This window comes from Trichomycterus rosablanca, chromosome 5 (assembly GCF_030014385.1).
Source record: "Trichomycterus rosablanca isolate fTriRos1 chromosome 5, fTriRos1.hap1, whole genome shotgun sequence".
Taxonomy (NCBI): domain Eukaryota; kingdom Metazoa; phylum Chordata; class Actinopteri; order Siluriformes; family Trichomycteridae; genus Trichomycterus; species Trichomycterus rosablanca.
In genome coordinates, this window is record NC_085992.1 from 45,975,371 (window position 1) to 46,093,661 (window position 118,291).

The following is a 118,291-nucleotide window of genomic DNA, read 5'->3' on the forward strand; positions in this document are numbered from 1 at the left end:
CATTCATGACATGAACGGTAGTTACTCATCATTACACAAGGTTCATCAGTTCACAAGGTTATATCAAACACAGTCTAGGTCAATTTTGTATCTCCAATTCACCTCACTTGCACGTCTTTGTACTGTAGGAGGAAACTGGAGCACCCGGAGGAAACCCACACAGACACGGGGAGAACATGCAAACTCCACACAGAATGTGCCCCACCTGGGGATCGAACCCAGGACCTTCTTGCTGTGAGGCGACAGTGATACCCACCGAACCACCATGCCGCCCATTATATATATCTTTAAAATACTAAATAGGACATTATTTTACCGAGTACATTTTTTAAATCAAGAGAATTGTGCACTTCCAATTTAGCTACCGTATAATTTTCTATGAAAAAGTCATGAACATATAAATTAATAATGGATTAATAATTAACATCATCATTTATTATCATAAATTTTATAATAACAATGACTTAAGAGATGACTGGAGATTGGATTAAGCAAATTTAGTTGGATAAAACTGCTGGATAAGCAGCTATCAGTTTATTGCTGCTTAATAGTGTGAAGTGAAACACTTTTAATTCGATCTGGGGTATAGTGGATTCAGTTTCTGGTATATGTCTTGTACATTTTGATACTGTATTGAAAAGAAATCTAGGATTTTCTTATTATTTTCTATTACAGAAGTAAATATTTGGCTTTAATAAGGGCATGCTTCAACTCAGCAAGAGCGTTTTTGTCCATGCTATCTGATACACTTTCAAATTCGCGTGCTGCCAGTGACGCTCCAATTTTCAGGGCTGTTTGTCTTACAGCATGTGTGTGGTCATTATACCATGGAGCAAACATTTTCTATTAATTATAACTGCTGGATTCTGTGTGCAAATATAACAGATTTACTTTGACTGCATCCATTAAAAAGTACATCTCCAGCCAAAATCAGAAAGTAACCCATAATGAGAATTTTTAAGTGTGCCAAAAAGGAAGAGAAGTAAAATTTAGGAAAATGAACAAAATGTGTTTTTAGTAGGGCTGTCACATGATTACAATTTTTAATCGAGATTAATCATGATTAACGAAACAAATTAATCACGATTAATCAACTGCAAAAAATAACTAAGCAAAATTTGAAGAGTTATGCACATTTTTATTGCAAGAAAAATGTAATTAAATTATGATAAAATGATTACATCTAAATTATTTTTAGAAAGCCAGCCAATGACTATATACAGTGTATCACAAAAGTGAGTACACCCCTCACATTTCTGCAAATATTTCATTATATCTTTTCATGGGACAACACTATAGACATGAAACTTGGATATAACTTAGAGTAGTCAGGGTACAGCTTGTATAGCAGTGTAGATTTACTGTCTTCTGAAAATAACTCAACACACAGCCATTAATGTCTAAATAGCTGGCAACATAAGTGAGTACACCCCACAGTGAACATGTCCAAATTGTGCCCAAATGTGTCGTTGTCCCTCCCTGGTGTCATGTGTCAAGGTCCCAGGTGTAAATGGGGAGCAGGGCTGTTAAATTTGGTGTTTTGGGTACAATTCTCTCATACTGGCCACTGGATATTCAACATGGCACCTCATGGCAAATAACTCTCTAAGGATGTGAGAAATAGAATTGTTGCTCTCCACAAAGATGGCCTGGGCTATAAGAAGATTGCTAACACCCTGAAACTGAGCTACAGCATGGTGGCCAAGGTCATACAGCGGTTTTCCAGGACAGGTTCCACTCGGAACAGGCTTCGCCAGGGTCGACCAAAGAAGTTGAGTCCACGAGTTCGGCGTCATATCCAGAGGTTGGCTTTAAAAAATAGACACATGAGTGCTGCCAGCATTGCTGCAGAGGTTGAAGACGTGGGAGGTCAGCCTGTCAGTGCTCAGACCATACGCCGCACACTGCATCAACTCGGTCTGCATGGTCGTCATCCCAGAAGGAAGCTGACGCACAAGAAAGCCCGCAAACAGTTTGCTGAAGACAAGCAGTCCAAGAACATGGATTACTGGAATGCCCTGTGGTCTGACGAGACCAAGATAAACTTGTTTGGCTCAGATGGTGTCCAGCATGTGTGGCGGCGCCCTGGTGAGAAGTACCAAGACAACTGTATCTTGCCTACAGTCAAGCATGGTGGTGGTAGCATCATGGTCTTGGGCTGCATGAGTGTTGCTGGCACTGGGGAGCTGCAGTTCATTGAGGGAAACATGAATTCCAACATGTACTGTGACATTCTGAAACAGAGCATGATCCCCTCCCTTCGAAAACTGGGCCTCATGGCAGTTTTCCAACAGGATAACGACCCCAAACACAACCTCCAAGATGACAACTGCCTTGCTGAGGAAGCTGAAGGTAAAGGTGATGGACTAAACCCAATTGAGCACCTGTGGCGCATCCTCAAGTGGAAGGTGGAGGAGTTCAAGGTGTCTAACATCCACCAGCTCCGTGATGTCATCATGGAAGAGGATTCCAGTAGCAACCTGTGCAGCTCTGGTGAATTCCATGCCCAGGAGGGTTAAGGCAGTGCTGGATAATAATGGTGGTCACACAAAATATTGACACTTTGGGCACAATTTGGACATGTTCACTGTGGGGTGTACTCACTTATGTTGCCAGCCATTTAGACATTAATGGCTGTGTTTTGAGTTATTTTCAGAAGACAGTAAATCTACACTGCTATACAAGCTGTACACTGACTACTCTAAGTTATATCCAAGTTTTATTTCTATAGTGTTGTCCCATGAAAAGATATAATAAAATATTTGCAGAAATGTGAGGGGTGTACTCACTTTTGTGATACACTGTAGAGTTGTTAACAGCTACCCATCTTTCAGCCAGTTATTTAAAATGACAAGTCTGTTCACATTATCTGGCAAAAGTGAGGATCTTTTACTGTTCATAACCCTGCCACTGGAAACAGGCGTTCAGGGTACTACAATCAACCATTTCTAGATGCAACACGTATAACATCACGTAGACCCACATCGTTAACTATGTTAAAGTGTCTTCAGTCCATTGCGATCCCATGACGTGTACAGTTCATGGGCTTTCCATCCAAATTCCTCTGAAATAAAGTTAGACTGAGTCTGAGCTCACTTTGCCTGTAACGCGTATTCGTGCGCGCAGACGCCCTGATGAGACAAATGCGTGTTTTGACAAAAGTTGATATTGAAGCATCAATTAATAACTGTTATTTTGTCTAGTGATGATTTCTCATGCTTTTTGAAAATATATTATTCTAAACACCCTGTATTTTGTAATATGTAGCAGCAGCCGCTCGAGTAGTTTGTAACTCACCACCGCAAACTGGAAAAAGAGCCGTGTTATCTCTATACAGTATAAACACAATGTTGCTGTGTTAAAGCAGCACAAATGACCACAGTGACGTATGTTTAAAATGGCACAAACATAAAACATAGCCCAATAAAAATGGATTAAAAATGTTATTCTCGATTAATTTTTTAAATTGCGATTAAAATCCTAATGCAGCCCTAGTTTTTAGTCTTATATAGTAAAACATAATGAACCAATAGCTATTTTTATTAATAGATTAATTTAAAGGTACATATTGACTGCACCTTTGCATTGTAATGTTATTGTAATGTTTACACGCAAAGCCACTTTACATTTACACACGATCAGTTTGGATTCTATCTAACCTGCATGTAAATAAGGATCTTTATTAGACTGCTTGCTTTTCATATTAAAAGTTTAATTGGAATCTGTGATCCAAATGAATTTAACTGAATTAACAAAAACTATGGTACCTAAGGTATCTAAAGGTTGCTGGTTTAAACCCCAGCACCAAGACATTTTCATTGTTGGTCCCATAAGCAAGACCCTCAACTCTCAATTGCTTGGATTGTAGTCACATTGAAGTCACATTGAATAAAATTCTTTGCTAAATGCGTAAATGTAAATGTGGATGAAGTTGTGTGTGATGGACTGGTGTTCTGCTTAGCATGTAATCCTGGATTGCGACCAATGTCTGCAAAAGTCCTGTCACTTCATTCATGATCAGAATAAAGCACTCAGTGATAAATTTTTTGTCATGTTTTGTCACTTCTTATTTTTTCCTGTTATGTATTTTTTCTCATTTCAACCAGTATTTTTATAACATTTAAGAAAATCTCTTTAAGTAGCATGACCCGATCTTTGGGCTGTATCACCCAGCCTTAGCTCGTACCTGTAAACCCTTTTCATCCCACACGTTCTAATCCCATGAGCAAAAAACACAAAAGACTCGGGGTTTCTTTCTCATGTGAACTCTTTTGGCGAGCCGTGTCGAGGGCCACCTGTGGTGTTTTACCTTTAGGAATTGACACTTCGCACTTGACACTGATACCATCTCTAAATAATGGCCCCTCTCCTGCTTCAATCAAAGCTACAGGGTCGGTGTGCATGAGAGAGGGGCGGTGTGCAGGCACCTAACACCGGGCCGGGGGTGAAGAAGGCCAGAGGTCATTGTAAAAGGTTTGGCCCCTTGGGTCAATAGGCACTGTGGCCTCCTCTAATGGTGAGGATAGTGTTACTTCTTTTCTCCTTCATATTGATGTTCTCTTCTCACCGTAGTTTTCCTCTGGCTGTTTCTCAGTTTGATATGCCTGGCAACACCATACTGGTGAGCTGGAGTGTGTGTGTGTGTGACTGCTTTTATCATTTTAATTTTTTTACATGAAATATTTTCACAGGAAAGTAATTCTTTACATCACTCTTGTATAAAATAATTCTGCATACAACAATTAACCTGACTGCATGTCTTGAGTGTGGAAGGATACCAGAGCCCCAGAGTGAAACCCACACAGACACGGGGAAAACATACAAACTCCCATGCTCCATACAGACTGCTCCACCTGAGAATAAAACCCAGGACCTTCTTGCTGTGTGGTGACAGTGCTACCCACCAAGCCACTGTCTCACCCTCAATAGAAATTATTTAACTTATATGTTATGTTTTTTGCAGCCTCCAGATCTCATCCTCAATGTTAGGCAAAACTCACCACATCCATCATCAAATACCATCAGATATCACCAAATATTTGTCAAATAACAAAACTACAGGATAATTCCTATTTTGATACAGACAAATGAAAACAGAATACAATTGCTTATTTGGGTGTAGTGTCACCAGAGCACATTCAAGGCAGGGCAGTGGTGAATGAGTGGTTAAATAATTTGCCAGTTAAGTCAAAAGTCCACGTTTCAAGACCCACCAAGCCAAGCTGTCAACACTGGACCCTTGAGCAGTGTTTGTTAATCCTTTATTTGTGAGTTGATTTAATAAAAGTGTCTGCTAAATGTACAATTCAGCATAGTAATACTGTACTTTAAACATTTTTTTATTTCTAGAGCTTAAAACTGTTTCACTTCATGTTTTGGTTTGCTGAACCACACACACTCACGCACACTATATTTGTAGTATATTTGAGTTGTAGAGAGATTGGTTAATATGCACTCTAGATTTTACCCTATTTTACCCTAAATTACAGACAAACATTAATCCGAGGATTCCAAGGATAAGCTGGGCATTGGCTTTTCCCAGCTAGATTCTTCTAGGTGTTTTGATCAGCTCACACTTGATCTTAGTTCAGGTCCATCGCAGGGCAGACACACATGCACACACACATACACACACCCATTCACCTATAGGGCAATTCAGTGTCTCCAGTTAACCTGACTGCATGTTTTTGGACTGTGGGAGGAAACCGGAACTTCCGGAGGAAACCATGTGAAAGACTCATCATATATAATCGCAAATGTTTGATTGCAGTTGTTACTGGCAAAGGTGGCACAACCAGTTATTCTAGGACATAACACTCTGTCCAGTATATACCCGAGCTCTTTGAAATCCAACACATAAAACAATGAACTCTTTACATCAGAACTGTAAAATGTATCAAACCTGAAAATATTTGTGACCTGCTGCATTCATAAAATCCAGATTGCCTCACATCCTGTCTGAACTGGTGGCTACCAAAAATAAAATAAATATATATATATATAGCCAAAGGTTTTCACTTTCACTAAAGGAAAGCTACTGTGACTGAGGCTTTACTCCTTTCCTCTTGTACATGTATGTGGACCAATGTTAATGAGCTAGTTTGACAGCTATAACAGCTTCAACTCTTTTACAGAGGCTTTCCACAAGATTTTAAAGTGTCTCTGTGGGAATTAGTGCTCATTCAGTATTTGTGAGGTCAGGCACTAAAAGTAAAATGAAAAGGCTCGTAATCGGCATTCCTGTGTCCAATGGGGTTGGGGTCAGGGCTCTGCAGTTCACTCAAGTTCCTTCACACAAAATTCATCAAACCATGTTTTAATGGATCTTGCTGTTTGCAGGAGGGCACAGTCATGGTGGAGCAGGAAATGACCTTTCTCAGAGTATTACCACAAAATAGGAAGCATCATTATTTTATATTCCTGATTTTATACACCTTTTAGTGATAGGAGTGAATTAAACACAAAAGCTGTATAAAAAGGAAGGGTGTCTACATACTTTTGGCCAAATACTGTGGTGTGTCTGGTCTCTATTTTGTTCTTGTTTTGCTGTTTTGCTTGATAGAATTTTAAGTCACACATCATCACTGCACTGCTGTTTTGGTCTCTAGCCTTGACTGAGTAAGTGAGTATTGCAGAAGGCGTGTGTGTGTGTGTACATGGATGTTTGTGTGCGTGTGAGTGCGCTGGTGCAGGGCTTAAGGCCTGTACTGCTCCATTGCTGCTGCTTCTGCTTCTTCTTGTGTGGTCTGGTGGTAGACTTTATGATTTATTCAGCTAAAGGCAGAGGAGCAAGACCCCCAGTGACCACAGAGAGAGCTCTGCACGTGGGTTTAATGATTTCACCGCAAAAATGTCTGCTATGACTGGGGCCGCCCGAGGGAGGGAGGCAGGGGGATAGAGCGAGCGAAAGTAAAGGGAGGCGAGAGGAGGATTGGGAGAATAGGGAAGTGCTCACATTAATTAATGTTCATTATCTTTCTAAAGTGAAATCTTTAAAAAAAGAAAATGAGGAATATGAAACATACACCTTATGTTTTAGTACAATTTACCTGAACATTAGTGAATCATTTAAACAGTAAGTGGAAAAATAGAGGTTTGAATGTGAATATTTATCTAATTAAATTAATTAACCATATACAACCTTAAATCAAAAAAAGTTGGGACGGCATGGAAAATGCAAAAATGACTTTTATTTGATTGCAGACAGGATGAACCTGAGATATTTCATGTTTTATGTGCACATCTTCATATCATTTATTAATAAACATCCATTCCTGCATTTCAGTTGTGACATGCAGATGTGACAACGACGACCCCGTACTGTTGTACATCTTAAGACGTGTTTGCAGGAAGAATGAGACAAAATAAAAGCTGAAACACTAAATCACTTGGTCTCCTCGGTGCCAAAACGTCTTTTAAGTGTGGTGAAAAGGAATGGCAACATTACAAAGTGGTAAATGCTTTACTCTCCCAACTTTTTCTGATTTGGGGTTGTATAAAAGGCAGCAGGTGAATTGGTCTGAAAAGATTGCCCATAGGTGTAAATGAGTGAGTGCCAAATCATTTATGGCCAGATGACTGGGTTTAAGTATTCCCAAAACAGCAATCGGTGCTAACAGGCAGCAGTAGTGAGTACCCATGTACAGATAGGTTATTGGTAAGGCCCTACCTAATTCACGGCCATGAAAATTGTGTCACAGGCTGTGAAATGAGACGTTTTTCGTGCCATTTGCAATTTGCTGTGAAATTTAAAATTTTAATGTTTGTGTTTAGCGATTTAACTTTTTTCATTTGTTTACCATTTGAAATATAAGGTGCAATATGTGACGGCCCTAGCGATTATACAGGTATTAATTTAGTGTAACAGACTTTTCTGTGCTGTAGTGTGCTGACAATGTTTGATTGTCCACAAATTAAGTGGAAAAGTGTGATTCCCTACATACATGATCATCTCTTTGTAGTCTGTGCTGCGCCCAAAAGAACAAGTCAGTAAAGTATTCTGCTCTATACTTTATAGTATAGAGCAGTTTGTCTATGTACAGTTTATTTCTTTCTTTATAAACTCAGCAAACTCTAAAGATGCTCGCTTACACTAACAATAGGTTAGTAAAAATGTCCAAGATGTTGAAGTCTGAAGCAGCTAAAAACACGACTCAGGTAACTAATTTTGGAAAACTCCCAACCAATCATCTGGACGCAGATGGGGGTGTGTCAAAACACAAAGGAGTATTATCGTATTTGAGACAACATGAAGGTTTACATTAAATTATTAAGGTAGCTGTGCTGTGCATTTATTCTATCATTCAATTTATGAGTGTAATTTAATTACCATTGTGAAATGTGGCACTTTTCTTTGAAAATACGTGAATACTGTGATTTTTGAAAAAGGAGGTGTTTGAACGTGAGCTAAGTAGGACCCTAGTTATTGGGAAGCCAAGACTGATTGCAGAGGACATGAAGCATCTTGTACAGACCAAAAGAAGAGCTATTGAAGCACAAATCTCAGATCATCTTAATACAGGTAACACAACTGAATGTAACACAACACACAATGCATTGTGCATATTGTGTATGGTGCTGTTTAGTGGCAGGCCAGTCAAAGTGCAAATGCTTACTTGGACTGGACATTGGAGCAGCAGCAGAGGGTCAAATGGTCTGACAAATTGATGGGTCCTGTTTCATTTAAGATTGTCTGGACAGCTGGTCACATTTACCTGAGGAAGAGACACAAGGATGCAATGTAGGACAGTCCACCTTACCAGATGGTGCCAGATACAATAGGAATCACAGGATATGTCACAGTGTCTTGAGACACTGAGAGTTACTGTCCACTAAAATGTATATATACTCTATATATATACAGTGTATCACAAAAGTGAGTACACCCCTCACATTTCTGCAAATATTTCATTATATCTTTTCATGGGACAACACTATAGACATGAAACTTGGATATAACTTAGAGTAGTCAGTGTACAGCTTGTATAGAAGTGTAGATTTACTGTCTTCTGAAAATAACTCAACACACAGCCATTAATGTCTAAATAGCTGGCAACATAAGTGAGTACACCCCACAGTGAACATGTCCAAATTGTGCCCAAATGTGTCGTTGTCCCTCCCTGGTGTCATGTGTCAAGGTCCCAGGTGTAAATGGGGAGCAGGGCTGTTAAATTTGGTGTTTTGGGTACAATTCTCTCATACTGGCCACTGGATATTCAACATGGCACCTCATGGCAAAGAACTCTCTGAGGATGTGAGAAATAGAATTGTTGCTCTCCACAAAGATGGCCTGAGCTATAAGAAGATTGCTAACACCCTGAAACTGAGCTACAGCATGGTGGCCAAGGTCATACAGCGGTTTTCCAGGACAGGTTCCACTCGGAACAGGCTTCGCCAGGGTCGACCAAAGAAGTTGAGTCCACGTGTTCGGCGTCATATCCAGAGGTTGGCTTTAAAAAATAGACACATGAGTGCTGCCAGCATTGCTGCAGAGGTTGAAGACGTGGGAGGTCAGCCTGTCAGTGCTCAGACCATACGCCGCACACTGCATCAACTCGGTCTGCATGGTCGTCATCCCAGAAGGAAGCTGACGCACAAGAAAGCCCGCAAACAGTTTGCTGAAAACAAGCAGTCCAAGAACATGGATTACTGGAATGCCCTGTGGTCTGACGAGACCAAGATAAACTTGTTTGGCTTAGATGGTGTCCAGCATGTGTGGCGGCGCCCTGGTGAGAAGTACCAAGACAACTGTATCTTGCCTACAGTCAAGCATGGTGGTGGTAGCATCATGGTCTTGGGCTGCATGAGTGTTGCTGGCACTGGGGAGCTGCAGTTCATTGAGGGAAACATGAATTCCAACATGTACTGTGACATTCTGAAACAGAGCATGATCCCCTCCCTTCGAAAACTGGGCCTCATGGCAGTTTTCCAACAGGATAACGACCCCAAACACAACCTCCAAGATGACAACTGCCTTGCTGAGAAAGCTGAAGGTAAAGGTGATGGACTAAACCCAATTGAGCACCTGTGGCGCATCCTCAAGTGGAAGGTGGAGGAGTTCAAGGTGTCTAACATCCACCAGCTCCGTGATGTCATCATGGAGGAGTGGAAGAGGATTCCAGTAGCAACCTGTGCAGCTCTGGTGAATTCCATGCCCAGGAGGGTTAAGGCAGTGCTGGATAATAATGGTGGTCACACAAAATATTGACACTTTGGGCACAATTTGGACATGTTCACTGTGGGGTGTACTCACTTATGTTGCCAGCCATTTAGACATTAATGGCTGTGTGTTGAGTTATTTTCAGAAGACAGTAAATCTACACTGCTATACAAGTTGTACACTGACTACTCTAAGTTATATCCAAGTTTCATGTCTATAGTGTTGTCCCATGAAAAGATATAATGAAATATTTGCAGAAATGTGAGGGGTGTACTCACTTTTGTGATACACTGTATATACTCTAAAATCGTGCTTTTGAAGGGGAGGTCCAGACAGATGGCATGGGCCATCCTAAAGCTTGTAGTTCGGTGCCCTAAAGTGTAAATAATACACTACAACGTTATGTAATATTATCTAGTTTTACCAGCAGTGACACAGAGCTTACATTTACATTTTCAGCATTTAGCAGAGGCTTTTCTCCAAAGCGACTTACAGTTGTGACAGTATACAGTCTGAAATGAATACTGGGCCTTGCTCAAGGGCCCAACAGTTGCAACCTGGCAGAGGTGAGGCTTGAACCAGCAACCTTCTGATTACTAGTCCAGTACCTTAACCACTAGGCTACAGCTGCCCTAAATCCCTATGCTTATAGCGAAGATCAGGACAGAGTTAAGAGAGAATGTGCTTTCAAGTTTGAATTACTGGTGTCTGAGGAGCTCAGCTTGAGAAAGATCAGATATCAAGTGTCAAGCGTTAAAGGTCATGAAACATGAAGACTTTTTATTAACTCAAAACACAGTCAACACAATGTTACTCTGAAATGTGTCAACATGTATTATTTTTGATTGGGAAGTAATATTTATGTTTCTGTGGCTCAAACTGTATATTGAAAATGATTATTTTTATCAAAAGATTTACACTGCTTATTGAAAAGCCTTTTCACTGTCCAGAAACAAACGTGCAAATTAATGCAAATATAAACTGATCAGCCATAACATTAAAGCCACCTCCTTGTTTCTACACTCACTGTCCATTTTATCATCTCCACTTACCATATAAAAGCTCTTTGTAGTTCTACAATTACTGACTGTAGTCCATCTATTTCTTTCTATTTCTACATACTTTTTTAGCCTGTTTCACCCTGTTCTTCAATGGTCAGGACCCCCACAGAGTAGGTATTATTTAGGTGGTGGATCATTCTCAGCACTGCAGTGACACTGACATGGTGGTGGTGTGTTAGTGTGTGTTGTGCTGGTATGAGTGGATCAGACACAGCAGCGCTGCTGGAGTTTTTAAACACTGTGTCCACTTACTGTCCACTCTATCAGACACTCCAACCTAGTTGGTCCACCTTGTAGATGTAAAGTCAGAGACGATCGCTCATCTATTGCTGCTGTTTAAGTTGGTCATCTTCGAGACCTTCTTCAGTGGTCACAGGACGCTGCCCACTGTGTGCTGTTGGCTGGATATTTTTGGTTGGTGGACTATTCTTAGTCCAGCAGTGACAGTGAGGTGTTTAAAAACTCCATCAGCGCTGCTGTGTCTGATCCACTCATACCAGCACAACACACACTAACACACCACCACCATGTCAGTGTCATTGCAGTGCTGAGAATGATCCACCACCCAAATAATACCTGCTCTGTGGTGGTCCTGTGGGGGTCCTGACCATTGAAGAACAGCATGAAAGGAGGCTAACAAAGTATGTAGAGAAACAGATGGACTACAGTCAGTAATTGTAGAACTACAAACTACTTCTATATGGTAAGTGGAGCTGATAAAATGGACAGTGAGTGTAGAAACAAGGAGGTGGTTTTAATGTTATGGCTGATCGGTGTTTTTTATAGTGTGATCAATTACTTTCACTGCTGCTGGAAAATGTAAACATGTATGGGTTAAAGGTTGTGGTTTTTAAACACACCCAGGTATTTACCAGGTAATCCAGATCATACTGAAGCATTAATCAGAACCAAACCTGCATACAGGATGCATTATACAGAATGAGGTATAACATGAATTGATTTTTATAATATAATATTACTATGTGCTGACTTTGTATCTTCTCACCTTGTATACTGTATTGCATTTACAAGTTATGTGCTATTAATAAACCCATATTTTAACCTATATTTTTCATGTCCTTTACTTCTGCAACTTACTGTTACATACATTTCAACACACCACATGGTCAATCATCATAATTAACTACATGACCCATAACCTCCTCGAGACCCTGAAACGCTGTTTTTACAGTGGCTGTAAATATCAGGTCACCCACACCATGCATGGCCGATGATGCCATTTGTTTGCCTTGCTGAGTCGGCGATGATATGCACACGGGGCGGTACATGGGTGTTTTGTTTGCGGAAGAACGGGGGAGCCAAATTAATCAGCATTTAGACAGCTTGCTTTAACGTGGGAGAAGTTTATCGCTGTATAATCCTCAAACCCACAGGGATCACCTATGAACTGCAGTAGGTCTCTATCAGTGAGCACACACCACGTTCCTGTTACCCAAAAACAGAGTTTTCTTTAAAATACAGTGTTATGATTTTACATTTACATTTTCAGCATTTAGCAGACGCTCTTATCCAGAGCGACTTACAGAAGAGCTTCCATAGTGAACTTTACCTTACTGTAGTTTAGGTGGACAACAGTCAAAGAATACAAATCTGCTGAAAACGCTGTTTGAAGTATTAAAAGTTACAGACAATTAAATATCAATATTTTAATTATATTAATGTACACAATTTTTTAAAATATTCAATTTTATCATGTAGTAATAAAAATTCTGAGACTTCCATAATGTCTTTATAAAAATAGTGTAGATGTCACTGATAGTCAGCAATGTCACAAGCAGTGGTTGAAAAACACCACTGACTAATGATGTAATACTTTTTATTTATACCACAAAAGGAGAAGAAGGATTACAGAAAAATAGAATCTTAAACAGGGCGGCACGGTGGCGCAGTGGGTAGTGTTGTCGTCTTACAGGAAGAGCCTGGGTTTGATTCCCCGGGCCAGGCAGCCAGCGTCAAACTTGATTTATTAAATATATACTTTACAGTCTCTGACATAAAAATTTTATTTTTAATTGAATTTAATTTTAATGTTATTTCACCGCTTCATCCTGGTCAGTGTTACAGCAGGTCCATTCCCCCCGAATCATTAGGTTTAATGCAGCAACACACCAGGACAGGACGCCAATCCATTGCAGGAATAATTAATAATAAAAACTAGTCCGATATTGGCCCAAATTACTGGATTGAATATCGAAAGGAAAAAAACGTGTAATCCGATCTGATACTAAATAACACTTAATGTAAATAACACAATGTAAATAACACTTAATGTAAATAAAACCATTCAGAAATTAAAACACACTGATCTACTTAAACTTTAAGCATTTTGAAACATCATCTACTACTGCCACATCTAAAAACACTGTTTTACGGCGTGTCGTGTAAAGTGTCTACAATTGGAAGATGTGGATGTCAATCAAATGCGATGGACCAATTAGAATCGATGAGATTTTCTGTTAAAGTTATGTCATGTTTTTTAGATAATTAAAAACCAAAGCGTGCTTATTATTAAACCCTCTTGGATGTTGCAGTGGACGTCTGTGGCTAAACGGGAAACGGAGTAGTTTGTTTTATTTCATAACACTAATGGATTAATCGTTGAGGATGTAAGAGACCTCCAAGCCAGGACAAGATAGATACATTTGTTTATTTTTTAGTATTTAATTGTTTTATTTTTATTGTTTATAAATAATATTTATTATTATTTTTTATTATTTATTTTATTATTTATTTTTTCCCTTCTTATTCAAGGTGTAGACTTGAATGACTAGAATTTTATATTAAAATTATAATTTATTTGTTAAATACAGATAAGGTTGCACTTTAAATGTTATTTTAAATGTTTGTATGGTGCTGATAAACAAGACAAAAATGCCTTGCCTTGCCTTGCCTTGCTAAATGTTCTGTGTGTAAAAGTGAAAATAAAAACAGCAGTTGTGTATAAGTGTGATGTTGTAGGTTCTGTATTTATTCCTTTAGAATATTTGTTTCACAGTCTGAGCGTTGTTATTTAGATAGCTAGTTTAACCATGGTGCATTGAGACATGGATTATTACTGCTTAGTAGTTTGAGAGGAGAAATTATGGTATCGGATTGCTTTCGGTATCGGCAGATACTCAATTTGCAGTATCGGTGTCGGACATAAAAAAGTGGTATTGAGCCAGCCCTAATAAAAACACAAATATGATTAAAAAAATATGAAATGTAAGCATTTAATAAACCTCAATATGCTACAAATATCCCAAAAGATGAAATTAACTAAGCAATAATTTTTAATCTAAAATAATTATAGTTTCAATCAAAAATATTCAGCCCCCAATACTGACGAACTTTCAGCTGTTTGCAATAAACCAATCAAACAAGAACAATTTAAATAGCTCAACACAGCTAATATAACAAGTGCTTTCTCCAAAATCAACATTTAAATTTCAGACAGAAATTACGCTGACCGTCCGGCCGGGGAATCAAACCCAGGCCCTTCCTGTAAGACGACAACACTACCCACTGCGCCACCGTGCCGCCCTGTTTAAGATTCTATTTTCCTTTAATCCTTGTTCTCCTTTTGTGTCACACCCTGAAATTATCTTTCCTGTTTCCTTATTCTGATTCTCTTTCCTTTTTTGTACTTAAAATTCTAAATGTGCCCCACCACTAAATGTCACACTTCAGAGGAAGGCTCTGTTTGGACACTCCTGACCACTGGAACCATGTGGTTTCAGCCACCATGGTGGCAGGAGTTTCATGCTAATTGCTCTGGACGAGTCACACACACACACACACACACACACACACACACACACACACACACACACACACACACACACACACAGTGAGCATAGCATTGACTTTACTCTCTGCCTTCTAGCAAGAGATGAGGGCCGCCTGTGATCTTATGGAAAATTATCGGACCTCCTCAGGAGATGAAGGGGATGAAGTTTTGAGAAGTGCACAGCCTCCGTTGTTTGCCTCTCTGCTAATGAATTTGCACAGTGCTTTAAGGCGTAAGTTTAGCTTGTTGTCCTTTTCTTCTTTCTTTCTTTTTTTAGCAGGCTCGGCCGGGCGTCCTGTGAGTTATGACAAATGTTATCATACTCTCCAATGGATTATTTTAGCACACACTGCCGAGTAAATCACAGTGTTTTTCTAAACCGCGGGTCATTTGCTGACCCTTGTGTTTGAACAGCTGTAATGAACAGTGTGCATTAATAACTTCTGGGTCAGGAAAGGGGCAGGGAAAGGGAGACGGAGACAGGGAGGTGATGAGGATATGCCACTATATGCGTTTTAAAGAATGGATCTTTTCTTTAGATGAAGTCAAAGATGCTGTCAAGTCTCTCAGTGAAGAGACACTATCTCCTGATAAGAACGTGCATCTGAGGACAGGTCATGGATTACAAGGTCATCGACTTTCTAATTTACACCCCTTTTAACATCCTCATAGAACAATCTACCCCTGAATTCAGTTCTCTTAAACATGTGCCTTATTCAACAACAAATTCTTGATTGCTGCACCACGTGACCAAAATGTGGACACCCTACCTAATTTTTAGCTATATTTATTGATGATACACTCTACCCACGATGCGATGCGATTCACAATACAACTTTTTTCCAGTTTTTTAAACAAAATGAAATCTTTTATTTATAAATAATGAATGTGGTAGGTAAAACTATGCAAAACAATGCTGCACATTTCCCTTTTTGTGAAAAAAACAAAAACAAATCCCTCATTAAATAAATAAATGAATAATACAAATAAAGAAAGTATCCTCACATAAATAAATTTGGCTGGAAATCCTGAACCTGGCAACCCTGTAGTGACGTCAACCAGGCGAGGTGAATAGCGCCAGTGCCCTCTGCTGTTTAAAGTGAATATCGATTCATTATACATTTGAACCGATTTGAATCGTTACATGTGAATCGATTTTTAACTGTCTTGGGAGCATCGTTACATCCCTAGTAATCAATGTACAAAATCAAATAAATAAAATTTAATATATGCTTCAAACTTCGTGGCAACAAAGTTGTTTTTTAAAGCATCTATGGAATAAGTGAAATATAACCAGCCATACTGACCAGTTACAATAAAATAAACTTGCACTCCACAAACTGCCCTGCGCTTTGTGTCTTATTGTTCTTTGCTTCTGCTTGATGTTTATTATCATTTACACAAACACTACACACTTAGTTAGTCATTATTTCTCAATATTATGCATTACATTCTCAAATCTTAACAATTTGGGCCTAGGTGTATAACCCATAAACCTGTGGCTACATTTTTAATCAATACTGTATTGCCTAATGCAGTAATCACAGCAAGAAGGTCCTTGGTTAGATTTTCAGAGGGAGCTGTCTGGGTCTTTTCTGTGTGGAGTTTGATGGTTCTCCCCGTGTCTGGGTGGGTTTCCTTCACGAGCTCCGGTTTCCTCCCACAGTCCAAAGACGTGCAGTCAGGTTAATTGGAAATAATAAAATTGTTCTTAGGTGTGTGTGTGTGTGTGTAGTAGTAGTAGTAGTAGTAGTAGTAGAAAAAAAGCCAGATTCTCAGTTTTTGTTTTCAGCACCATGGTCACTGAAAGCAGGACCAGCTACACCCAGCTCTTAATTACATCTGTGTGTGGAGGCCTTTATTAAGTTTCTCTTTTTATAACTCCCGACGTGGCTGCTATCATTATTCCTGCAGTATAATGATTAGGGATTTCTGCTCTATGGCCACAGTGTGGCTAATGGCCAGTGTGAGCTGTGCGTGAATGTGTTTGTGTGTCTGCCACCCTGTCCAGAGTGAATGAGTGAATGAGTGAGTGAGTGAAGATTGAGTGAGTGAATGAGTGAGTAAATGAGTGAGTGAATGAGTGAGTGAGTAGGTGAATGAGTGAGTAAATGAGAGTTTGAGTGAGTGAATGAGTGAGTGAGTGAATGAGTGAGTGAGTGTATTGCATAACCTGGACAGAATATCCTAGAAGTCCTCAAAATGTGTTCATCCACAAACAGGAGAAGCTTATTTGTCTCATTGTGTCAATGAAAGGTTTAAGTTCCTGGAGGCAGCTAAAGACAGTGTGATTATAATTATAATCTGTTTCATTTAATGAGTAAGTATTGTGGCCCATGTGCTTTATAATTCTCTCCACACTATGGGCATACGTGCCACAGGCGCTGTGTGCCGACGGGCACACTTTGATCATAGAGAAATCCCTAATCATTATATTGCAGGAATAATGATAGCAGCCACGTCGTGAGTTATAAAAAGAGAAACTTAATAAAAACCTCCACACACAGATGTAATTAAGAGTCTTGCTTTCAGTGACCATGGTGCTGAAAACAATAGCTGAGAATCTGGCTTTTTTCTACTGCAAGGCTTGAAACACTTTGAATTACATTTCATTTCTCCCAGTGCTGACAGAACTGCCTTCTAATGCTGTAGTAAGCTATATTACCTTGTCAAATGATGTAATTTCATTATATTACAGTACATGATACACATACACATACACCGACTAGGCATAACATTATGACCACTGAAAGGTGAAGTGAATAACACTGATTATCTCTTCATCATGGCACCTGTTAGTGGGTGGGATATATTATGCAGCAAGTGAACATTTTATCCTCAAAGTTGATGAAAGAAGCAGGAAAAATGGGCGAGTGTAAGAATTTGATCAAAGTTTGACAAGGACCAAATTGTGATGGCTAGACGACTGGGTCAGAGCATCTCCAAAACTACAGCTCTTGTGGGATGTTCCCTGTCTGCAGTGGTCAGTATCTATCAAAAGTGGTCCAAGGAAGGAACGGTGGTAAACCGGCGACAGGGTCATGAGCGGCCAAGGCTCATTGATGCACGTTGGGAGTGAAGGCTGGCCTGTTTGGTCCGATCCAACAGACGAGCTACTGTAGCTCAAATTGCTGAAGAAGTTAATGCTGGTTCTGATAGAAAGGGGTCAGAATACACAGTGCATCACAGTTTGTTGTGTATGAGGCTGCATAGACGCAGACCAGTCAGGGTGCCCATGCTGACCCCTGTCCACCGCCGAAAGCGCCAACAATGGGCACGTGAGCATCAGATCTGGACCACAGAGCAATGGAAGAAGGTGGCCTGGTCTGATGAATCACATTTTCTTTTACATTACATGGATGGCCGGGTGCGTGTGCATCGCTGTGCGCAGCAAAAGGGGAACCAACATAATATAAGGAAGGTGGTCATAATGTTATGCCTCATGTTTCAACAGTTCAAGTTCAATGTCAATCCTTGTCATAGGCGATTTTGTGTCTTAAATTCTTCACGTCTTTGAACTGTTGGAGGAAACCGGAGCTTCCAAAGGAAACCCACTCAAAGTACCCGTTTCTGCCCAATCTAGTCATATCCAATTACCCAATCACATATTGTTTTTTTTAATCATTCCTGCAGTGGATTGTCGCTCCATTGTTTTTCCCACACATGACCAACTGTATCTTAAAGCACACAGCCAGGCTGGTGGCACCGTGAAGACTTAGAACTTGAGTTGTGGGCCAGCATGTACGTAAAAGTAAATGTAAAAGTTTAAGTTTAAAACATCTGCTTGTCTTTAAAGTGAGATTGTTACCTGAAGGCTGTATCTTAGTCTGTTCTGCTTTTTTAGGAGATAAACTGTCCACATTGTGAGGCACAGCATTAGTGTGATTTATGTTATGCCACACATACAGTCCTGATTAAAAACATGTCTTATGAGTTAAGGCCGCAGGTTCCAGCTTATCAGCAGACACCGATGACGCCTGCTGTAGGACTGAATAAATAAAAACAGACCTTTGCTGGCTTTGTGGTCTATCGTTCACAATTTTACTAGAAAAAAAATTAGCTATGGCTCATAAAGCTTTGGGGTTTATTTACTGTGGCAGTGTATAGTTTATAAATAGGTGAGAATCACTGTAGTATGCAAACTATTCATTCATTGTCTGTTTTACTACCGCTTTATCCTCGTCAGTGTCGTGGTGGGTACAGTTCACTGGGCAAAAAGTAGGAAACACCCTGGACAGGTCGCAAACACACCCACCCACACCCACAGATTCATATCTAGGGCAATTTAGTATCTCCAATAACTTGACAGCATGTCTTTGGACTGTGGGAGGAAACCGGAGGTCCCAGAGGAAACCAGAAACAGAAAAGACCCCGGACCACACCTTCTGGGAATCGAACCAGGGAGCTTCTAGCTGCGAGTTGACAGTGCTTCCCACTGAGCCACGATGCTGCTCAGTATGCATAATACTTATGTCCAAAGTTGTGACATAAGTATTGGTCAGTCATTGGTCATTTTTCTCTCTTGATGACTCCCAGATCAGACCATCTGATAATGTAAGAAGCCTTGGTGTTGTCTTGGATAACCAGCTGAATTTTTCTTCTTATGTAGCCAACATGACAAGATGGTGCCGGTTCCTCCTCTACAACATCAGGAAGATTCGTCCATTTCTCTCCATGGAAGCCACTCAAATTCTGGTCCAGTCACTTGTAATCTCACGGCTGGACTACTGCAACTCCCTCCTGGCAGGTGCCCCCATGTCTACTATTAAACCCTTGCAGCTCATTCAAAATGCAGCTGCCCACCTGGTTTTTAACCAACCTAAACACTGTCACATCACCCCACTGCTGCGTTCTCTTCACTGGCTTCTTGTAGCTGCACGCATTCAGTTTAAAACACTGATGCTCGCCTACAAAGCCAAAAATGGACCAGCCCCAAGTTACCTTCGAGGTCTAATCAAACCCCGCTCTGTACCACACAACCACCGAGCCACTAGTCTTGCTTGACTTGATCTCCACCCAGGACTCGAGGAAGACGGGCATCAAGGCTCTTCTCTGTACTTGCACCCAAGTGGTGGAACGAACTTCTTTTGTCTGTCCGAACATCTGAGTCTCTTGCTGTCTTTAAAAAATGATTAAAAACCTTCATCACCTCTTTACTTAACACTTAAGTTCTAACAGGGTTTTAGCAGATTTGTGTTTTTGGACTGTTGTCTTCTCAAACTAAAGTAAGGTAATGTTTACTGTGGAAGCACTTCTGTACATCGCTCTGGATAAGAGCGTCTGCTAATGTAAAAATTTAAAAGTTGACCACACCAAACAGCAGCATGAGCAATTGCAGTATGTAATTTCTACTAGATCCTTTACCTAGAACCTGCCTCATCTGATGAAGCTGGGTTCCTTTGCGTCATGCTTCCTCTCTACCAATGCCGATCCCCCCTCTGATTGAGGAGAACGAAGCTAACCCACGCCCCCTCCGACACGTAGGCAGCAGCCGTATGCATCTTCTCACCTACACTTTGACGAGTGCAATGCGGATCAGCACTGTGTACGGAGAGACACACCCTGATCCGCACTCTTTTCCCGTCTCACTCTTCGGCGCCATCAATCAGCCAGCAGAGGTTGTAATTGCATTAGTTATGAGAGAGTCCCTATCCGGCTTAATAATATCCCACCCCTATCTGAACAACAGGCCAATCGTTGTTCATGTGGCTGCTCAGCCCAGCCGGCAGGCAGAGCTGAGACTCGATACAATGTATTCAAGATCCCAGCTCTGGTGTTCCAGCGTGTGTTTTAACTGCTGCGCCACCTGGGCGGCCATGTATTTTGTAATTGATGTACAAATATAATACAGTAAATATAATTAGGCCTTATGTCTTTTCAATTATTTTACAATCTGAATTTGCTGTTTAAATTACCACATTTTGAAGAACTTTTGTGTATTTAAAGTCTTGAAATACACTTTAGATCAAAAGTATGTGGACGTTGCTCCTAATTATTGACCTTAGTTTTTCCATCATCCCCATTGCTAACATGTATCACATCAGTTATATCAAATAAATGATGCTTTCGGCTTTGTGGCAGCATTTACCGGGAAACATCATCCATACAAAGTGTATTAAATAAAAGTAATGATTATCATACTAAAGAAAAAAAACCAATTAGTTGGAGCGTCACTAGTATAACATATTTAGAAAACAAACTCTAATTATTGATATGTTTTTTCTTCAGGATTTGAGAGGATTGAGGTTTTTTTCCACCATCTCAGTCCAGTCAAAGGTGGTTGGTTTGTTGTGTGCTGAGGGGTTCTCATCAGCAGAGAGGTTTCTAAAAAAAAGGGGGGCGCTTTGGAAACATCATTCACCACATAAAAACTGCACTTTTCCATCCACAAGACCACTCTGGCCATGATTAGGTGGACAATCAAATCAAAAAGTGTGTTTGTGTGTAGCAGTGCGTGGGTGGCTGTGTCTTTATATGGGTGGGTGGCTGCGTATGGGTGGGTATTTGTGAGAAAAAGAGACGATGTACTCCCTCTCCCCCCTGCGTGTGGTTAATCCTTGACTTTCTCTGGCTCACAACCCGAAATGCTTTGTGATGGAAGGAAGTGGATGAGAACAAAGGCCGTCTCCTGCAAAATGAAGACGAATGAACGAAGGCAATACCTTTAACCTCCGGGGGCCCTCACTTTAAGCAGCTGTGGGCCCAGGAACCTCAGATCTGCTACATTTTGTAATATTCGCCATGGTTCTTTACCCCTGTTTCTGACCCCCATGATGTAGTGTGTGTCAGCTGCCGGCCTGCATGCATCAGACCTGGATCGTACTTGCTCAGAAGCCCTGATGAAATATGACAGCCCTCATTTTTTACTTACTCTCTGTAATGCAGAAAATGTGAAGTTACTCTGGGAATGCTGTGTCATATTATACCTGTTATAGCATTTATCATGATTGCTTGTGACAGTGAGGCTTCTGTAACTTGTATGGAGCTTAAATGAATTCTGGAATATAGAGATGTTTGAGCAGCTTTTTCTTGCATTATTAAGAATTATACTCCTTTTGGGAACAGACCACAAAAGTCATTTCATTTTATTTTCATTAATCATTTTTTGTCAGGGTAACAGTTTGGGACAGTGGTAGCCTAGTGGGAAGGGCTTTGGGCTTTCAACTGAAAGGCTGAGAGTTTAAATCCTAGCTCTGCCATGCAGCCACTGTTGGACCCTTAAGCAACCCATTGCAGGACTTCGTCCAGCACCCCCTCAAACATAGCCAGTTATGTCTGTGTAGACAGTCGGCTTCTGCTTTGGCTTCTCTGCTCAAGCCAGCAATGTTCTTAAAACTAAATTGCTTATCGGACATGTTTAAACGTATTTACAGTCACATAAAAATAGTAGCTGAACTAGATGTCTGACTTTGTCCTGAACCACTTAGTACCACAGTCGACCTGCTAATCCAAATGTTTTTGTATCTCAAAAGTTCGTGGTGACTATTCTCTATTTAAAATTAACATCTGGGATAGTCTTTAACAGAAAACTATAAAGAACCACACTGGGTGGTGGACAAATCAGTTTTTTTTCACAGTGCATCATTTGCATCATTATAGTACAGTGGTACCTTGAAACTCAATGTCAGTTGGTTCTGGGAGTGGCATTGAGTTTAAAAGGGGTTGAGTTTTAAGGTATTTTTTCTCATAAGGATGTATGGGAACCCTGTTAATGCGTGGAGCTGCATATATTTTAGCCAAATGTAAAATAATGGGGTTGTTTCTGACAATTATACACTGAAAATAACACAAATATAATATAAAAACACTGAAAACAATTGAAAATACAATAAAACCTGCACTTTACTTCTTCATTGTTTCTTATGCTTCTTAATTGTGGAGATGCTTGATCTTGGAATACCGTATTCCATTCAGTAAAGGCGCATTCACATGAGAAGCAGCACATTAGCTTTTGCGCTGCTTTTTAACAATAAGCATTTTAGACTCTAGAAAAAAAAGCTTATTCTTACAATTTCTCAGAACCTCGAGCTGTAACACAAGTTTGAAAGTGAAACAGGAAAAAATCCAGGTAAACACAGATACATGTGGAGCTTTCAGAGTGGATTTGATGGTTATTCCACACAAATGCAGATTTGTCTCATATTCACACTTTGATGACGTTTTACCACACTACAGTTTAGGGGAACAAATTCCTTGACGAATGCCATTGAGTTTAAAGTTTAGGGAACATTGAGTTACAAGGTACTGCTGTACTAGGTTATTATTATTTTTTTTATTCAAATACAGATTAGTGCCACCTGCTGATGGAAATATATTTTTTTAAAACATAGGCTATCTTCTTTAGTTTGACTTCAACCTTTCACAGAAGATGTGAGCTGACAGACAGTGGAAGACTATCCTCAGTCAGTCTCGTTAGGTGCTTGAGCATCACTGTCAGCTTTGTGTGTCAGAAGCAGGTTAGGGGTGTTGGGTTTCCTCCAGACTGTCATTTTGATGGGGTTAGAAGCACAGGTAGGCCAGGGCAGACCACCTGGGCTGTACATTCCCCCAAGCTGTTCGAACACATTCTCACACTCGTTCTATCAGTCAGTGGTATATGGGCAGTGATAACTTTACTGACCAGAAGGTGGTAAGTTCAAAGGCCCTTAAGCAAGAGTCTCTCAGCACATGTTGTCCTCTAATGCTCAACTCTTATTCTGCTTTATTTGTAGATTTTGATTTAAAATAATACATAAATCATAAAAAATAAGCACCGTTGGACTCTTAAGCAAGGTCCTTAACCCTCTCTGCTCCAGGGGTGCTGTACAATAGTTGATCCTGAACTCTGACCCCAGCTTACAAACAAGCTCGGATAAGCAAAGAAAGAATTTTGTTGTACTGTATGTCTGTATATGTATAAATATAAAATAAAGGCATTCTATATTCTATTCTATATTGTATATATATTTTATTCTAATTGTCTGGCTCCAATGTGAAACACTAGGCGCAGGGCAGGAATACCCTGAACAGGGCGGCAATCCATTGCAGGGCTTCGTCCAGCACCCCCTCAAACACACACTTATAAACACTACACAAGTATATCGACTTCTCTCTTAATTATTACATTTGCTAACAATGCATCAAACCACCATTTATTTAGTGCCTCAAGATGAACTTAATGATACAGTATGTAGAACTGGATGAATACTATCTGGGGCAGTTTTGGTGTTTTCAGATGCCTAAGGAGTAAGCCTTTGTTGAACCATTTTCATGATACATGCAGTCAAGACTGCTTGACTTGACCATGCCAGGGTATTTAAGTAACTATTTAAATAATTAAGTGCTTTAGAGCAATTAAGTGAATTGAATTCCCTATGATTAATTATGATCTCCTGTGTTTTTTTAGGTCTTTATATGTAGGATTGTGTGAGCTGTTTTACCCTATCTGTATATGGTATTGGCATTGTTGGATATAAGGCCTATAATATGATGTTGGGTGATAAGGTCTGGCTCATTTCAAGGTCTGGCATTCCATTTAATTGCAAATGAGACCAATTGCTGATATCGCCAGTATGAGATCAATTGCATTTCACACCAACTATAGGGACAGTAAATAGGGACAGTGGTAGCCTAGTGGGTAGAGCTTTGGGCTATCAACTAAAAGGTTGAGAATTCAAATCCTGGCTCTACCATGCAGCCACTGTTAGGCCCTTGAGCAAGGCCCTTATCCCTCTCTGCTCCAGGGGTGTCGTACAATGGCTGACTCTGCACTCTGACCCCAGCTTCAAAAAAATTTATTATGATCTCCTATGTTTTAGGTCTTTACCTCTAGGATTGTGTGAGCTGTTTTACCTTATCTGTTTATGGTCTTGTCATTGTTGGATATAAGGCCTATAATATGATGTTGGGTGATAAGGTCTGGCTCACTTCAAGGTCTGCAGCAATATACCCACCTTGACTGCAATCGGGGATCCCCCAGCAGCGGAAGACAAATTGACTACACTAAATTGGGAGAGAATGGGAGAAAATGCATAAATAAAATAGAAAAAAAGAAAGGACCAGGACTGCTCCACCTGGTGCAACTGATCTCATACTGGTAATATCGGCCACTGATCTTATTTTCAATTAATTGGAATGCCAAAAGTAAGCCAAACTTCACTCAACATTATATCCAACAATGGCAGAGCCATGTACAGAAGAAAACTTGGGAATCAAACCCGGAACCTTCTTGCAGTGAGGCAACAGTGTTACCCACTGAGCCACCGTGCCTTCCATAGTTATTATTAAAATAAATATTAAAGTAAACATTTTTATTGCTCTAATCCTTGAGCGGTATGTTTCTTACCAGTGCCAAGCATTGTGAGTGGTTGCTTGGCCGTGAAAAGCCAATTCATGGGGCTCCAAACAACCAGATCTTTTATGCACTAACACTGCTTAAAAAGTGATTTAGAACTCAGTAGTTTATAAAAATGTATTTCAGGATAGAAACACTAGTAAATAAATGTGCTTCTTTATTTACAATAATAATTTTTACCCTCTATTTTCTATGGTTTAGTGTTTGATGATTTAAAGTTGTGTTACTCTTTTATGCTCTTATTTAGTTCCAACCGCTAATATCAGTTAAAAAGAACAATTATTAAAACCACTTCACTACATCTTATTTTAATGTTAATGAGTTGCACAATATGGTACAGTTTTAATCAAGGAGCAATATTGTTTGTGGTAAAACTGGAGTGATTTTATCACTCCTTAGACACCCACATATTTATACATGTTTTACTTATATTCACAGACTTATTCACATTCTTTACTACACAGTTATCTTTTCTTTTCACCCTTGCCCGATCCTCACACTCGACCCTCTTGACTTTCCTCTTTATCGTATGCTCACTCCCTGATGATCGTATAGGGCTTGACCCCATAACGATCAGTTGCACCCTGATCTCTGATCTGTGTGTACTGGAGGGGTCTGTGAGTGCAGGACGAGAGGAGGAGGTGTGTTTCGGCCGCTGGGCTGCTTGACCTATGCTATCTCCTATCTGCAATCACAGATCACAGGCCTGCAGGCTTCATTCCCCGCATGTCTCCTCATGCTAGCACTCCCAGAATGCCCCTTCTCGTTCATGTCTGTTAACTGGGTGGTCAGCACATAATCTGTTAGCTGTAAAGTTACACGCACTCTGTAATTTGTAAAACCAATAGATTTAATTATTATATGTACCTATTGAATGGTGAAGCCGAAATCCAACCACAATTCTAATGTCATAGCATTAAACAAAAGGCTTGATATTTACTTCCTAACCCTAATTACTACGACCAACATTTTATAGAAAAACTGAAGCAACTACAGTATAATGATGCAGTTATGAAAATGTATTTGGAAGAATGAATTTGTGTGTGTCCGGTATTTTTTTTATTTTAGGTAATACCTAATAATCATCTCACAGCATGTTTATAAGAATCCAGCAACAGTCTCATAGGGTAAAGAAGAAAGAAAGAACAAACCAAATCACAACCAAAAAGGAACAATAAGAAATATTTAAATAACATAGACATTAGAGCTGGACGGTTCCTGAATCACCCGGGTTAATGATTCGAATCTTCGTCCTGAATCAGGAATCACGAGTCCGAAATCTCAATCAACCCGGATCCTATGAGTCCTCTGAGCTGCTGCTAAGTACACAAGGCGAGTGAGCAGGCTCACCGGAAACACCCCGGACTCAGATGATTTGGCCGAACCGACTTGACTCCAGTCTGTGAATCTAAGTAATAAGTTAAATATTCCAATAAACAAATGGTTAAACACACTGGTGTTTATGTGACTGATTTTATGCACATGCTATTATTATTATTATCAGTAGTAGTGGTATAGATTAGTAATGCAGTATATTTTCTTGTAAGCAAAACAACAACAAAATATAGTTATATTATTATTAAAATGCAAATGCTTACAGGCTAGTACTGTACCACTTAAGGAGTATCATAACCCCCATGGTAATTGATTGACTGATTGATTGTTTGTTTTGGTGCCACTGTGGCTGCCTGAATTGGTGAAGTTACCATGGCAATTTATTGTTCACCATCCCCCTTGAACCCTTGACCCATTAATATACCCATCTGATTGGTAGGTGAGTCCACCCCCTCTCCCGCATGATCAAGATTCCACTTAGAAAAAAGTGTCAACTTTTCACTGAAAGAGAAGTGTGAGGTACCAAGAGAATTAAGAGAGAAGGATTTATTTACAGAAGATGAGTGCACAGAAGACAAGTGATATTTGGATGAATTTTCATGCAGTAAATCAATCGCAATCAAGATGTCAGTACAAGTGACTCAACTGACTCAAGTGAACCGGATCACATTACTGAGTGACTCAGATTAACCCGAGTCCATAAAATGAACCGAATTTACCACCACTAATAGACATCAGTGGATTGCAAATCCATGTTGGCCTGTAATCATTTAAAAACTGAACAGGCAATATAAGTACCTAACTAATTATCTTTATTGGCCATTTTAAACTTGGTTAGGACAGGGGCGTGTTTACCACTTTTACTGTATTCTTTACATTTTTTAATCAATGCTACATGCTGTAGATGGCAAAATCTTTTGAGAACCATGCTTCTTAAACTGTTAAGACTATTTGCTTATGCAGTTTTCTACAGAGTGAGTCACCTCAACCCATCAGCCCATATATCCAATCATAATAACATAGAAGTCCAACAGGAACATTCTAAAATAGGTTTTCTTGATAATTCCTTTAGTCCTGTATTTCCTTTGTCCCAACTTTTTTGGAATTTCCTGGAGGCATCCAATTAGAAATGAGTATATAATTATAAAAAAATTATTAAACATAACTAGATAAAATATTATTTCATCTATAACATTAAATATTATTTTCAGCATAATCAGCACCCCAGAATATTAAATACACCATGTAAAATATCTCCTAAAATACAGTGTTTATTAAAACTGATTGGATTTAAAAACTCATACAGTTGATAGAGAAAAGCACAAGATAGAGAAAATGACACTATTAATTGCACCCTTGGTTCAGTTTGAAACAAAGGACAAAATCAAACTAACCTGTAATTAATCAGAAATTAGACTCACCTGTCCACACCTCGTCAGTGCTCACATGACTTTAATTAGCCTATGAATGGTGGCTGTGATGCTTAAAAGGCTGTTTTTTATTTAATGTTCCTTGTTCACAATGGCAAAGACAAGAGAGCTGAGCAGATCAGAAATGCTATTATTACAAAGCACAAGCAGTTTAAAGAGTATGAGATTATCTCTAAATACCTTGGTGTCAGCTTAAAAAGCTGAAATGATTTTTTTTCCCTTAGAATAAAATAGTTAATGCTGGTTCTGATAGAAAGGTGTCAGAATACACGGTGCATCACAGTTTGTTGCATATGGGGCAGAAAAAGGGGGACCAACACAATATTAGGAAGGTGGTCATAATGTTATGCCTCATCTGTGTATTTTAGCACAAGAACACAGTCATGCTGGATCAGGACAGAGCCATGAATATGTCACAGCAGGCTGGTTTGGTGCTACACTGATCTTTGCCTCCTCTTACGTTTCATTTGAAGTTCACTAAGAGTGAGTGAAGACTGAATAGTGTTGGATGGGTATTACTGCTCTTTGCAGGAATCTGCCATTGGCTTGTAAAAGAAAGCCTGCAACACACTCACAGAAAGTTGGGACAAAATCAAATTAAGAGTGAAAATGTTGTGAAATGAAAAAAAATGAATTGATGACAGGTGAGAGTATGATATTTGGGTATAATAAGAGGAACCACCAATGGCTAAGTTTTCGCAAGCAAAGATACATTTCTCAACGCAAGATTACAAATAATTGAGATTCAAGGAATACAGATACATCTCATTCTGTGGAGGGCAAGGCCGCTAACCACTGTTGATGTGCATCACTTTCCAGCCATCAGACTGGTTAAGAAACCCTCATTCTACTGTATAAATATCAGGGCTAAATATTAAAATTAATCGAGATAAAAAAATTTTAATTAAACAATTTTTGTTAGGCTATGTTTGTGCCACGTAAATATGTGTCTCTGTGAGCTCAGCCTGACTTTATTTTGGATGAATTTGGATGTAAAGCGCATGAACTGTACACGTCATGGGAACATTAGAAACACTGGTGTTAAATAATAATCCATTTTATTTATGGCGCCTTTTAAAACACTCAAGGACACCTTATAAAAGCAAGAAAGATGGATCGCAATGGACTGTATAAACACTTTAACATAGTTAACGATGTGGGTCGACATGACGTTATACTTGTTGCACAGGGGCATAACTACAGGGGGGGAGGGGGTCCTCCATGACATGAACTCAACCACTCACCTCACTTTGGCTGCACTCGCCAGGTCATTATTATATTACAATATTTTCGTTAAGTACAATTAAAATAACTAAAACTGTGCATTAAAAATACCAGAGGCAGGAATTTGGACTTGAAGTCTAACTTCTGAGTGAGTACTTTTAATTCATTCTGATCAGCTTGATCAGCTATCAGCATATGCAATTTGTTGAGGGGGCCCAAATTTTTTTTTTGCACTGGGGCCCATGAGCTCCTAGTTACGCCACTGGTGTTGCATCTAGAAATGGTGCATATTATGAGCACCTGTTTTCAGTGGCAGAATTATGAACAGGAAAAGATCCTCACTTTTGTCACGTAATGTGAACAGACTTGTCATTTTGAATAACTGGCTGAATGATGGGTAGCTGTTAACAACTCTTTAAAGGCATTGGCTGGCTTTCTAAAAATAATTTTGATTTAGATAGATAGATATACTGTAGATAGATCACTTTATTAATCCCAGAGGGAAAGTTGAGAATTTAATAATTTTATAATAATTGTATAAATGTTTTTATTGGTAAACATGTTCTTGCAATAAAAAAATGTGCATAGCTGTTCAAATTGTGCTTAGTTATTAGTTTGCGATTAATTGCGATTAAATGCGATTAATTTGGTTCTGTAATTGCGATTAATCTTGATTAAAAATTTTAATTGCGTGACAGCCCTAATAAATATACTGTACTTCAGATTACCATTGTCACTTTACACAGTGTACAGTTTTCTTCAGTTCTCCGTGTCAAAATGGACTATCCAGAATGATATCAGCAAAAGTGTGTCATGTGTCAAGAAAATGTGTCATGGTATGGGGGGGGGGGGGGCATTAGTGGCAACAGTATTAGTGACTTGCATATGTAAGATGGTATACTTGAAACAGAGGCATTTATTGGGATTTTAAAGAGATGCATGCTGCCATCAAACTTAAAATTCTGTCTACTAAGGCGCCTTAAATCTGAACGGTATTTTGACAGAATAACGAGGGAGCATCCGATGCTGCCTTAGCGGTGAAGGCAATCCCAGCATTCAGTGCGGCACCGCTTTTCTCACAGAAAAATAAAAAACATGGCGGACGGTGCGAAGTTATTTTCAACCATAAATAAATTATTGTTGATTTTCAATTTGTATACATTGTGTGATTTAATTGCAAATTCGGACTTTTACTGTTTTCAGTAACTGTGATGAAGTCTCTGTCTAAGTAGTGCATTTGAATAATCTGCCTTATAAGTCGATGACTTAGAATTAGAATTCTCTTCACTTAGGCAGCTGCGTATGTAGGCAGTAAGACAGCAAGGCAGCTTATTAGGTTTTCAAACACACCCATAGACTTAGAGTGCATGTGCTTGATTGACCTGCCTGCAGTCTAGATCTGTCTCCAGTTGGAAATTTAGAAAAGGAGAATCAGACAGTGGTGAGCAGCTTAAGTCTCATATCAAGCAAGAATAAGCAACCATTCCACTTGCAAAACTGTAACAATTACTGTATTTAGTTCCCAAATTGTTAAAAAGTGTAATTAATAGAAAAGATATGGTAACATTGTGGTAAACATGCCTCTGTCGCAACTTTTTTAAGTGTGTTTCAGGCATGACATCCTTAATTTTATTATATTTACAAAATAAAAATTGGGTCATTCCTGGGATTGGGTGCCTTTGGACCTTAAAAAGTTTTTGAAAATGAAACCCTGTTTTTATTTGTTTTTTTTAAAGGACGTGTTATACTTTTCCAAACTAATATTGGTCAAGCTCAAGCACACAAACTGTGGGTGCTTAAAACATTTTTATGCAGTGTCTGACCCATAATGTTCACCCTGTTACGGACAAATGCAAAACTGTTGTGTTTCTGTCTTTCAGCTGCTCTTAAGGCCATTCTTTAAAGGATGCACACATAATATCAATATTACTGTTATTATTATAACCAAACTGAATATAAAGCTATATAAATTACACATGAACCTCATGTCAAGGTCAAATGTCCTTTTTCTGGAAATGGAGTTTTTTTATTCATCGATATGGTTAAGCAGTTGTAATGCTTGATTTATCTTTTTTATTCATATTTCTCATCTCCTACAATATAACCAAATCCAAATGAACAGAGCTTATACAGCATTTCACCAGTATTTTCCCAGACCTTGTGTGTCATTTGGGAGCTGTTTGGTTGCAAAACGCTTCAAAGGTTTAGAAATGTGCTTTGGGCTACCGCAGTGGAATAAATATGGTTTTCTGATCAGTTAAATACCATCTGAGAGTAAACACAGGCTGGCAGTGTTCATGCAGGAGCCAGCTGGACGACCTCCGAGGAGCCGTACAGTCGTTCCTCATGAGCCATGCCAATGCCTGGTTAAACAAGTCTAAATTCCAGACAATGCAGGTTCAAATTACAAACTGTAATAATCATATTGTATATTTATGCTTAAATTACTTTTATAGTAAATAAACAATATGGCCAAAAGTATGTGGACAACTGAGCTTGAGACTGTTGGACATCCTATTTCAAAACCAGTGGCATTATTATGGAGTTTATTATGGATAACTAAATCCTTTGGGGGTGTAACTCTTCTGAGAATGGCTTTTAAAGGATCTTTGAATGTGTCTGTGGGATTTTGTGCCCAGGTAATCAAAAGATCATTTGTGAGATTTCGAATGAGAAGGACTGTCTTGTCTTGCAATAAAAGTTTCAAAGGTCCAGTCACTTTTTCAGGTTTGTATCCAAACATCCTCAGGACCTGACAGCATCTCTGGTCTAACGCTGAAATCTTAGACCCAGGAACTGACCCTGCCTAATGCCCTATGATTTAACTCGGTGGTTCCTAAAGTGAGGAAGCTGTTGCTAGGGTTTTGGACTTTGCAAGGTAGCAAGGCAAAATAATGTGGAATGTATGTTAAGTTTCACGTTTTACTGTGGCTGTGCAACTTTAACGAAGTATTTTAATTGTGTTCATACATGTGTCTAAGTGTGTTTATGTATGTACACTAATGAGCCAAAGTATTAGACCACCCGCACCTAATATGCTCTCAAAACAGCTCTGACCTGCCAAGAGATGGACTCCATAAGACATCTGCAAAAGTCCTGTGATATCTGGTTCCAGGATCCAGGATATTACCAGGAAGTCCTTCAACTTCAGTTCATAGCAAGGTGGATCATCCTACAGTGCATCATGGTGCACTTGGCTGTCCACATGGTCTCAGAGAAAACAGGAATTGTCTGACCAGCTGACCTTTTTCCATTGTTTAGATGTTCAGTTACGATGCATGTGTGCCTGTTGTTGGAGATTTTGATGGTGACATGGGCACTTTGAATGGCCTGTGATTACATAGCACAAAACACAGAACGATTTGATGCACTATGTATAGTGATAGATACATATTACCAGTATGAAAATTCTGCAATTTTTACATGCCCTGTGATGGACTGGTGACCTGTCTGGGGTGTTTCCCACCTTTTGGCCAGTGACTTGTACCCATCGCTACCCTGGATAGGACAATAAATGAATGAATTGGTAAATTCTTATGCAGCTTTCTGTGTGTATCATTTACCTGAGAAAGAGTTGGCACCAGGATGCATTGTTAGTTGCTCTACCTTACAGAGGTCACTTACCATAAAGAAGCACTTTGTAGTTCTACAATTACTGACTGTAGTCCATCTGTTTCTCTGCATGCTTTGTTAGCCCCCTTTCATGCTGTTCTTCAATGGTCAGGACCACTACAAAGCAGGTATTATTTGGGTGGTGGATCATTCTCAGCACTGCAGTGACACTGACATGGTGGTGGTGTGTTAGTGTGTGTTGTGCTGGTATGAGTGGATCAGACACAGCAGCGCTGCTGGAGTTTTTAAACACCTCACTGTCACTGCTGGACTGAGAATAGTCCACCAACCAAAGATATCCAGCCAACAGCGCCCCATAGGCAGTATCCTGTGACCACTGATGAAGGTCTAGAAGATGACCAACTCAAACAGCAGCAATAGATGAGCGATCGTCTCTGACTTTACATCTACAAGGTGGACCAACTAGGTAGGAGTCTAAAAGTTTAGAATTGATTTTTAAATATTAAACATTTTATAATTATATACAGTATGCAGAGGTAAATAGTTGCACTGTATACATATAGCTTACCTGTAAAAACCACATACACACTTTTACAGGATGTGGTTAATCTCCAGTAAACTAATGTAAATTTTATTGAAGTAACATGGAAGATTTTCTCACCCCTGCCAAAATACCTGAGCCAGCTCATTTCCTCTCTACAGCTCAGTTTCTCCTGATTATCTAATGCAAATGAGTCAGGATACAGAATGATCCTCAGAATGGGACTGACTGCTTCTGGGTTTTTTAAGGACAGCGTTCGGAACAGGCAGTTCTTTAGGTAATGCCCTTTAAAAATGATGTCTGCTTCTCAAACACGGGCTCACAAATCATTCTGCGGTGACTTGAGCTCACCTCAGCCTTCCTCCCATCCACTCCTGCTGCTGCCCACTGTGGCTCACAATTGCACCCTTTGAGTTACCTGCCAAGCCTCAAATAGAGTTGCTTTTGACCGGCGTCCAGTTGGCCGGACTCTGCGAGGCGGGCTGATATCCACCGTCAGGATCATTAGCTGTGTTTAATGCATTGGGCTCTGTGTCGCAACCCAAACCGCTGCAAGTGTATGGAGGCCGACCACTTCCTCTCTCTGTGTGTGGCATGGGCTGCGGCTGCTAACTTGCGTCAGATGACTAAGCTGAGAATCAGTCCAGTTCGCTGCTGTTACAGAACTGCACTAAATGTACTGAACACTCATGTAGTTATTAACCTGTACGGTTCTAGTCTGTTCTGAGTGTTTATCACTACCTTTAATTCTAGATTTCTATAAGTGGCAGCATGAGAAACCATGCAAAATGGAGAGGATGAGGAGGAGCTTTTTCCCCACAAGCTATTCGAGTCCTCAACGAAAATAGCATTTAGGACCAATTTACACAACTTGCACAATCTAATTTATATGTATATACAGTGTATCACAAAAGTGAGTACACCCCTCACATTTCTGCAGATATTGAAGTATATCTTTTCATGGGACAACACTGACAAAATGACACTGACACAATGAAAAGTAGTCTGTGTGCAGCTTATATAACAGTGTAAATTTATTCTTCCCTCAAAATAACTCAATATACAGCCATTAATGTCTAAACCACCGGCAACAAAAGTGAGTACACCCCTAAGAGACTACACCCCTAAATGTCCAAATTGAGCACTGCTTGTCATTTTCCCTCCAAAATGTCATGTGATTTGTTAGTCTTACTAGGTCTCAGGTGTGCATAGGGAGCAGGTGTGTTTAATTTAGTAGTACAGCTCTCACACTCTCTCATACTGGTCACTGAAAGTTCCAACATGGCACCTCATGGCAAAGAACTCTCTGAGGATCTTAAAAGACGAATTGTTGTGCTACATGAAGATGGCCAAGGCTACAAGAAGATTGCCAACACCCTGAAACTGAGCTGCAGCACAGTGGCCAAGATCATCCAGCGTTTTAAAAGAGCAGGGTCCACTCAGAACAGACTCGCGTTGGTCGTCCAAAGAAGCTGAGTGCACGTGCTCAGCGTCACATCCAACTGCTGTCTTTGAAAGATAGGCGCAGGAGTGCTGTCAGCATTGCTGCAGAGATTGAAAAGGTGGGGGGTCAGCCTGTCAGTGCTCAGACCATACGCCGCACACTACATCAAATTGGTCTGCATGGTTGTCACCCCAGAAGGAAGCCTCTTCTGAAGTCTCTACACAAGAAAGCCCGCAAACAGTTTGCTGAAGACATGTCAACAAAGGACATGGATTACTGGAACCATGTCCTATGGTCTGATGAGACCAAGATTCATTTGTTTGGTTCAGATGGTCTCAAGCATGTGTGGCGGCAATCAGGTGAGGAGTACAAAGATAAGTGTGTCATGCCTACAGTCAAGCATGGTGGTGGGAATGCCATGGTCTGGGGCTGCATGAGTGCAGCAGGTGTTGGGGAGTTACATTTCATTGAGGGACACATAAACTCCAATATGTACTGTGAAATACTGAAGCAGAGCATGATCCCCTCCCTCCGGAAACTGGGTCGCAGGGCAGTGTTCCAGCATGATAATGACCCCAAACACACCTCTAAGACAACCACTGCTTTATTGAAGAGGCTGAGGGTAAAGGTGATGGACTGGCCAAGCATGTCTCCAGACCTAAACCCAATAGAACATCTTTGGGGCATCCTCAAGCGGAAGGTGGAGGAGCGCAAAGTCTCGAATATCCGCCAGCTCCGTGATGTCGTCATGGAGGAGTGGAAAAGCATTCCAGTGGCAACCTGTGAAGCTCTGGTAAAGTCCATGCCCAGGAGAGTTAAGGCAGTTCTGGGAAATAATGGTGGCCACACAAAATATTGACACTTCAGGAACTTTCACTAAGGGGTGTACTCACTTTTGTTGCCGGTGGTTTAGACATTAATGGCTGTATATTGAGTTATTTTGAGGGAAGAATAAATTTACACTGTTATATAAGCTGCACACAGACTACTTTTCATTGTGTCAAAGTATCATTTTGTCAGTGTTGTCCCATGAAAAGATATACTTAAATATCTGCAGAAATGTGAGGGGTGTACTCACTTTTGTGATACACTGTATGTGGACATATGTATGCGTATATAAGTATATGCGTGTATACTGTTGTATATGTATGTATATGTATAGATTAGTATTATTATTTATCACATCTGTATAGCATTATGTAGCATTATGTTCTGCACTACTTGTCACTTTACTTTACACACTTGTTCACTTTAAATTGCCCTTTGTAATTATATTGTTAATTCTTCTAATGTTCACTTTACTTTAAATTGCTCTTTTTAATTATATTGTTAATTGTTCTAATGTTTCTAGATTCTTACTTTAAAAAACATTCTATATTTTTTGTATAATATATTTTGTAACTATTTTGTAGTTTTTGTAATTACTGTGGCAGAGCAGTCAATAAAGCATTTCACTGCCAGTTGTACTGTGTATGACCATGTATGTGACAAATAAACCTTGATTTGATTTGATGAAAACTCTTATTATATATGACTGTATGTATTTACTGAAGTGTTTTGAACCAATGAAATAAATTACAGTAAAAGTCAAAATTCTGTCATAAGTTTATTGTAGGTTGTCTGATTGCTGGGACAAAATATGCATATCAGCAACAACAATTAAGATAATTCATTTGTTAAGGCAGAAAATTCTATAACAGAATTTTATTAAAAGAGTCAAGTAACCTTAAATTAACATTGATGTTGCCAAACCACCAAATTTATCATTTTAATTACTATGTGTACATTTTTGATCCAGCAGATTTTCTTAAAAAAACCTTAAATAAATAATAAAATAACTTTTTGAAAGCTTATTTTACACTGTCCCAATTTTGATTCTGTTTCAAACCATATACAATTCTACTAAATGATGTGGTCAAACCTTAATGTTAGCATCACTTGTTCAGGCCAAACTGGGAGATTTTTGTAGGAAAAACACATCCACCACAACAGGCAGTAATTTTTGTTATGCATTTTTCTCACAATCTAGTTGTATCATATTACCTGATTGCATTTCGCTGTCCTGTGACCACTGATGAAGGTCTTGAACTCAAACAGCAGCAATAGATGAGCGATCATCTCTGACTTTACATCTACAAGGTGGACCAACTAGGTAGGAGTGTCTAAGAGAGTGGACAGTGAGTGGACACGGTATTTAAAAACTCCAGCAGCGCTGCTGTGTCTGATCCACTCATACCAGCACAACACACACTAACACACCACCACCATGTCAGTGTCACTGCAGTGCTGAGAATGGTTTCCTCCCACAGTCCAAAAACTTTCAGTCAGGTTAATTGGAGACACTGAATTGCCCTATAGATGAATGTGTGTGTGTGTGTGTGTGTGTGTGTGTCTGCCCTGTGATGGACTGGCGCCCCGTCCAGGGTGTTACTGTGTACCTTGCCGCCATTGATAAGCTGGGATAGGCTCCAGCACCCCGTCGCAAGCCTAACTGGATAAGCGGTTAAGAAAGTGAGTGAGTGAGTGAGTGGGTTTCTTAAGTCCCTTGTGAGAGTGACTGTAGATAAAAAAAAGAAACATGGTAAAAGTATTAAAACTACAGTAGTACATGTTAAAATTTTAAAGCATGGGAATATCAATTTGAGCTAATAAAATGTAATTGCTGTGAGCACAGTCACCTTCCGTGTCCTGACAGTGCACTAAAGGAAGTATTCTGAAACCAGAGACTAAAGGAAACCGTGCAGGAATGTTCTCTCAAGCAAATGGATCACTGACAACCTTTCCCGCACAGAAAGACTATGAGAAAAAAAGGCTCTAATGACACTTCCTTTACCAAACGATACTGTAATTATAACTCATTAAAATCCAATTCCTTGTTGTACATTGCAGGCCTCTATAAGCAGCAGCCGTCTGGGTGGCAAACACTGATCATCTGCCCCTGTTTGAAGAGGCATGGAGAACAAAGTGAGTGAAATATTGATTCTGGAATGATAGCTGGAACACACACTATGATGGAAAATGAATCGTAGCTAAGTGCTCTTACCCTTTGGCACAGTCTGGGGGCGGTGATGGTGTAAGAGTTCAAATTCCGCCAAAACATAAGCCTCGAAGCAGACGCAGGACGACGGCCAGCGATGTCCTTGGTTCCGTGTCAGTGAACATGAAGAAAGCATGATGGAGAGGGTGAGAAGGAACAAAAATGACAAAGAGAGCAACATGCTTAGATTGTGACCCTGAAGGTTATAGGATAAAGATAATTATAGGATAAGAGAGCAGAGCAGAAATGATACCCGGCTGGTAATGATTGGAGCTGACAAAAAGAAAATAGAGAAACAATTGGCAAAAAGTAGTCAAACACATCAAATGAAATGTGATAGAATGAGGGTTAGTTGTTCTGATTTAGACTGCATTTACAAAACTGGCCCTCAAATTTGGCATATGTATCTAAATTGCAGTTTGTGTGCAATGTACAGGTCAGCAGGCAAGGTTTGCAGATGAGAGAGGAGTATTATCTGGTCACTGTTTATCCTGCAAAAATTGATTACTTATAAACAACCCCAAATCAGAAAAAGTTGGGACAGCATGGAAAATGCAAATAATTAAAAACACAGAGTTTCTTACATTTACTTTGACTTTTATTTGATTGCAGACAGGATGAACCTGAAATATTTCATGTTTTATCTGCTCAACTTCATTTAATTTATTAATAAACATCCATTCCAGCATTTCAGGCCTGCAACACATTCTAAAAAAATTTGGGACAATAAAGCATTTACCACTTTGTAATGTTGCCATTCCTTTTCACCACACTTAAAAGACATTTTGTCCCGTTCTTCCTGCAAACACGTCTTAAGATGTGCAACAGTATGGGGTCGTTTAATGATATTCTGCACTGTAGAGGGAGAAACATGCAAATCCCCTCCAATCTTTCTTTTAAAGGTTCAAGCATCTCTGGTCTGTTAGGGACAGGCCACAAACCGCAGACAGGTTGTCTCAGAGCCACTTATTGATGTCAGATGATATGATAACAGACCAACAGAAGATCTACTGAGGCTGAAATTGCAAATTATTTCAGTATTGGTTGATAAGGTGAATGTGTCACAACACACAGTGCATCAAATGCTTCTTTATATAGCACGGGGTAGTTGCATGCAAATTCTGTCCACCTTTAAAGTACCTACAATGGGCACACGGGCATGAGAACTGGACAAAAAAAAAACTATGTTAGAAAGTTGAGTGGTCTGACAAAGCCTGTAAAAATCATGTACTGACCAACACTACACTTGTTCCTAGTCTCGTCCCCCTCAGTTCTTTAGATTAGAAACGTCTTTTGTATTTATTGTAGGTCTTTGTATTTATTGTACTCTAGAAGGTCTAGAAGATGACCAACTCAAACAGCAGCAATAGATGAGCAATCATCTCTGACTTCACATCTACAAGGTGGACCAACCAGGTAGGAGTGTCTAAAAGAGTGGACAGTGTATTTATAAACTCCAGCAGCACTACTGTGTCTGATCCACTCATACCAGCACAACACACCCTAACAACATGTCATTGTCACTGCAGTGCTGAGAATGATAAATAAATAATACCTGCTCTGTAGTGGTCCTGTGGGGGTCCTTACCATTGAAGAACAGGATGAAAGCAGGCTAAAAAAAGTATGTAGAGAAACAGATGGACTACAGTCAGTAATTGTAGAACTACAAAGTAGATTCTATATGGTAAGTGGAGCTGATAAAATAGACAGTGAGTGTAGAAACAAGGAGGTGGTTTTATTGTTATGGCTGATCAGTGTATTGTACTGTTTTTTATCTGCACTGTGTATATTGTATTGTTTTGCACTTGTGTTCCGTGTGGTCCTGGAGGAATGTTGTTTCATTTCAATATGTATCTGTATATAGCTGAAATGACAAAGTCTCTCTTGAACCCTTGAACTGTTTACCTGTGGAAGAGATGGCACCAGAGATGTGCTGTAGGAGGACCTGCTGGTAATATCCTGGTTCCAGATACTACATAATTCCTTTAAATGTCTTATACAGTATGCTGGGTACTTAAGCATGATCAGGTAACTGATAAAACTGGTTCATTCTCATATATAAAGCATGCATGTAAACACGTTCAGGGTCATTACCAACTTAAAAAATATTATGGAATGAACATCTCATTAACTGACCCATGTAAGCCTAAAGTTCTCTCATTTTCAGATGACCAACTTGGATGTAAATTTAATATTTTGATTATTTGTTGATTTGCAGTGTTTTTGTACATTCATTTGTTCACATTTTTAAAGGCTAAAGAAGAGGGTTTGCACAAGGAAAAGTAAAAACATTCCAGCAAGAGAGAAAGCAAGCCACTTGTGTTTGTGTCATCTGTGTTCCAAATTAGCATAGACAGAAAAAAGGAGCAGATGGACCACACGGGCAGAGGCTAATACAGATGCTCCTTAGGTCAGGTAGTTATTTCTAATTAGCTGAAGGAATGCGACACATAGGGACAGATATGTTACCATTACCAGTGGAATTTCCTTCCTGTATGCATGGCGTGCACTACTTTAACCTGATTAGGTATGGCACTTATCGGAAAGATCAAAGCATTCTGGAGCATTCTGGGGAGCAGTGACGCAGCTGCGACACACACACACACAGCCCCAGTACCCCCCACATTCAAAAATGGTCCTGGAATAGTAGGTCACTTTTTTTTTTTTTTTTACAAAGAGAAAAGAAACACACACACATACAGTATATATGTGCTATATAAATTGTTGTGTTATAATACATGTGCATATATATTGATTGATATTGTATTGATCTATATATGCTTAAATAGATGGCATAATGGTACCACAAAGTTCAGGTTGTATTTTTTTCCTTGTAGCCTAGTGGTTCTCAGTGTTTTTCATCAGCTCCACCTACCATATAGAAGCACTTTGTAGTTCTACAATTACTGACTGTAGTCCATCTGTTTTTCTACATACTTTTGCCTGCTTTTACTCTGTTCTTCAATGGTCAGGACCGCTACAGGTGGTGGTGTGTTAGTGTGTGTTGTGCTGGTATGAGTGGATCAGACACAGCAGTGCTGCTGGAGTTTTTAAAACAGTGTCCACTCACTGTCCACTCTATTAGACACTCCTACTTAGTTGGTCCACCTTGTAGATGTAAAGTCAGAGATGATCGCTCATCTATTGCTGCTGTTTGAGTTGGTCATCTTCTAGACCTTCATCAGTGGTCACAGGAAGCTGCACATGGGGTGCTGTTGGCTGGATATATTTTTGGTTGGTGGACTATTCTCAGTCCAGCAGTGACAGTGAGGTGTTTAAAAACTCTTTCAGTGCTGCTGTGTCTGATCCACTCATACCAGCACAACACACACTAACACACCTATATTAGCTTGTAATATAGGTGCGGAGCAACATGAGTTCTTCACTGACTGTGAGGTTTAATACTGACTCACAAAGGAATGTTAGGATGCATGTGCATTTTTATTTATGGTCAAAAACACAAACAAACCACAATCCAAAACCAAAAAAAAAAACAATTCAGGTGGTTCACAAGGCTAGGCAAAATCTCAGAATCAATAAAACAAACAATAGTCAAAAACCACTGTGGCATTTAAAAAATATTAAACTGCTTGCTAGAGGCTAAGATGACACATGAGTCTGCAAAACAAAAGCGGTTTAAGTAGGAAGACGCAGGGATCAGAAACTCAAAACAGGTGTCTCTATTTAGGGAATCAACAGACACAAAACAGGTAGGAAAAACAAAAACTCTGGGGACTGAGAACAGGTGGGAAGTGTTAACACGAGGAGTTTATCACAGTGTCCATGCGACCATGTGGGCTTTTCTTTGAATACTCAATTATTTTCCACCTCCCAAAAATGCATGGTGGAGTGGCTACTTAAAATTACCTCTAGGTGTGATTAGGTAAATGTGTGGTTGAGGCACCCTGTCTTGGGGGTATTTTACTTTTGCACTAGTGGACCCACCATGTTTTTTTTTAACCAAGATGAAGTGGTAAATGACAGAGTTCTGATTCTTGGTGGTGCTGTCGGGCATCTACATACAGACATGGTTGGCTATGTCTGGGTTGGTTGAGGTTCTTCATTAGACTAGTGTCCTGTCTATGGTGCATAACTGTGTTGCACCCAGTGATTTCAGAAATGCCAGACTCACCAGGACCATGACCAGGATAAAGCAGTGGTAAAACATGAAAATGAGAAATAAAGTGGTTAGTAAAATTAAAGCGGGCAGTGGTAGCTCAGTGGTTAAGGTACTGGACTAGTAAATAAAAGGTTGTTGGTTCAAGCTGTACCACCCCTAAGTTGCTACTGTTGGGGCCTCACTTTGGATAAATGCCATGAATGTAACATAGTATAAATAAATCAGGGAATAAATAAATGATTCACTCACTATCTTAACCGCTTATCCAATCAGGGTCGCGTGGGATGCTGGAGCCTATACCCGGTTTTCAATGAACGCAAGGCACAGTGGACGGGGCGCCAGTCCATCGCAGGGCAGACACACATACAGTGGGGTCAAAAAGTATTTAGTCAGCCACTGATTGTGCAGGTTCTCCTACTTAGAAAGATGAGAGAGGTCTGTAATTTTCATCATAGGTACACTTCAACTATGTTGAAAAAAATCCAGGAAATCACATTGTAGGATTTTTCAAGAATTTATTTGTAAACTATGGTGGAAAATAAGTATTTGGTCAATAACAAAAGTTCAACTCAATACTTTGTAACATAACCTTTGTTGGCAATGACAGAGGTCAAACGTTTCCTGTAAGTCTTCACCAGGTTTGCACACACTGTAGCTGGTATTTTGGCCCATTCCTCCATGCAGATCTCCTCTAGAGCAGTGGTGTTTTGGGGCTGTCGCTGGGCAACACGGACTCCACAAATTTTCTATGGGGTTGAGGTCTGGAGACTGGCTAGGCCACTCCAGGACCTTGAAATGCTTTTTATGGAGCCACTCCTTCGTTGCCCGAGCGGTGTGTTTGGGATCACTGTCATGCTGGAAGACCCAGCCACGTTCTTCAATGCTCTCACTGATGGAAGGAGGTTTTGGCTTAAAATCTCACGATACATGGCCCCGTTCATTCTTCCCTTAACACGGATCAGTCGTCCTGTCCCCTTTGCAGAAAAACAGCCCCAAAACATGATGTTTCCACCCCCATGCTTCACAGTAGGTATGGTGTTCTTGGGATGCAACTCAGCATTCTTCTTCCTCCAAACACGACGAGTTGAGTTTTTACCAAAAAGTTCCATTTTGGTTTCATCTGACCACATGATATTCTCCCAATCCTCTTCTGGATCATCCATATGCTCTCTGGCAAACTTCAGACAGGCCTGGACATGTACTGGCTTAAGCAGGGGGACACGCCTGGCACTGCAGGATTTGAGTCCCTCTCGGCGTAGTGTGTTACTGATGGTAGCCTTTGTTACTTTGGTCCCAGCTCTCTGCAGGTCATTCATCAGGTCCCTCCGTGTAGTTCTGGGATTTTTGCTCACCGTTCTCATGATTATTTTGACCCCACGGGATCAAGGGAGATTATCAATGGTCTTGTATGTCTTCCATTTTCTTACAATTGCTCCCACAGTTGATTTATTCACACCAACCTGCTTGCCTATTGTAGATTCACTCTTTCCAGCCTGGTGCAGGTCCACAATTTTCTTCCTGGTGTCCTTCGACAGCTCTTTGGCCATGGTTGACTGTTTGAGGCTGTGGACAGGTGTCTTTTATACAGATAACGAGGTCAAACAGGTGCCATTAATACAGGTAACGAGTGGAGGACAGAAGAGCTTCTTAAAGAAGAAGTTACAGGTCTGTGAGAGCCAGAAATCTTGCTTGTTTGTTATTGACCAAATACTTATTTTCCACCATAATTTACAAATAAATTCTTTTAAAATCCTACAATGTGATTTCCTGGATTTTTTTTCCTCATTTTGTCTCTCATAGTTGAAGTGTACCTATGATGAAAATTACAGACCTCTCTCATCTTTCTAAGTAGGAGAACTTGCACAATCAGTGGCTGACTAAATACTTTTTGGCCCCACTGTACACACACACACACACATTCACCTATAGAGCAATTCAGTGTCTCCAATTAACCTGACTAATGTTTTTGGACTGTGGGAGTAAACCGGAGCTCCCAGAGAAAACCCATGCAGACACGGGGAGAACATGCAAACTCACATAAACTCGCAAAACGCACAGAAAGAACCAAGACCGCCCGGGGATCGAACCCAGGACCTTCTTGCTGTGAGGTGACCGTGCTACCCACCAAGCCACCCATAAACGATTCAGTAAAGACTATTTTAGATTCCTAGATATCATATACAGTGATTATCAATGGTCTAAACATTTTATGGCCTTCTTTGGTTCAGAAGAGTTAGAATTTTCCTAAACATCACCCACCACTATACTTAGAGTTGGGAGTGTAATCAAGCAGTTAATCCTGATACATTTGCACATAAAGCTGTTTTATTACCAAACTCAAAACTAAATAAACAATTTATATGGTATGGGTGACAGAAGCTCGTTGGTAGGAGCCAAGAACCTTACACAGGATTGAGACTGGAACTTTTTAAACTTGGTTTAATGGCAGCACTCTTGATTTGCCACCTTGATTTATGAACACAATCTGTGTGGCTTGGTGGGCAGGTTAAAGGAAACAAGCTTACAACAGGCAGACAATAATTAGGCGCTGAGTCCTGCACTGATGATGGTGAATTGGTCATTAGTGGATTTAATCATAACATGAACTGAATGTGCATGCAGCCCACATATCTCATCCAAAGTTTAACCAGCAAGTCTGCTCGCACAAGCCAAAAGCTACCACTAAAACTCATCCGTGAGGAATTCTAAATAAATAATAATTATTTATTATATTTATGCTTCTAATCAAAATGGAAAATCAAGACGTGGAAAGTTTGAGGGAAAACACCGCCCGAGCCCAAACTCTGACGGTCTCTGCACTGTTGACACAAACAAAATCAATCACCTGCAGATGCACACACGGTAGTGCGCAGGCCTCTGAAATGTGCGCACCACATTTGTTGACGTGCTGCCTCACAGCCTTGATGTTGCAAGTTGAAGGAGAGAGCAGACGTTTCCACCAGTTATCTGCCCTGCTTCTCTTTTTTTGGGCCACACATACTGGAAATGATGTCAGTGGCAAATATTGGTGCCATATGCATAAGCTAACATTTACGTCCGAGAACTACCTTGTGCTGAAAAAACAAGAGAAGAAACATCTGCAGACCTGCTGTAGACATGTGCATGTGTTAAAGTTCATAAGCAGGTGTTTCTCCTCCACGAGCAAGCAAAAAGTCATCTGAATTATTCCCAAACTTGATTAATTAAAATACACAATCACTGGCACTTTTAGAATAATAAAAAAAGAAAATAATAACATATTTCTGGTTAACAAGCACTTTAAAATGAAAATAGAAAAATAAAGAAGTAAACCATTAGTTTTGGGGGTCATCTAGATTTTTTTTTGCAAATGCAAAGGCAAAAATACGCCTTTGTGTGTGTGTGTTTCATTAAGGCAGTTCTATGTATTTGCTCGGCTGCTCCCGTTTGGGGTCGCCGGCAGATCGTGATCCGCATTATTGATTTCGGATGCCTTTCCTGACACAACCCTCCCTATTTATCTAGGCTTGGGACCAGCACTACAATGCACAGGTTTATGCATCCTAGAATAGCTAGGTACCTATAGGACAATTCAGTGTCTCCAATTAGCCTGGCTGCATGTCTTTGTACTGTAGGAAACCGGAGCTCCGGAGGAAACCCACGCAGACACGGGGAGAACATGCAAACTCCGCACAGAAAGAACCCAGACTACCCCAGCTGGGGATTGAACCCAGGACCTTCTTGCTGTGAGGCAACAGTGCTTCCTACTTAGCCACCGTGCCGCCCTGTTTCATTAAGACAGTTAATCTGTGATCATTTCATTTACAATTATGGCTTTAGAAGCAAGTGATGTTTAGTAGCTTCAATCTTTATTAGCTATTATTATTTAGACTTACTATTGTTATGGGTATCATTTTGGATAATTTTAATGAGTTGCCACCGCTCGGCTGGGTGCCATCTAGCGGGCATAATTGGGAGTGCCTGCAAGGAGAGATGACCGGAATATGTGGCCGGGGTCTTCAAACGCTGTGTAAGGACCCTGATTGGTAGAGGCGCCTGTGCAGAGTGCATGGGTGGAAAAGGGGTCCGATAAGTGCTGCGCGTGGGTCGGAGGAGGTGTGATATACCCTCCTCAACTGCAAAAAATTGGGGATCCCCCAGCAGCTGAAGAAAAACTGATTACACTAAATTGGGAGAAAATGGAAAATGCATAAAAGATATATAAAAAAAACATCACCGTCCTGCTTCAAGAGGACCAGGTCTTCCATCTAAAGTGGAGCAGCAGCAATTTTGTTTTCTCAGCACCATTTAGACGTCCAGTTGTTTAGCGACATTTACCTGCTGTAGGTTTAGCCACTGTGCAGAAATGGTAAGGGGCCAAGGTACTGCTGCAGATGTGAATGAAAATATTTGAAAAATAGACATTAGGCACCAATGTAACCACATTTGAATGGAACTTAGACAACAGTCATTTTTTTGCTCCTTTTTTTTTATCTTTTAATCTTTACAGGCTGTAAAAACCTGTAAAAATGTTCTGTATTTCTTTCAGTTTATCTCCATCAAAACATCTTTATATTTTATATTGTCGCTGTCCGATGGAAAACCACGTATCTCCACTTTTAGCGGTTTTCACTTTTTTACATGTATTGATTGTGGGTATAAATCTCTGTCTGTCCATAGCAGCGAATATCAAAATGACCAATGAAAAAATTAAAAATCACACAATCTCCTTAACGAGTATCTCCATTGGCTGCTAGATTAAATGTGCTGATTTTGACCAGGTATAGTCTAGTATAGTAATATTAGACTCTGCTCATGCTAAAACATGCATTCATACCAGCAGTATTTAAAAGAGCACACAACAGGCTGTGCAGGAAGTTGGACGTGCTCTTTGGAATTCACCAAAAGAAATCAGTGTATGTCCCTGTTTGCTATCTACAATACACTTAAGTCCATTTTACACATGAAACCGACAGACTGACGACCTGATAAAGAGATATTTTTATTTATGTGCTGAATTGTATCTAAATTGCTCCATCTGTGGTTTGTTTGCATCATTACAGTCAGGGAAAAACATTTTTTCATTTTCCTGAAAAGTTGGGTTTTTCATCGGACAGCGATGATATGCATTATAACACACTGATATAATTATGATCTGACATAAAGCTTATCCCGCCTTACCAATTTTCCCTGTGGGGGGTGTTCTTTTTAAGTCAGCACAGAGAAAAGAAAGTGACCTTCTTTAGGAGGAGATAAACTCCCCAAAAAGGTCTTAGCCTTTAGGCTAATGGATTACAGTAACACACACCGCCCTCTTGCCCTCACATACTGATCCAATAGCCAACGTCTTTCTTTTGAAAGGATCAGCATTCAGGATGACAATTAGGGGATAAAAAAGCCAAAAGAATCTTTGGAAGGAAGGCAGAACAAAAATCAAAATCAGTCATTGGAGCTGTATGGCCTAACCCCTGTATTCTAACCCTAATTGGGCATAGCAGTCAAGCATAGCTATCTGGTGTACCATGTGTGGAGGGAGTAACCGAATCCAACAGAGACTCACATCAGTGCAGTGAATGAACAGAATGTTTGCACTTCTGCACTTGTGTCTGGTGTTAAAGGCACAGGAGCAGCACATATCAGTTTGCAATAATGTGCACCTCAGTAGTGGTGAATGAAATCAGGTTTTATATGTACATTTTTATTTATTACACAGTATTTATATGGTATTAACAACAGCAGATAGAACTTATTACTACTACCTCTACTACTACCAATATAAATAATAATAATCATCATTTATTCAGTTCATTTCATGTTTTTACCACTGCTTTATCCTGTTTAAGGTTGCGGTGGGTCCAGTTTTCCTGGGATATACTGAACACGGCACAATGCACTCACCCAGCATGTAAAGGATGCCAATCCATAAATCCAACATATATCCATCTTGCTTTATGACTCTTGAGTTTGACTTAATTTGATGTTTTATAGATGGCACCAAATGTTGCTCCAAAATATGTATGCACCCCTCAAAATTCTAATTTTACAGATGGGCAAGTTACTCATGTCATTTTCTGATGGTAACAATTGTTATAGTTCATTTTTTGGCCAGGAATACACAATAACTTACATAATTTACCATGTAATGCAAGTGTAAGACCATGTAGGTGGTTATCCCTATGCATATAACCTTTTTAATTTAAATAACAGCATTCAAATGGGTGAATACTGAGCTTGTAAGACAAACATGGTCTTTTTGGCACATCTTCCATTGTCTAACAACATCCTCTCAGCTATGTCATGGGATTTTGGCTGGTGATGTAAAACAAGAGGCTGGGCAAACAGCAGACGGCGTGTATTTACCACTCGGCACACAGTATTCCTCAGCGTCGGACGCCATTGATCAAGAGGGCACATGCAGCCGAAGGCCGTTAGCATTTGGCAGACAGCCGTGGACTCATTCCTCTTACCTTTCACCCATACAAATTACAAACAAATGCCATGGTGGTCCAAGAGTTGGGGCTCACCCACGGAGATAGAGATAGATCACAAAGGTATTATCTGGGAGGGATGCAGGATGGCTTAATATATACCAGGAGCAAAGCTGTATTAAAACACAGCCGGAGTTAATGTGTGTGGCATAATCTTCTGCTGCATTTTTCATATTGTAATGCCACAAGGTCGAGCTAAAGTTTAATACAAGTAGGCACTGGATTTAAATACGCAATGCCTGTGGAAACTGATACAATGCCTTGAAAAAGTACTGTTCCTCCAACCCAGGAACTTTAATTTACATTAATTAAAAAACACATTTACAACAAATGCCCAAAGTATGTGGACACATGTCTGTGAGGTTGTTGGACATCCCGTTCCAAAACCAGGTGCATCAATTTCTGAGAAGCTTTTTCCACAAGTTTTTTTGTGAGGTCAGACACTGACGTTGGATGAGAGACCCAAGCTTGCACTGCAGTATTTCAATTCATCACAAAGGTGTTTAATGCTGTTGAGTCAGGTCAGCTCTCCACTGGAGCTGCCACACTAAACCAAAATCAAAACATCTCTTTATGGACAATGCTTTGAGCCCATAGGTACAGTCATGATGGAGCAGAAAGGGCGTTTCCCAAACTTTTGCCACAAAGTGGAAAACATATAATTTATGTAATCAATGTAATACACCTGTTGGCATTGGTGTGACTAAAACACCTTGAGTAGTATTAGCCAAAGACTTATGACAGTTAATGAGCCAGTACTCTTATGACACTATGATAAAGCAGTTTTGGCTAGGGGCGGCACGGTGGCTCGGTGGGTAGCAAGAAGGTCCTGCTCCAGGTCCTTTCTGTGCAGAGTTTGCATGTTCTCCTCGTGTCTGCGTGGGTTTCCTCCGGGAGCTCCGGTTTCCTCCCACAGTCCAAAAACATGCAGTCAGGGTAATTGGAGACACTGAAATGCCCTATAGGTGAATGGATGTGTGTGTGTGTGTGTCTGCCCTTTGATGGACTGGTGCCCCGTCCAGGGTGTTACCGTGTGCCTTGCGCCCATTGAAAAGCTGGGATAAGCTTCAGCAACCCCCTGCCCGCCCACCCCCGCGACCCTATAAGCGGTTAAGAAAGTGAGTGTGTGAATGAATTTTAGCCTGTTCCTCTTCTGTCAGGTCAGTTGAGGAGAGAAGGTGTGGTGTACAGTGATGATGAAGTTTAGAGCTGTAATAGGGTTGCTATAAGGACTCTATCTGGGCCACTATAAAAGTTTCATTTCCCTTCATTTCAAACCAATCTAGTGTTACATTGGCAGTGTTACTTTTTTGTTCAAGATCCTACAAGCTCCTAAAAAGCTTCCTTATAACATGATGCTACCAACATAATAGTATAAACTGGAATGGTGTTTCCCATACATCCTTATGGGAAAAAATACCTTGAAACTCAACTTTTAAACTCCCAGAACCAATTAACGTTGAGTTTCAAGGTACCACTGTAATTGGCTGAAGTATTTAAGTACACTTGTAAAATGATCATGTAGTTTGTTTGTACAAATGCTCCAGTTTTCCTTCAAATTCCCTTAATCTAATTTGTTTGCATCTATAATTCACAGCTTAGAAATTCTAAAATCCATGTAAGATTCAACTTTTCACTCTCATTTTAATACGAAATGCAAAATAGGGGCATTTTTACTAATGGTCTTAGAATTTTGGCCCTACTTTATATGAACACAGAAAAGTTCCCAGCTGTAATCAATCATAATCACTAATAAATATTTTAGTGGCCATGTTAACATCATGGTTATTAATAATTATATTATATTATATTTTTTAATGCATTTTCTCCCTTTTTCTCCCAATTTTTCCAATTTATACCCAATTGCATTACGCTTACTCTTCACTGGAGCTGATCCCCACCCCGATTGAGGAGAGTGAGACTGTCACACGCCCCCTCCGACACATGTGCACATGTGCGACTGCATCTTTTCACTTGCACGAGGTGAGTTCATATGCCGATCAGCTTTGTGCACAGAGAGCCACATCCTGATCAGCATTATTTCTCGACTCTGTGAAGACGCCAGCAACCAGAGGCCGTAATTCGCTCAGTCATGAGGTCCAGCTTGTCCTACCCTATGAACAACAGCCAAACATTGTTCATGTGGCCGCCCAGCCCAGACGAATGGCAGAGCTGAGATTCGATACGATGTATTTGAAATCCCAGCTCTGGTGTGCTAGCGTGTTTTACTGCTGCGCCACCTGAGCGGCCCTTATATTAGAATTATTATTTGGTATGGTATTATAATTAATAGTTCTATTCAGTCAATTTTTGTTTGTTTGTTTGTTTGTTTATTAGGATTTTAACATCATGTTTTACACTTTGGTTACATTCATGACAGGAACGGTAGTTACTCATTACACAAGGTTCATCAGTTCACAAGGTTATTTCGCACACAGTCATGGACAATGTAAACTCCACCCAGAAAGAACCCGGACCGCCCTACCTAGGGATCAAACCCAGGACCTTCTCGCTGTGATGCGACAGTGCTACCCACTGAGCCACTGTGCCACCCCAGACCATTTTTAGACAAAGTATGGTAAAGTGTGTTCCGATCATTCAGTCACAGAAAAGTACAGAACAGTCTGGCATGACATATAGTCAAGTCAAGTCAAGTCAACTTTATTTATATAGCGCTTTTTACAATATACATTGTCTCAAAGCAACTTTACAAAATCCAGGACCAACAGATACAAAAACCCCTGTTGAACAAAGCAGCACACAAACCTACCTCAGACTGTATGATGTTCCATGCATTACGCAGGCCGATGTTGTTGTCAGTGTTGTACAGCTGTAGACCCTCCTTAAGATCCTGCTGTGCATTTTCATTAACCTGCAAGATAGTTCAGACATGCCAGACAATCCTCTAATAAACCCTTTAAAGAAACTAAAAGATGACATAAAGTGATAGTGTGTGCATGGTGCTTCACCTTGTCAGTGTACAGAAAGAACAGGATGAGCAGAATCAGTTCTGCCAGCAAAATCACATATACTGTATTCCATTTCTTCCAAGTGTATGTAAACTTTTGTCTCCTGACTGTATTTATTATTTCTTGGTGATTCCAGCTATGCTGCTTGCTATGTGGATATTTTTATTAGTGCAGCGCTCTCGTTTTGTCATTTTTCAAAACCTCCTCCGTACAAACAGGTTAAATGGTGCAGTAAACCACACTGGCTTTTGCTCTTTGAGATCAGGTTGTGAATAACTTGATCTTTGGTTTGCATCCAGCGGCTGATTCAGCAGTGAGCTTTCCATTCTTAAAGAGAGATGCATCATTTAAAAAGAAAACACTGACTACCCAGAAATAAATGTATGATTCTCTGGATATCCAGGCTGCTAATGAAGCTCTTTCTAGAGCTTCATGCTTCAGTAATAAACCTTTAGGCAATAAATACACTGATCAGCCATAACATTAAAACCACTGCCTTGTTTCTACACACTGTCCATTTTATCAACTCCACTTACCATGTACGTAGAAGCACTTAGTAGTTCTACAATTACTGACTGTAGTCCATCTGTTTCTCTGAATGCTTTGTTAGCCCCTTTTCACCCTGTTCTTCACTGGTCAGGACCCCCACAGTACCTCTACAGAACAGGTATTATTTGGGTGGTGGATCATTCTCAGCACTGCAATGACACTGACATGGTGGTGGTGTGTTAGTGTGTGTTGTGCTGGTATGAGTGGATAAGACACAGCAGTGCTGATGGAGTTTTTAAACACCTCACTGTCACTGCTGGACTGAGAATAGTCCACCAACCAAAAATATCCAGCCAACAGCGCCCCGTGGGCAGCATCCTGTAACCACTGATTAAGGTCTAGAAGATGACCAACTCAAACAGCAGCAATAGATGAGCGATCGTCTCTGACTTTACATCTACAGGGTGAACCAACTAGGTAGGAGTGTCTAATAGAGTGGACAGTGAGTGGACACGGTATTTAAAAACTCCAGCAGCACTGCTGTGTCTGATCCACTCATACCAGCACAACACACACTAACACACAACCACCATGTGAGTGTCATTGCAGTGCTAAGAATAAACCATAAACCCAAATAATACCTGCTCTGTGGTGGTCCTGGGAGAGTCATGACCAATGAAGGAGGTTAAAAAAGTATGTAGAGAAATAGATGGACTAGAGTCAGTAATTGTAGAACTACAAAGTGCTTATATATGGTAAGTGGAGCTGATAAAATGGAGAGTGAGTGTAGAAACAAGGAGGTGGTTTTAATGTTATGGCTGATCAGTGTATACACAGGAGCAAATTACACTGGCTGGAGTTTAGAGCTGCCGGGCACAAGCTTAAATAAGCAAAATAGTAAAACAAGAAGGCAGTAAAAGAATAGGGAGGCTGCTGACCAGAGGGCTGAATGATCCCAGTGCTTGACCTCTTGGCACTGGAAGTCTTGTAAGTTCAAACCCTGGTGATTATCTTACTCAGCTTGTTTCTGAAGTGCCCATTCACTGCGATAAATCTCGTCTTAGATTTTCTCCCAAAGCTTTTATCCGTTTAGTGGAGGGGCTGTTACAGAAAAACCTTAAGCTCAAAACAATACATTTTATTTATTTCAGAATTTTCACTAATTGCTACATCCTGATCAGAGCTGCAGCAGGTCTGGTACCCCATCTGTGGAACCCAGATTGTAATTTACATTTTACATTTACAGCATTAAGCAGAGACGTTTTTATCCAAAGTAACTTACAATTATGACTGAATGCAATTCCAGCAAGGCGGCATGGTGGCTCAGTGGGTAGCACTGTCGCCTCACAGCAAGAAGGTCCTGCGATCGATCCCCAGGCGGGGCGGTCCGGGTCCTTTCTGTGCAGAGTTTGCATGTTCTCCCAGTGTCTGTGTGGGTTTCCTCCAGGTGCTCTGGTTTCCTCCCACTGTCCAAAAACATGCAGTCACGTTAATTGGAGACACTGAATTGCCCTATAGGAGAATGGGTGTGTGTGTATGTGTGTCTGCCCTTTGATGGACTGGCGCCCAGTCCAGGGTGTTACTGTGTGCCCTGCGCCCATTGAAAAGCTGGGATAGGCAACCCCCTACCCCCCACCCCCGCAACCCTAATTGGATGAGTGGTTAAGACAGTGAGTGTGTAAGTGAGTGAATTCCAGGGCTTTATGAATCAGTGGTAGCCTAGTGGGTAGGGCTATGGACTATCAATTGTAAGGTTGAGAGGTCGAATCCCGGCTCTGAGCACCTGATTCACCTGAACCTAACCGCATGTTTTTGGACTGTGGGAGGAAACTGGAGCACCCAGAGGAAACCCACGCTGACATGGGGAAAACATACAAACCCCACACAGAAAGAACCCGGACCGCCTCGCCTGGGGATCGAACTCAGGACCTTCTTGCTGTGAGGCGACAGTGCAACCCACCGAGCCGCCCATGTTGATTATCTGCTTCTGCTAATTAAATCAGAAGTTAGACCTGACTAACACATTTTGGGTTTAATCCATGGATGATTTTAGACAACAGCGGTTGCATGCATGTATGAAAAATGGCCACGCAAGCTTTCATCAGTATTTTGAGAGGAAGCAGATGCATTCAGGTTTAAGCAATCAAGATATTTGAAACAGACATTCAGAGTGAGGAAACCTAAATGAAAAAAGGCAAGCTGGGTTTGAGTCCTGAACTTCACAAAGTCTATCACTATGCTGTCTTTGTTCATTATGCCAGTTTTTCCCCCCCTATCTCACTCCAGAGGGATTTCTGTGTTCCATGAAAACCGTTACAGTTTCTTCACCAGCTTCTAACATACTTGAGTTTTATAAGGGTGTGGAGAGCATATGCAGAAATTTTAATAGAGCAGCAATTTTCACTTTTATAAAGCCGTTCATACTGTACGCTTGTGCATGCCAAAGCAGGAAAGAGAGAAAAGGGCACAAATAGTGGTTTGATGTAGAACAACACAAAGCAATATTTCTGCAATGCTTTAAAGTATTAACAATGTTATATTTTATTATCTTAGATTATTATTATTTTATTTGATGATTGACAGTGATGTTGGACAAGAAAACCTGGCTTGCATAAGCATTCTAGTTCACCATACGCTTAAGGATCATCAAGTTCCTACTGTAGGGACCATAACAAGGCCCTCAACCCTTGCATAAATATTTGGTTACAATTGTAGATTCCTTTGAATACAAGTGTCTACTATACACCGATCAGCTATAACATTAAAACCACCTCCTTGTTTCTACACTCACTGTCCATTTTATCAGCTCCACTTACCATAAAGAAGCACTTTGTAGTTCTACAATTACTGACTGTAGTCCATCTGTTTCTCTGCATGCTTTTTTAGCCCCCTTTAATGCTTTCATGTTCACTGGTCAGGACCCCCACAGAGCAGGTATTATTTAGGTTGTGGATCATTCTCAGCAGTGACACTGACATGGTGGTGGTGTATTAGTGTGTGTTGTGCTAGTATGAGTGGATCAGACACAGCAGCGCTGCTGGAGTTTTTAAATACCGTGTCCACTTACTGTCCACTCTAAGACACTCCTACCTAGTTGCTCCACCTTGTAGATGTAAAGTCAGAGACGATCGCTCATCTATTGCTGCTGTTTGAGTTGGTCATCTTCCAGACCTTCATCAGTGGTCACAGGACGCTGCCCACAGGGCACTGTTGGCTGGATATATTTTTGGTTGGTGGAATATTCTCAGTTCAGCAGGGACAGTGACAACAAGGAGGTGGTTTTAATGTTTTGGCTGATCAGTGTATGTCGTAAATAAGAAGCTGTTTTATATTACCAGAATATAATAGTAAAAGTAGTAAATAAATGTAAATAACAGAAACATATTGCAAATACAGTGGATTCGAAAAAGTAAATAAACCCCTTGCTTTGAGAATTTTATTTTGAATAGATATAATTACCATTTCACCTATCAATCTACACTTAATTACTAATAATGACAACATTTTTTTATTAAGACCTGAAATCTTATATTTACTCAAGTATTTAGACTCTTTGTTCAATACTTAGAAGTGAAAGCCGCTTCAGAAGTAATTACAACAGCAAGTCTTCTGCGATACATACAGTAAGCTTTGAACACTTGGAACACAGGCAATTTATCCCAATGTTCATGGCAGATTTTGTTAAATTCCATCACATGGCAAGCATACAGTATATGAACTGTCATCTACAGGTCTCTACACATACATTTGATGGAGTTTAAGTCTGAGCTTTGGCTGGGCTGCTGAAGGATGTACAGGCTTGCCCCAAAACATCTCTAGTTTGCTGTGTGGTTTTGGTCATGTTGAAAAGTGGATTGAGTTTGCATGTGCTCTGGAAGAGGTTTCTGAATTCTGTCTTACCTCTCTGACCAAGGCCTACTTGAAAGTATATACCAAGATCTGGGAAGTTCAAGGTTATGCTAAGCTTCTTTTCTTTTATTTATTGAGGCCAGTGTGGATTTCATGGCTTGGTTTTTGTCCTGACAATAAAGGTAATTGTGGGCTCTTATAGATTCACTTGTGTTTACTCCCAAACTATGTCAAATCAATTCAAATTGCAACAGGTAGACTCCAATGAGTTTTATACACACTTTAATGAAAATTAAAAAAGCAGAATGGAACTAACCTCCATTGGAAGAGATTCCAGTTTTTTATTTTTGAATAATTAAAAAAGGAAGATTTTATTATTTCATTGCTATGAATAAATACACTGATCAGTCATAACATTAAAACCACCTCATTGTTTCTACACTCACTGTCCATTTTATCAGCTCCACTTACCATATAGAAGCACTTTGAAGTTCTACAATTACTGATTGTAGTCCATCTGTTTCTCTGCATGCTTTTTTAGCCTGCTTTCACCCTGTTCTTCAATGGTCAGGACCCCCACAGGACCTAATAATAACCTGTCTAATAGAAAGGACAGTGAGTGGACACGGTATTTAAAAACTCCAGCAGCGCTGCTGTGTCTGATCCACTCACACCAGCACAACACACACTAACACACCACCACCATGTCAGTGTCACTGCAGTGCTGAGAATGACCCACCACCCAAATAATACCTGCTCTGTAGTAGTCCTGGGAGAGTCCTGACCATTGAAGAACAGCATGAAAGAAGTCTAACAAAGCATGAGAATACTCTCTGTTGCAGTTTTGCAAGTGGAATTTTTGCTTGGTATGAAACTTAATCTGACCAACAGTGTTTGGCTTTGTCTGATTCTCCTTTTTATGAGGTGCCATATAGATCACATTTATAAAATTGGATCTAATTGGGAAAATAGTCCTTTGGATACTTAGCATTGATATTTAAATAAATATAATAATATAATACACCTGTTAGCATTTGGTGTGGCTGATCTTAACCTATTAACTATGAGGGGTGTCCACATACTTTTGTCCACATATTGCATGATGATTTTTTTTACAGTTGATCACAGTTACACTGTAACACAGTTTCAGTTTGCTTTATGTCACAACAAAATAAGCCAGTCAGGGATTTTTCTGCTATTTAAAAAAAATTATTCATACCTCCTGATGCTGTAAGTCTGGCTTTGATTTAAACACATTATTTTGTTGAACTTCAACAGTCAACAGGTGTAAGAAATGTGTGGATCAGCTCTTTTTTATTATTTCACATGAATAAACTGTCCATCTTTTTGTGAGGTCTGTTAGTGTGAAAACAAAGCACAATGCCAAAAACAGTGGAGTGGTTTAAAATGAAAACAACTGCTGGGCAAAAATTCAGGAATTTTATAAAGAGAAACTATATATGAGACTAACTTAAAAAGACAACTAGCTAAAAATGTCAGTATAAAACAATAGGGTTATATATAAGTGTCTATATAAGTGTTTAGCTTTAAAATGTTCATGGTTAAATTAATTCAAATTCCAGGTTGGGACCTGGAATTTTTGAAACAGTGTTCGGGGTTGAATACTTTTTTCAGGGATTGTAAGTTCCTTCACGAATGTTGCACAAAAGAACATTCAAAACAAGCCGGGGATCTAATCCTTAAAAAGCACAGATCTGTAGAAGGATGTGAAATCATCTTAGTTCACTCTGTAATAAAAATATAAAAAAGAATGAACTTTAGCCAGACTGCCTAGGTCAGACCCTTTAGAGGGGCACGTGTTAAGAGTGGCTGCTGTGACACCAATTGCCACTCTGACTGAACTGCAAATGACAGTGGGGCAGCTAAAGTGGATGCATTTGGTTTAACCATATCCAAAGCAATAGATGCCATAAAACATTTAACTTATTAGACATTAAAGAGCAATGTCAATATATGCTATACCTTAAGAGTCACATTAGCCTGTGCTGGTTATGGAGATAATTTTTATCAGCCTGGACTGGCAGTCTAATTGGAATTAATTAACTCTTGTGTGGTGTTTGGGTCTGTGGGACCCTTTTTTAATGTTTACCAGAAGAAAAATGATGCTATTTATTATTATTTTAACCTCAGACTCCTTGCCTAAATAACACGTTTTTCATGAGTTCACACTGTACATGCCCCCCTACACTTACCCCTTACCACTTACCACCTACACCCCTACATATTACACATGTGGTGTTTGGGTCCACTGACCGCAGGTATAAAAGTGTGTCCCTTTACTCTGTCCTACTACAACATGTCCTGCTGTGAGTGTGTGTCTCTGTGTGTGAGAGAGAGACAGACAGAGTGCCAGCCAGAGAGATAGGCGAACAGACAGAAAGACAGACAGAGAGAAACAGACAGAGACACACAGAGAGAGAAAGACAAGCAGACAGAGAGAAACAGACGGACAGACAGAGAGAAACAGTGAGACAGGCAGAAAGACAGAGAAAGAAACAGACAAACAAGCAGAGACAGACAGATAGATAAATACAGGCAGACAGGCAGAGACAGACGGAGAGAGAAACAGACAGGTAGAAAAAAACAGACAGGAAGGAAGCAGTCAGAGAGAGTGAGAGACAGACATACAGAGAGACATACTGATACAGACAGAGAGACACAGACAGAGAGACAGACAGACAGACACAGCATACATGCATCAAATGAATGTATGTAACACACACACAGTAATACTGACCCTCGTGTTGTAGAGGCTAGCATGAATAGACTGTGTTCAGTGGTACTGATGTGTAGACTGATTCTGTATCTGTTCAGGCTGCTGTTTCTTACACTGACAGATGTTTGAAATTTTTTAAAGTTGTTTCATTTTGATTTGTTTAAAGTAAACACGTTTTTCCAGCCATATTTTGATAGTGATTTTTCTTTTTTATATTTTAACACAACAAGTGGATGGCACTGTTATATATAAATATTATCCAACATAGGTAAATAGTAAATGTAAACAAATCTGCTGTCGTTATTTCTTATCTTATTGCTGATCTTAAAGTAAACATCTGATATTTTGTATGTTAAATAAGTTATGGCTGTATTGATTTAAAAACACAATAATGCAGTGCGTCCACCAGACCCGCAAACATTGGCTGAGTAACAAAACTATGAACACCACACAAGGGTTAAAAAAGAATTGCAACACAGTAGAGGTAGAGAAAGATCTTGCTTATCTCTACTAAAAAGTTCATACTGGCTTAAACTAAGAATGAAGTGTGTCTTCTGACAAGACAGTGACACAAAGCACAATGTCAAAACAGTGGAATGTTTTAAAATAAAAACAACTGTTGGGCATAAATTCATATTAAGAGAATTTAAATATGAAAAAATGTCAAGTATAAAACAAGAGGGATAAATATTTATGATTTGGTGACATTTTTTATGATGTGGTGAAGGTCGTTTTCTCCTAATGAAGACAAATATTTCTAACTTCAGTACAAATTCCAGGTTTGGACAGTTAAAATTTCTGAAACATTGTTCGGGGCTGAATAACTTTTTCAGGAATTGTAAGTTGCTTCACAGATGTTGCACTGAGCTGTTTCCAACGTTTGGCATCTTAAAAAGTGCTCTGGTCCTGACTGTATTCCCTCTCATTGTGAGCGGAGAGGGGAGGCTGTTTACCACCCCCACCCCGACCTGATCTCCATTCTCCCAGTTAGCTGGAGGGAGATGGGTAGGTGGGTGGGATAGGGGGTGGTTGAGGTGGGGAGGGGAGCTCAATTGCGAAGGGTCCAGCTTGGAACTTGGGGCAGCACACAGGGTCATAGAATGAAGCTACGCGTCTGGGCCTCCTGAAATTCTGAATCCGCCGGGTGGGTGGTCTTTTCTCCTTTCTCTCTCTCTCAACTCAACTCTCTCTCTCTCTCTGTTTTACTCTCTTCTCCCAACACCTCAGGGTAGAGCGATTAGCTCATCTGCTCAAGCATTACTCTTCAGCCTGCAGCGCCACTGCTCTGATGTGGCAGCCAGTGGTACTGCAGGCTTTCGTTGTCAGAGTACCATTGCTAGGCTCTGCCTCGATGATCTGCCATGAGGATGTAATCGATTATAAATACAGGCCCAATGTAGGTGCATTAATTTCAGAATATCAATATGTTTGGGAAAACTGAATTGAAATTCAAATGTAGTGTTTTAACTGTGTGTATACAGGACAATTTGGATTTATAAAACATGGCTTTCTGTTGACATGCATTTTACACTGATCAGGAATAACATTAAAACCACCTCCTTGTTTCTACACTCACTGTCTATTTTATCAGCTCCACTTACCATGTAGAAGCACTTTGTATTTCTACAATTACTGACTGTAGTGCATCAGTTTCTCTGCATACTTTGTTAGCCCGCTTTCAAGCTGTTCTTTAATGGTCAGGACCCCCACAGGACCACTACAGTAGTAGGTATTACTTAGGTGGTGAATCATTCTCAGCACTGCAGTGACACTGACATGATGGTGGTGTGTTAGTGTGTGTTGTGCTGGTATGAGTGGATAAGACACAGCAATGCGGAAGGTGTCTTAGAAGGTGATTTTAATGTTAATTTTAATGTTAATTTTTAATGTTTAACAAGAAGGTGGTTTTAATGTTATGGCTGACTGATCGGTGTGTATATATTATCTCAACCCTTAAATGGAATTTAGGTTTGTCCAGTTTAAACATTGGCTTCATTACCTTTAAGATTTAGGTGAGCTTGTAAACAACTCAAATCATTTATTTAAAAGAAATGGTCCAGACATTACATTAGCTGTACAAGCTCATTAGGGGCAGTTGTAGCCTAGTGGTTAAGGTACGGGACTAGTAATCAGAAGGTTGCCGGTTCAAGCCTCACCTCTGCCAGATTGCAGCTGTTGGGCCCTTGAGCAAGGCCCTTAACCCTCAATTGCTTAGATTGTATACGGTCACAACTGTTAGTCGCTTTGGATGAAAGTGTCTGCTAAATGCCGAAAATGTAAATTATGCTAATTACTTGTGTCATGTCTGAAATGTACGTTTCTAAATAAATAATTATAACATATGGATATATAATCTGATAATAATAATAATAATAATAATAATAATAATAATAATAATAATAATAATAATAATAATAATAATAATAATAATAATAATAATAATAATAATAATAATGAAACTTTGACATTTCAACCAGTTTTATACTGTAGTCTGTATGCTCTCGCTTTATTATTGGTACAGTGACACCTTGTGGCTAAAAGTGGCTTTACAATTACAAGGCACATGCTCACAATCAAGTAACCTGTGAACATAGCAGGATGTCTAAGCGGTGCCAAGACTATCAGCTCCTCACTAGTTATGTCCAAAATCAGACTGAGGAGGTCAACACTGCATTAAAAAACTGTAATATCTGAGAAAATACACTGGACAGTGGCACAGCTGGTATAGTGGACTCTACGTGTTTTGCTGTTAAATTCGCAAAAGTTGGCCTCCTAGATGGGTCCAAAATTTACATTCAATTTTGTTTAACAATAATAACATCTGTATTGTGGGGCTACTATTGGGATGCCTAGTGATCGGCATGGATAATGGGAGGTGATAAATTGAGCTACAGATGGCCCACAGTCAGTAATTTTGTACCCACAATGTTCATCTGCATCTTGTACCAAATGGGTGTACATATTTTCACAAAAGATACACCACAAATCTTGTGGAAAATTCTCCTAGAAAAGTGGAGGCTGTTATAGCTGAAGACGAGGGGCTTTATATTAGAGGTGCAGTTTTAGGAGTAAAAATAGTTACACTGACAGCCTTTAGCAGTGATGAAAAAAAAATGTTGCTTAGTGATGTGTAACTTCCTTTTTTCCAGCACGTTTAACCAACACAGTGTCATCCTGTGTCACTTAGTGGTTTACTAGCTTGTTGGCCATCACTGCTTTAAGAGCCACACACAGACTCACTTATACAGAGACCCGGAGACCCTAAACCTGAGCACCATGGAGAAAAAAAGTGCCACCATTTATCTGCTTGCCATCTTAGGTATGTACATTTAATACATTATTGTACACATATTTACATTTAGTATATAGTGTGATTAAAAAGTAATGGATGATGTTACATACCTCCCTCCTTTTTCTATTGCAACTAATATGGTAAACATCGTTTTCTAGGCATTTTAATTTATTTGCAGTTTATTGTGTTCTTGCTAACTGAATATTTTTTATGACATTTTTTATGACAAACAGGTGCATTGTTGGTAACAACTACAAATGGTGATGAAATAGGCAGTGCAAATAATATTTCTTCAAACTCAGGTAACAACACCATCACCATCCTGAAGGTGCCAAATAGAGTGTGATGATTTTTGGCTTTTTGTTGATTGTACAAACATAACAACTGCTTTATGTTCTTTTTTGTGCTTGTTGAATACTCAATAATAAAATATCATACAGCAATCAGGACAACACTGACTAAAGGCTATATAGGCTTAAATGGCAAATCTGTTTTGGCAATTTGTAGTTACGATAACAAAGGTAGCTTAAAAGTCTAAAATATTTATATTTGTCTTGGCCTCCTGTTACATATTTACACATGTCCTGTATAGAAAAATATTCTTACATGCACTTCATAATAAATTACAGTACAATTACATGCACTGAATAAGAAAATACATTAAACGTACACATACTGTATCATAAAATACAAACCACTTACATATTCAATATTAAAATGTGCAGTATTTGCTATTCATTAACATACAGAAAATGCGTGGTTTATAATCTGTGCTATAAATTACATGATACAGTATACTAATATATTTGGTAATGACATTATACTATAATATTTATACATTTATTCTATTTGACAAAAATACTCAAATACTCCAGGTGATCGCAAATATTTAAAATCTCTCTCAGTTCCAAAGGCGAACTCCACAAATGATTCAGTTTCCCAACCTACAAACGAGACAGTATCACCAGCAACAGGTAGGCACAGTTGTATTTATGTATATATAATTGTATTTTGTTTATAAATTCTACTGTATAACAGATAACAACTGCTGTATCTTAAATTTAAATATGCTCAAATGCTGTGTAATAAATTACAAAATGCGTACAGATAGTGTAAAATTACTTAAAGTACAGTTATGTGTACTGTATATAAAATTGGCACTTTATTGCAGTAGACTTATTATAAGTTACACAACACCCACATGTACTTTAAAATAAATGACATTATACTCATGTGCACTTTATATTAAAAGATAATCATTTGTACCTTGTAATAAATTACATTATGTACATTAAATATTACTATTATGTGGCATCAAGTCAATTTAAGTATAGTGAGTCTCCAGAACATCTTGTTACTGTCTGGGTCTTCAGGTTTCTTCCATGGTGCCACCCAAGAGCCCACTTAAATATCATGAATTTCCTTTTAAACATAACAAATATTAATTAGTCCAAAAGTTTCTGTCTTTTAATTTTTGGCACACCATTAAACACATAGTTACATGCACTGTGTATTAAATTGCAGTATACTCTCATGTACTGTAAACCAAACTGCACATGAACATAATAGTACAGTTACATTAATTACAGTACCCGCATTTACTGAATGATATATTACCATATACTGATGTTTTATAATAAATTACAATATACATACATAGCCGGCAACCCCTAACGGGAGCAACTGAGGAAATAAACAATATACATACATGAAACATAGAGTACAAGTATATGTACATGTACACTACACTTACATGTACTTGAATGAAAATGACATCATACTCATGTGCACTTTATATTAAAAGATACTCATTTGTACCTTGTGATGAATTACATTATGTACATTTAATATTACTATTATGTGGCATCAAGTCAATTCCGATTCCTGGTGACTTTAAGTATAGTGAGTCTCCAGAACATCTTGTTTACTGTTTGGGTCTTCAGGTTTCTAAATGGCTCGTTCTTTATTTTTATTTGAATAGTTGTATCGTCACCTTGTGTCTGGCTGTCCTCTCCTTCTTTCATCTTTTAAATTCTTCAAACATAATTGTATTTTACAATTAATTAGCTCCTCTCATAACGTACTGACTAAACTGACTGTATAATAGTTGTAACATACTCCCAGACACCCCACCCCCCCACACACACAAACACATCTTTGTCATTACTATGTCATACTGTGCACTTAATAATAATTTTAAGGTTTATTGTATGGGGGCGGCACGATGGATCAGTGGGTAGTATTGTCGCCTCACAGCAAGAAGGTCCTGAGTTCCCCAGGTGGGGCGGTCTGGGTCCTTTCTGTGCGGAGTTGGCATGTTCTCCCCGTGTCTGTGTGGGTTTCCTCCGGGAGCTCTGGTTTCCTCCCACAGCCCAAAAACATGCAGTCAGGTTAATTGGAGACACTGAATTGCCCTATAGGTGAATGGGTGTGGGAATGTGTGTGTTTATATGTGTGTCTGCCCTGCGATGGACTGGCGCCCCGTGCAGGGTGTTACTGTGTGTCTTGCACCCACTGAAAAGCTAGGATAGGCTCCCCCCGCGATCCTGATTGGATAAGCGGTTAAGACAGTGAGTAAGGTTTACTGTATGTATGTAAATGACACTATACTCTTGTATACTATACAATACAGTATACTAACATACTTAATAATAATAAGACGGTATTCTACAGTATTTATGCATGTACATTATTATAGTGTATTATGCATATATTATATATCTTTTTATAATCAGATGCTTCAGGCGATGACCAAGAATCAACATCTTTCACTGCTCCAGAGTTGACAATCACAAATGTTTTAGGACCCAATACAACCGCAACAGCAACACCAACAACAGGTAGCCAAAGTTTTATTTATGTATAATTGTAGTTTATTCATGTAAATTGTAGTATCACTTGTACTGTATACTCACATGCTCACATACTGTGCTATATGTTACATCATGTTACATTCCATAATAAATGTCAGTATATTTTTTTCTTTTTATTCTCATCAATCACTTCATCATGGTCAGGTCAGCAGGTACAGTTCCACATGGAAACACCGGACGCAAGTCAGAAACACCCTGGACAGGGCGACTTTTGTTTGTGAATTGTTCCTTTGTTGTACACACCTGTTCCCTTCTGTCCTCCTGATAAGTTAGTGTATACAGTATGTACCCCTGTGTGTCTGTTTGTTAATGGCTATTGTCATGAGTATTGTCATGCTATACGCTTACATAGCATTTCCAGTTCTTGTTGTTGGTTCATGTTCCTTGCTTTGATTTGCTGGTATACTGATTATAAATTCACTTGTGCTCCCAGCTATGGATTATAACTCTTATTATTGTATTGAAGTGCCGATGATATCCACTTGTGTCCTTCCTCATCTGTGCACCCGCCATCACACTTGTGTACTGTGAAATATATCACAGTATACTCATATAGTTGATAATGACATGGCAGTATCTTATGATTATTTTATATTCTTTGTATTTGACTAAAATTTTAGAACACTCAGGTACTTCGTGTCCTGAAAAAGATTCAGAATATCCAAGTGTTGCAGAAACAAAACCTGCAGATGCTTTAGGAACCCAAACAACCATGAAAACAAAACTAATAATAAGTAGGCAAAGTTTTATTCATATATTATTGTGGTTTATTAGTGTAAAACATAGGTTATCACTTGTGTATAATTTTTATTTTATTTCCATGTTTTACGGCCACCATATTCTGGTCATGGCTGGTCAAGGTTCCCTGGAATTATTTGGCGCAATACAGCAACACAACCCAGCCAGAATGCCTATCCATCTCTACCCACCATAGCTTAGTATGTCTGTGTGTAGACGCCTGACTGGCCAATATCACCGCTGGGGATTCAAACCCTGGATCCCAGCAGTAGTGGTCTAGTGTAATTTACCATGAATTTCCTATTAAACATAACAAATATTAATTAGTCCAAAAGTTTCTGTGTCTTTTAATTTTTGGCACACCATTAAACACATAGTTACATGCACTGTGTAATAAATTGCAGTATACTCTCATGTACTGTAAACCAAACTGCACATGAACATAATACAGTAGTACAGTTACATTAATTACAGTACCTGCATTTATTTATATTTATATAATAGTATAGTTACATAAATTACAGTATATGCATGTACGACATGATTTATTACCATATACTGATGTTTTATAATAAATTACAATATACTTACATTAAATATTAAAGTATAATTAATTATATGTACATTAATTATTATAATATTTTAATGGTATACCCACGTGTACCGTATGATATATTACAGTATATATGTGTTTTTAATTTAAGTATACATAAATATGTATAGATTACAGTATACAATAATTTAAGTACAGTACATATATCAGTTAGGTTATATGTGCAAGTAGTATATAATAAATTACAGTATAATACAGTATACAGTACACATAATCATATAGGTACTTTACAAAAATATAGCTAGCCTATATCTATATCACTTGTACTGCAAAGTAAATTACTTTATACCCTCAATACACTTACATTTGCTGTAGAACATATTTCAAAATATGTATTTTATATTTAATACATTTATACGTAATTGTTTGTAATTACAATATACTTACTGTTAAATACAAGTATTGTATAATTAATTACAGTATTTTATGTATAATGTATCATACACACAGACACACACATACAGACCACTCAAACATACTGTATTATACAGTACAGTATCCTGGCATTTAGTCTTGAATAAACTGCAGTAGACTTGTGTGTTTGCTAATGATTACCATACTATACTCACATGTACTGTACATCATACTTGTGCACTGTATAATAAAAATACACTATGCTAATATACTGTATAATTAATTACAACATATTTACATGCACTGACTAATAAATTAGAGTAAACCTATGTGTACAGTACAAATTAGTATGTTATGCTCATGTATATAATAATAATAATCATGTTATACTGTCCTGTCATTATTTTTTATTATATGTGATTAAAAATTATTTAAAACTCAGATGCTGACCACAAAGACGTTCCGAAGCCAGTTTTCGGTAATTTATTTTCTGAATATACAGTAGTCTGTATGCTCTCGCTTTATTATTCGTACAGTGACACCTTATGGCTAAAAGTGGCTTTACAACTACAATGCACATGCTTACAATCAAGTAACCTGTGAACATAGCAGGATGTCTAAGCGGTGCCAAGACTATCAGCTCCTCACTAGTTATGTCCAAAATCAGACTGAAGAGGTCAACATTGCATTACATTGTGTAATATATTACAAAATGCAGTAAGCAGTGGCACAGGTGGTATAGTTGATTCCACATGTGTTTTGCTGTTAGGTCTGCATAAGTTGGCTACTTAGATGGGTCCAAAATGTACATTCAATTTTGTTTGAGGAAACAATAACAAAACAATGATCCTCCCCCTAAATAACATCTGGATTGTGGGGCTACTATTGGGATGCCTGTTGATAGACATGGATACTGGGAGGTGATAAATTGTACACAGTCAGTAATTTTGTACCCACCATGTTCATCTGTATGGTCAGTCCACCTTATTAAAAAATGAATGTACCAAATGGGTGTACATATTTTCACAAAAGATACACTACAAATCTTGTGGAAAATTCTCCTAGAAAAGTGGAGGCTGTTATAGCTGAAGACGAAGGGTCTGCAGTCTTTAGCAGTGATGAAAAAAAAAATTTGCTTAGTGATGTGTAACTTCCTTTTTTTCCTGCACGTTTAACCAACAGTCATTCTGTGTCACTTAGTGGTTTACTAGTTTGTTGGCCATCACTGCTTTAAGAGCCACACACAGACTCACTTATACAGAGACCCGGAGACCCTAAACCTGAGCAACATGGAGAAAAAAAGTGCCACCATTTATCTGCTTGCCATCTTAGGTATGTACATTTACTACATCATTGTACACATATTTACATTTAGTAAATAGTGTGATTAAAAAGTAATTGAACTAATATGTTAAACATCATTTTCTATCCATTTTAATTTATATGCAGTCTATTGTCTTTTTGCTAACTGAATTTTTTTTTTATGACTAACAGGTGCTTTGTTGGTAACAGCTACATATGGTGACAATACAGACAGTACAAAAAATATTTCTTCAAACGGTAACAACACCATCACCACCTTCATTCTGAAGATGCCAAGTTCAGTGTGATGATTTTTGGCTTTTTGTTGATTGTACAAACATAACAACTTAATTTTGTGCAAGTTGAATACCCCAATAATAAAATATCATACAGCAATCAGGACAACACTGACTAAAGGCTATTTAGGCTAAAATTACATTGGCAAAGTCCAAACCGGTTTGGCAATTTGTAATTACAATAACAAAGGTATCATCTAAAAAGTCTAAAATATTTATATTTGTGCCACTTGGCCTCCTGTTACATATTCCCACATGTCCTGTATAGAAAAATATTCTCACATGCACTGTATAATAAATTACAGTACAATTACATGCACTGAATAAGAAAATACATTAAACGTACACATACTGTATCATAAAATCCACATACAAACCACTTACATATTCAATATTAAAATGTGCAGTATTTGCTATTCATTAACATACAGAAAATGTGCAGTTTATAATCTGTACTATAAATTACATGATACAGTATACTAATATATTTGGTAATATACTATAATATTTATACATTTATTCTATTTGACAAAAATACATTTTCTCACTGTTCCAGAGGCGAACTCCACAAATGATTCAGTTTCCCAACCTACAAATGGGACAGCATCACCAACAACAGGTAGGCACAGTTGTATTTATGTATTTTATTACTAGAAATGTTACTGTATAACAAATAACAACTGCTGTATCATAAATTTAAATATGCTCAAATGCTATGTAATAAATTACAAAATGCGTACAGATAGTGTAAAATTACTTAACGTACAGTTATGTGTACTGTATATAACATTGGCACTTTATTGCAGTAGACTTATTATAAGTTACACTACACTCACATGTACTTTAAAATAAATGACATTATACTCATGTGCACTTTATATTAAAAGATAATCATTTGTACCTTGTAATAAATTACATTATGTACATTAAATATTACTATTATGTGGCATCAAGTCAATTTAAGTATAGTGAGTCTCCAGAACATCTTGTTACTGTCTGGGTCTTCAGGTTTCTTCCATGGTGCCACCCAAGAGCCCACTTAAATATCATGAATTTCCTTTTAAACATAACAAATATTAATTAGTCCAAAAGTTTCTGTCTTTTAATTTTTGGCACACCATTAAACACATAGTTACATGCACTGTGTATTAAATTGCAGTATACTCATATGTACTGTAAACCAAACTGCACATGAACATAATAGTACAGTTACATTAATTACAGTACCCGCATTTACTGAATGATATATTACCATATACTGATGTTTTATAATAAATTACAATATACATACATAGCCGGCGACCCCTAACGGGAGCAACTGAGGAAGTAAACAATATACATACATGAAACATAGAGTACAAGTATATGTACATGTACACTACACTCACATGTACATTAAAATAAATGACATCATACTCATGTGCACTTTATATTAAAAGATACTCATTTGTACCTTGTGATGAATTACAATATGTACATTTCATATTACTATTATGTGGCATCAAGTCAATTCTGATTCCTGGTGACTTTAAGTATAGTGAGTCTCCAGAACATCTTGTTTACTGTTTGGGTCTTCAGGTTTTCTAAATGGCTCGTTCTTTATTTTTATTTGAAAAGTTGTATCTAGTAACCTTGTGGCTGGCCGTCCTCTCCTTCTTTCATCCTTTAAATTCTTCAAACATAATTGTATTTTAGAATGAATTAGCTCCTCTCATAACGTACTGACTAAACTGACTGTATAGTAGTTGTAACATACTCCCAGTGTTCTCCCCGTGTCTGTGTGGGTTTCCTCCGGGAGCTCCGGTTTCCTCCCACAGCCCAAAAACATGCAGTCAGGTTAATTGGAGACAATGAATTGCCCTATATGGAGTATACCCCCGATAATGATGACTGGGTATGTGCTTAAGACAGTGAGTGAGGTTTACTGTATGTACAGTGTATCACAAAAGTGAGTACACCCCTCACATTTCTGCAAATATTTCATTATATCTTTTCATGGGACAACACTATAGACATGAAACTTGGATATAACTTAGAGTAGTCAGTGTACAGCTTGTATAGCAGTGTAGATTTACTGTCTTCTGAAAATAACTCAACACACAGCCATTATTGTCTAAATGGCTGGCAACATAAGTGAGTACACCCCACAGTGAACATGTCCAAATTGTGCCCAAATGTGTCGTTGTCCCTCCCTGGTGTCATGTGTCAAAATCCCAGGTGTAAATGGGGAGCAGGGCTGTTAAATTTGGTGTTTTGGGTACAATTCTCTCATACTGGCCACTGGATATTCAACATGGCACCTCATGGCTAAGAACTCTCTGAGGATGTGAGAAATAGAATTGTTGCTCTCCACAAAGATGGCCTGGGCTTTAAGAAGATTGCTAACACCCTGAAACTGAGCTACAGCATGGTGGCCAAGGTCATACAGCAGTTTTCCAGGACAGGTTCCACTCGGAACAGGCTTCGCCAGGGTCGACCAAAGAAGTTGAGTCCACGTGTTTGGCGTCATATCCAGAGGTTGGCTTTAAAAAATAGACACATGAGTGCTGCCAGCATTGCTGCAGAGGTTGAAGACGTGGGAGGTCAGCCTGTCAGTGCTCAGACCATACGCCGCACACTGCATCAACTTGGTCTGCATGGTCGTCATCCCAGAAGGAAGCTGACGCACAAGAAAGCCAGCAAACAGTTTGCTGAAGACAAGCAGTCCAAGAACATGGATTACTGGAATGCCCTGTGGTCTGACGAGACCAAGATAAACTTGTTTGGCTCAGATGGTGTCCAGCATGTGTGGCGGCGCCCTGGTGAGAAGTACCAAGACAACTGTATCTTGCCTACAGTCAAGCATGGTGGTGGTAGCATCATGGTCTTGGGCTGCATGAGTGTTGCTGGCCCTGGGGAGCTGCGGTTCATTGAGGGAAACATGAATTCCAACATGTACTGTGACATTCTGAAACAGAGCATGATCCCCTCCCTTCGAAAACTGGGCCTCATGGCAGTTTTCCAACAGGATAACGACCCCAAACACAACCTCCAAGATGACAACTGCCTTGCTGAGGAAGCTGAAGGTAAAGGTGATGGACTAAACCCAATTGAGCACCTGTGGCACATCCTCAAGTGGAAGGTGGAGGAGTTCAAGGTGTCTAACATCCACCAGCTCCGTGATGTCATCATGGAGGAGTGGAAGAGGATTCCAGTAGCAACCTGTGCAGCTCTGGTGAATTCCATGCCCAGGAGGGTTAAGGCAGTGATAATAATGGTGGTCACACAAAATATTGACACTTTGGGCACAATTTGGACATGTTCACTGTGGGGTGTACTCACTTATGTTGCCAGCCATTTAGACATTAATGGCTGTGTGTTGAGTTATTTTCAGAAGACAGTAAATCTACACTGCTACACAAGTTGTACACTGACTACTCTAAATTATATCCAAGTTTCATGTCTATAGTGTCGTCCCATGAAAAGATATAATAAAATATTTGCAGAAATGTGAGGGGTGTACTCACTTTTGTGATACACTGTATGTAAATTACACTATACTCTTGTGTACTATACAATATAATACAGTATACTAACATACTTAATAATAATAAGATGGTATACTATAGTATTTATGCATGTACATTATTATAGTGTATTGTACATGTATTATATATCTTTTTATAATCAGATGCTTCAGGCGATGACCAAGAATCAACATCTTTCACTGCTCCAGAGCCGACAATCACGAATGTTTCAGGACCCAATACAACCCCAACAGCAACACCAACAACAGGTAGCCAAAGTTTTATTTATGTATAATTGTAGTTTATTCATGTAAACTGTAGTATCACTTGTACTGTATACTCACATGCTCACATACTGTGCTATATGTTACATCGTGTTACATTCCATAATAAATGTCGGTACATGTGTTTCATTTTATTTTCATCAATCACTTTATCATGGTCAGGTCAGCAGGTACAGTTTCACATGGAAACACCGGGCACATGTCAGGAATACCCTGGACAGGGCGACTTTTGTTTGTGATTTGTTCCTTTATTGTACACACCTGTTCCCTTCTGTCCTCCTGATAAGTTAGTGTATACAGTATGTACCCCCTGTGTGTCTGTTTGTTAATGGCTATTGTCATGAGTATTGTCATGCTATACGCTTACATAGCATTTCCAGTTCTTGTTGTTGGTTCATGTTCCTTGCTTTGATTTGCTGGTATACTGATTATAAATTCATTTGTGCTCCCAGCTATGGATTATAACTCTTATTATTGTATTAAAGTGCCAATGATATCCACTGCTGGTTCAAACCCCAGGTTGCCACTGGTTGCCACTGTTGGGCCTTTGAGCAAGGCCCTTAACCCTCAATTGCTTAGACTGTATACTGTCACAACTGTAAGTCGCTTTTGATAAAAGCGTCTGCTAAATGCCAAAAATGCAAATGTAAATGTAAATATGACATGGCAGTGTCTTATGATTATTTTATATTCTTTGTATTTGACTAAAATTTTAGAACATCCTGACAAAGACAACAATACAGAATCTCCAAGTGTTTCAGAAACTAAATCTGCAGATGCTTCAGGAACCCAAACAACCATGAAAACAGCACGGACAACAAGTAGGCAAAGTTTTATTCATATATAATTGTGGTTTATTAGTGTAAAACATAGGTTATCACTTATAATTTTCATTTTATTTCCATGTTTTACGGCCACCATATTCTGGTCATGGCTGGTCAAGGTTACCTAGAATTATTAGGCGCAATCCAGTAACACACCCCAGCCAGAATGCCTATCCATCTCTACACACCATAGCTTAGTATGTCTGTGTGTAGATCTGTGTTTATTTATTTTATAGATTTTTAACCATTTTTCTTATTATATTTCAGTGTTTTTATATTATATTTGTGTTATTTACAGTGTACAAGTGTCAAAAACAACACCATTATTTTTACATTAGCCTAAAATACTGTATATGCAGTTCCACGGGACCATGGAACGCATTAATCAGTTGACATTGAGTTTCAAGATACTACTGTATTATTGTATTCATGCAACTATGTATATAATTAATTACAGTATATTTATATGTAATGTATCATACACACAAACACACACATACAGACCACTCAAATGTACTGATTAACAGTATTTTGGCATTTAATCTTGAATAAACTGCAGCAGACTTGTGTGTTTGCTATGATTTACATATTATACTCACATATACTGTACATCATACCTGTTCACTGGAACATAAAAATACAATATGCTAATATACTGCATAATAACTGACAAACTAACTAATACATTAAAGTATACCTATTATACAGTACAAATTAGTATGTATAAGTTAATATTCATGATATACTGTCCTGTTATTATTATTTATTATATGTGATTATTATTAATTATTTAACACTCAGACACTGACCACAAAGACGTTTCAAAGCCCACAAATGCCCCCAGCAACGGGATTAAACCAGCATCAAGTAGGCAAAGTTTTATTTATTTATATATTTACAGTTTATGACTTTAAATTGTAATATACGTATAACAATATATATTTATACTGTGTGTATATCACAAATGTATAAAATCAAACTAACGCACCAACAGCAACCCACCAACAGTACAGTAGCTTACTAGCCTCTGTGCAGTGTAACATGTACTGTACTATGAATCAGAGTAGAGAGAACCGTGATAATACAGAAGTGAGATTAGGATGTCACAATTCGATGAGCTGCTCCAGCGGTGTGCATCTTAACTGTCTTGCGTCAGCTCTCTTAAAAAGTTAAAACAGTGACATTTCAGAATTTCCACCCCACTGACTGGCGTTCACCCGCACATAACATGGATGGACATGTGGATTGACATGATAGATAGATAGATAGATAGATAGATAGATAGATAGATAGATAGATAGATAGATAGATAGATAGATAGATAGATAGATAGATAGATAGATAGATAGATAGATAGATAGATAGATAGATAGATAGATAGATAGATAGATTTATCCAGAGAGAAACTATTGGAAATAATTAAGACAGAATAACACATCATGTGTGCCTCCATGCCCTCTCTGCCAGCCAAAAAGGGCAATACAGAAGGACACGACTCTTATTGTGGGTCAGCAGCTGAACTACTTCAGCAGCTGCCACATTACAACTACAAGGGAAACCTTTATAAACAAGCCATGATAAAATCTCTTCTTTTTTTCTTTAGTGTTTATAATCATCTTCATCATCGCCCTAGTGACCGTGATACTTGCGATTATCTGCTGTGTTCGTTCAAATCGCAGGGTAAGAAACTACTGCAAAACACAAACAAAAAAGTCTTTATATATTAGATTCTTGGTAAATAACACATTTTATTCTCTTTTAGTAGTACTGTGCAGTACCACATGATTGCATTAATTTCTTGTTTAATTTTACTGAATTTGCTCTCATGACCTCTTTGGATTCCATTGTTTCAGCGTTCCTCTGAGGACATTAATGGTAAAGTTGGAGACCCTCAAATTCCTCTTGCTTCAGTGGACCCGGAATTGTGTGACTTCAGTTCAACTAAAGGTTTTTACCCACTTAAAAATCTCTATACACACTGCTAAGAATGCTAACATCTAGGCATCATTACCAGGGCCCATTATTGGCACATAGTAGGCGATATAGGCAGCAGCAAAGGGTGTCAACCACAAGGGTTCCTATTTGACAAATTATACACACACCAAATTCTGAAGCTGATGTCTTTTACATACACTATATCGCCAAAAGTATTCGCTCGTCTGCCTTCACACGCATATGAACTTGAGTGACTCCCATTCTTAATCCATAGGGTTTAATATGATGTCGGTCCACCCTTTGCAGCTATAACAGCTTTAACTCTTCTGGGAAGGCTTTCCGCAAGGTTTAGGAGTGTGTTTATGGGAATCTTTGACCATTCTTCAAGAAGCGAACTGATGATCAGACACTGATGTTGGACGAGAAGGCCTGGCTCGCAGTCTCCACTCTAATTCATCCCAAAGGTGTTCTATCGGGTTGAGGTCAGGACTCTGTACAGGCCAGTCAAGTTCTTCCACACCAAACTCGCTCATCCATGTCTTTATGGACCTTGCTTTGTGCACTGGTGTGCAGTCATGTTGGAACAGGAAGGGGCCATCCTCAAACTGTTCCTACAAAGTTGGGAGCATGAAATTGTCCAAAATCTCTTGGTATGCTGAAGCATTAAGAGTTCCTTTCACTGGAACTAAGGGGCCGAGCCCAAATCCTGAAGAACAGTCCCACACCATAATCCCCCTCCACCAAACTTTACATTCGGCACAATGCAGTCAGACAAGTACCGTTCTCCTGGCAACCGCCAAACCCAGACTCGTCCATCGGATCGCCAGACAGAGAAGCGTGATTCATCACTCCAGAGGACATGTCTACACTGCTCTAGAGTCCAGTGGTGGCGTGCTTTACACCACTGCATTCGACGCTTTGCATTGCGATTGGTGATGTAAGGTTTGGATGCAGCTGAAAACGGCCATTAAAACCCATTCCATGAAGCTCTGTACACACTGTTCTTGAGCTAATCTGAAGGCCACATGAAGTTTGGAGGTCTGTAGAGATTGACTCTGCAGAAAGTTGGTGACTTCTGCGCAATATGCGCCTCAGCATCCACTGATCCCGATCTGTAATTTTACGTGGCTACCACTTCATGGCTGAGTCACTGTCATTCCCAATCGCTTCCACTTTGTTATAATAGCACTGACAGTTGACTGTGGAATATTTAGTAGCTGGGAAATTTCATGACTGGACTTGTTGCACAGGTGGCATCCTATCACGGTACCACACTGGAATTCACTGAGCTCCTGAGAGCGACACATTGTTTCACTAATGTTTGTAGAAGCAGTCTGCATGCCTAGGTGCTTGGTTTTATACACCTGTGGCCATGGAAGTGATTGGAACACCTGAATTCAATGATCTGGATGAGTGAGTGAATACTTTTGGCAATATAGTGTATCATACCATGTAATAAACAATGCACATAATCAGTTCATCACAAATTGTGAGGTTACTACTGTGTTTTGAGAATGTCCTGAGAATAGAGATATTTGTAATATACTGTACAGTGTGTAAAATTCTTGAAATTGTTTATTTATTTCTTTGACCTGTGGTAAATCAGAAACAGTACAAAATAAGATATTTAATGCTCTACCTTGTGACTTTTTATACACTTATTTCATTTTTATTTGAAAAGTTGGGAAAGGAAAGTAACACTTGGTAATAACTTTTTAAATGTTTGCCGCCGCAGACATGAAAACATTTACTTTTGCTGAAAACTCTACCCCAGCAACTGAGACAGCAGAGACGACTGATGAAAAAGGTATCATTCATCTTTTTTTAAAAATATCTAATTTCATTGGTTTCAGTCACATTGATTTAGTCTAAAATAATCACAGTCTAAACATCACAAACACTAACAAGACATGAGGAGACCATGTCACAAAATAAAATAAATTAATAGTTTTATAAAACTACTACAGCACCAAATTCTGAAGCTGATGTTTTTTAAATATCATACCATGTTATAAACAATGCACATATTGTGTTCATCACAAATTGTAAGGTTACTGCTGTGTTTTGAGAATGTCCTGAGAGTTGAGATTCTTGAAAATATTTATACATTTCTTTGACCTGTTGTAAATCAAAAAACAGTACAGAAATTAGATATTTAATGCTCTACCATGAAGACTTATTATACGGCCGCTCAGGTGGCGCAGCGGTAAAAACACACGCTGGAACCAGAACTGGGATCTCGAATAAAGCAATAAGCCACGAGAGGCCGTACGTTACTGTGATTTTAGCACGGGGATGACGGGGAACTTCTTTCCCCGTGCTAAAATCGTAACAGTAACGTACGGTCTCGAGTGGCTTATTGCTTTTATAAAACGGCGGTCAACATAAAATATAATAAATACAACAATGTTTAATTCATAAATGTATTTATTGTGTATAAACTTACAATAAAGCATTCTTCCGCGACGCAAAATAGTTCGATTAACAGTGTTGCTAGGCAACATGAGGGCGAAAATAACATTACATTTTTCTTTTCAGTGGCGTATTAATATGGAATGATGTGAGGTGGTCCTAGGTGTGAGTTTATCGGGGATTTTACAACGGCTTCGAACGCGGCTCAGCCAATCAGATCTTAGGACCGGAACTATCCGTTTTATAATACATTGTATTGAGTCTCAGCTCTGCCTGCTGGCTGGGCTGAGCGGCCACATGAACAACGATTTGCCTGTTGTTCAGATAGGGGTGAGATATTGAGCTGGATACGGACTCTCTCATAACTAATGCAACTACGACCTCTGCTGGCTGATTGATGGCGTCTGGACATAGATGGGAAAAAAGTGCGGATCAGGGTGTGTCTCTCCGTACACAGAGCTGATCCGCAACGCATTTGTCCGTGTCGGAGGGGGCATGGGTTAGCTTCGTTCTCCTCAATCAGAGTGGGGATTGGCGGAAGAAGCCAGGAAACATGATGCAATCGGGCAATTAGACGCACTAAAATGGAGAAAAAGAGCAGAAAAAAGCATAAACAAACAATATATATACAGTATATATATATATACTTATTACACGCTTATTTATTTGAAAGGTTGGGAAAGGAGCATTTTTAAAACCATCCTTTTAAAAACACTTATATTATAATAAATAATATATATAATAATAACTTTTTTGTTTGCAGCCACAGACATGAAAACATTAGCTGAAAACTCCACCCCAGCCACTGAGACAGCAGAGAAGACAAAGAATGGAGAAAATGAAGAAAAAGGTATCATGCATCTTTTATTAATATCTAATTTGATTGGTTTTAATCACATTTAGATTTATTCTGAAATAATCACAGAATGGGACAAAACATTATAATACCAGATATTTAAATGCTTTTCCAAACTCTCAAAACAGATTTCTATTTTTAACACATCCTTGTCTTTGGTTAAAACAAATTTACCTTCTGAATGTCCTTTTAACCTGAGTATCCAGAGTTCTTTTTATTCACACATTTTCAATGGACTACAGGTCTGTTTTACAGACAGGCTAGTCTAGCACTCAGACTCTCTGATTACACAGCCATGCAATTGTTAAATTGATAAAAAGCATCTGCTAAATGCTAAAAATGTAAAATGCTAAATATTTATTCAGTGATCCCACTTTGATCCCGCAGTAGTACCTCTCAAAAGTCATTGGCTTTTATTAGTTTATTAGTGTACTTTTATTTTTGACCTTTCCCTTTGGGAACAAAGATTTCAGTGCATTTTCAAATTATTTTTGATATTATGCACTGTAGAGTGTAAAATATTAAAATTCCTGTAATCACTTATTAGAACTGTGTTCCTATATTCTTAGATTATTTGCTTATGTATCGGTATTTTTCTGTCCCAACTTTTTTAGGACATGTTTCAGGCCGTTGTGAGCCGCACAGATGGTCCATGCGTTCTCGGTGCTAGTCACAAGCAGATAGAAATAGAAGAGCTGTGTTAGCAAAGGCATTCGGTGTAAACTAAGTAAAGTTTAATATGCGGAACAGATTCGCTGTGGTGAAAACTAAATAAGAGAGCAAGAACATTTTCAGACATCCATTTTTAAAGGAAAATTAGTAGTACTTTTTCTAAAATTGAGATTGTGTGTTTCAAAATGCAATTCAGACCAACATGTACTGTAAGCTAGATATATTTACTACACCGGGCTGCCTCTTATTCACACCACATGTGAGATGAACAATTCAGCACTGAGGTAACCACAACAATGTGCTATTTTGATTAGGTGATAATTTAACACACAGTGTGTGGGTCACAGTCATATACTGTAGTTTTTGTTCAGTTTATTCAACATGCTTTTAGGACAGCATGACAAAATATCTTAAAATGAAAAATAATATGGTATAAATAAGAAAATACAATAATATATTCTATATTATGTAATTATGTATAATAGATAATAGTATATAAACACTAATATAATATGGTATAAATAATAATATATATGATAATAGATAATAATAAATAATATATTAACACTTAAAATAAGCACTGAGCTGTCAGTTCTGGTAGCATGGTCTAACGTTTCACTTCCTGTTAATGATGTAGTTCCCTTTTTAGTTATGAAACTAGAAGGAAGGAAATGTGCTCATGTTTTCCATCTGTATTTCTTTATTCTGTTGTGTCTTAATATTCAAATCTGAAGTGTGCAAGTAAAAAGTAATAGCCAGTGGTGTTGGATTATTATTATTATTAGCCTTTGATGATCATCAGTGCATGTTTTATGAGAAATTAATGCAAAAATCCAGATTCCTGAGAATTTAAAAACTTATTTTTGCAAGTAAATTGCAGATTACACAAGATAAAAAAAATATTGAAAGAAAGGAGCAAAAGAAAAATTAATAAATTAAATATATTAGTTTGAAAATACTTACAAAGCCAGTTAAGGCTCTAAGACTTAAGTGAAGCACTTTCCAAAATAACAAAACTTTGATCAGTTCTCTTCTTTATTAAAATAATTAAATAAATAGAATAGAAACTTAGGCCGCTGAGGTGGCGCAGTGGTAAAACACACGCTGTTCACCAGAGCTGAGATCTTGAATACATCGTATCGAATCTTGGCTCTGTTTTGCCGGCTGAGTAGCTACATGAACAAAGATTGACCTGTTGTTCAGCTGAGGGGCAGGACTAAGCCGGATGGGGACTCTCTCTCAGAACAGTGCGATTATGACCTCTGCTGGCTGGTTGGTGGCGCCTGCACGGAGATGGGGAAGAAGTGCGGTAGAGGGTGTGGCCCTCCGTGCACAGCGCTGTACCGCACTGCACTCGTCAAGTGTAGGTGATAAGATGTTCAATTGCTGTATGGCATCTCTCCAATACAGGTAAAAGCAGCAGTAGAGAAAATAGTAGCAGTAAAAAAACACAAAACATTATTTACAGTTCTGAAAATTACAAAAAGTAAGAAATTTACACTCTGCAAAAGTAATGTACATGTGCATTTATAAATATGAAATATTGTATTCTTGCAAATGCTGCATAGTCCGCATGTGAAGCATGGTGTGTGTATGAATGTGTGTGTGCGTCTTTCTCAGTCCTGTGGTGTGTTCTGTGATTGAATGGGGACGGGTGTGATGGAGGTCACAACTCTAGGGAAGAAGCTGCTCTTTAACCTGTTTGTGCGTGTTTTTAAAATGATAAAATCTAGACATTTTCACACCAGCCACTAAAATTGGCACAGAAAGGCTCAGCAGCACATAAATTTTTAATACTTTTAATAGTTTATATTGTGCTGAAATTATTTAGATTAGGTTTGAAATAATATGCAAATAGACATTGATATAAAGTTGTAGCCCCTTATAGCTGTGACTGGCTCCACTCTTCCAAGATGGCTTTTAACAATATTCTGGACTGGTTCTGTGGGAATTTGTGTGTATTTAGTTAAAGAGACATTTGGTAGGTCAGGCAATGTTAAACCTAAAGGCCTGGCCCAAAATCAGTGTTCCGATTCATCACAAAGGTGTTCAGTAGCACTGAGGTTCAGGCTCTGTGCAGGTCAGTGGAGATTATCCACACCAAACTCATTAATCTATGCCATTGTAGACCTTGCTTTGTGCACTTATAGGGAACTGTCATGCTGGAACAGGAACGATCACACCGTTGGTCCCCTAACTGTCTTCACTCAAGGGATGCCTTTATGATGGCTGACCCTGTGCCCTGACTTCATTGTACACTTGTATTTCTTCAACTGAAGAAATATATCAAGCTTGTCAAATATCTGGATCTGAGTTGCCCAACTGGCAATGAGTGCTATGTCGAACAGCCAATGAGAACGCAAGATACGGTGTGAGGGGAAAAGCAGGGGAGGTGTGTAAAAAGGTGGGACAGGAGCATAATATAGTTTATATCAGAATACGTTGGCACACACGTATTTTACAGTATTTCAGATCTTATTGTTCTCTACAAAACATAACACCAACATTGCAAAAAATATTTATTAACCTCTAACTCACTATAGAACAATCCATGCTGTTCATGTAGCAAATCCACTCAGATTCATTTAATTTTTCTCCTTGATTTTACGCTGCACATCAGCGCACAAACTTTGATCGTTCGCTACTTGTTGACGTGCATTTTTGGACGTGGTATCATTAAACCTCTCATCACTTCTCACGTCAGTTTTCATGACAAAACGTAGTTTGGGAGACCAGAAAAGCTCGCCTGCAATTCCAGTAGGTGATAGATGGTGTAGTGTGAAACCCCCTATCGCCGATCAGTCATGTAGTGTGAAAGCCACACCGACTTGAAAGACTCCCGATTACAAGAGATCCGGTCGTGTAGTGTGAACTGTACAGCGACTTGACGACTTGGAAAGTCGTGTAGTGTGAGCTTGGCATCAGCATTTTACAACTAAGCTAAAAGAGAACAATTTTGCTCACAATGCGAAAAAATCTGTTAGTATTTTAATCTTAATGCAGAAAGTACAAGAAACATGCAAAGTCTTTCATTCATCATTCGTCATTTAATGAATTCCCGTAACAGATTGTATTATTCACACTGTATATTTTTAACACTATGTCAAAACTTCCTGAGCCAAGATATACACCCAACACGTTTTCATGATGTCATTTGGTTTCATGTGAGTGTTGGTGCTAATTTGACTGCATTCATTAGACTGAGCTACAAGCACTGCACTAGGGAAATTTAGAAAGCTCAGTATATGTCAGTAAAATTTTGCTATTCAGTATTATTAGTATTTTTTTAATGTCATATGATCTTTAACTTACAGGATCGCTTTTATGTGCATAATGAGTTTATATAAATGCACACATGCAAAATGCATATAGTGATTTTAGTAAGGAGAGTTATTGTATGAAGAGGTATACATATTTATTTTTATTTAATAGATACAGTGGGAAAAATAAGTATTTGATCCCCTGCTGATTTTGTAAGTTTACCCCCTTACAAAGACTTGAACAATCTATAATTTTTATGGAAGGTTTATTTTAACAGAGAGAGACAGAATATCAACAAAAAATCCAGAAAAAAAACCATTAAATAAAGGTTATAAATTAATTTGTATTTAATTAAGGGAAATAAGTATTTGATCCCCTACCAACCAGCAAGAATTCTAACCCCCACAGACCGGTTATGTGCCCATGAGGCACACAAATTAGTCCTGTCCCTGTATAAAAGACTCCTGTAACAGAATCAGTTTCTTCTGTTCAAATCTCTCGACCACCATGGGCAAGACCAAAGAGCTATCAAAGGACGTCAGGGACAAGATTGTAGACCTGCACAAGGCTGGAATGGGCTACAAGACCATCAGCAAGAAGCTTGGTGAGAAAGAGATCACTGTTGGTGCGATAATTCAAAAATGGAAGAAATACAAGATCACAGTCAATCGCCCTCACTCTGGAGCTCCATGCAAGATCTCACCTGGTGGGGTAAGAATGATTCTGAGAAAGGTGAGGTCAGCCCAGAATTACATGGGATGAGCTTGTCAATGATCTCAAGGGAGCTGTAATACTTATTTTCCCCACTGTAATTTTAATTATAGCCCATGTTGTTGTTCAGATATGGGCGGGACTAAGCCGGATAGGCTCTCTCTTTCATAACTGGTGCAATTACGACCTTTGCTGGCTGATTGATGGCGCTTGCACATAGATGAGAAAAAAGTGCTCTCAGGGTGTGTCTCTCCGTACACCACGCTGAGCTGCACTGCACTCGTCAAAGTGTAGGTGATAAGATGCATACAGCATGCTGCCCACATGTCGGAGGGGGCGTGGGTTAGCTTCATTCTCCTCAATCAGAGCAGGGATCGGCATTGGTGAAGAGGAAGCATGACACAATTGGACAATTGGACTTGCTAAAAAGGAAGAAAAAGGGGAGGAAATGCATAAAGAATTTTTTTTTAATTATAGCCCATCCTGTTTATCACGTAGCTTCAGCTGGCATGGCCTGTCCAAATTTTTTAAAATGGCAAGTATTTTAGAGAAACAGTCATAATCTCGTAAATTAAAGGCAGATTGCCAGGAAAACTGGCATCTAATTAATTCAGTCAGTATGTTATTAAGAAAATAATCTGAGTGGCACGGTTGCTAAGTGGGTAGCACTGTCGCCTCACAGCATGAAGGTCCTGTGTTCGATCTCCAGGTGGGGCGGTCCGGGTCCTTTCTGTGCTGAGTTTGCATGTTTTCTGCATGGGTTTCCACCGGGTGCTCTGGTTTTCCCCCACAATCCTAATTGGAGACACTGAATTGTCCTGTAGGTTTCTAGCCACTAGGATGCATTAACCAGTGCATTGTAGTGCCGGTCCCAAGCCTGGATAAATAGGGAAGGTTGTGTCAGGAAGGGCATCCGGCGTAAAAACTGTGCCAAATCAATAACGCCAATCACGATCCGCCGGCGACCCCTAACGGAAGCAGCCGATGAAATCGTAGTAGTGGTAGTAGTAGTAAATAATAATAGTAGTAGTTATTAAAAAAATTATCTAAAGAAATAGTGTGTACATTTGTGGATGCTAAATGACAGAAACGGTTGACTTATTGATTGCATTTACTGTACAAGTTATATGTCTCTATGCAAATCTATAGTACTAAATTTATACTTCTTATTATACTTCTATAAATATTATACTTATTATACTTCTATAAATGATATACCAGGACATACCTACAACGGCATATTAGGGCAACTTAAAGGAAAAATATTTTTAATTTCAATAAGTTTCGATTTCAATATTAAAGTCAAAATATTATAAGAATAATGTTGAAATATTACAAGATTAAAGTCGAAATAATTACAAAATTAAAGTCAAAATAATTACAAGATTAAAGTGGAAATATTATGGCCATGGCAACCTAATTGAGTTAAAATGAGGGATGTTCATATACTTTCATATCGGTTTCACAAATAAAGAAATCCCAGATCTTCTGTACATCAGCACCAGTTTGTTAATAGTGTAAGAAAGCTGAAACGGCTTTGCAATAAACTGGGTTTATTTAGAGAACGTGCGCCAATGGTCAACAGTACTTCAACCGAGCCTTAAGGACTCGTACGATAAACTAAAGCCGTATGGCATCACTATAAATGGTTGCATTGACATGTATAGTCTTTATGTCATGTGGATGGAAGTGTACAATACAAACAGCCACCCAAAAATAATCGCGGGTTATTGGATAACCACAATAACACTCATTATAAGCTGCCCTCGGTGCTTGCATGCCGATCCAGGTCCGTGCTTCTCTGAACTGACAAGCCTACGACGGCTGCATACTCTTTGGCCATAACATTTCGACTTTATTCTCATAATATTTTGACTTTATTCTCATAATCATTTCGACTTTATTCTCATAATATTTTGACTTTATTCTCATAATATTTTGACTTTATTCTCATAATATTTTGACTTTATTCTCATAATCATTTCGACTTTATTCTCATAATCATATCGACTTTATTCTCATAATATTTTGACTTTATTCTCATAATATTTTGACTTTATTCTCAAAATATTTCGACTTTATCCTCATAATATTTTGACTTTATTCTCATAATATTTTGACTTTATTCTCGTAATATTTTGACTATATTCTCATAATCATTTCGACTTTATTCTCATAATCATTTCGACTTTATTCTCATAATATTTTGACTTTATTCTTATAATATTTTGACTTTATTCTCATATTATTTTGACTTTATTCTCATAATATTTTAACTTTATTCTCATAATCATTTCGACTTTATTCTCATAATCATATCGACTTTATTCTCATAATATTTTGACTTTATTCTCATAATATTTTGACTTTATTCTCATAATATTTCGACTTTATCCTCATAATATTTTGACTTTATTCTCATAATATTTTGACTTTATTCTCATAATATTTTGACTTTATTCTCATAATCATTTCGACTTTATTCTCATAATCATATCGACTTTATTCTCATAATATTTTGACTTTATTCTCATAATATTTTGACTTTATTCTCATAATATTTCGACTTTATCCTCATAATATTTTGACTTTATTCTCATAATATTTTGACTTTATTCTCATAATATTTTGACTTTATTCTCATAATCATTTCGACTTTATTCTCATAATCATTTCGACTTTATTCTCATAATATTTTGACTTTATTCTCATAATATTTCAACTTTATCCTCATAATATTTTGACTTTATTCTCATAATATTTTGACTTTATTCTCATAATCATTTCGACTTTATTCTCATAATATTTTGACTTTATTCTCATAATATTTTGACTTTATTCTCATAATCATTTCGACTTTATTCTCATAATCATTTCGACTTTATTCTCATAATATTTTGACTTTATTCTCATAATATTTCAACTTTTTCCTCATAATATTTTGACTTTATTCTCATAATATTTTGACTTTATTCTCATAATCATTTCGACTTTATTCTCATAATAAAGTCAATATTTTGACTTTATTCTCATAATATTTTGACTTTATTCTCATAATCATTTCGACTTTATTCTCATAATATTTTGACTTTATTCTCATAATATTTTGACTTTATTCTCATAATCATTTCGACTTTATTCTCATAATCATTTCGACTTTATTCTCATAATATTTTGACTTTATTCTCATAATATTTCAACTTTATCCTCATAATATTTTGACTTTATTCTCATAATATTTTGACTTTATTCTCATAATCATTTCGACTTAATTCTCATAATATTTTGACTTTATTCTCATAATATTTTGACTTTATTCTCATAATATTTCGACTTTATCCTCATAATATTTTGACTTTATTCTCATAATATTTTGACTTTATTCTCATAATATTTCGACTTTATCCTCATAATATTTTGACTTTATTCTCATAATATTTCGACTTTATTCTCATAATATTTTGACTTTATTCTCATAATATTTCAACTTCATCCTCATAATATTTTGACTTTATTCTCATAATATTTCGGCTTTATTCTCATAATATTTTGACTTTATTCGCATAATCATTTCGACTTTTCTCATAATATTTTGACTTTATTCTCAAAATATTTTGACTTTATTCTTATAATCATTTCGACTTTATTCTCATAATCATATCGACTTTATTCTCATAATATTTTGACTTTATTCTCATAATATTTCAACTTTTTCCTCATAATATTTTGACTTTATTCTCATAATATTTTGACTTTATTCTTATAATATTTTGACTTTATTCTCATATTATTTTGACTTTATTTTCATAATATTTTAACTTTATTCTCATAATCATTTCGACTTTATTCTCATAATCATTTCGACTTTATTCTCATAATATTTTGACTTTATTCTCATAATATTTCAACTTTTTCCTCATAATATTTTGACTTTATTCTCATAATATTTTGACTTTATTCTCACAATCATTTCGACTTTATTCTCATAATAAAGTCAATATTTTGACTTTATTCTCATAATATTTTGACTTTATTCTCATAATCATTTCGACTTTATTCTCATAATATTTTGACTTTATTCTCATAATATTTTGACTTTATTCTCATAATCATTTCGACTTTATTCTCATAATCATTTCGACTTTATTCTCATAATATTTTGACTTTATTCTCATAATATTTCAACTTTATCCTCATAATATTTTGACTTTATTCTCATAATATTTTGACTTTATTCTCATAATCATTTCGACTTAATTCTCATAATATTTTGACTTTATTCTCATAATCATTTCGACTTAATTCTCATAATATTTTGACTTTATTCTCATAATATTTTGACTTTATTCTCATAATATTTCGACTTTATAATCATAATATTTTTACTTTATTCTCATAATATTTTGACTTTATTCTCATAATATTTCGACTTTATCCTCATAATATTTTGACTTTATTCTCATAATATTTCGACTTTATTCTCATAATATTTTGACTTTATTCTCATAATATTTCAACTTCATCCTCATAATATTTTGACTTTATTCTCATAATATTTCGGCTTTATTCTCATAATATTTTGACTTTATTCGCATAATCATTTCGACTTTTCTCATAATATTTTGACTTTATTCTCATAATATTTTGACTTTATTCTTATAAAATTTTGACTTTATTCTCATATTATTTGACTTTATTTTCATAATATTTTAACTTTATTCTCATAATCATTTCGACTTTATTCTCATAATCATATCGACTTTATTCTCATAATATTTTGACTTTATTCTCATAATATTTTGACTTTATTCTCATAATATTTCGACTTTATCCTCATAATATTTTGACTTTATTCTCATAATATTTTGACTTTATTCTCATAATATTTCGACTTTATTCTCATAATCATTTCGACTTTATTCTCATAATCATTTCGACTTTATTCTCATAATATTTTGACTTTATTCTCATAATATTTTGACTTTATTCTCATAATATTTCGACTTTATCCTCATAATATTTTGACTTTATTCTCATAATATTTTGACTTTATTCTTATAATATTTTGACTTTATTTTCATAATATTTTAACTTTATTCTCATAATCATTTCGACTTTATTCTCATAATCATTTCGACTTTATTCTCATAATATTTTGACTTTATTCTCATAATCATTTCGACTTTATTCTCATAATCATTTCGACTTTATTCTCATAATATTTTGACTTCATTCTTATAATATTTTTACTTTATTCTCATAATATTTCGACTTTATCCTCATAATATTTTGACTTTATTCGCATAATCATTTCGACTTTTCTCATAATATTTTGACTTTATTCTCATAATATTTTGACTTCATTCTTATAATATTTTTACTTTATTCTCATAATATTTTGACTTTATTCTCATAATATTTTAACTTTATTCTCATAATCATTTCGACTTTATTCTCATAATCATATCGACTTTATTCTCATAATATTTTGACTTTATTCTCATAATATTTTGACTTTATTCTCATAAAATTTCGACTTTATCCTCATAATATTTTGACTTTATTCTCATAATATTTTGACTTTTTCTCATAATATTTTGACTTTATTCTCATAATATTTCGACTTTATTTTCATAATATTTTGACTTTATTCTCATAATATTTCAACTTTATCCTCATAATATTTTGACTTTATTTTCATAATATTTTGACTTTATTCTCATAATATTTCAACTTTATCCTCATAATATTTCGGCTTTATTCTCATAATATTTTGACTTTATTCGCATAATCATTTCGACTTTTCTCATAATATTTTGACTTTATTCTCATAATATTTTGACTTTATTCTTATAATATTTTGACTTTATTTTCATAATATTTTAACTTTATTCTCATAATCATTTCGACTTTATTCTCATAATCATTTCGACTTTATTCTCATAATATTTTGACTTTATTCTCATAATATTTTGACTTTATTCTCATAATCATTTCGACTTTATTCTCATAATCATTTCGACTTTATTCTCATAATATTTTGACTTTATTCTCATAATATTTTGACTTTATTCTCATAATATTTCGACTTTATCCTCATAATATTTTGACTTTATTCTCATAATATTTCGATTTTATTCTCATAATATTTTGACTTTATTCTCATAATATTTCGATTTTATTCTCATAATATTTCGATTTTATTCTCATAATATTTTGACTTAATTATCATAATATTTCGACTTTAATCTCGAAATCGAAACTTATACGTCTTAAAATCAAAACTTAAAAATATTTTTTACAGTGGCCTTAAAAAACAGCAATATCTGTGTAAACTCTGTATAAAAACTAAATATTTTATGACATTTACAGGGTAATATTGTTTCCTTTATGGTACAGGAGATTCCAGTAAGAGTACTGACACTGATGTTATAAGGGAAATATGTTTAGAAATTAACACCACATGTATCTACAACAGGATGTAAAGCCAGTGTTGAGGGACTAAGCTAAAATTTTTTAAGCACATTTGACTAAAATCCTTTAAAAGTTTGAAAGACTTTCACAACACTTTGGTTTAGGGTTTTTTGTGTTAGAACACTTACTGCTTACATTGTGTAAGACATTAAAAATACCATTGTTACTTAGTTTCCTAATGCAGGAAGCAATGCTGCATATAATGGTCTGCATAAAAAGCAGCACATAATATAAATAATTGATAGGAAAATTATAGTTTAATGAGCTAGTTGAACAGCTCTTTGCAAAATTAACTTTGCAAACTACCCCAAAATATAATTGTGTGATTATACTAAAGCACTTGTAAAATCACACATTACACATGTGTGGTTGCTGAGGAAATAAAAAAAGGAAGCTGACTAAAATTACGACAGAATGACTGCAGCAAAAGAGCACATCGTGTTAGAACATATTCAGAACTTCCATAATGTCGTCAGAACCGAGGTGGTTCTGATGGAAACCTGTTTATTCACCCACAGATGTCAAGACTGCCGTGCCAACAATGCTGCTCCTGCTAGATGTGACGGAATCCTGGTGTGTTTGCACCAAAAAATTTAAATTTTAAGAACTCACTACGAACTTTATCACAAACCGGACTTTTTTGCTAGTTATAACTTTTAGTTCAACTTAAATTATGATTTGTGTGGATTCTGCTCATTTCCAGGCCACACAAGGATGATGGGAGTCCTTGCTGAGTCTGGTTCCTCTCAAGGTTTCTTCCTGTATTTTTTTATGGTAGTTTTTCCATGCCACAGTCGCCCTTGGCTTGCTCAACAGGGGTTTTTGGTCTGTTGGTCCTGGAGTCTGTAAAGTTGTTTTGAGACAATGTCAGTTGTAAAAAGTACTATACAAATACAATTGTCTTGACTTGATGTGTGGAGGAAAATGTTTAAATTTGGCCTCAAAGGATCATCGTCCGGAGCGAACCCTGATTGTAAATCTACGTTATGATTGCCCTGCACCAGTTGGTGGGGTTTGGGTGCTGCTTGTACATTGCCTGTGTTTTCTTTCTTCTGAGAGCTGGGTTGTCACAGATGACTGGAGCAGCCTGTCATAGTGTGACCTTTAAATCTTATTTCTGCACTATCCCCATTCTATCCTCTCTCTCCATTGCTGGCTGAGGATGTTTTTGTGTCTTTCATTTGTTACTTTGTTATTTTAGCCACCTATTAGTGACATTTACATTTTTGTATCCAAAGTGACCTACAGTGCTGTGACACTATACAGTCTAAGCAATTGAGGGTTAAGGGTCTTGCTCAAGGGCCCAACAGTGGCAACTTGGCAGTAGTGGGGCTTGAACCAGCAACCTTTGGTTTACTAGTCCAGTACCTTAACCATAAGGCCACAATTGTCACTGTGACTGTTGCCTTTTTTGCTAGCCACAATATTGTTCAACCTTGATCAAGCATCTGCATTTGGATTTATTTTTCTATTCTTACAAATGCAGGGCTTCACCTCACACTTCAACGTGATGCGCCCTGTTAAAATTATGTGTCTTATTCAAAGTCAAAATTACATTAAACTGATGTCTTGAAGATGCTTTAACGGTCTAATTGTGTATAAATTAATTGATATTCTTGTTTTATTAGGACAGCCACAGCTTTGTGATATCCAAATAGCAATAGCACTTTGTGTAAAGTTAATGCCTATTTTCAGCCATAACATTAAAACCACCTCCTTGTTTCTACACTCACTGTCCATTTTATCAGCTTCACTGACCATATAGCAGCACTGTGTAGTTCTACAATTACTGACTGTAGTCCATCTGTTTCCCTTTCATGCTGTTCTTCAATGGTCAGGACCACTACAGAGCAGGTATTATTTGAGTGGTGGATGATTCTCAGCACTGCAGTGACACTGACATGGTGGTAGTGTGTTAGTGTGTGTTGTGCTGGTATGAGTGGATAAGACACAGCAGCGCTGCTGGAGTTTTTAAACACCTTACTGTCACTGCTGGACTGAGAATAGTCCACCAACCAAAAATATCCAGCCAACAGCGCCCCGTGGGTAGCGTCCTGTGACCACTGATACAGGTCTAGAGGATGACCAACTCAAACAGCAGCAATAGATGAGTGATCATCTCTGACTTTACATCTACAGGGTGAACCAACTAGGTAGGAGTGTCTAGATGGATGGATGGATGGATGGATGGATGGATGGATGGATGGATGGATGGATGGATGGATGGATGGATGGATGGATGGATGGATAGATAGATAGATAGATAGATAGATAGATAGATAGATAGATAGATAGATAGATAGATAGATAGATAGATAGATAGATAGATAGATAGATAGATAGATAGATAGATAGATAGATAGATAGATAGATAGAGAACTTTATTCATCCCAGAGGGAAAGTCAAGTATTACAACAGCTCAAGGAACAATAGCAAAAGGTATTAAGTAAATAAAAGACTCAGTTAAAAACTATTAATTAAATAGGCTTAAGGTGCATAAGAAATAATAAGTAAGCATTGCAGTACAATGTTGGTAGAAATAAATACAGTATAAATGCAATATGTAATATAATACATAAAATTACATAAGTGTCTTGTCATTAAATGTCCAGATGTGTAATGAAATAAACAGAGTGACAGATCATGTTCCATGAGTCTGTCCTGATAGTCCTGGTATTGACTCAGTGAGCGATGATGTCCCGGCACAGTGGGGATGAGTTATACAGTGAGATCGCTGTTGGTACAAACGAGCTTTAGGAGGTCATGGAGGGGATGTGATGGATTGTCCAGTATGGAAATGAGTTTGTTTACAGACCTCTTTTCGACCATAGAGTGGACAGTGAGTGGACACAGTGTTTAAAATCTTCAGCAGCGCTGCTGTGTCTGATCCACTCATACCAGCACAACACACACTAACACACCACCACCATGTCAGTGTCACTGCAGTGCTGAGAATGATCCACCACCTAAATAATACCTGCTCTGTGGTGGTCCTGTGGGGGTCCTGACCATTGAAAAACAGCATGAAAGGGGGCTAAAAACATATGCAGAGAAACAGATGTACTACAGTCAGTAATTGTAGAACTACAACGTGCTTCTGTATGGTAAGTGGAGCTGATAAAATGTAGAAACAAGGAGGTGGTTTTAATGTTATGGCTGATTGGTGTATATTTGTCCACATATAAATAAGTATTCAGAGCTACCTACTGCTTTCTCCCCAATTCATTACTGAACATCTGCAGGACTTTTTACACACAGTCAGCACCAGCACAAATTATTAGTGTGTTGATGCTAATAACAGTCATTGTGGCTCTTTGGTCAACATCTGTACATGACAGTGTGAGTTCTGGGAAAAGTGATTAAAAAGTTTATTGCTTTCTGTCCATTAGTGAGAGACGGTGATGTGGCTCAGAGAAGTCATGACTCAAATTATGCAGCCTTTCATAGGCTCTGTGGTAATGAGTAGGTGTCAGTGTTTTCCCACCAGGACCAGCTGGAGCTTCTGAATTTACCCCCTTCAGGTTTCACTGTACTCACTAATCAGAGAGTACCTGCACCACACATTCACCTTAGCATGTTTCAGTGGTGCTATTAACAATTCTGGTGGAAGTGAGTCAGTGATCAGAGACAGGAAAAGGGAGAAAGTACTGGGTGTATGTATGTTAGATAGATAGATAGATAGATAGATAGATAGATAGATAGATAGATAGATAGATAGATAGATAGATAGATAGATAGATAGATAGATAGATAGATAGATAGATAGATAGATAGATAGATAGAGTTAAAAATCAGTAATATTTTATTTATGTTTGAAAATAACTCCACTCGTTTCTCCGCCCCATCAGCCATGTTTATTTTTCTGTGAGAGAAGAGCACCCGACCCGCAATGAATTCTGGGATTGCATTGATAACTAAGGCAGCGTCGGATGCTCACTCGTTTTTTAGTCAAAATAACATTGAAATATCAAGATGCCTCAGAAGTGTGGATTTTAAGGCATCTAGGATTTCGAACAGCCTCCTTCTCGGGAGCGCACACAGGATGACGTAAAATGCTGCCTATATAGAGAGCTCCCTAGCTTTTCGAACACACCCATTGTTTTACTTAATTCATGGACATTTCCTCGTGACTCTTAATATTCCTTTAATTCCTTTAATATTTTATTGGCAGCAAACACAATTGCAGCATATAGCAGATGCTTTACCCAAAGTGACTTACACTTACACCGATCAGGCATAACATTATGACCACCTCCTTGTTTCTACACTCACTGTCCATTTTATCAGCTCCACTTACAATATAGAAGCACTTTGTAGTTCTGCAATTACTGACTGTTGTCCATCTGTTTCTCTACATACTTTTTTAACCTGCTTTCACCCTGTTCTTCAATGGTCAGGACCCCCACAGGACCCCCACAGAGCAGGTATTATTTGGGTGGCGGATCATTCTCAGCACTGCAGTGACAATGACATGGTGGTGGTGTATTAGTTTGTGTTGTGCTGGTATGAGTGGATCAGAAACAGCAGCGCTGCTGGAGTTTTAAATACCGTGTCGACTTGCTGTCCACTCTATTAGACACTCCTACCTAGTTGGTTCACCTTGTAGATGTAAAGTCAGAGACGATCGCTCAGCTATTGCTGCTGTTTGAGTTGGTCATCTTCTAGACCTTGATCAGTGGTCACAGGACGCTGCCCACGGGGCGCTGTTGGCTGGATATTTTTGGTTGGTGGACTATTCTCAGTCCAGCAGTGACAGTGAGGTGTTTAAAAACTCCATAAGCACTGCTGTGTCTGATCCACTTATACCAGCACAACACACACTAACACACCACCACCATGTCAGTGTCACTGCAGTGCTGAGAAATAATACCTGCTCTGTAGTGGTCCTGACCATTTAAGAACAGCATGAAAGGGGGCTAACAAAGCATGCAGAGAAACAGATGGACTACAGTCAGTAATTGTAGAACTACAAAGTGCTTTTATATGGTAAGTGGAGCTGATAAAATGGATAGTTAGTGTAGAAACAAGGAGGTGGTCATAATGTTATGCCTGATCGGTGTACCACTGAATACAATTTAAGGAATTGAGGGTTAAGGGCCGTGCTCAGAGGACCAACAGTGGCAACTTGCCGATGGTTGGGCTTGAACCAGTAACCTTATGATTACTAGTCCAGTACTCTAAGCACTGAGCTACCACTGCCCTGTCATTAATGTGATTATACATTCTAATTGAACTTTTACATGTAGTTAGTGAGTAACACATAGCTTAAACCCTCCATCACAACACCAACATAAGCATGTCATAGGCCTGTTAGGTCAGTTGTCGTGCGCTGTCATGAGTGGACATGACCATTGGTGTCAAGTTAAACAACAGTATTAGGTTGCCAGTTATTTTCAGTTCAGTCGCCAAAGTGTGTGAGGTCTTGAAAACTTATATGACATGCTAATTTTGTTTAAACTGGACTTAATCACATTTATTGTACACCGGAACTCCTGACCTTTAGCTTGTTGGACATCCTATTTTAAAACCATGTGCAGTAATATAGAGTTATCACCCTCTTTGTTGCTGTAACAGCCTCTGATCTTCTGGAAATGCCCTAAACTGAACAAAGAGCTCCACTGTGGACTGAATTAATACATTTATTGAAGACTTGAGTTTAGACAGTCTTAACTTTTACATGTGCACTTAAGATCAATCTCTTTCACAGCTCCTGCTGAAGCTGACCAGCAGGTCAAGGAGTCCGCAGAATCAGAGACCACTGCAACATCTACTGAGAAACCAGCCGAACTGGTCGATGTTGATCTCACTGATAAGAAACCACCAATCACTGCCAACACTTCAACTGAGACTGTGGAAGACCCTCCTAGTGAGAACAACACCAACATCCAGGCATGAGCAGACGGTAGGTTCACTGTATGGAAATAATCAGTTAAACGCAGAGGTGACTCAGTGATTCAAGCACTTGACTTTTGATGCAGTGTTTGAGAGTACAAGCCCCATCACTTCCAAACTGCCACTGCTTGGCCCTTAACACTCGGTGGCAAGTATGGATCATTCTCAGTCTAATGAGTTTGTGAACATCATTCAGATAGACTACTTTGTTAGGCTTTGTGTGACGGTGGTGGATAGCATTTATTCAGTACACTGTACTACTTTTTTTAGAATAGTAAATTACACAGATCAGCCATAACATTTAAACCACCTACTTGTTCCTACACACATTGACCATTTTATCAGCTCCACTTACCATATAGAAGCACTTTGTAGTTCTACAGTTACTGACTGTAGTCCATCTGTTTCTCTGCATGCTTTGTTAGCCCCCTTTCATGCTGTTCTTCAATGGTCAGGACCACCACAGAGCAGGTATTATTTGGGTGGTGGATCATTCTCAGCACTGCAGTGAAACTGACATGGTGGTGGTGTGTTAGTGTGTGTTGTGCTGGTATGAGTGGATCAGACACAGCAGCGTTGCTGGAGTTTTTAAACACCTCACTGTCACTGCTGGACTGAGAATAGTCCACCAACCAAAAATATCCAGCCAACAGCTCCCCATGGGCAGCGTCCTGTGACCACTGATGAAGGTCTAGAAGATGACCAACTCAAACAGCATCAATAGATGAGCGATTATCTCTGACTTTACATCTACAAGGTGGACCAACTAGGTAGGAGTGTCTAATAGAGTGGACAGTGAGTGGACACGGTATTTAAAAACTCCAGCAGCACTGCTGTGTCTGATCCACTCATACCAGCACAACACACACTAACACACCACCACCATGTCAGTGTCACTGCAGTGCTGAGAATGATCCTCCACCTAAATAATACCTGCTCTGTGGTGGTCCTGTGGGGGTCCTGACCATTGAAGAACAGGGCGAAAGCAGGTTAAAAAGTACATAGAGAAACAGATGGACTACAGTCAGTAATTGTAAAACTATAAAGTGCCATACGGTGGCTCAGTGGGTAGCACTTTTGCTTTACAGCAAATAGGTCCCGAGTTTGAACCCCAGGTGAGGCAAACCGGGTACTTTCTGTGTAGAGTTTGCAGGTTCTCCCTCCGGTTTCCTCCCACAGTACAACGACATGCAGATGAGGTGAATTGGAGATACAAAATTGTCCATGACTGTGTTTGACATTAAACTTGTGAACTGATGAATCTTGTGTCATGAATGTAACCAAAGTGTAAAAAATGACGTTAAAATCCTAATAAATAAATTATTAATTTTGATAAGACGGCCAATAGAGGGCGCAGTAGTAACAAAAATAACTAAGACAAGTGTGCTTGCACATTATTACACCAAGTCTTTGTTAGATTTTTTTTTGTTTTATTAATAAATACTTATTAAGTATTTTATATTATACACTTAGTTTTAGTCGTAAGCATTTAAAATCTTCCCCTAACCTATCTAAAATCCCTGAATGCACAGTGTCATCAGGTCCATTCCGTCCTCAGTTAAAGAGGTCTGGGCTTGTTAACATGTCATCAGGCTCTTAAGAGACCTAACAGCTAGGGTTTTTTTCTGTCAGAGTGATAAAGGTGATATAATGTTATCAGCGCACCTGTGCGGGACCAGGCGGAAGTCTTGGTAGCTCCACATCTCTCTTCACTTTTTGATGAATTCACACCACTTTTCTCTAATGATGAGAGAGCTGTATCACTGACCTGTCAGCAAATGTTTTCACTTCTGATGGACAGTGGGGGAAAAAGTGTTTAAAAGAAGTCGATTCTAGACAGGTGTTTTAGGAGCAATATATAAATACCTCAAACACCGATAAAAAATAGACTTAAATAAAATTATTAGTTGGCAGAAGACCAGATTAAATAAGTGGCCCTTTTTCTAGTGGCTAGAACTGTTTATTGGAAGTAAAATTGCTTTCAAAACTTTTAATCCCTGTGATTACTGTGATAATAAAATATGAATGTATTTTTGTGTTGCTCAATGGCTTTTTAATTAGCTAAGAATGTGAGTTAGATGCAAAACTGAATTTTATAACATTGCTGTTAAAAAGGTCATTGTAGCCCAGGTGGCCCAGCGGGATATTCCGCTAGCACACCAACGCCGAGATTCTGACCTCCTCGGTTCGAAACTCGGTGTTGCCACCGGTCAGCTGGGGGCCATCTGGCGGGCACAATTGGCAGTTCCTGCAGCAGATACTAACTGGCCACCGTATCTGCAGGGTGGGGGGCGGACAATGTGTGGGGTGGGATCTTGGACCCTGTGCAGAATGCAGGGGCGAGAAGAGGAGGGCTGTGCACGTGTTAGCAGAGGCATGTACAGCGACGTGCTCTCCTCGGATGCAATCGGGTATCCCTCAGCAGCGGAAGACAATTTGACTGCTCTAAATCAGGAGGAAACTGAGGAGAAAAATGCATTAAAATGTTTTTTGTAGATTATGCAAAACATAATGAATGCATCAACCAACACTGCTGCATGCTTGTTGCCATGCATGGGCTGGAGACAAGCCATATTGTGCCAATGGTAAAATCATGCTTTTTTGAGACTCATATGTTAGGAACAGATCAAAAATGACATCAGCAGAGGCGATTTAACCTGCCTGTGGGCCCAGGGGCTACAGCTGGTTGTGGGCCCCCACGTATAGTTTTCATAAAATCAGTAAAAAACGCAAGACAACAGAGTTCAGTGGCTTAACTAGGAGCTCATGGGCCCCAGTGCAAAAAATTATTTTGGGCCCTCCTCTATATATATATATATATATATATATATATATATATATATATACGTATGTCTAGTAACGTTAAGCAGGTTACACAGATTCCCAAAATCCCTTGCTGTGTACTCACTGTGTATTGTGATTACATGTATTCTGATATTTTATTGTCTTTTAGTTATTTTTATATTTTACTTAACAAAAATATTGTCGTGTTTTTACTTTCGCTATCGCGGCACTTTACTGCTAGCATTAGCCACTTGCTACTGTAGAGGGTCGGCTCACCTAGCCGCTGTCCGGTGGGGATGCATGGGTCTGTTGCTGTGCGGTGGTGGAGGTGTGGGAGTAAAAGCACATAACAGGGTAGAGTCACTTTAACTGTTTAGTCAGGACCTCAGTGAGCGTTACAGCACTTTACACTGCCGAGCTCCAGAACCCGAACTTTAATGTTGGGGACATAATGCGAGTCTCATATACAAAACTAACTGCAGAACGTCCGAACACACGTGTATAAACCTGGTGCTGCATTCTGATTGGCTGAGCTGAATGTCACTCACATACTAGCTCTAACGTTCACATTGCTTAACTGAAACCACCAATCAGAATTACAGCAGCTCGTTAGAGTTTATCTGGCCAATCAACAGTCAGAAATATGAATAACGTGTAAATGATTTACAAAATCATTGGTTTGTAAGCTTCCCCCCATTCTTATTAACCAAAATAACTAACAAAATAAATAAAAAATAAAACAGCCAATCCGGGGCCCTCAATTATTCGGGGCCCCTGGGCTGAAGCCCAGGTAAGCCCGTGCATTAAATTGCCCCTGGACATCAGGATTCATTGTTGTTTGAGTTTAGAACATATTTCTAACACTTGAAACCTCATCTTAACTTTATAGATGATTGATGCACTATTTTTAATTAAATACATTAAAAAAGTTTGATTTTACCCTGCTGCTTGGTCACTGGAGTTTAGAAAGTTAAGCTTTGAATGATTTTATTTATTTAATTATTTATTTTTAAATAATGAGCCTGTTTGGATGTACTCTCAAAGTAATTTGCATTGTAATTAATTAGTCTATAATTTATGTAACTTGCTAATTGTTATTACTAATCACTCTGTGTAAATATGAAAGTATTTTGTTCCACCTCTTTAATAAGAGTATCATGATGGTCATAATGGACAGCTATTTAACTCTGCAATAGCTGAAACCAGATCTGTGTAGGACTATCAGGTCTCCTGGGGTAAAGGGTCAAGTGTTGGCTCAAGCTCTGGCTTTGTAAAAGACCACACTTACTGCTTTCATCTGTCAGCCATGTCAGCCATAACGCAACAGGCATGACTGATTATGTCTTCAGTGGCGCCATTCTGGGGAAAGAAGAGCTCGAGTTTTGTGTGTCTGTAAACTCTACGTGCAACTGTACATGAGCGGATATATGCTACTGCAGACACTGGGTTTAAGCATTAGGTACATTATAGTATTTACCTACTATAGAAATAATAATACATCATAATAAATACAGCATAACAAAAAAATACAAATATAAATATAAAATCAAATAAAAGCTATAAATGATGCCACAGTTAGTAGTTATTAATTAACTTCCATTTTAGTTTTTCAATGCAATATTCATTTCTGATTTAAATTAAAAGGGTTGTTTGTGCATTGACACAGCAGCAAAAAAATAATAGCTACTTATCTGTTTGTCCCAACAATGTCAAAATGAAAGTTTAAATTTGTGTGCAAAATTACGCACAGTTGTGGCACATTTACAATCCCAACTTCCTGTGCAAATAATATTCACCAAAAAAGCAGTTGTGGTTAAATTTATGAAACTTGAACCCACAAAATTATTGTCGGCAAACAACAGCACAACCGTTCTGCTGTACTGAAGGGCAGAGCCTTACATTAATAAGATAAGATAAGATTCCTTTATTGATCCCCATGGGGGAAATTCGAGTGTTACAGCAGCTCCAGTACAGTGAAAGTACAGTAAATAGAGTAAATAAAATAGAGCAGAATACAAAAAAAAAGGAAATTATAGAAAAAATTTGCTATGCTATGCAATTACTATTATACAACAGTATGGTAATTACAACAGTATAATAAAAACACTATATATACTAAATGTAGATATATACATATGTGTGTATAATGAAATGTAGAGTCCAGTGATGGGAAAAAGGGTGAAGAGATCTTGAGTTATTGTAGGGGGGGAGCTGGCTCATCAGTGTGAGGACAGCCTGTGTATTCTGCTGTTGTTATACAGTCTGATGGCAGTTGGCACAAAAGAGCGTCTAAAGCGCTCCGTCTAATACATAGTTCATTCGAAATGACACATTTGCAAACAGAGTAGTGCACTGCCTGAGATTACAATATTACCCAATTGTAGGCAGATGTAGCCTAGTGGTTAAGGTACTTGGCTAGTAATCAGAAGGTTGCCGGTTCAAGCCCCACCACTGCCAGATTGCCACTGTTAAGTCCTTGAGCAAGGTCCTTAATCCTCAATTGTTTAGATCAGTGGTCCCCAACCACCGGGCCACGGACGGTCATTTATTACCGGGCCGCACAGAAAGAATAAATACAGTAATTAGAGATCGCTACAAAAGCAGTTAAATTTCCAATACTCTTTGGCTGTTATTGTTTTTAATCACAACTACTGTAGGTGGGAGCAGCGTGTCGTTGCAGCGAAAAAAAAAGCTCAGGATTTATACTGAATTTCTATTTTATAGTTATTCTATTTTAAATCCTCCCCACCCCCGCCAGGCCGTGAAATTATATCTTATATGAAACCGTCTGTGGTACAGTAAATGTTGGGGACCGCTGGCTTAGATTGTGTACTGTCACAACTGTAAGTCACTTTGGAAAAAAGCGTCTGCTAAATGCTGTAAATGTAATGTAAATGTACCCCACCTGATTACAAAATATTAAAAAACACCTGAAGGACAATGCACCAATAGATACTCCAACAAATGCAACATATTACTTTTTTTTTTTTTTTTTTTTGCTGAATCAGTTGGTACCCAAATGACTATTAAGAATTGGTGATATAACACAGTATACAACATGCCCATGTCCCGGTAGCCTGGGTTTGATCTGTTTTGTGTAATCCAAACCCTATCTCTAAAACATGCAGAAGATATATTTGTTGCTCTAAATTGCCTCTAGGTGTGAGTAAATATGTGTGATTGTGTTTTGTGCCACTTATGCTGGTTCAACTCAATTAAGCACCTCTTAGAGGAATTAGAATGTTAATTGTGAGGCAGGGTGGCACGGTGGCACGGTGGCTCGGTGGGGAACACTATCGCCTCACAGCAATAAGGTCCTTGGTTCGATTCCCAGGTGGAGCAGTCCGGCTTCATTTTGTGTGAATGAACTGATGACTCTTGTGTAACCAGTAACTACCCGTCCTGTCATGAATGTAACCAAAGTGTGTAAAAACATGAGGTTTAAATTCTACTAAATAATTAAATTCAGAGTCAGGTCATCTCGTCCAGCATCAATGACCTCGCAAATACTCTTTTTGTAACAAAATCTTGTACATAAAAGCCTTCACAGAAGAGCGGAGGTTGTTTTAGTCACTGGAAGGTGGCAGCAGGAAGGGGAGGGTACTATTTGGTCATAACAACCTAATAAATGTCCATGGTTTTAAAGTGGATATCCAACACGCTCAGATGTCCACATACTTTAGACCATGTACTGTACATCAAGTTTAAGCCAGAGTGGACACTGAGAAGCAGTAGTGAAACATTTTAGCTTTGCATAAATACAGAACAAGCCTGTTTTATGAAGCATGGCATTACAGTTAGATATATATAATCACACATATATACAGCTGGTATGTAACTTCATAGCATTGTCATTTATAGCTGCTCGATATCTCATTTTATATTAGCTCGTATAGTATCAGCTCTCACAGTGAAATATAACACACACTGGATTGTATGTGCCCAGCACACACGGGTCAGTGTGAACCCACTGCTTCATGTTTACCTCGTATTATGACATGATTAATCTCCAGGTCTTAAAGTTTGGCTGCAGAATCTAATGTGTGCCAGAACTTTTCTTGCAGCTTCAGAAGAAATGCCATGAGAAAATGCCAGAAAAAGTCTTTCCAAGGAAGCCATAAATCCATGAAAGTCCTCTATTATTCCACCTGGTTGAGTTGCTAAATTACTGACTAAACCAGTAACAGCGACCAGCGTTAATTACAACCATCACAACCTGTACACCAGAGTAAATACCATCCACCTTTCACTACTACTGTCCTGTTATTTTCCTAAGTGAGAACATTTTACATGTTTTCACATCAGAGCCAGATTTCCAAGTTTCAACCTGAGCATGTTTGGGAGAAGCAGGTATTCAATTCAATTATTTTTTTATTTTTTATCATCATATTTTTATTTTACATACCTCATGTGCTCATTTCTACAAGTACTTCAAATCTACTTTGATGGCATGAATATTAAAAATACTTTATTGAAAAGCATTAAAAGATAAGTTAAAAAGCCGCTCAGGTGGCACAGCGGTAAAATACGCTAGCACACCAGAGCTGGGATTTCAAATTCATTGTATCGAATCTCAGCTCTGCCATCTGGCTGGGCTGGGTGGCTATATGAACTATGTTTGACTGTTGTTTATCCAGGGAAAGAAAATGCCGCATAGGGACCTCATAACCGATGCAATTACGACCTCTGCTGGCTGGCTGATGGCATCTGCACAGAGTAGAGGAATAATGCTGATCAGGGTGTGGCTCTTACAAGGCCAATCGGCATATGAACTCGTCTAGTGCAGGTAAAAAGATGCAGTCGGCTACTGCACTCGTTTCAGAGGGAGTGTGTGTCAGTCTCGCTCTCCTTAATCAGGGCGGGGATCAGCATTAGTAGAGAGGAAGCATATTGTAATTGGGTAAAAATTGGACTAAATTGGACGCGCTTAAAATTGGGAGAAAAAGCATAAAAAAAGATACGTTAAAAACATCCGTAAATATGTTCATGTAAATTGTACCTGTTTTATAATACAGATTTTCACTGGTTTAAAAATATTTCATTGACATTTTACATTTTCAGCTTTTATCCAAAGCGACTTACAGTAAAATGGAATGAGCAGCAAGCATCTTAAACATCCCTGTCAGATCAAATGTGTTAATAATTCTCGAATGTAAATTTTCTGAAACCACAAATTGTTCCTGAACAGGTGCACCACTCAAGAATTCACAACTTTCCCTCAGATAAGTGATAAGGAAGGTAACAGAGAAGCCAACAGATTTATGGGTGATTTTAAATTTTAAAAGTTAATCAGAGGGGTCCTTGTTACCCTGGACGATTCAAAGTATCTTATTTTTATATATACGTATAATTTTTTTTCCAATTTTTTCTCCTAATCTAATCGTATCCAGTCACCCGATTGCATTACGCTTCCTCTCTACTGATGCCGATCCCCACTGCTGCCTGAGGCGAGCGAGAGAGCGCCCCCTTCGACTCGTGTGCAGTAGTCGACTGCATCTTTTCATCTGCACGAGGCGGGTTCATATGCAGATCAGCTTTGTGTATGGAGAGACACACCCTGATAAACGCTCTTTGCAGGTGACATCAATTAGCCAGCAGAGGTCACAATTACATCAGTTATGAGGTCCCTATCCGGCATCCCACCCTGTATGAAGAACAGCCAATCGTTGTTCATCTAGCCACCGAGCCCAGCCGGATGGCAGAGCTGAGATTCGAACCGACAAGTTCGAAATGTCAACTCTGGTGTGCTAGCGTGTTTTACCCCTGCGCCACCTGAGCGGCATCTTACACATGCTGATGTTTACAATATTTTCTATGTTTACAGGTATGAATGTGTGTGTTAAGGAGAGAGTGAGCTGTGTGAATAAGATTGTCTGTATTGTATTTTTCGTGCACTACAAGCATCTGTGTAACCAAAAACAAATTCCTTGTATGTGTGAGCATACTTGGCCAATAAAGCCTGATTCTGATTCTGATTAAACCTGTAATTACTTGCCAGCTAAACTTCACAACAAAGTACTAATGTTATTAACTTTACCTATTAGTTAATATATACAGAGGGGGGGCCAAAAAAAGATGTTACCTATGAACATTTTTGAAGTTGAATCAAGTTACACTACTGGTTTACAAAAATTCAGTGTAGCAAATTATATACAGCAAGGCTTAAATAAAACACTTTTTAGGATTATAGGACACTAACTGTGATCAAATGTAATATGTTTTTTGAAGTCAGAATTCTTAGTGTCCGATCGTAAAAAGCAACTTTAGTGGCCTAAACGGATCCCTGACCTTAGTCCCACTGAACAGCTTTGGAATGAACCGGAACATCAACTGAGGCTTGACCAACATCAGTGCCCAGCAATACAAATGCTCTGTAGACAGAATGGGCACAAATTCTTACAGACTTGCTTTAAAGTATGTGAGAAGCCTTCTAAAAAGAATGGCTGTTGTTATAGCTGGAATGGTCACACAAATGTCACTCTATTGTAGTACTTTAGTTTTTAAAATAGGATGTACAACAAGCTCATGGTCAGGTGTCCAAATACTTTTGGCCATGTTGTGTATTTTGTTATTTAACAACAAAGGGGAATTAGAATAGGAGTAATTACTTTTCACAACACCGTATATGCTTACAGCTATATTGTTTTTTCATGCCAATCACAGGAAGTTAGACATCCAGATCAATCTGTTTGGACAAGTTCAGGGCCACTTTCAGCAGTAGTGTAACCTAAACACTGAAGTGTGGACCTGCTGTCTAGGCACTGTTTGATTTATGGCTACAGCCTGTCACTGGCACAGACCTTATAATTATTACCCATTGTTCTGTGTGTGTGTGTGTGTGTGTGTGTGTGCGTGCCCTTCCTGAGTTTTTATGTGGTAATAGGCCCTTTACTGCATCACCTGCCCACCTGTAGCCATGCTGGAGGAACTGAAGCAGCTGGTGTACATGACATTAACTGGGAGTTTTAAAGTCCGCACTGGGTTTAGAACCATAAAATTTAACCAGCTAACCAGCTTCTGTGTTGGTTTTGTTTTCAAATGTACAAGCCAGATTTTTTTTCTTCTAAAAGAAAATTTTGCCAACCCCAAAGATGTATGCCTCCTATTTCTTTTTTCTTTATTGATAAAATGAAACGCATATGTAATAGTTATTTATTTATTATCCTCAGACGTCACCTTTGAGTTTGAGATTTCTATGTGGGATTCATTCCTGCATTTGGCAGATGGTTTTGTCCAAAGTGACTTACAATTAAGGGACAGTGGTAGCCTAGTGGGTAGAGCTTTGGGCTATCAACCGGAGGTTTGGCGGTTCAAATCCAGGTTCTGCTATGCAGCCACTGATGGGTCCTTGAGCAAACCCCTTAACCGTGTCTGCTCCAGGGGTGCCGTATGATGGCTGACCCTGCGTTCTGACCCCAGCTTCCAAACAAGTGACAAATAAAGGATATCTTCTACAATTAAGACAAGATATATTCTAAGCAACTGTGTGTAAATGGTTTTATTCAAGGTCCAAGTAATGATAGTTTTGCGGGTTGTGGGGCTCGAACCCTCAACTTTCCAAACTAAAACTCAGTGCTTTTATGAGCAGTAATATTTTTCTCTGATGTCAATGTAATAATAATTTATTAATAATGTAATAATCAGCCACTCGGTTCGAAACTTAGCGCTCAACGATTGGCTTGTTGTTCATACAGGGTGAGAAACCGGATAGGGACTCTTTCATAACTGATGCAATTACAATATCTGCTGACTGATTGATGGTGCCTGCACAGAGTCGAGGAATAATGCATTGATCAGGGTGTGGCTCTCCATACACAAACCTGATCCGCATATGAACTCGTCTCATGCAAGTGAAAAGTTGCAGTCGGCTACTGCACACATGTCGGAGGGGGTGTGTGTTAGTCACGGCTCTCCTCAATCAGCAGTGGAGATCAGCATCAGTAGAGAGAAAGCATAATGCAGTCGGATAATTGGATAAGACAAAAAAATTGGGAAAAAGGCAAAAAATAATTAATAATTAATAATTTATTTAAATATGCCCTGGGAAGGGTATCTATCGCAGTGCATTGTATGGTACAATACTAAAGTACTAACATCAGGCACACTTAATGTGAAGTTAAGGTACTAAACTAGTAATTGGAAGGTTGTTGGTTCAAGCCCCACCACTGCCAAGTTGCCACTGCTTGGCTCTTGAGCAACAGCCTTAAGCCACAGTTGTTTGGATTTGGTTGCCTAGTATTTGGTTGCTCTGGATAAAAGCATCTGATTAGTGTCATGTAAATGTTTAAACTCGTGTCCCTGGATCACACTGTCACTTGTTATAAATACTGAATACTTGACATTACTGATATTATTTTGTACTATCAAAAATGCTTGCTGGATGGCACAGTGGAGCAACAGTTAGTGTCGTTGCTGTACAGCACTAGGGTCTTGGAGACTTGAACCAAAACGTATCTTTCAATTTAGCAGTCATTTGAGAAAACCATGTAATTAGACCATTACTTTACATAGTTTCATTTTTACAGGTAATTATGCACCAGCACCACACACGTCTATTCTAACTGATGATCATTCCACAGTTTAAAGATGGATTAGCTTCTGGTTGTGGGCTATAGAGAAGAGTGTAATTATAGTAAAAGAGCCGCTACTGATCCATGTATCTGCAAGACAATATAAACCAGGTGTGTTATGGTAGGATATTGATGCAGTCTTTGTTCTTGCCAGCGTGGCACTTATGTTTGGAGAAGTTTAATGTGTTTGATGATGAAGCAGTCTGCTCTTTGTGAAATACTAAAACACTGAAGACTACAGTCTGGAATGCAAAAGTTATTCATACAGAGAAATCCAAGCAATGCTCATGTTTAATGGACAGTGCAGTTCTAGTTCCAAAATTTTTTTAAACTGGGTATTGTGCTCATGATTAGCTTCTCTATGATTTATTATTTATCAATTAATGTATGCTGATTGAGGTTAACAAAGGTTTTTGATCAAAATGTATCCCAGAATGCAAGGCAAAATTACAGCCTAGGACAGATGCCCAGTGTGTACACCTAAGGAAACTCAGAGTCCACCTACAGCATGCAAAACATAACAGAAGTAGTATGTCTGAGTTGAAGATTACACTCTCTGGAGGTGTACAATACCATCATTACCTACTGCAGCTTAGTGTTATTCATGAAAATCAATTCATGCATTAATTTTGAAATCATTATTTTTATCGAAATGATTCCTGGGTGGAATCATGGTGGCTTAGTGAACAACCCCAAATCAGAAAAACAGGGACAGTATGGAAAATGCAAATAAAATAAAAATGCAGTGCTTCTTACATTTACTTTGACTTTTATTTGATTGCTGACAGGATGAACCTGAGCTATTTTATGTTTTATTTGCTCAACTTCATTTCATTCATTAATAAACATCCATTTCTGCATTTCAGGCCTGCAATACATTCCAAAAAAAGTTGGGACGAGGGCAATTTAGGGCTAGTAATGAGGTGAAAAAACTAAATAATGATGTGATTCCAAACAGGTGATGTCAACAGGTGATTGTTATCATGGTTTGGTACAAAAGCAGCATCCAGGAAAGTCTGAGTCTCTGATGAGCAAAGATGATCAGAGGATCTCCAGTTTGTCAACAAATGTGTAAGAAAATTATTAAAATGTTTAAAAACAATGAACCTCAAAGAACGATTGGGAGGGATTTGCATATTTCTCCCTCTACAGTGCATAATATCATTAAACCATTCAAGGAATTGGAAGGAATTTCAGTGCGTAAAGGCCATGGACACAAGCTTAAGCTGAACGCTCGTGATCTTCGCTCCCTCAGACGGCACTGCATCAAGAACCATCACTCAACAATAGCTGATATAACCACATGGGTGAGAGATTACTTTGGCAAACCTTTGTCAAGCTCTACAATACAGAGTTACATGCACAAATGCCACTAAAAACTTTACTGTGCAAAAAAGAAGCCTTATGTTAACCATGTCCAAAAGCGACATCGACTTCTCTGGGCTCAGAGGCATCTAGGATGGACCATCACACAGTGGAAACGTGTATTGTGGTCAGATGAATCAGCATTACAGGTCTTTTTTGGAAAAAATGGACGCCGTGTGCTCCAGACCAAAGACGAAAAGGACCATCCAGACTGTTATCAGCAACAAGTCCAAAAGCCAGGGTCTGTCATGGTATGGGGTCGTGTCAGTGCCCTTGGCAAAGGTCATTTACTCTTCTGTGATGGCAGCATTAATGCAGAAAAGTACATTGAGATCATAGAGCAACATGTGCTGCCTTCAAGACGTCGTCTTTTCCAGGGACGTCCAGCATTTTTCAACAAGACAATGCAAAACCACATGCTGCACGCATTACAAAGTCATGGCTGTGGAAGAAGAGGGTACGGGTACTGGACTGGCCTGCCTGCAGTCCTGACCTGTCCCCAATAGAGAATGTGTGGAGAATTTTGAAAGGAAAAATGCGACAACGACGACCCCGTACTGTTGTACATCTTAAGACGTGTTTGCAGGAAGAACGAGACAAAATAAAAGCTGAAATACTAAATCACTTGGTCTCCTCTGTGCCAAAATGTCTTTTAAGTGTGGTGAAAAGGAATAGCAACATTACAAAGTGGTAAATGCTTTACTGTCCCAACTTTTTTGGAATGTGTTGCAGGCCTGAAATGCAGGAATGGAGGTTTATTAATAAATGAAATGAAGTTGAGCAGATCAAACATGAAATATCTCAGGTTCATTCTGTCTGTAATGAAATAAAGTCAAAGTAAATGTAAGAAACTCTTACAAACTCTCTGTGTTTTTTATTATTTGCATTTCCCTTGCTGTCCCAACTTTTTCTGATTTGGGTTGTAGGTGCCACACAGCACTAGGGTCCTGTAGACTTGGGCTCAAACTTCATCACCATTTAACAGCTGGCACATTTGGCATGTATTTCTTATATCCACATGGGTTTCCACTGGGTGCTCTTCCTACTTCCTATCTACAAAAGCATGCAGTTTTGCATGTGCTAGAATTTTTTGATGGCCATGACATGTTAGTATGTCAATAAAAAGATGCCCTGCAGTCAGCAAACACAGGCCCATAAATCCTGCAAAACAAATATAACTTAAAAGATAATTCTCCATAGGCCATGTTAATAAATCAGCCTGCACACTGTTTGAGGTACAGAATACACTGTGTGTAGGGCAGTGTACACATGCATTTACAGTATGTATGTGTCGGATTGCTTTGATGCACAGTTGCTAGAAGCAGAATTACCACACCCGGATCACATTATCTCACCACACATACACCAGGAACAGTCCGTCCACTTATTTAGTTCACTAAGAGAATGTCCACCAGCTCTGGTGGTTTCCACATAAAACTCCACACCTTTTTTTCTTTGCCACTATTTTTGCATGTGACAGGACCTTGTGCGTATCTGCTGGCTCATGTTCCTCTGTGGTTGGGAGGCAGAATTCACTGTGACCTCAGATACCCTTCAGTCTTTATATGGTTTAAGAAGCTGTGATTTTGTAATATTAGAGAAATGTAATTAGACTAGTGTTTAGTTAGTTTCCTTGTCCATTGTCAAAAATATATAACCGTTGTTCATCATCAGTACATTTATGTCCCTGACTTGTGCTACTTTGTTTGTACTTCACAAGATAGCAAAGCTTACCCCTTAAATTCAATTCCATAATACAGATTTTCTCTTAAAAAATAATATTAATTTAGTAAAGAACAAATAGATATTTATATTTTCAATAGTTTTGTGATCCTTCAACTTTTTTGTTCTGTGAAAGATGAGTTTGGTCAGAAGTGACTGTTTACTGCAGAATTACCAATAAAAACTAAATTTTGAAATATAGCAGTATGTTAACAAGCTTTTGGGTGTTAAAATTTACTGGTGGTAAATGATGACACACTACTAAAAATAGGTCTAATATTATAAACTACAGCTTGTTTTGGTAATACAGTTTGGACACATGAAAAGCAACAGCTATTCCAGAAAAATAACTACAAAGAAATTAGCGTTCTTCAAAAAGTTTCCACACTTTTTTTACACAATTTAAAAAAAATAAATGACATCTCTTTTCTACGTAGTCACCTTTTGATGCATTTTTGGTTGAGCGTGTAGCCACTGATGCAGCGCTGCTTTCACACCATCTGAATTTACGGTTTCTTTCTTAACTTTTCCTGACCTTTTATTTTAAATGAGTTTGGTCAAACTATGTATGTTTATGTGGGCACAGAGAAGTCACCAGTTATAATCTATACTAATCACTAACCAGAATTTAGAGGGCTAATATGCCACAAAGTTAAATGACATTGCTGGAATACGACATGGTGGATAAGTGGGTAGCACTGTCGCCTCACAGCAAGAAGGTCCTGGCTTTGACCCCCAGGTGGGGCGGTCCGGGTCCTTTCTGAGTGGAGTTTGCATGTTCTCCCAGTGTCCGCGTGGGTTTCCTCCAGTGGCTCCGGTTTCCTCCCACAGTCCAAAGACATGCAAATGAGGTGAATTGGAGATACAAAATTGTCAGAGACTGTGTTTGAAATAAACTTGTGAATTGATGAATCTTGTGTAACCAGTAACTACCGTTTCCTGTCATAAATGTAACCAAAGTGTAAAACATGACGTTAAAATCCTAATAAAACAAACATTGCTTGAATATAATTACCCAGCAGACCCCAAAATACAGTTATAAAATAACTGCATGTAAACGTTTGACTTCAACTGTATTTTATATAGGGAACCATAAACAGTAGTAGGTTTTAATAAACTGTGTTTCTGAAAAATAAAACTGTATCCTTAATAATAATCAGTTTCCTTAGTTAATTATTTAATAAAAAGTATTAAGCTTAAGGAACAGCTACAGTACAAATACACGTGTCACATCTGTTACCCTGGCATTAATCTCTTATTTTCCTACAACTATAACTTTCTACAACTTTCAGTCAAGTATAATTTTTACATTGATGAGTGTTGTTGGTATACCGACACTGTCTCACTTTTTCTCACTCTGTGTTCATCATTTTTCCCAGCTGTCCCTGCTCCTAAGCTTTTTTTATCCACCATAAGCTGGCCGTCCCAAAAACGTCGGGTGCTTTTAGCAAGGCTAAATTTGTTCGAACTCGAGGAGCTATTTTACAACCTGGGCACTTAAATAAAGTGATAATTAAACCATAGTGCGTGAATGCGGCATCTTCGAACTTCCTGTATGTGCCCTGCTTCAATCACACATTTTTATTCCTTTTATAACAACTGGCTTCATATTTTTGGATAGGCTTTAAACATTTGCTTACAAGAGAAGTGTTGCATATACAGTAACGTTATACTGTAGGTGGGTGGGTGGATCTGAGCAAGTGAGCTCCTTATTTCTCCGGATCATAGGATGTGAACACATATACATAAAGAATTTTTATATACAAACACTATTTCTGGAAAAGTCTTTTCAATAAAAACAAGAATCTGTGAATGACCTCGAACCGGACCAACTTGATTGCATGCTGTAAATATTTAAAAAAAATAAGAAGCAATTAGAAAGGAGACAATTTCTTTCTTATATCTCTGTGTTTTAAATGGTTTAATTTGACCTTTTTGTGGATATGTAAAAATTTGAACTAAATATTAATATACTCATGCATTCGGGCGGCACGGTGGCTAAGTGGGTAGCACTGTCGCCTCACAGCAAGAAGGGTTCGATCCCTAGGTGGGGTGGTCCGGGTCCTTTCTGTGTGGAGTTTGCATGTTCTCCCTGTGTCTGCTCCTAGGTTTCCTAGGGTGCTCCGGTTTCCTCTCACAGTCCAAAGACGTGCAAGTGAGATAAATTGGAAATATTAAATTGTACATGACTGTGTTCGATATAACCTTAGTTGTGAGTGTAATGAGTGACTATTGTTCATGCATGAATGTAACCAAAGTGTAAAACATGACGTTAAAATTCTAAGAAACAAACAAACAAACTCATGCATTCATTTTTATATTCTACAGTGAATTATAGCAATGCTGTTTTAGTAGCTCAAATTGTAGGGGTTTGTTATCTACCCGCTCTCATCTTTACGCAAGTTACATCTGCTTCATGTTGCAACATCTTGACCAGTCGGCAGGGACATTTTTGTGAGCAGTGTCGAAGGTCAAAAGTCAGGTAGTCGTAATTAGAGCTAACAGACTGACCAGAAGAGTTGTTGACTGTCACTGCTAAAGTCAAATATCACATTCCAACAGGTAGGACTGAACAAGTCTGGACAGAGATGACTGGGGGCTAGAATTACGAGGAAAATGAAAAGCACCACGAATTTAAGTTAATTGCCAGTGCAATCTGCACTCACTTTACGTCTGACGTTAACATTCGGTTTCCTAAAGCAATAGAACCAAAATGAGCATTTAGATTTCATTAAAGCAACTGGCACTGGGTTCAACAATGGCAAAGTGTGTTATGTGACATCACCTTTAATCTTTTTGTCTATCTTTTTGGCTTAACATACTGTTGAGTACATTTGTAGTTGGTATTACACTGTTAAGCCCAAATGTAACTTTAAATTAGTTAAAATGGAATGTCCAAGAAGCTTCTGGTCAGGTGTCCAGATATTTTTGAACATATAGTGTATAGAACAGTTGAGGAGAGTTAACTAAGTTATCCAGCTTCATAAATGCAGAAGCCTACATCCACTCATACCAGCACAACACACACTAACACACCACCACCATGTCAGTGTCACTGCAGTGCTGAGAATGATCCACCACCTAAGTAATACCTGCTCTGTGGGGGTCCTGTGGGGGTCCTGACCATAGAAGAACAGGGTGAAAGCAGGCTAAAAAGGTATGCACAGAAACAGATGGACTACAGTCAGTAATTGTAGAACTACAAAGTGCTTCTATATGGTAAGTGGAGCTGATAAAATGGACAGTGTTTTGTAGAAACAAGGAGGTGGTTTTAATGTTATGGCTGATCGGTGTATGTGATTAATATACAATAAAGAGATCTTTTTATGTAATTTATGTTTATGTTATTTATCATGTGAGAGAAAGTGTAAGAAACAGAGAGAATTCTGAACTTTTAATACAAACTTTCTCCCAGTTGTCCTAAAATGTGCAGCATTTTGTGCAACCCTGCAGGCTGTGATCAGATGGGTGCTGAAAGAAAGACCTGCCTCTATCAGCCCTGTCCATCATGACCACATTCCTCATGCCAGCACTGACACTTCATACCCAAAAATCACTAACATGGATTCTTTTTTCACTAGGGATTAGAAACAGTATTTACATCTGATTTTTGGTCCACATATTTGATTTGGCACAGTTCTTACTTCGACTGCCCTCCCTGTTTACCCAGGCTTGGGATTGGCACTAAGAGTGCACTGGTATGTGCACAACCAGTGGCTAGTTTACAGTTTAAAAATACTAACAAGCACTATTATGTACAGTATATGAACTAACAGACATCACTGATGAGGATCCAGCCTTCCCTCCTCAGACACGACCATCTGTGTATGTAGAGTGCTGAACCAGGGTAGTGAAACCACCCAAACCTGTGAGCTAGCATATATTTAAGGTACAAATGTACAGTCTATTTTTCTGACCATGTTTACCATGAAAAACTTGAGAAATGTAGATCAGCCATACACTGTCCATTTTATCAGCTCCACTTACCATATAGAAGCACTTTGTAGTTCTACAATTACTGACTGTAGTCCATCTGTTTCTCTACATACTTTTTTAACCTGCTTTCACTCTGTTCTTCAATGGTCAGTACCATCACAGAGCAGGTTTTATTTAGGTGGTGGATCATTCTCAGCACTGCAGTGACACTGACATAGTGGTGGTGTGTTAGTGTGTGTTGTGCTGGTATGAGTGGATCAGACAGCAGTGCTGCTGGAGTTTTTAAACACCTCAATGTCACTGCAGGATTGAGAATAGTCCACCAACCAAAAATCCCCAGCCAATAGCGCCCTGTGGGCAGCGTCCTGTAACCACTGCTGAAGGTCTAGAAGATGACCAACTCAAACAGCAGCAATAGATGACCGATCGTCTCTGACTTTACATCTACAAGGTGGACCAACTAGATAGGAGTATTTAATAGAGTGAACAGTGAGTGGACACGGTATTTAAAAACTCCAGCAGTGCTTTTGGGTCTGATCCACTCATACCAGCACAACACACACTAACACACCACCACCATGTCAGTGTCACTGCTGTGCTGAGAATCATCCACCACCCAAATAATACCTACTCTGTGGTGGTCCTGTGGGGGTCCTGATCATTGAAGAACAGCATGAAAGGGGGCTAACAAAGCATGTAGAGAAACAGATGGACTACAGTCAGTAATTGTAGAACTACAAAGTGTTTCTATATGGTAAGTGGAGCTGATAAAATAGACAGTGAGTGTAGAAACAAGGAGGTGTTTTTAATGTTATGGCTGATTGGTGTATATCTACATAGTAGCTATTTGCTTAATAAGTCCCTGGTAATGAAGGTCTGTGACATTGTCCAGAAACCTGCTATTAACAGGGTGAATGCCTAGACTATGAGTTATTTGGTTAGTTAGTTAATGTCCTTTCTACGCTGGCCTTTAATGCCGGTCACTCATCTTACCTGGCACTCAGGCCGCTGTAGTTGCTGACAGATTGTTGGTCACGGTTGGCTGCCCTGTGAAGAGAGCACCCGAGGAATGTGGGGTCTTCTGCAAAAAGGAAGCCCTGGTTTGCCAGGATCTCAAAAAATGTTATTAATTATTAACCAGGAATACCTCTATAGCAGGAACAGAGCTTAATCCTGTATTTACCAGTATTGCTACCTGCTTTAATGCATCGGTGCCAACACAGATTTGTCTTATGACTATTTTGAGTTCACATCCTGACATCCAAATGGTCTTTAATTCACTGCGTCCTACTTTTTTTTAAGCAGGTGTAGTCTCAGCTTTAAAAAAAGAACAAAGGAGATTTAGGAGAGTCATGTTATTAAAAGTTTCCAGTTCCATACTGGACCCAGTAAATGCAGTCTATGAAACTCAATGCTGGTGCTCTGAACCGGGCACAAGGTTAGAGCAGGTTATTTAAACATGGCTGCTGGATTAGTCCTGCAGGTTTGTTCACTTTGATAAATCTCCTGAGGAATTCCCAGCCTCTCAGCGTCTGCTTTCGCCTCTCCTGAGTCCAAGTGCATCTGAAAATCTGTTTATTTGTTTTTAGCTTTTTTGCAGTTTAGTTTTATTTTTATGTTGGGCATTAAATAGTACTAATCTAAGTTACTCATCCTTACACAAAGAATCTGATGAAAATATATATATATATTTTTTTATTTATATTTTTTCCCCTTTTTTTCCCTCCAATTTTTATCCCCCAGTCTAGTCGTGTCCAATTACCCTGATTGCATCCTCTATACTGATTCGACCCTTCACCGCTGACTGAGGACGTCTCTCAACTGACATGCGCCCCTCTCGCAAGTACAGTCAGTGCATTTTTTCACCTGCATGAGTCGAGTTCATATACTTGACGGGCACTGTGTATGGAGGGCCACACCCCCATCAGCATTATTCCTCATCAGTCAGCCAGCAGGGGCCACAGTCACACCAGTTATGAGGACCTATGATCCGACTTTCTTACCCTCTAACCCTGAACAACAGCCAATCGTTGTTCATGCTGCCACCCAGCCTAGTCGGAAAGGCAGAGCTGAGATTCGATACGATGTATTCGAAACCCCAACTCTGGTGAGCTAGCGTACTTTACCACTGCACCACCTGAGCAGCTAGAATCTGATGAAAATATTAATTCTACTCTTCCTTGCTAAGAACAATGAATAAATTATATTAAGAAAACACTATAGCCATTGCACTGATAGGGCTTTTCCACCAAAAGAACCCTGATTCTTGAACCGGTTCTGTTCAGGTTTCTTCAAACTTTGGGGTTTTTTTTCTAGAGAACTGACCCGCATTTCCACCAGTTTTTGGGAACCAAGCCTGTGTCATCAATGGTGGGCATACACAACGAAAGTAAAGAGTAGTAACATGATGGCGGAGCGTGTAGATTATGTGCGAGCTGTTGTTACAGATGTTCATTTTTATGCAAAAAGCATCAATCAACTATTGGTGATAAGAAGACGTAGACGTGTTTGTCGCAGTTGTTGTTTTCTTTAGTTCATTGACGTGAGAAGCGACCATCGGCGCAAATAGCCGATTTGCTCAGCGCTCGACTGGAGAAACAGAATGGTTATTAAATATGAAACATGAAGCAAGACTGTGATAGAATCAGTGAAAAATATTGTTCGTTGATTTTAAAAACGTAATTGCAGCTTGAATATTTGCTTTAAAATGTTGATTTCTAAGAACCATTGTCAATCAGCACAACTCAATTTTTTTTTTTTTTTTACAGACTGAAGAGGAAATGTCTAATTTACGGAACTGGAAAAGAAGACTGCATAACATAATGAATTCAGAAAAAAGTGCAAAATAAAAATGTTCTTTTCTTTTTTAAGCTGAACAATAGAATATTTAAATACATTGTGTAATGTAATAGAAATCAATCAACTGTGTTTATTATCTGCAATTGCTGCACTATATTTGTAGTGTAGAGGGGCAGTACAGGGGTTTATCAAAGGGGTTGGGTGCATGGTTAGAAATACTTAGGGGATTGTTACTGTGTAATTTGCTCAGTTTTAGGGACCTGGAGCATTTGATAAATGGTGTAAATGTAAATGTGTTGTGAGAATTTATTTTTTGTAAGATAACATCTTTTGTACCTATATTAGAAAACCTGTGTGATAAATGTGATATTTTTAATCTAGCTGTTTCAAGGCAATGTATTGTATAGATCTACTAAATATGCTCCATGTGTGATTTATTACAAATCATGTTCAATACTAGGATTTCTTCTGTCCATCTCTGTCCACTGCAACTTCAGTATTTCTGAAATATTAAACTATGAGTCTATCAAGCCATTGAATTCAGTATCTAGTAGTAGTTTAACTTAATAATGAAATATATTTTTGGCTATTGCACACGGCATCCATTTTTTTTCCAAAAAAGACCTGGAATGCTGATTCATCTGACCACAATCCACGTTTCCACTGTGTGATGGTCCATCCTAGATGCCTCCGAGCCCGGAGAAGTCAACGCGGCTTTTTGCACAGTAAAGTTTTAAGTGCCATTTGTGCAGTAACTCTGTATTGTAGAGCTTGACAAAGGTTTGCCAAAGTAATCCCTCACCCATGTGGTTATATCAGTTATTGTTGAGTGGCGGTTCTTGATGCAGTGCCGTCTGAGGGATTAAAGATCAAGGGCGTTCAGCTTAAGCTTGCACACTTGACCTTTACGCACTGAAATTCCTTCCAATTCCTTGAATGGTTTAATGATATTATGCACTGTAGAGGGAGAAATTACAATGTGTTGCAGGCCTGAAATGCATGAATGGAGGTATATTAATAAATTAATTCAAACTGTCTGAATCAAATAAAAGTAAATGTGAGAAACTCTGTGTTTTTATTTTATTTGCATTTTCCATACTGTCCCAACTTTTTCTGATTTGGGGTTGTAATTGACAATCCAATTCATTCCAAAGGTGTTCAGTGGAGTTAAGGTCAGGACACATGATGGATTGGTGTTCTATCTGGGGAGTGTTACTGCCGGACCCACTGCGACCCTGACCAGGATAAACAGTGCATAAAAATAAAATGAAAAAAAGATCTAAAATACTTCACGTGGTGTGTACTGTTTTCAGGTGTTCCTAACAGGGAATTATAAGCCTCGCATTGGCAGAAAATTCCTGTCTTTTAGCAGCCTGTACTTGAAGTGGGTGTGTTTGCACCTGGAGTTTATGCTGAACAAAGAGGATGCTTAAAGCACTTGGACAGAGACAGAGAATGAATCAAGCATTATGCTGAATATAACGATAACGGCTCAGTAAAACAGATTCACATGAGGGGATTCAATTTAGGTTTTCTGTACTGGCAAACAAAAATTGAAGTTTTAATTGATCACATTTTGTCTGTTTTGTTTCTTTGCCTTAATAAAAAAAAAAAATATATAATATTAGAACTGTATTTAAACTCTTTTTAAAGCCATCAGAACATTTATCATGTTTTCTTGACAAATTGGATAGTATGTTTTGCAAAAGAAATACATTTTCATCTATTATTAAACACATTAGCTTGTGAAGCAACTGGAGAACTGACCCGCATTTCCACCAGTTTTTGGGAACCAAGCCTGCGTCATCAATGGTGGGCATACACAACGAAAGTAAAGAGTAGTAACATGATGGCGGAGCGTGTAGATTATGTGCGAGCTGTTGTTACAGATTTCATTTTTATGCAAAAAGCATCAATCAACTATTGGTGATAAGAAGACGTAGACGTGTTTGTCGCAGTTGTTGTTTTCTTTAGTTCATTGACGTGAGAAGCGTTTTGCGACCACTGCGACCATCGGCGCAAATAGCCGATTTGCTCAGCGCTCGACTTGAGAAACAGAATGGTTATTAAATATGAAACATGAAGCAAGACTGTGATAATTTGTTAGGTAACATATATTAAACGTATCAAAACTGCATGTCAGTATTTACTTTTACTGTAAGAAGTAAGAATACTGAGGCCGCTCAGGTGGTGCAGCGGTAAAAACACACGCTGGAACCAGAGCTGGGATCTCGAATACATCGTATTGAATCTCAGCTCTGC

The 118,291-nt window shown here is 38.5% G+C and overlaps 1 protein-coding gene across 4 annotated transcripts; it reads left to right on the forward strand.

Annotated features, from left to right (window-relative positions):
- The first annotated feature begins 38,043 nt into the window (after nucleotides 1-38,043).
- si:dkey-27h10.2 (mucin-2) lies at nucleotides 38,044-117,094 on the forward strand. 4 transcript variants are annotated; one of them, XM_062995283.1, is made up of 17 exons: nucleotides 38,044-38,073; nucleotides 61,746-61,877; nucleotides 62,084-62,152; nucleotides 62,756-62,824; nucleotides 64,586-64,690; nucleotides 67,629-67,760; nucleotides 67,923-68,027; nucleotides 68,583-68,645; nucleotides 71,697-71,801; nucleotides 72,533-72,637; nucleotides 73,442-73,507; nucleotides 74,244-74,320; nucleotides 74,494-74,587; nucleotides 76,311-76,382; nucleotides 77,751-77,837; nucleotides 94,669-94,863; nucleotides 115,999-117,094. In XM_062995283.1, exons 6-16 carry the CDS (start codon nucleotides 67,718-67,720, stop codon nucleotides 94,854-94,856), a joined length of 1,005 nt encoding a protein of 334 aa, XP_062851353.1. In that variant the 5' UTR covers nucleotides 38,044-38,073; nucleotides 61,746-61,877; nucleotides 62,084-62,152; nucleotides 62,756-62,824; nucleotides 64,586-64,690; nucleotides 67,629-67,717; the 3' UTR covers nucleotides 94,857-94,863; nucleotides 115,999-117,094. The 4 variants fall into 4 exon arrangements, with proteins under 4 accessions (XP_062851353.1, XP_062851351.1, XP_062851354.1 ...); XM_062995281.1 differs by lacking the exon at nucleotides 38,044-38,073 and adding an exon at nucleotides 50,334-50,497 and having other exon boundaries at nucleotides 61,708-61,877; XM_062995284.1 differs by lacking the exon at nucleotides 38,044-38,073 and adding an exon at nucleotides 50,334-50,497 and having other exon boundaries at nucleotides 61,708-61,877; nucleotides 67,923-67,988.
- The last annotated feature ends 1,197 nt before the right edge of the window (nucleotides 117,095-118,291 follow it).

Coding starts and splice junctions, on each gene's coding strand:
- si:dkey-27h10.2 (XM_062995283.1), top strand. CDS start 67,718: ATGGAGAAAAAAAGTGCCACCATTTATCTGCTTGCCATCTTAG. Junction 68,646..71,696: donor GACAGCATCACCAACAACAG/GTAGGCACAGTT, acceptor TTTTATAATCAG/ATGCTTCAGGCGATGACCAA. Junction 71,802..72,532: donor AACAGCAACACCAACAACAG/GTAGCCAAAGTT, acceptor CTAAAATTTTAG/AACATCCTGACAAAGACAAC.